General features: G+C 40.0%; 2 protein-coding genes, 1 long non-coding RNA gene and 2 pseudogenes across 12 annotated transcripts; 1 reads left to right on the top strand and 4 right to left on the bottom strand.

Annotated features, from left to right (window-relative positions):
• Positions 1-6,124: 6,124 nt before the first annotated feature.
• Positions 6,125-17,295, bottom strand: LOC144376184 (uncharacterized). The gene is made up of 4 exons (XR_013436375.1): positions 17,158-17,295; positions 15,428-15,588; positions 7,618-9,516; positions 6,125-7,557 (listed from the first exon to the last, which is right to left on the bottom strand). It is a non-coding gene; the product is annotated as an uncharacterized LOC144376184 (long non-coding RNA).
• Positions 17,091-28,656, top strand: Znf485 (zinc finger protein 485). The gene is given in 8 exon segments (XM_078042883.1): positions 17,091-17,393; positions 17,534-17,609; positions 19,570-19,726; positions 19,913-20,039; positions 20,484-20,567; positions 27,511-28,484; positions 28,486-28,514; positions 28,516-28,656. Coding segments are annotated over 6 exon segments (1,335 nt in total). The 5' UTR covers positions 17,091-17,393; positions 17,534-17,609; positions 19,570-19,660; the 3' UTR covers positions 28,571-28,656.
• Positions 28,657-29,222: 566 nt separating this feature from the next.
• On the bottom strand, positions 29,223-31,696 carry LOC144376182 (proton-transporting V-type ATPase complex assembly regulator TMEM9-like; annotated as a pseudogene).
• Positions 31,697-54,859: 23,163 nt separating this feature from the next.
• On the bottom strand, positions 54,860-59,250 carry Znf32 (zinc finger protein 32). 10 transcript variants are annotated; one of them, XM_078042918.1, is made up of 4 exons: positions 58,947-59,114; positions 58,093-58,289; positions 57,099-57,238; positions 54,860-55,789 (listed from the first exon to the last, which is right to left on the bottom strand). In XM_078042918.1, the coding sequence occupies exons 3-4, from the start codon at positions 57,166-57,168 to the stop codon at positions 55,038-55,040; spliced, it is 822 nt and encodes a 273-aa protein (XP_077899044.1). In that variant the 5' UTR covers positions 57,169-57,238; positions 58,093-58,289; positions 58,947-59,114; the 3' UTR covers positions 54,860-55,037. The 10 variants fall into 10 exon arrangements, with proteins under 10 accessions (XP_077899044.1, XP_077899051.1, XP_077899042.1 ...); XM_078042925.1 differs by having other exon boundaries at positions 58,171-58,289; XM_078042916.1 differs by lacking the exons at positions 58,093-58,289; positions 58,947-59,114 and adding an exon at positions 59,121-59,250.
• Positions 58,794-112,279, bottom strand: LOC101973748 (T-complex protein 1 subunit zeta pseudogene; annotated as a pseudogene).
• Positions 112,280-144,179: the final 31,900 nt, after the last annotated feature.

Below are 144,179 nucleotides of genomic sequence, written 5' to 3'. Positions count from 1 at the left end.
CTATAAATATATTTGAAGCTTGGGAGGAAAGGTATTAGAAGGGATGGGTAGAAGTCACTAAAGAGAATAAGAGTAAGCAGGTAGAATTCAAGGAAGGGGGAATAAGAAAATTAAAAAGAGATGTAAAGACAGGAGAAAAGAAGGATAGAAAAGAATAGAAGATTAAAAGGGATTTAAAGAGAAATAATAATAGTAGAAATGGAAAATGAGATTTAAAAAATAGAATAAAATAAAATAAGATGGATTAAAAAACATTTAAAAAGACAGTAAAAAAAAAAAATTTATAAATGCAGTCCTAGAGTTCGATTAACTGCTCTTCCAGTGGGTGGAGCTATGCCCACCAGGCCAAGTTTCTCCTCTCAGTAGGCGGGAGTCAATCACTGTGCAGCGGTACTTCCTCCAGGATTGGGTGGGTCTCCCTTCCTGCTGTTCGCTGTGTGGGCGGGGCCTTTTGCAGAGCTGGTCAGGGGTCGTTTGCAGCACTGGGTTGGCAGGTGGAGGGTGGTCGTCTGCAGCTCCAAACCGCCAGAGGAGGTTCACAGAGTCGGGCCCTTGGGGCCGGGCAGGCAGTGTTTGCTCCCCCACTCACTGCAAGGGTGTAGGCAGCGGCCCCTTGGCGGTAGCCAGCGGCGGTTCACAGAGCTGGTCTGCGGGGAGCCCAAGCAGCCAAGCAGGCAGCGCCAGCTCCCAAGTTCACTGCGCCGTGTGAGCAGCGGCTGGTTGAGGTTCACCAAGCCAGCCCGGGGGAGGGAGGGGGGACAGGCAGACAGCCAGCAACTGCTCCCAAGTTCGATGTTACGTGTGGGCAGTTCACAAAGCCGGGCTGCGGGGACCCAGGCAGGCCGCTCCTGCTCCTAAACTCGATGCCACATGTGGGCGGTGGTCGGCTTGGGTTCACAGGGCCCGCCTGCGGGGGTCCAAGCGGGCAGCAATGGTTCCCAAGAACAATGCAGCGTGTGGCCTGCGCCAGCTGCGATTCAGAGAGCCAGCTCGCAGGGCCCGGGCAGGTCGCTCCTGCTCCTAAACTCGCTGCCGCTTGTGGGCGGCGGTCGGCTTGGGTTCACAGGGCCTGCCCGCGGGGATCCAGGCAGGCAGCAATGGTTCCCAAAAACAGTGCAGCGTGTGGCCTGCGCCAGCTGCGATTCAGAGAGCCAGCTCGCGGGACCTGGGCAGGTCGCTCCTGATCCTAAACTCGCTGCCGCTTGTGGGCGGCGGTCGGCTTGGGATCACAGGGCCCGCCCGCGGGGATCCAGGCAGGAAGCAATGGTTCCCAAAAACAATGCAGCGTGTGGCCTGCGCCAGCTGCGATTCAGAGAGCCAGCTCGTGGGACCCGGGCAGGTCGCGCCTGCTCCTAAACTCGCTGCCGCTCGTGGGCGGCGGTCGGCTTGGGTTCACAGAGCCCGCTCGCAGGGGTCCAGGCGGTTAGTGTCCGCTCCTATGCTCACTGCAATGTGTAGGCAGCGGCCATTCGGCGGCCCCCGGCGGCACTGTGCCCCTGCTCTGGGTTGCCGAGATTCAGTATTTTGTGACAATCTAACACCTCCTATTAAACTTACTAGTTCCAGGAAGGTCTCCTTTCAGAGGAAATTTGCTTGAAGTTTCCCAGCAGGACGCATGTGGGTGTATTAATGAGTCTCTCTGATCCCCTTACCACGGAGGCATTGTATGTGCTGCCTCTTCGCTGGCAGCCATGTTCTTCTCTCAGTTGTGGTTTTGTTTTGTGTTATCTTATTGGGTTGCGTTATCTTTATAGAAGATTAGAAATTATTAAAAAAGAAGCCGAAAAAGTGTTAAGTAAATTGTTAGAGATTCAGACCATGGAGGAAGACATTTTAGATCAAGCAAAAGAGAAGGTCTCTCGAGCTAGTCAGAGAAAGGGAGAAAATTTAAAGGAAAAGGGTTTATTAGGAAAAAGGCCACAACAAGAGGCTGTTACTAACTCCGTTTTACCAGAGGGTGTAATTCAACCAACAGCCCCGCCGATGGAGACAGCTGAGTGGCCCTCAAACCCCGTAGTTGATAGATGGGGTCCTGAGACAGGACCTCAAAGATTAGCATGCCCTGTATTTGAACAGGTAGGAGGGCAGCGAATTCACCGTGTTTTAGAATTTAAAACAGTGAAGCAGTTAAAGGAGGCTGTAACAACCTATGGTCCTCAAGCCCCCTTCACGGTAAGCATGGTGGAGTCCATTACTAACTTGGACATGACGCCAGCAGATTGGGCTAGCATGTGTAAATCTGTGCTAAATGGAGGACAATATTTGTTATGGAAGGTTGCCAATGAGGAATTTTGCATGGAGACAGCTAGGCGAAATGCAGCAGCCGGTTACCCTCAAAGAAATCTTGAAATGTTATTAGGAAGGGGACCTTATGAGGGTCAGCGGCAACAAATGGAATATGATCCTGCTGTATATGTACAGATTGCTGCAGACGCAGTTAGGGCATGGAAGACTTTACAAGGACATGGAGATTTACAAGGTCAGCTATCTAAGGTAATACAGAGACCTAATGAACCTTACACTGACTTTGTAGATAGGCTTATTCAAACGGCTGCCAAAATTTTTGGTGACACAGAACAAGCAATGCCATTAATAAAACAACTGGCTTATGACCAAGCAAATCGTTGCTGCAGAGAGGTTATTAGACCATGGAGACATGAAGATTTAAACACATATATTAAATTATGTAGAGATGTTAATGAACAAGGGCAAGTCTTGGCAGCTGCAGTACAACAGGCTTTAGATGCCAGGCTAGAAACATGCTATAATTGTGAACAAACAGGACATTTTAAAAGGAGTTGCCCCATAAGAGGAGGGTTTAACAAAACTAGAAATCAAAGGAATAGAATACCGGGTATTTGCCCACGATGCCGTAGAGGGAGACATTGGGCTAATGAATGCCGTTCTCAAACCACCATAGAAGGTACTCCCTTATCAAAAAACGGATAAGGATCAGGTATTTACCCACGATATCGTGGAGAAAGGCACCAGGCTTCATTGCCAAAAAACGGACTGAGGGGCCCAATGCTCCGGGGCCCACAACCACAAATATACGGGGCAGTGGAGGAACCCAGCAACCCCATCAGGGTGGTGCCCAGGACACATTGTCCATTAAATCCCTCATCAGACAAACCCGAGGGAGCGCAGGGTTGGACATCTGCGCCTCTGCCAGAGCAGTATTAACTCCAGAGATGGGAGTTCAAATCATTCCTACAGGAGTAAAAGGACCTCTTCCCCAAGGAACAGTAGGCTTATTGTTGGGACGTAGTTCATCTACATTAAAAGGACTTATGATAAGTCCTGGGGTAATTGATCCTGATTATGTAGGTGAAATAAAAATTATAGCTAGTTCTCCAGGAGGTATATCAGTAATTTCACCTGGAGATAGAATAGCACAGTTGTTAATATTACCCAGCCTACATAATAAGTTCTCTAGTCTTAATGTAGAAAGAGGTTCCAAGGGATTAGGCTCCACAGGTGTAGATTGGGCTATGTTGTCTTTAAATTTAGATTCTCGCCCAATGTTAAAACTAAATATTCAGGGTCGTGACTTTAATGGACTGCTGGACACAGGTGCTGACCTTAGCATCATATCTCTTCAAGAATGGCCAAAACATTGGCCATTACAACAAGCCACTCAAACGCTTCGAGGCCTAGGAGTGGCGACTAATCCCCATAGAAGTGCTATGGTATTAGATTGGAAGGATCCTGAAGGATGTGAAGGAACTATACAGCCATATGTTTTGGATCACCTTCCTATTAATTTATGGGGACGAGATGTCCTAGATCAACTAGGTTTGATGTTAACAAATAACATCAATCCTAATGTGCCCACTACTAGGGCTAGACAAGGTATCAGGAAAGAAAAAAGATTAGGAAAACAAGAACAAGGTATAGCAGCGCCAATTCAAATAGATCAAGGAACAGACAGACATGGGTTGGATTTTCAGAAAGGGCCACTGAGACAATCAAAATTACTTGGAAATCAGAAAGACCAGTGTGGGTTCCTCAGTGGCCCCTGACTAAAGAAAAGATACAAGTAGCCCATGATCTGGTCAAACAACAATTAGTGGAAGGACATTTACAACCTTCCGTATCTCCCCATAATACTCCCATTTTTGTTATCAAAAAGAAATCGGGTAAATGGAGATTATTACAAGATTTAAGAGCAATTAATAATGAAATGGTCATTATGGGACCTGCTCAATCAGGGATTCCTCAGTTGTCTGCTTTACCAAAAACGTGGCATGTTTTAGCTATAGACATTAAAGATTGCTTTTTTCGATTCCAGTTCATCCCGAGGATAGTCCACGTTTTGCATTTACTATCCCTGCATTAAATCATGAAGGTCCTGATGAGAGATATGAATGGAAAGTACTCCCTCAAGGAATGGCTAACAGTCCAACTATGTGTCAAATATATGTTAATAAAGCAATCCAGCCACTTAGAAATCAAAATCCTGAACTAAAAATATTTCACTATATGGATGATGTATTATTAGCACATAAAGATAAAAACACATTGCTGGAATGTTATGCCACACTTACAAACTTGTTAAAAAATTATAATCTAGAGATAGGAATAGACAAAGTACAATTAAATTTTCCAATTAATTATTTAGGAGTTCTATTATCCTCAACCATGGTCCGTCCACGTAAAATTCAAATACGAGTAGATCAACTCAAATCACTTAATGACTTTCAAAAGTTGTTGGGAGATATAAATTGGATAAGGCCTTATCTAGGCATACCAACAGGAGAGTTGGGACCTTTATTTGATATTCTAAAAGGTCCATCAGATCCAAATTCACCCCGAATGTTAACTCCTAAAGCTAGAAAGGCATTAAAAATTATTGAGACATATATGGAAAATATGCATTTAGATAGAATTGATATAAGTTTGCCTTTATTATTTATTGTACTACCAACAAGAAATATTCCTACAGGAGTATTTTGGCAGGAAGGTCCATTATTGTGGATACATTTATCTTATTCTCCTAACACTATTCTTACTAGGTATCCTGAGGCTGTAGGGCAATTAATACTCAAAGGTATAAGAGCAGCAAAGGCAGTGTTTGGAATTTCTCCCAATAAAATTATTACTCCATATACTATGGAGCAAATTGATGAGTTAGCTAATGAATTAAATACTTGGGCAATAATCATGTGCAAATCGAATGTTTCATTTGATAATCATTTACCATCTAATCCTTTGTTGTCTTTTTGGTCTAAGCATCCTGTAGTTTTTCCTAAAATGACAAGAAAAACACCTATCATGAATGCTCCAAATATATTCACTGATGGGTCTAATAATGGTACAGCTGCAGTAGTTACCCCTGATCAAACTTTTACATTTTTAGTTCCCAAACAATCAGCTCAAAAGGTCGAGCTTAATGCAGTTCTACAAGCTTTTGTGATGTTCAAAGATTCTGTATTTAATTTATTTTCTGATAGTCAGTATGTAGTTAATGCTATAATATCCCTTGAAGATGCTGGTAGGATTTCCCCTTCCTCTACTGTTTTCTCTTTGTTTTCCACTATACAAAGTCTAATCTGGGATAGAAAAGATCCATTCTTTATAGGACATATCAGGGCACATACAGGATTGCCTGGAGCCCTTAGTTTGGGCAATAATTTAGCAGATAAAACTACACATGATATACATATTTTTTCTACTGTAGAAGAAGCTACAAATTTTCATAAAAGGTTTCATGTTAATGCTAATACTTTACAAAAGCGTTTTAAAATAACTAAGGAACAAGCCAGGCATATAATAAAACAATGTCAAAATTGTGTGACCTTTTTACCACAAGTTAATCTTGGAGTCAATCCTAGAGGACTGATACCTAACCATATTTGGCAGATGGACATCACACACTTGCCAGAATTTGGAAAATTAAAATATTTACATGTTACAGTTGATACTTCTTCCGGATTTTTGATGGGCTCCCTTCATGCCGGAGAAAAAACTAAAGATGTTATAGCTCATTGCTTACAAAATTTTGCCACTGTGGGTGTTCCTAAACAGTTAAAAACTGATAACGGTCCTGGTTATACGTCTAAATCTTTTAAACAATTTTGCTCATCATTTGGTATTACTCATATAACAGGAATCCCATACAATCCACAGGGACAAGGCATAGTTGAAAGAGCTCATCAAACTATTAAAACGTACCTATTAAAGCAAAAAGAGGGAATTGGAAAGGGGTATATATCCCCCAAAGATAAACTTAAAATAACTCTTATTACTCTAAACTTTCTAAATTTGGATTCATCAGGACTTAGTGCTGCGGAAAGACATATGTATCCGAAAAATGTACATAAGCCTAAGGTACTTTGGAAAGATATTCTAACAGGACAATGGAAAGGTCCCGACCCAGTTATTGTCTGGAGTCGGGGTTCCGTTTGTGTGTTCCCACAGGGAGAACAGCAGCCGATTTGGATTCCAGAGAGGTTAACCAAAACAATTTCTACAGAAAAAGAAGATGATTTGACTGAAATCCATAACAGCTGAAATCCAGAGCTCCAGCTTGGCTATTCTTACATCTGCGACAGTGATTTACCATGGTGCTTTTTTCAATATCTATTTTATTATTGCATTTTTCCCACATCATAAAGTTCTATTTTATTTTTGAGCTCATACAAACCTAGGTTAATGTTTTTCTGATCAGTTTTGTTTTTTGACTGTTTTTTATTTTTTGACTGTGGAGTTTTTAAACATTGCAATGGAGATTTTACCTAGGTAAAGCTACAAGGCCGTTATTATTGTCTTATGTGTTGTGTGTTATATCTGCACTGTTTTGTGTTGCATGTCAGTATGTGTGTATGTCCATATTTTTATATGAGGAGCGCTCATGAAAAAATGGATCCGAATTTTTTTTTATTCACGTGATTTAAGTGGTTTAATCTAAATTAGGTAAACAGCTGTTAATGATTGTTTTCAAAGGTGGTTAACAGATCTGTTTGCTTACTATTGTTTTTAAAGGTGATTAACAGATCTGTATGTTTACTTTCACTTTTCTTTTTCATTATATTTAATAATTCTGTTCAGGATAATGTCTCTTTAACATCATTACCAGAATTCCCATCTCCATCCCAGTGCCGGTGAAGACTAAGAAAACCAAACTACAGCTTCTATGATAGCTACCACAGTAAACTGTATAAACTGATGCATCAATGAATATAACTCAACAAGTAATGCTCAATCAAGGACTTGATTTACTTTGGGAGGAAATGGACATATTGATAGACTCTTCCACTTTGAACTGCCTGCAGAACTTGCCTGGACTATTTATCAGTTGCATGCATTGTGAACTATCGTCTGGTGCAGCGAATTGTGGTAATGCTGGCATATTTTTGCTGATGGTGTCGCCAGTGGTGCAATTTCCTTGCCAGCGCACCCCATGTTAATTGTGGCATCTTTGCTGATGGTGTCACCAGTGATGCAATTTTTCCAAAGGAGCCGTCAATTGGCTTGGTGTCGTGGCATTTCTGTATCTTCCTCCCTTCTACTAGTGATGGTCTAAAATTTGGGGGCCAACAGAGGTGAGGCAAGAACCTCACCCCCCCCACTGGCACCAAGATTAAATTTGGGGGCCAACAGAGGTGAGGCAAGAACCTCACCCCCCCACTGGTGCTTAGGCCTATCCACAAGCATGGCTGAATGCTGGACCGGTAGTCAGTGACGGGTTGATCTGATTGCAGTGGATTCAACCTAAGACAGGAAATTGACATGTAAAGGTCAGTTCTCCCATGACGGGTAAGAACCACATGTTGAATTGGACAACCTACCAGGCACGGTCCTAAGCCACATTGCTTGTTGTTTAATTAATCAGAAGGGGGGAGATGCTGAGGGCCATTACCAAGTAGGAATGACGCATCGAAATTTCCTTGCCTAGCGTACCCCATGCTGCTTAGAGGACATTCGATGGGACATTGCATGCTTTAATAAGGTGACCTTGCTCAAGGACCAAGGCGGATCTGGGTTTAGAGCTGATCAGGTTTGAGGAAGTAACCGGCTCCTTGAGTTTAAGGCGTTGCCAGTTTAAGATAATGGGTTTTAGGGAAGTTGGAAGTTGAAGATTATTGCTGGGATTAGGGTGTTCCTGCTGCTTGTTCCCGTTGAGTTCTCATGAGATTAAAAGGGGATTTGGAGAGAGCCTCGTGGAGTAGGTGAATTGTGCGGGAGACGGCAGAACGCGATTGCCCCTGGACCTGTGTGGAGGTGGTGTGAGAGCTGGAATAAAGAATTGCTGTTTGAATCTACAAAGCTGTGTGGTGGCTCGTGATTCTGGTGCTAAGCATTGACCTTGGCAGTGGGTGAAGGGTGATGAAGACTGTTGGCAACAAAAGATGTGGCAGTAGGTTCCAGCACTGTTAGTTTATGACTTGGGGATAAGAATAGTTTCCCCTTTTAAGATCTCACAGGACACCCTATTTGGCCAGGGGATATTTATCACTCGGGCAAAGCAATTATTGCCATGAGAATATCCCATCAAATTGAATGCTTGTAGATATTGGCAGGATAAACAACTGCACCCAGAAAAGAAAAAGAAACCAAGGCCAACCTGTGTTGGTAGGCAGCCTCTGTAAAGGCTCTTCTAAAGAAAAGGATGAAAAGGGCCTCTTCCATTGCATATCAATCTGCCTAGTATAAGAAAAAGGCCCCAAAGGAAACTCTGGGTACAACTGACAGAGGGAAACTCACTTAAAGTTTGTGGAATTGTGATGATTATAACGGAGACAGGTCAGGTTCCTTTTAGGTAGTAGCTAGCAATAAATAGGGAAATGCAGGTCAGGTCACTAGTGTTCTTTAAATTACTTTAAGGTCTTTTTAAAACAACTTCCAAGGTAGACAAGAAAGCAAAGGGTGGTAGTTAATTTGTAAAAAATAAACAGAAGCAAGGGAGCTAGTTGGAAATTGTGTCAGGAGAAAAGAATTAATGGGACTAACCCTTGACAGGGTTCATTGATATTGATGTACAGCTAGAAATGATTGCTGTGTTTCCAATTGTCTGGGAAGATTCCTTTAGTATCATAGGTGCACTAAGGTAACTTCTGACCAGATATCAACCTCAATGCCCACAATAACATGGGATTGACTTGTAGATGAAGTCCTCTTAAATAGGAGGGACACCATAACAGTTCTGGAGAGGACCAACTAAGTTAAAAAACTCCATGGCGCATTGTGAAGAAGGAGTCAAACACTCGCTTGGTCAAGAGTACAGAAGGTGGTTCCCAGGTCTCCTGGTAAACATCAAACAATGATAAATTTAGAGAGAGCATGGTCTCCTTTGTTGTTCTCTGATCATAGATGCCCACTTTGTCTTGAGAGTGCTTTCTGCTTGAGACTCATTTTGATTTTACTTTATTTTTACCTTACTTCACTTTTAATAAAGTTCTCTTGCATGACTTTTGGTGTCTGACTTTAAATTTTCTTTCATTGGAACACAAGAACCAAAGTTTGGAGTTTCAGCTCCCTGTCTTCCTGTGGCATTCCAACTCCACGTAATGTAATCTGGGAGAAAAAAACATTAAGGCACAGTTTTTGTATATGCTGGATTGTCCAGTCTTCTGGAATGAAATTTATTGTGTAAATTAAATGCACAGATAACATTTATAAGGACGGTTTCAGAATATGAATTTAAGAAAGGGTCTGAAACTAGAGAAGATTAAAAAAAGTTATAGGTATGGAAATATATTTTAGTATGGAAAATTAGAAGACAAAAGAAATGTTTCTGGAAAAGAAAGTGTTTTGTCCAGTAAAGTAACATTCTTGTGCTTAAAGTTCAAGATGAAAGAGGAGAAAGCTAAAGTATAAACAAGTTGTGAATGTTTAAGTCAAAGAAGTTTTGCAGAAGGTAAATCCCAAAATTTTGTGTAACATTGATTTGCTCTTATCTACTAAGATAATTTTCTTGTATCTGTTAGTTCTTATTACTTAGGGAACTAAGTCTTAAAGAAATTAGAATTTGTACCTGCATTTTGTTTTGTAAACCTTTAGCAGAGCAGGCTCTGTTTTCTTTTCCTAGGAGGCACTTGCACATGAAGTTGTTGCTTTAGGGTGAAAATATTATCAGTACATTTAATTTATACAACAAAATGTATCTCAGGAGAGGGATCCTGACAGTCTAGTTTCTACAAACAGCAACAACAACAACAACAACAACAACAACAACAAAAAACCTTTGACTTAATCCTTTTTTTTAAAAGGTTATTTATGAAAGTAATCCTGGTCAAAATTTTAAGTCATCAGTTTCTCTAACAATGATAAATCCTAATGAACACTAAACTTTAAATATTTTATAGCTCTTACATCTTGCATAAATCGGTACTCATCAATTTGAGGGTTTTTGTTTTGTTTTGTTTTGTTTTTAAGCAGGCAGAATAAGCATATTATAGGATATCGGGCAAAACTGACTCAATTAATGTTTTAAACATTTGTCCAAAAAAGAATGAATCTCCAATAATGCCTCTCTTTTGGTTAGCAGGAAACAGTTTTTATTTGGCTGCAGACAGGTTCAGAGGGCACAGCTTTTGCTGTAATCAATCAATCCCCTGAATCCCGAGTTCAGGTAGTTTCAGAGTTTTATATCCAGCATGTAAGGTTAGGGGTTCAGAAGTTCACAGTCTGCAGAAGTTCACACAAAAGCAGCTTTTTCTTTCACTGTTTTGTGCAAGTTAACTCTTCAAGGACAACACCTGAGAAAGGGAGAGCTTCTTCTCCCCCTTCTTTCCTTCCCCAGCCAGCTGTTACCATGGAGCCCAATTGGTATCTTCTCTTATCTTAAAAATGCAGACATCTCTGTGAAGCCCAGCTCAAGGCCAGAGGCCTTGTTTGCACATTTCTACAAACTACTATACTGGATACATTTGTGGAAAACTAGTAAGGGGGTGTCCAGCACCTGGAGTGCTGGTATCTTCCTGGCCAGTGGTCAAGTAAAACAGGGCAACAGGAAAATAGGAAGTTTATCTACACTGAACTCTTTTGCAGAGACGTTTTTGCTGACAGTCCCCAAATCAGCCATGGTGAGGATTTCTGGAGAAGCCCAGTTAAGACTTTTCTGAGGAGAAAGGGGATACCACTACATCCTTATAAAACAGAATTTTGGTTAAGATAACACTGATTACCTTTCTCAGGGTTCCTTTGGCCTAAAAGGTCATTTTTAGAATACCTTTAGCAGAGCAGGCTCTGTTTCCTTTTCCTGGGAGGCACTTGCACATGAAGTTGTTGCTTTGGGGTGAAAATGTTATCCGTACATTTAATTTACACAACAAAATTTATCTCAGGAGAGGGATCCTGACTGTCTAGCTTCTATAAAAACCTTTGACTTAATTAATGTTTTAAACATTTGTCCAGAAAAGAATGAGACTGATTTTTTTTCTTTTTCTTTTTTCAGCTTGTAAAGTGGTTGGAGTATGGGATATTGTTGTTTGGCTGGTCTCCCTTTATCATCATCAAAATGCCATCAACTTGAAGCTTTAAAGGAGTTCTCCACTGTCAATTGTATCCAGAAACTCTCTCTTTTTCTCCCTCCCACATCTCTCTCTGTGTCTCTCTCTCATATATAACGTACGTGTGTGTGTGCGTGTGTGTGTGTGTGCGTGTGTGTGTGTGTGTGTGTGTGTGTTTATCTCCAGCCAACTCTGTCCAGTGAATGTCATATAGAAAATAGGGAGACTGTTAGGAACCTCTCTGTGCAGAAATCAGCAGGTGTAAGACTTAAGTACCTGCATACATGGGAACTTTGGGAAGCCCTTGTATTTTATCTCTGTAGGCAATAGTCAGGGCTATGCCCCAAAGTGTCCTGTAGCCAAATGGGGCATCCTGTCAGATCTTACCAAGGGATGACTATTTTGTCCCCAGGTTATAATTTAATGGTACTGGTGCCCATTACCACATTCTTTGTGACTAGCAGTTTTCACTTATAAGATAGGCAAGTTAATTGTCAGATAATGAGGGTAATGGGCACCAACTAAATTTTTTTCACCCAAATTTAAAGACAACCCTGTTAAGCATTCTAGTTCACTCCTTCATCCTAGAGTAGTGGGAAAATGAAAATAGAAGTTGACCCAAGTGGAGTTTATGAAGGGTTAAGGAAAATAATATTCCTACAAGAGAGCCCCAAGGGAAAAAGCAAACTGTCATCTCTTCCTGGGTTCATTCTCCAGCATCTCTGCCTGAAAGGACACTTACAGAGTCCACACAAAGTTCAAAGACCATGCTGCACACTGGAATCTCACACAAGAGATAATTATTGTCAGTAGCCTGAGGCAAACCACCAAGGCTCACCCTGGAGGAGAGCAGCAGTGTGTGCGCACTCATGGTGCAGCTTTATAGTCTGCAAGAGGAATTTCATAAGCTGCCTAGAAGTTGTGTCCTAAACTGGGGTGGGGTTGACTGTTTAGCAGGCATACATTCTTGCGGGAAGTTAAACAGCATTGCCTCAGAATAGAAACTTTGGAGCCTCGAGATAAACTGGCTCCCAACCTAAAATGGTGAACCTGATGCCAATATTGATCTGATGCCAATACTGAAAGGCGAGTGACTCACCCGAGAGGAGATTCAACAAGAGATTTTTTGGGGGGCTGCCGGAAGGGGAAGGAAAGGAGAGGCAGAGAGCAGAGACAGGAGAGGAGGAGAATAGAGATAAAGAGCAGAGGGAGGAGAGAAAGAAGAGAAAGAAAGCAGAGAGGAAGAGAGGAGGTGGCAGAGAGCGTGAGCTTGCAAGCTTGGGCTTAAGAAGGGTTGCCTAGGCGACGCGGCGGGTGCTGATTGGCAGGGTGACTCAGGAAAGGCTAGTGAACACTGTGTCCTGTGGAGATCGGTGGAGAAAAACCTTTGAATTTGGCGTTCTTCAGCTTGGCGCCCTTGGGAGGGGAGGGGGAGGGGTAAGGGATTATGTGATGTCTATCGAGACAGAAACCTAACTTCAGGGGGAGTCTCCCAATACCCAATAATACTACCAAAACACCCATCCCTTTCCAACCACAATGGGAAAAGGTTAATACTGAAACACTGGGCCCTAGAATTTTACATTTTCCCATTGTCAAAGAGTCCGGGAAGGAGAAGAGCAAACAATGAAGCTCTGGGTAACAATGGGTGCCAGAGGAAGGAAGATAAACAGTGAATACTATGTTCTGAGCTCTTCCCAATGATAATGAGTTTTAAACTTTTTACAACTGCCTTCCTGAATTAAAATTTTAATCTGTACAACTAGGTACCTGACTGTCTGAACAGCACATCTGCAGTCTCCAAAGATCAAGTCATCCTCGTTGTAAACTGTAAAACTCAGACTCCTGTAATCTGTAGGCAATTTTTGTACCCAGAAAAAGAGCCTTCTGATTGATTGGCTTCATTGCAGAATAAAATAAATGCTTTCTGATCCATTTGAGTTCTTCTTCTGTCCTGGTTATTTGAATTTTCATTATGGTGCAAAAACCATATTGGTTATTTTTGCATACAGGTTACAAAAAAAAAATTCAGAATTAAGAACTAAAAGCACACAGCCAAATAGAAGGTCATGGGCCAACCCAAGAGCCTTAGAACCTTCCCAATATCTATCTATACAGCATGATGCTTTGACTATGTCCCTGCGGCTTTGAAACTTACATGTTTTTTCTTTTTCTTAACCTTCTTCTCCCTGATCTTCTCCTTCCTGATCTTCCTTTCCCTAACCTCCCTGCTCCATCTTCTCCTTTCTAATCTACTCCCTAATCCATTTTCTCTAAATCACCTCTTTAAAAACCCCCTATTCCTACTGATGGGCAGAATCATAGCCTTTGGGACAGGAGTACCCTGTGTTTCTCCTTTACTAGCAAAACAATAAATCTTTTTTCTTTTTTTTTTTCTTCTCAAAACTGTGTCCTCATTATTGGATTGGCAAAAGGGACAAGGACCAAGCTTTTGACAACATAGATTCCAGCAATTAGCCCCAATGCTTTTTAATGTCTGTTTAGCAGGAACTCTGACCAATGCCTTTTTCTAGAATCTTAAGTCCCCAGATAGTATACTCAAGTGCAAAACTTTCTACCAGTTTTCTCCTAGAAGCACAGGGAGTTTCATCTTTTCTTCTCTCATTCAAAACAAACTTTATTTCTTTCATTTTTGTCTTCTGCCACCATCTGTGGATTTATTTGAATCCATAAGAACCCAGAAAGAAATCACTGAGACCTCTGATAAGCAAAAATAACCACATGGTTTCAGCACCATTATGAAAATACAAATAACCAGGACAGAAACAGACCTCAAACGGATCAGCAAGCTTTCCTTTATTCCAGAGTAGAGTCAATCAATTAGGCTCATTTTCTGGGCACAAAAATGGCTGCTGGTTACAGATGGAGTCTGAGTTTTACAGTTTACAATGAGGGTAGTTTAATTATTGGAGACTGAAGTAGGACATGTTGGTTTGGACAGTCAGGAAAGCAGTTGTAAAAAGCCTGAAACTCAATGTCACTGGGAAAAGCTCTGAACTTGGCCAGAATTCACTGTTTATCTTCTTCCTCTGTTACCCAGAGCTTCACTATTTGCTCTTCTTCCAGACTCATGGGAAAGAGTAAAAGTCCAGAGCCCAGAGTTCCAGTATCAGCCTGCTCCCTTCAGGACCAATTGTGGTTGGGAAGGGATGAATATTTGCTTTTGGTGGAGATGCTGGGGATTATAAGGTCCTTGCTTAGCATGTGGATGGCCATCTTAAGTGACAGCCACCATCTTAAGAAAAAGTTTCTCTTTCCTGTCCAAGGGCCTTCCTGAGAAAGGCTCACTACTCCCTCAACCCACACTTAACCACCCACATTAGAACCGGCCCTGCTCTAATCCCTGCCCATATTGCTTCTCTCCCTCTATGGAGAGATGTGACTTTATTTGTCAGCTCTGACAAACTCTCTTGTGTATCTCTGCCTGGTCTCCTTCTTTCATTTCTGGGTTCCTGGCTTTCCTTTCAGGGATGAACCCAGGAAGGGATGACAGTTTACTTCCTTTCCCCAGGGGGCCCACTGTTACTGGGAAAGAGTTTACAGGGAGTGGATTAATGATTGCTTGCTCATCCCCTTCCTCCTGGTCATACTGTTTTTGGGGATTGTCATTTCTTTGTTCTGGGGGTGTCATTCTCCATCTCCTTCACCTACAGCCCATGTAGATTTCATTTGTCAGCAGAAGCAGTGAACCGTGTTCCTTTTTCAAACTCAAATTTGATTCCCATGGGCAAAGAGTGGCTGGAAGGCAGGGTGAAGGCCAGGTCCTTTTTACCCATTTCTCTAAAGACCAGGCAGTTTTCCTGGGATTTTTTTCTTTTAATTTTTCCAGGACTGTGTCCCTGACACACAGCAGGATGATTTGCAGCTTCCTGGTGCCTGGCTGAGAAGCAGTACTCCAGAAGGTCCACACTTGATTGAAAGGATTAAACAAATTAAAAAACAAAAACACAAACCTTTCTTTTGGTGTCCTGCTGTTCTCGCACATTAGAGCCGGCACCTTTTTGTACCCTCAATTTAGTTGTAGACTGTTCAGACTCCTTGTTGTGCAATTGGATTCATGCCTGTTCACATAGATTTCCTTTCAATTATTGTATCTCTGACAGACCAACTCCAACTGCAAGATTGTACAATAGTAAGGATTAGACAGTTACAGTAAAACATTATATTTTTCTTAGCTAGGTTTATATCGATAGGTAGTGTTGTGGGACAGACAGATGTGACTGGTGGAGTCACAGGGTTAAGAGAATAATTCTATAAAATGGGCCCGCCGTGCTGACCCCACATGCTTTCCTTTCCAAGAAGATATTTACCCACAGCTCTGCCTGGCCTAAATGGACAGGATATATCACATTCCTCAGCAAACTACCTGTTAACTGCAGGAGAAATTGTGGCCCAAGATAATGTCCATGGGAGGAACTCAGGGGACTTTTATGAACAGATCCTGAAACTCTGGGAGATAAGAATAGTTTCTCCTAACCATAAAATCTGTAGAAATGTGTGCTTAAGAATCCAATTAGGGGCTGGGGATAGAGTTGAACCAGCGTGTCTGGGCTGGGCCTTAACACAGGGGTTGTGCAGCCTGAGGCTTGCACCAGTCTGGACCCTGAGCTTCTGACCAGTTGGTAGAGTGCTTACCTAGAATGCACAAAGCTTTGGATTCAATCCTCAGCACCACCACCATCACCACCACCACCACACACACACACATGCACACACACACAAACACACATCCAATTAGAATCAGTCAGCATGGGCCAAAGTAACCTAGAGTTGGCATGGCAGTGGGGACTTGAAAATCTGATGTGATTTTGCTGTCAGTCAAAAGTCAAGAGGTGAACATGGGTAAGGCTCTCTGGAAACTTCTCTGGAATCCTCAATAAACTGGATTGCAGGACAGGCACTTTGTCCCTCTCCTGTCTCAGAGGACCCACTCTCTCCCTAGAGAGTGTCCCCATTCACTTTCCTATACCTTCAGTAAACTCATACCTATTACTCTGAGTGACATGTCTGAACATTCTGGCTTGGTCACAAGAATGGAGTGATCCACGCAGGAAGCAATCAAGGAGACATTAATTTACAACTTTTAAAACTCCCTGTAGGAAGGGACAATTTCTGGGGCAGGTTACCTTAGCAACAGATTGGAGCAGGGGCAGGCTATCTTGATAAGGGTGGAGGCAGGGCTCCTGAAGGCATTAACATTTTAATTCCTCAGGGGCAGTCTCCAAGTTCCTGGATCCAAACTGGCCTCTATTTTCTCCATCTGACAGGATTGCCTATCTACACTGACTGCCTGTTTTTAATTCTGGCTTCAGAAATATCACAGTGAGTCCTATTAATTCGCACAATTAATATATATTACTACTGATGATGATGACACCCAGATCAATTAGTTCAGAATCTCCAGCTGGGACCTTTATTTAGTTATTTTTTAATAGTTTAACATTCTTTGTGGCGCTAGGGACCAAACCTAGGGCCTCACCCATACGAGGTGAACACTACACCACTGAGCTACATTTCCTGTCCTCCGTTTTTCAGAGCTCCAGGGGCTGATGCCAATCTGGTTTGGGAGCGGGTAACTAAGACTTCTGACTCAGACTACATTTCCCAGAGGCCTCCGCGGCCATTTCCGATTCCCCCACCTCCCAGCCCCACGCGCCTGGGGAAGGCGCGCCAAGGCTCTCACCCCATCGCGCAGCTTGGGTGGTAGTCGTCTCTCACCGCTCAGTTCCAGAGTCTGGCCGCCTGGAGGAGCCCGGGTCTTGAGCCCCTCGGGTTGGCGGGTGCGCCCTTCCTTTTCCTGGGGCAGGTAGGGGCAGAGAGGCATGTGCGGGCCGGCCCCATCGTAGGGGTTCTGCTGCGTGAGGCTGGCTCCCGCCAGGACTGAAGTTCTGACCAGACTGCCCACCTGTGCTGGCAGAGGTGCTTGGCCTGAAGCTCTGTCGTGTTCTTTTTTACTTATCTCACCCACTTGTTCCACTGTTTTGGTAGGGAATAGGGCCGGTCTTTTTCCTTTCTTGTGAAGGACTTAGAACGACTTTTTCATGCTGCTTTCTTCTCAGGTTGGCTAACGCAGGATTCCCTGCCATTGCTTGGAGGAGATAGATGGCGCTAAGACTACCAAGACCCCAGATCCAGGCAAGTTGCATTTTCCTTTTCCTAGGAGGTCCTAGTGCGTTTCACTGTGAGTTGAGGTTTATGCCCAGTTGACCTGAAGAAGCAGTGCTCTGTGTCTGGGCCAAGCTGCTTGAGCCAATACAATTTCTCTTGAAAGACCCAGCAGAACCTCAGCTGGAGCTTTGGTGAGCTGGCACACCGGGCTTGTTTATTATTAGTTAATTTTAAACCCAGCATATAGGTTACCTAAAGGGTAAAGTTGTTTTTCACTTCATGTTACTGGAGAAACCACATAAAAGCTACATGTTTGCACTCTGGTCCTCTTGTTCCTGCTTATTCAGGCATGCCTTGGGACCTGGTTCTCTGTCCTTTCTCAACCGGTTACACCTAACTGATTATCTGAAAAACACCTCTGGTGCCTGCGTAGGTTTGTGACATGCCTCGGTGGTTTTGCAACTAGGCCTGAGGTTGTTGGGCTGGGGTCTTTCACTCTCTGTTGTTATTCCTTCATTTTCTTCTCCTTTACATAGTCACCAGATTATTACTGCACTTGCCTTCTACAGTGCTGGAAATGGAAAAGTAGTTTGCAGACTTAGAGAAAATGGAAAGTGGACACTTTTAGCACTTAGGCTATTGGTGAATGATTGGTGAATCATTCATGAAAGGAAAGCAACACTCTTGACTTTCCTGCATAAGGTTATGGGTTTCATTCTCAGTACCTCGAAATTGTTTTGGGCCAGCTGTATGGGCAATGACTAAACAGACTCCATTGTGCTATAAGACTCAATGTCATGTAAGGAATGCTTCTCCCAGGGGAACACCCCACCTCTGTACCTATCAACAGTTGTTTAGCATAGCTTGTTTGGCAAGCAAAATGGCAATTCTTATACAATGTAAAATTGTTTCCTTTTTTGTTCCCATTTTTTTTAAACTTTTTTTTTTTTTTTTTTTAAAGAGAGAGAACTTTCTTTGTTTGTGTGTGGTGCTGAGGATCGAACCTGGGCTGCATGCATGCTAGGCCAGCGCGCTACTGCTTGAGCCACATCCCCAGCCCCTTTTGTTCCCATTTTTGTGGAACAATGTACCCTGTCAGAGAATGATTGTCTAGGCCTTAGTAACCATTCTTTAATTTGTACTTAACTAGGGTTGTTTTGACTGATTTCTCCTTCTATTTATGATTTTTAGATCTCATGACATTTGTTTATGGTTTTGAACCATAGCAACAGCCACTTATGATTAATATGGTTTTGAACTATAAAAGGTGTACTCAAACTCTGGAAGGATGTCAAAGGGTGTGTAGACTTGCAGTCTGCCCCTTAGCCCGCCAGCTGGTGGATCCAGACCGCCAACTGGTTAATAAAGATGGTTCCTTCTCCTGCTTTAAGATCTACTCAGTGAGGGCTGGGGATGTGGCTCAAGCAGTAGCGCACTTACCTGGCTTGTGAGCGGCCCGGGTTCGATCCTCAGCACCACATACCAACAAAGATGTTGTGTCCGCCGAAAACTGAAAAATAAATATTAAAAAAACCTCTCTCTCTCTCTCTCTTAAAAAAAAAAAAAAAGATCTACTCAGTGATTTATTGCAATCTCTCCATAACAAAAGAAGAACAAAACCTCAAAACGAAATATATATAGTAGTACTCTATACAATTGGGAAAATTCAGAGTCATGATGTATTTCTTAGAACTTGGCACTGTATCTTAGTGTATATTGAGTTACTGGTTGGAAAACAGTTTTTTTTCTCTCTTTTAAAAAATTATTCCCCAGAGTCAGACCATGCTTCCTGTAAATTTTGGAGAGAAATCCAGTATCATTTTCCATGTCTTTCAGTTTATTCATTTGTTGTTTGAACAAATCCTGAACACTTCTGTGTTGGGCAGTGTTTTAGGCTAGGGAGCCAGCAGTGACCCAGGAAATACTCACCCCCATGGAACTCACATCTGAGAGGTTACTGGCAGTAAATACAAGCCTCTCCTGTCAGGTAATGAGAAATTACAGGATGGAAAATGAAGCAAGGCTCTGGGTAAAGAATGTGATGGAGAAAAAAGAAGAGGCAACAGAAGCAATCATCAATGAAGGGAGAAATGAGTAAAGGCCAGGCCCCCCAAAGCATGATTGTCATGTTGGAAGATCCCATGGTGAGTGTTATAGCCACCCCTCCCAGTTTTCTAGCTTCCTGATTCCCAGGACACAGTCTGAATTACCAGAAGCTGGCCTTGAACCTCTTGCTTTCCTTTTCTAGTGAAGTCATCCTGGTTTAGGCCTCAGGGGTGAGGATGTAAACAGTGGTTCCTAGATAAGCAGAAGTGGGTTTTATTTTGCAGGAGTCATTGACATTTGGGGATGTCACTGTGACCTTTACCCGGCTGGAGTGGAGACACCTGGATGCTGACCAACAGGCCCTGTACAGGGATGTGGTGATGGAGAACTATGGGAATCTGGTGTCTGTGGGTAAGGATATCTTTCTTCTGAACTCAGAATTGGTTTACTGGACAACTTTGTGTTTTCATAGGGTACATGGTGTGGGATATTAAAAAATCTTAAATGACTTAACAAAACAAAACATGGGCTTAGATGCTGGAGTCCTTCCACTCCTCAGGGAGATCAGAGTCATAGAATTTAAGATGGATAACATTGTTGTTCAGACTAGCTCATTTCTCTGACTTTCATGTTAAAACTTATCTGCCTCCAAATATAGGAGTTTCTCATCTATAAGAAGGACTCAGTTCTAATTGACTTTACCTCCTCTAGTTACGTTACTACATGACTTAGGCATGCTTAAAACTATCTTCTAGGCTTCCCTGACCCTTTAGACCTTCCAGTTTATATTGAGGTCTGGGATGATTCCTTGGGCTCATAACCATGGTCAGTTTGCTTTTCTTTCTTTATGAATAGGGCTTCTCTCTTCCAAACCCAAACTAATTACTCAGTTGGAGCAAGGAGAGGAGCCTTGGATGGAGGTGCAAGAGGTTCCCTCAGGTAATTTTGCTTATATTATTTTCAGGGAAACTTTTATAACTGTACTTCATGCAAATACCAGTGACAAATAGCATTTATGGGAGGTGGAGGGGGGTGTTTTGAAATCTTTTGAAATAATTCCTTTTATTTTTGCTGTATAATTTCCTCTCTTCCCCAGATTATTGTGTAGGTTCTTTATATATTGACAGTTATAATTCGGAATTCCTTAGTCTGTCTTTCTGATTTAATTTTGGTTGTTATTTGAAATAGGATGTTTACAATTTAGATGTAATATAAGCTAGCTGTTTCCTCTGGTATTTATTTATTATTTATGTAACATGCTAGCTGAGTGCTCTACCACTGAGCCACAATTCCAGCTCTGATATTTTAGTTTTTTATGTTTTTTATAGCACATATTATCTTTATTGATTTGATACCTTTGATATTTGTTTTATCAATTTAGAGGACTAATAAATGTTTCTGCAAAGACTTAACCACTGTTTGGTGCTTTGTCCTAATTTTTCTTTTTCGATGTTTCCCTCTCTTTGCTAGAATTTAGAAATGCTTATGGTATAAATTTCCAATGGGTTTAAATTTTGTGCAGTATCCTTCACATACCTTTCTGATCACACAGTTTCACTCCCCAGAGGCATCCTGTGTAAGGTTCACGTGGAAATTTCTAGATATGTGTGCTCTGTGTGAAATATATGTTTTTTTTTTTGCTACAAGAAATTGAACCCAGCAGCGCTTAACCACTTTTCTATATTTTATTTTGAGACAGGGTCTTGCTGACTTGCTTAGGGTCTTGTTAAATTGCTGATGCTGGACTTGAACTTTGCAATTCTCCTCCTCAACCTCTTGAGCTGTTGGGCCTTTTAAAAATATTTTATTTTGAGGTTAAGTTGCTGACACTGGCTTTGAATTTGAGATCCTCTTGCTTAGCTTTTTTTTTTTTTTTTTTTTTTTAAAAGAGAGAGTGAGAGAGGGGGACAGAGAGAGAGAGAGAATTTTTTAACATTTATTTATTTTTTCTTAGTTCTCGGCGGACACAACATCTTTGTTGGTATGTGGTGCTGAGGATCGAACCCGGGCCGCACGCATGCTAGGCGAGCGCGCTACCGCTTGAGCCACATCCCCAGCCCCTTGCTTAGCTTTCTGAACCACTGGGATTATAGGTTTACACCACTATGCCTCGCTGTATATTCATTTTTTTAAGCACATGGTAGCACATTACTTTACATCTTACTTTTGTCACTCATATTTTGGAAATCATTTCATATAGTTATGTCATTTAGAGCTGTCATTTTCTTCCTTCCTTCTGTCCATTCTTCTGTCTGTCCTTCCTTCCTTTCTTGATTGAAAGGGTGCTTCACCACTGAGCCACATCCCCAGCCCTTTTTTTTTTGTATTTTATTTATTTTGTATTTTATTTATTTTGTGTTTTATTAGAGACTGAGTTTAGCTGGGTTGCTTAGGGCCTAAGTTGCTGAGATTGGGTTTGAATTTGTGATCCTCTGCCTCTGCCTCCTGAGATGCTGGGATCACAGGCATGAGCCATCATGCCTGGCCACAATGTAAATTTTAAGAAAGGTTTATTTAGTATTGTCTTTTACTTTGTATTGTCAACTAGAATGGTAATGATGGTTATGCTGGTCTTTTTGTATCTTTAGTGGATTGTGTCTAGGATTCTTCAGTTGAACTGGCTGTTAGGTTTGGATACCTATATGTATGTAAAGGACATTTAACTCACAACTTTTATTTAAAGAAAAAGGTGTATTTATTTTTATTTTTAAATTTTTATTTATTTTAGTTTTTGGCACCTGGGATCGAACACAGGGGTGCTTATCCCATCCTTTTTTTTTTTTAGAGAGAGAGAGAGAGAGAGAGAATTTTTTTAATATTTATTTTTTAATTCTCGGCGGACACAACATCTTTGTATGTGGTGCTGAGGATCGAACCCGGGCCGCACGTATGCCAGGCGAGCGCGCTACTGCTTGAGCCACATCCCCAGCCCCATTACCCCATCCTTTTTATTTTTTATTTTAAGACAAGTTCTTGCCAAATAGTTTAGGGCCTTGCTAAGTTGCTAAGGTTGGCCTTCAACTTGACATCCTCCTGCTTTGAACTCCCAAATTGCTAGGATTATAGTCGTGTGCTACTGTGCCTGGCCTTCAAATAATTCTTTTGCTTATATTATTTTCAGGGGAACTTTTATAACTGTACTTCATGGAAAATACCAGTGACAAATAGCATTTATGGGAGGTGGAGGAGGGTGTTTTGAATGCTTTTGAAATAATTCCGTTTATTTTTGCTGTGTATAATTTCTTCTCTTCCCCAAGTTATTGTGTAGATTCTTTATACATTGACAGTAATAATTCAGTATTCTTTATTCTGAGTTATATTCTGATCCCCCGAAGAAATTTTTATTTCTTCAAATGAAGCATAATTGCTGATTTTGTTAAGTGCTTTTTCAGCATTTATGAAAGTAATGTGTTTTCTCCCTTTTGTGTTAGTATGGTAAATTTCATTTTCAGTTAGTGACCTTGCATTTTTTTTAGAAGTTCATTTGGTCATGGTGTATTACATTATTCTAATATACCAGTGGATAATCATGTTTGCTAATCTTGTATTCAAATGTTTATACTTACATTTAAATATATTTACATTTTCTTTTTAATTTTTATTAAATATATATTTTTAAATTGTAGTTGGACACAATACTTTATTTTATTTATTTATTTTTATGTGGTGCTGAGGATCGAACCCAGGACCTTGTCCGTGCTAGGCGAGCACTGTACCACTGAGCCACAATCCCAGCCCCACATTTTCTTTTGTTTTTAGTGCTGGGGATTGAACCCAGGGCCTTTGTGTGTGCCATGTATGTACTCCACCATTGAGCTAAGCTATTCTCCGAGCCCTTCCTTTTTTTGTTGTTGTTCTGGAGTGTAATTTAGTAATCCTGAGTGGCTGGGATTACTGGTATGCACTACCATGCCCAAGTTTTCATTAATTTCTTTGTTGGAGATCAGTGATTATTAAAATTCTTGCATGTATTAAATTACATGTTGGAGTAAAATTGTTGCCCCTACCTCATTATTCATTGTGTTCTCAGGTGTGCTGTTGTGGTTAATGTGAGGATCATGCTATGAAAACTGTTTCTATAGAGTATTTCATTGTTTGGCTATACTGCAGTTTATCACCTATATTTAGGCAGATGTTAGGGATTTTCTAGAATTTGTCTATTACAAATTCTATTCTCTATCCTTGTTAACACTTAATATTGTCAGTCTTTTGAAGTTAATCATTCTAGTTGGCTATGCAGTGGGTTTAACTTTCCATACCCATCCATTGTGGTTTTAATATCTATACCTTTGATATCTAATGAGGTTAAAGACATTTTTAAATGTCTGTTGGCTATTTTATTAAATAGTTATTCAAAATTCCCATTCTTTTAAAAAATGTTTTTATTTGTTCTTTTTAGTTATGCATGATAATGGAATGTATTTTGACATATTACACATACGTGGAGTATAATTTCCCATTTTTATTGTTATACATGATGTGGAGTTATGCTGGTTGGTTATTCATATATGAACATAGGAAAATAATGTCCAATTTCTACTGTCTTTCCTTTCCCTATTTCCCTTCCTTTCTTTTCATTCTCCTTTATCTAATCCATTGAACTTCTAGTGCCCCCGCCCAGCTTCTATATATCAGAGTGAACATCTGTATATCAGAGTTAGCATCTATATATCAGAGTGAACAGTTTTTAAATAAATTTGTATTTAACTATTGCACTGATTATTATTTCACTTAACTGACTCTGAGTTTAAAAATACATTGTTTGAGCTGTGTGTGGTGGCACATGCCTGTAATCCCAATGACTGGGGAGATTGAGATAGGAGGATTGAAAGTTCAAGGCCAGCCTTGGCAATTTAGCAAGACTTTATTTCAAAATTAAAAAAAAATTGTTTTGAAAGTTCTGCTTTAATCCCCATTACTTATTTTTTAAAAATTTGTCCTCATTATTTAAACATGATAGCAGAATGCATTTCAACTCATTGTACATAAATGAAGCACAATTTCTCATTTTTCTGGATGTACATGATGCAGAGTCACACCATTCATGCAATTATACATGTACATAGGGTAAAAATGTCCATCTCATTCTACCATCTTTTTCATCTCTACACGCCCCCTCCTTCCCCTCACTTCTCTGTGCCCACTCCAAAGATCCTCCATTTTTCCCTAGCCTCCCCCCATTATGGATCAGCATCTGCATATCAGAGAAAACATTTAGACTTTGTTTTTTTTTGGGATTGGCTTAATTTGTTTAGCATAATATTTTCCAACTCTATCCATTTAACTGCAAATGCCATAATTTCATTTTTCTTTAAGGGTGAATAATATTCCACTGTATATATGTACCATATTTTCTTTATCCATTCATCTGTTGAAGGGCACTTAGGTTGATTCTATACCTTAGCTATTCTGAATTGAGTTGCTAGAAACATTGATATGGCCACATCACTGTAGTATGCTGTCAAAATGCCCATTTTTAATTTTTTAAAAAATATTTTTTAGCTGTAGATGGACATAATACCTTTATTTTTATCTTTATGTGGTACTGAGAATTAAATGCAGTGCTTCATATATGCTAGATAAGCGCTCTACCACTGAGTCACCACCCTAGCCCCCAAGTACCCATTTTTGATTACATGTGTGGTATCATCTCTCTCTCTCTGGTTTGAACTTTTACAGTTAATGGACTTGTGATGAATAGAAAATTTTCCCAGTTTATCATTCATTCCCTTTTTAGTCATTGATTTTTTGTGTGTGTCTGCTTTTTTAAAACAATATTATTTTTGTGTTCTTCCTGTTTTTATTTCCTTTCCCCATGTTCATGAAGGAATTATACTATGTGATTTTTAGAAACTTTATAGTTTGTCTTTTAATATGTATTTTTTTTTTTAGCTGTAGATGGACAGAATACCTTTATTTTTATTTTATTGATTTATTTTTATGCAGTGCTGAGGCTTGAACCCAGTGCTTCATATGTGCTAGGCTACCACTGAGCCCAAACCCCAGCCCTATAGTTTGTATTTTACATTTAGATTTATCATTCTTTTAGAAAGGATTTTTGTGTATTGTATGGAGTAGATTTCATGTTTACTATTTCTCCCCAAAAATGTGTTAATGAAGAGTTTCCTTTTCCTCATCAATTTGTGTGCTACCTTTGTCACAAAGTGTTCATGTGTGTATCTTTCTCTTCATATAACTAATTTAACTTCACCTATTCTGCAATTAGTACCTTGGAAATTTTTCTAGTTAAATCATTACACATTAATTTAACTACACAGAGCTGGATTTTTTTCTTACCGAGTTACCTTCAACTTACATTTTTTTGAAAAATAAGTCTTAGTGTTAGTATATGATGTATATAATTTTTCTCTAGACTAATAAACATATAAATACAAGTAAGGGTATATAGTGGACATAATATCTATAGGTATAATATATACAGATACAATATCTATTTATCTATATTATTTTGTAAGAAAAATTTGTTTTCATGCCAGGCACAGTGGCACACACCTGTAATCCCAATGATTTGTGAGGCTGAGACAGGAGGGTCGCAAGTTTGAGGCTAGCCTCAGCAATTTAATGAGACCCTAAGAAATTTATTGAGATGCTGTCTCAAAAAATAAATAAAAATAGCTGGGATATAACTCAGTTATTCCCTCCGTTCAATCTCCAGTATTCCCCCCCACTCCCCAATGCATTCAGTAAAATAATTGGTCAATGATTGTTGATTTCACAAGTTTGGCTGCATTAGTTTTTTAAAAACATTCTTTTTTTTTAAATTTTAATTTAATTTAATTTTTTTTATCGGTTCACAACATTACAAAGCTCTTGACATATCATATTTCATACATTAGATTGAAGTGGGTTATGAACTCCCAATTTTTACCCCAAATGCAGATTGCAGAATCACATCGGTTACACATCCACATTTTTACATAATGCCATATTAGTGACTGTTGTATTCTGCTACCTTTCCTATCCCCTACTATCCCCCCTCCCCTCCCCTCCCATCTTCTCTCCCTATTAAAAACATTCTTGTCAAAATCATTTTGCTTAGTTTCTGTTGGTCTGTTAACTGTAAGCAGCTAGAGGAAAATCACATAGTTCACCTCATGTTAGAAATTTAGATTGTTATAATAAATTCTTGGCCTGAGAACTGTTTTGTTTCCTTAATTTTTTTGTCCTCCAAGACAGTAAATTTGGCATATTGTTGAATTCTCAGAAAAATGTAATTTTCAAGTTCTCAAATATCCTACTGACAAGAGTTTAGTTATCATGGCTTACTTTGTGCACTTGCTTTTCCTCCCAAATTTGCATTTATCCTCACTTTTTTTTTTTTTTACACAATACCTTTTATTTATTTTTTATATGTGGTGCTGAGGATTGAACCTAGGGCCTCACACGTACTAGGTGAACGCTCTACCACTGACCCACAATCCCAGCCACTTTTTTTTTTTTTTTTTTTTTTTTTAGTTCTAGTTGGACAAAATACCTTTATTTTATTTCTTTTTATGTGGTGCTGAAGATCAAACCCAGCACCTTGTGTGTCCTAGGTGAGCGCTGTACCACTGAGCCACAACTCCAGCCCCTCTCATATTCTTTTTTTTCCTTTCCTTCTTCTCCCCTCCCCTCTCCTGCTGTTTTCTGTGTTATTTTCTTAACTTATCACCCTCTTAAATGCTCTATATTCATGTTTAAAGTTCTTCTATTTCTTACTGAATCCTACTTCTCCTGTCATTACTCTTGCCATCTCAGCAAGAATCACAAATGAGACACATTGATAATTTTACTTATCTCTTAGTCATGCAGAATAGAACATTACTCTCATTTTCAGTTTGCTAATAAAGAGGACATTTGAATTCTTAAAATTTTCTTTCAGTCCAAGAGTATTGGCCTAAAACAAAGATGTCAGCCCTAAGGCAACATCCTTCTGAAGGATCTGTTCTTGGAGAGCAAGCAAAAACTCTCATGTTGGAAAGAGGCCTGGATTGGGAGAGCAGAAACTCCACAGAGAAGAAATCCTATAAATGCAAGGAATGTGGGAAAGTCTTCAAATATAACACCTCCTTTATTAGCCACCAGAGTAACCACATTCATGAGAAACCATATAAATGTAAAGAATGTGGGATAGCTTTTATGAGCAGTTCATCTCTTTTAAATCATCATCAAATTCATTTGGGCAGTCCACCTTATAGATGTAGTAAATGTGGGAAATTCTTCAAGGAGCCATCAACATTTATTAACCATCAGAAGAATGAATCTAGAGAAAAATCCCATAAATGCAATGAATGTGGAAAAGCTTTCAGAAAGAATTCTATCCTTTTAAGTCATCAGAGAGTTCACACTGGCCAGAAACCCTACAAATGTGAAATCTGTGGGAAAGTCTTCGCTCAGAATTCATCCCTTACTCAGCACAAAAGAATACATAGTGGAGAGAAACCTTTTAAATGTAATTCATGTGGGAAAGCTTTCAGGGATAGATCAACTATATGGCAACACCAAAGAATCCATACTGGTGAGAAACCATATATGTGTAATGAATGTGGAAAAGCTTTTTGGAAGAGCTCAGCTCTTAATAATCATCGAAGAATGCATGTAGGAGAGAAACCCTATCACTGTAATCAATGAGGGAAATCTTTCAGGTACTGCTCATCTTTGATTTATCATCAAAAGACTCTTAGTGGAAATAAACCCTATCAGTGTAAAGACTAGGAAAGCTTTCACGAAGACCTCACCCTTCCTGGACATCAGAAAATTCATACTGGAGAAGAATCCTATCAATATAAGAAGTGTAGGAAGTTGTTTTGGCACCACTCGGGACTTATTGAGCATCAGAGGCTGCATACCAGAGAAAAAACCTTACAAATGTAATGAATGGGGGAACGAGTTCAGCCCTTAAACAACATAAGAAAATTCATAATCAAGAAGGAGCAATCTAATGTTAGTGTGGTGACTCATGCAAGAGTGGTTTATTCCTTCCTATCATTAGAGGAGACATTTAATAAATTACATATTTGAAAAAATATTCCGTGTACCTGTGGGAGAAGTTACTTGTGAGGATGTTCTTTGTAGTGTGGTTTGCAGGAATGAAGTATTTGGAATCTAAGTATCTATCAACATGGGAATAGTTACAAAAGAATACTGTGTACCAGTTGAAAAAAATGGGGTAGAGCTCTGAATAGGACCTTGCAAAACTTGCAAGCTTCCTGCCTCAGCCTCCCAAGTTATTGGAATTATAGGCATGTGCCACCACATCTGACTTAATATAGTTTTCTAAAACAGAAAATTTAGAAGCTATAAAAATCAAACAAAAGATATATTTTACATAAACACTAAAAGCTGTTCATGACCAGAGACTTCACAATATTAAAACACAGAGTCAGAAATGGGGAAAGTATTACCACACATGTTTAACAGATACTAGAGAGAGCTTAAAAATATGTGACACAGGGCTGAGGCTGTAGCTCAGCAGCAGAGCGCTTGCCTAGCATCTGCAAGGCACTGGGTTCGAGCCTCAGCACCACATAAAAATAAAATAAAGGTATTCTGTCCACCTACAACTACAAAAAAAAAAAAAAAATATATATATATATATATATATATGAGACAAATCCTAGCAGAGATGTGGTCTTGGAAACTATTGTGCAGTTATCAAGAAAGAAATATAAATGGTTAAAATAAAAAGAAATGGCCAAATATAGTGATCTGTGAATCAGATTTGGGAGCACCTGTTTGGCGAAAATCAGTGAAACTATCTTGTGCTTTTAAGGGTATAAGAACTTTGGTATATTTACATATTATTGAAGGAATTGTGAATAATGTGCTTGGTGGTGAGAAGCATAACTTGACTTACCCACTTTGCCCTTTAACTTAACATTTCTTTCTACTTAGTAATATCTAATAAAAACTAAAGATGGTAGCTGGACGTGGTGGCGCACACATGTAATCCCAGCGGTTCAGAAGACTGAGACAGGAGTATTGCAGGTTTAAAGCCAGCCTCAGCAAAAGCAAGGTGCTAAGGAACTCATTGAGATCCTATGTCTAAATAAAATACAAAATAGGCTTGGGATGTGGCTCAATGGCCTAGTGACCCTGAGTTGAATCTCCGTTACCCATCCCTCCAAAGTATTTTTACTTTAATTTTTTTTTTAAATTAAAAAAAATGTTTTTATAGCATTGTAGCAATGAAAAGTTGGAGTTGTTGTAATGCTTGTTTTCAGGGCAGTGGTTTTATTAAGATACACGCATTCTTTGAACTACTGTGCCATTATTTATCATTAAGTCAGGTTTTTATTTTGGGGGGTGAGTACCAGGGACTGAACCCAGGGACAGTTAACACTGAGCCACAGAAAGATGGGGTCTTTCTGATAAGCTTAGAGCCTTGCTAAATGCCTGAGGCTGTCCTTGAATTTGTAATCTTCCTTAGCTTCTTAGTGGTTGGGATTACAGGAATGGGCCACCATGCCCGGCCAAATCAGTTAATATTTTGATGGGTTTCATTTGTATGAATTGACAGGAAAATATTTCTCAGACATTAAGAGGGAAAAAAGCCAAATCACAGAATAATGGTGTAGTACCTGTTGCATACATTATACTTGAGCCTTTATGACAAAAAAATATTTCACTGAATTGGCCACTCAAAAAGTGATTGGTGAAAACTGGTTAAGCTGCTTTGGATAAGTTTGACAATGTAAATATATATCTGTTAAATACATGTTCTTATTGATCCAGAAATGCCACTCAAATTTAAGGAAATAGTCTAGTGTACAGAGATTGCATTGCTCATCACTGGACTAGTTATAGTAAATTCCTAGAAAGAGGCAGGGAAATGTTTAGTATCAAACTTTTGTAGGCTTGGTTAATTAAAATGGTTGGGTACAACATATCCAAACAGGGAGACAGGAAGATGCCATGAGCCTTTACAGGGAAGACCCAGGGAAGATTGGCTGAGGCAAAATAGAAAGTGGCCCCCGGCTCCTTGCAGCTCTGGAATTTGGCAGCCACAACCTGGGTCCTTGACCTGACCGAGCTGCCCCTCTAGCTGAGCATTTTGTGCGGATCAAAAACTTGTCTTTCACTGCTCCTGCACCTGCAGCTTCCACCGCTGCTGAGCACCCTCCACAGCTCTAGGATGATGTTTGGGCGAGTGTGTGTGTGTGTGTGTGTGTGTGTGTGTAATGCAGCAGCTGCTGCCAGGGACCTGCCAGGGACAGAGCATCCTCGTTCTTCTCTTCATTGTGCAGTTGTTCAGTGTAAGCATCTGGTTTTCCAATCAGAGGGTCCACCAGCATTAGGAAGGCCATGTACAGCAAAAGGGCCCCCACCACGGACAGGTAGACTACTTGCACTCACATAGCAGGCAGTAGGCTTCCATGGCCAGGCACAGGCGTGGTGGACTCCACCACGTGCAGGCAGTTGCAGTCCTTCTGAGATACGTTCTGGTTGTAAATGTGCCCACTGATGTTTCTTTTTTTTTTTTTAAAGAGAGAGTGAGGAGAGAGAGAGAGAGAGAATTTTTAATATTTATTTTTTAGTTCTCAGCCAACACAACATCTTTGTTGGTATGTGGTGCTGAGGATGGAATCCGGGCCGCATGCCAGGCGAGCGCGCTACCGCTTGAGCCATATCCCCAGCCCCCACTGATGTTTCTATAAGGTGGACAGACGCATTTGCACCGGATATATTAAGAACTCTTGTTGGCTTGAGCTGGGGGCACCAGCAAACCCCCCACTAAGACCGCCAAAGACAGAAGCTTCATGCTTATCAAGCTTGCTGAACCAGCAAGACCGGACACCTCCTGAGGATACAGCCCTCTGGAGCCCCAGATGCTCCGCTGGGCAGCTCAGGCCCGACTGGAACTCTAGGTGTGAAGTCTGGAAGCCCAGATCCCGCAGCGAAAGCCAGTGCCCTAGGCGCTCAGGAATTTGGGGCCAGATTGGGACTCCCCCCTCCCCGCCCCCCCACAAGCCCCAAGTAAATACCCGCACCCCTCCCCCAACATTTAAGGAACGTCTCTGTTCCTTAAAGAGGAATGCCCAGCGGCAAAATTTTCTTTCATGTTCCCAAATAAATACTTGCTAACCGGGGTGGGGGTGAGGGGGTGGGGGTGGGAAGAAAAATTTAACAGGCAAAATCCAAAACAACAAATTCCTGCATCTTTAATAGCAGCCTTGTTCTGAATTCTTTCCTAATGCTGAGTTAAATAAACTAATCTATAGTTCTATAACAGGTTTCTCCAAGGAATTGCCCTTTTTCTTGACAGTCACACTACTAAAGAATTGCAAAAAATTATTGCGTTAACAAAAGATGTTCTACTTATGTTTTCTCACACATTGTTTTTCTTTTTTAGGGATACTAAATGTAAATTGACCATTACAAAATAATGGCAATCTGAAATATTTAATGTCACAACGTTCTCATAATGGTCAAAATTTTTATTCTTCTGATTTCTAAATATGTCACCACAAGTATTAAATATGTATATGCATAAAAATTCTACTGTAACTACATTACATAATGTCAAAGTTTACATAGATAAGAGTACACTTATAATACTTAAAGTAAAATAAAAATGGATCCAAATATGTTTAAGTCATGTGATTTAATAAAATTCAATTTAAAATGGCTGATTAAATAAAAATAAATTATATCTTCATTCTTAATACATTTTCCAGCTGATTAAATAATATAAAAGATTTTTAATTTATAGGGTAGTTAACATATGTATTTATTTGCTCTTAACTGTTTTTCTTCAACAGGAAATACATAACTTATTATTATGTATATTTACTTGTGAAAGACCCCCGTTTCCCTGTCCAAGGAGAATCACACGAAACACTGGCTGCAAAAGCAAGAGGTTTATTGGGACACAGGCGCCTGCGGGTGCCCAGCAAAACCTCAGCCGGAGCTTTGGTGAACTGGCACTCCGGGCTTGGGGATACAGAGATTTTTTTATAGGGTTTAGGACAGGTTTCGCACTGGAAGCAACCGGTTTCTTATTGGTTTCTTTAAATCTAGCATACCCACAGGTTTACATTCCGTTGCTTATCTGTTCCGGTTTATTCATGCATGCCCCAGGATGTGGGTGCTCTGTTCTTCAACCGGTTGTCTGGAAAGCATGCCTGGCGCCTGAACCTGTTTATGGTGTGCCTGGTATCTTGGTTTTACATCTTGGCCTTAGGTAACTGGGCTAACTGGGCTAGGGTCTTTCACTTGATGCTCTGCCTTTTACTGTTTAAAATAAATTCAGGGTAAATGTAATTCATTATATAAATGCCTATTTCAAGAGATATATATTGACTTATAAAGTTAAGATGTTAACATCAAGTAATCTTAAAGCCTAACTGTTGTTTATGTTTTCATAAAGTGGTAAACCAGATATATATGTACAAAGGGTCCCAAAGCTTTGGATACATTTCCATTGAAATATTTCTTCTTATTAAAATATAATTATCTAGATTCAAAGATTTACAGGAATTGTTTCAAAATGTAACCAAAAAGAAAAATTCTAGAAAGAAAGAGCTTCTACAGAGAAGAAAGAAAAATTGGAGAGTCCTAGAAGGAAGAAAGAAAACATGTCTGGATAAAAAGGTCTTTCTTGTATTGAAGGCTTTAATATGATTATACATAAAAGGTCTAAGTAAGTAATACAGAAGATTTGTGTAAATAGAGAACAAGTTTGTATGTAACTAAATTGGTTATAAAAATATGGAATAATTCATTAAACATTGGCCAAGCAGGGCTGGGGATGTGGCTCAATTGGTAGCATACTCACCTGGCATGCCTGAGGCCCGGAGTTCGATCCTCAGCACCACATACAAACAAAGATGTTGTGTCCACTGAAAACTAAAATAAATAAATAACTCTCTCTCTCTCTAAAAATAAATAAACAAATAAAAATAAAAGGCATTTATTTAAAAAAAAATCATTGGCCAAGCAATACTATACTCACTTTTACCCATCAATTAAAAACATTTGAGGCTTTCCCCTTAGAGCAAACATTGTTGTGCTAATATAAACCAAAATTTTAACCTATACATTAAGATGATAAGAACTTATTAAAGCATTAATCTACTTTTGTTCCAATAGAACAATAACTTATGTGTGGTAAGTTTTATTACTTAAAAACGGGTAATTTTTAAGAAATTAAGATTCATATATTTCTACTTAAATAAAAAATATTTTCTAATGCCATCTAAATTCCAAATTTCAAACTTCTCTTTAAAAGCTAAATTTAATTGATTTAAAAACATCAATATAATTAAAATAATTGTTACTAATTCTTATATATCAATTGTATCTCTATTTCCTAAATATATGATTTTGTATAATTATATAAATATAGAGCTTATATGTTACTCTATACAGTGGGAAGTAGGTTTAGCTATATTTTTAAAAGACAATGGAGAGAGACACTAGCTTATTTAAAGGGTAACATTATAAGATATAAAAATGTTTTAACATCTTCTCTCAAGAAGGGATTAAAGGTTCTCCTAATTTGTCCATTTCATATTCTAGATATAACATTAAAATGGGTCAACTAGTTTTTATTGACCCAAAGGATTACATACCAAAGTTTATAGACTGATACTCAAATGAGAAACTGAAATTAATTACAAGATTAAAACCTTATCTAACTTTTGCCAAGGGACCCATTGTTAGAAATTAAGGGGTATACATAAAAATCTCATAACATTCTACTGCCCATAGATAACTACTATAATATCTAATACAAAAAAAAACTAATACATAGCCTTCTAAACTGTTTTCTATACATATTTTATATGAAAATAGGATCATATTGATATTGATATTTTCAAGACTTATAAAATCATTTTAAATTGTACATTTTTTTAAAGAGAGATAGAGAGAAAAATTTTTTTTAAATATTTATTTTTTTTTAGTTTTCGGCGGACACAACATCTTTGTATGTGGTGCTGAGGATCGAACCTGGGACACAAGCATGCCAGGCGAGCGCGCTACGGCTTGAGCCACATCTCCAGCCCTAAACTGTACATTGTTAATGCTCTTTTACAATGTTACTTTTAATACCAATTTTTTATCATATTGTTTCTTTATCAAAACCTACGTTAAACACTTAGTCTTACTACTTTAAAATCAAAATTATAAAGAAATTCCCACAGCTGTATCTTTGTACATAAAAATTGTTTTGCCATAAGTCCCTTGAGATATCATTGCTGGGTCAATTCTAAATTTTTCTAAATAATTTATTAAATCACTATCCCAAGCAATAGTACTGATTCACTTTTACCAATCAATATTTAAAGTACTGATTCCCCAAACTTAGATCAACATTAGACTTAAAGATAATAAATTTTTTCTAAATTGGTAAGTAAAAGACTACTAATTAATTTATTTCATTTCTCATTATTAGTAATAAATATTTTTTCCCTATGCTCACTAAACATGTATATATATTTTATTCTAAAAAGGATGTCTATTTATGTCTTCTATACCTTTATAGATGCCACCTTTCATAAGGTAAAACTCTGCCTCTCACGTCATTAAAGTACTCATCCAAGTTCATTTAAAGTTAGGTTCATAGGACTATACTAGGTCACTATTTACAATTTAAGACTAATGATACTCTAGCGTATATCAACTTTTTCTTCAATTTTAAATAAAAAAGAGGGAAAACAGAACCCTACATGTCCTGCTAATCTCATAAAATTCTTAAAAATTTCTTTAAGTCATGACACCAAAAGTCTTACTGTTGCTGAGCAACACATGGAACAATAGGATAAATCAGATTTCAAAGGATAGACTCCAAAACTGTCATCTTGGAAACGACTGAAAAACTTGACACAGGAAGGTAAATCTCCAACCACAGTGTTTTTAGCTATGCATGCCTTGACTTCTATGGACCCATTCCCCAAGTCCACCTTTAATGTACCTAGCAATGTGGACTGGAGAATCCATCCCAGTGTTTACTGATGATACTCATATGATGGGTGGTTTTGCAGATACTCATATTATACCCATCCATGTGACTGGATTTAAGTATACTGGCTAGAGTAGGAACCTAAGTATATGTTGGTCCCATAATAAATATACTGGCTATTGAAAGGCAACTTTTGAGGAAAGGATAACATAGGAAGAACCTAGACTATCCAATTATACTGGTCCTTAGGATTTAGGGTTATATTTGACAGTTATTAAAATGGAATGATTATTGAAATGGAATTTTCCCATAACAAGCCAGTTATTTCCATAGAATATCCACCAATATTACTGCTCTAATCATTCTGCAATAGATTTTGGCATCTTTCCTAAATGAATGAAGTGTACAATGCTTTGGCAGTACACAGGTGATAAATATGTTTTGAACTGACTTCGAAAAATTGATAAAAGAGTTATATCATGATACCTCTTCCTACAGAAAGTCCAAAGTCAGGAGGACTTAATGTAGAAGAACTACCACTAAATGTGTTCCACTTTTACTTTTTAAAAGAAATTTGCAAACAATTGTTTTAATTTGGATCATTTAGTAAAAGATCTAAGAAACTAGAAATATAATTGAGTTACCTAAAACTATTTTCAGAATAAAAAAATGAGATTAGATACACTATAAAAATCCATATTATTTAGATTACTTCCTATATTATCTACAGCCATATAATGAAGGCCAAATTAAATCCTGGCAAACTAATATTACACTAGAAAGATTAATAACTCACATTTGGATTTATAACAGTAATTTCTTATTTGATGATAATTTGGAGCATATATATATCATGTGTATATCATGCATATATCATTCATATATAGTTGTAGATGGACAAGATGCCTTTATTTTTATGTGGTGCTCAGGATTGAACCCAGCACCTCATACATGCTAGGTGAGTGCTCTGCCACTGAGCTGCAACCCCAGCCACTATATTTATTTCAGATTTATTTATATCTGTCTCCATATTTAGTATATTTATGGACAAAATCCATTTTCTTTTCTCTATGATCCCTGAAATTTTCTTTGGTAATTTTCTAACTTTCAAGAAAGATGATATTCAAAAAAGATCTCTGGCATTTAATTGTTGCCTCATTTTCTCCATCTTACAAACGGCCCCATATCTAACTTTATATGCAGGAAAAACAAGGTGGTTTCCTGCTATAACTTTCGAGCCTATATTTAAAAAACATAATCCAACTAAGCTAATTTTCTTAATAAGTTGGCTCAAAATATTTCTAAAGACCTATGCAATCAGGTAAATATTGATAAGAGCTTACAACTAGATTAAATATTCTAAAAGCTATTATTATAGGTATTAATAATAAGCTTTCTACTCTCAAATTCAAACAAAGGCTTAAATGCCATGCTAAATATAAGTAAGCTTGTATTACTGCAGTCAAATTTCATGCTTCCCAATGAAATTTGGAAAAAATTAGAAATCATCTGATGGATGTTTGGCATAGCCATAATAATGGCTTAAACCTCATGGGGATACATCAGGACACCTAGGATACTTAAAAAAGCAGGACCAATCTCATGGGCCCTACATCTCTAGCTGGTTGATTGGCTCCCATCCTAAAAATATGTTAAACCATTCTACATGGTATATTATTGGAATGATATGTTTGCTACTAATTTTCTTTTGTATTGTGATAATAGGTTGTCACACCCTCAGAATAAGAATCTGGGAACTTGAAATAACTGCTCATCATTTACATTTGCCAAGTAAAAAGGGAATATTCAGGAAGCCATCCATGAATTACTTGAGGGTCTTCTCTTGCTATTGTAGCCAGGGAGATTTAGGTTTGGCATGGCAAACTATCTCAGCTCTCTCATGGAAGATCTCATGGTAGTTCCAGAGATGGGTGTAACCCATTGGGAACTGTACAGCCTACCTTTAACCTTTTTTGGTGAAGAACATTCTATGGAAGGCCTTTGATGTTTCTCGATATAAATAAAGCAGGTACAGGCTCCATTTTTCCTTAGAATAGAAGCTTGATCTGTATGATTGGCTTGCCTGTCCTGTCCCTGTTTTTGAGACTATTTTCTATGTCCTGTGGTTTCTTTGTTGTTCTATTTTTTTAAATTTTTTTTTTATTGGTTGTTCACAACATTACTTTGTCGTTCTATTTTTTCTAGCTTTTATTTCTCAGCCAGTCCATTCCACTGAGGGGAACATCATTCCCACCGCCCATGCTGGATGTGGGTGGGAGTTATACTTACAGATTTTGCAAAAAGAGAATTCAATAAAGGCCCAGCATTTCAGCTGGGAAAACTGGAGGCTGGAGTTGACAGCTGTGCAATGGAATTATCTCAAGTTGCCATAATTCAGTAGTCATAAATGTTTGTTGAGCAATTGAAATAAGACTAGTCTGAATCAAGATGTGATGAGTCTAAAATGTGTATCATATTTTGAAGACTATGAAAAAAGAAACTAGAATCTCAACTTTTAATATTAATTATATGCTGCAATGATATTTTGGATGTTTGATTAAGAAAAAATGTATAGGACTGGGGCTGTAGCTTAGTGGCACAGTGCTGGCCTAGCATGTGTGAGTCACTGGTTGATCCTCAGCACCACATAAAAATAAACAAATAAAATAAGAGCATTCTGCCCATCTACAACTATAAAAAATTAAAAATATATATATATGTATTTTTTTTGGTAGCAGGAATTGAACCTTGGGGCAGTAAACCCTGAGCCACATCCCTGCCCTTTTTTTCTTTTTTTAAAAAATTTTGAGACAGTTTGTTAGGTTGCTGAGGCTGGCTTTGAACTCGTAATCTTTCTGCCTCAGCTTCCTGAGCCTCTGGGATTACTTGTGTGTGACACCATGCCTGGCTAAATTAAATACATTAAAATTGATTTTTAAATGTGGTTAACTAGAATGTTTCAAGTTATGTATGTGACCCATATATGTATATTATTTACAATTTTTTAGTTTTATTGATTTTATTTTTTTTAACTGCATTACAGTTCTATTATACATAGATTACAATTTTTCATATCTTTGTATATAGAGTATGTTCACACCAATTCATGCCTTTATACATGTACTTTGTTTTTCTTGCATTACAATTCTTATTACACATATATACCACAGTTTTTTATATCTGTTTATAAAGTATGTTGACACCCAATTCAAGTCTTTATACATGTACTTTGGATAATGTTGTCCATCACTTTCCACCGCCCTTGCTAATCCCCTGCCCCTTCTCTTTCCCTCCCTCCCCTCTTCCCTATCTAGAATTCATCTAATCTTCCCATCTCCTCCTCCCTACCCCACTATGCCTCCTTATATCTGAGAAAACATCCAAAATGTGTTTTTTGGAATTGGCTAACTTTGCTTAGCATTATCTTCTCCAACGCCATCCATTTACCTGCAAATGCCATGATTTTATTCTCTTGTAATGCTGAGTAAAATTCCATTGTGTATATATGCCACATTTTTTTTATCCACTTATCCACTGAAGGGCGCATCTAGGTTGGCTCCACAGTTTAGATATTGTGAATTGTGCTGCTATAAACATTGATGTGGCTGTGTCCCTGTAGTATGCTGTTTTTAAGTCCTTTGATCTGAAGACAAATTTGGTGGTTGATACTTGGCCAGTACCTCAGCTACTTTTGATGAACAGGAACACCACACACATGACTTTTTTTTTTTTTTCCCCTGCTTTAGAGATTCTGGATCTCCCTATGTTGCTCAGTTTGTACTTGAACTCTTGGATCCAAGTGATTCTTCAGCTTCAGGCTCTGAATTTTGCTGATATTATAGGCATGTTCTGTCATGCCTAGCTTAACACATGGCTTTTCAGTATGACTACTTGGGCTTCCTCATGTTATAGCAACTGGGTTCCAGAGAAACAGTGTTGCCTGTTTTTTTTTTTTTTTTTTTTTTTTGGTGGGGGGCACTTAACCACCGAGCCACATCCCCAGCCCTTTCTATTTTTTATTTTGTCACAGAGTTTAAGTTGGTTAGGGTCTTGCTATATTGCTAAGGCTGGCCTTGAACTTGCCTGTTGTGACCTAGCTTTAAAAATTGATGTCACTTCCTTTGTAATCAAATCAACCCAACTTCATGTGGGAGGAAGCCATAGACCATACTTCTTGGGAGGAGTATCAAAGGCACATTTCAAGAAGAGCATATTGAATGGGAGATATTATTGTAACCCTTTTGAAAAATAGTGTGTACTATTTAAATATGATACAACTGATGAATGGAGTAGGCATGTTGAGTGAAAAAAGTAGGTTACTGAATAATGTCTAAAAGCTGTATGACAGCAATCAAGAACATAAGTTTTGAAGTTAGAGTGCAAGAGGTAACTTTGTTTAAATACGTTGTAAAACTATGTAGCCTGTCAAAGCATCTATAAATTTTTTTTGTTTGTTTAAAGGAGATACTGTTGTAAAGTGCATATCAGACTGCTAGATGCTTAGTATAAATTGAATTATATATATGAATAATATATATAATTATATATGTTTACATGTAATATATATAGATTTATATTATATATGAATATATAATACATATTAATTCTATTTTATAAATATATATGTATAATATTTATGTATATGTATATTCATACATACACACACGCACACACACAGTCATGCATTGCATAATGTTTTAGTCAATGATGGATCATATATACCAGGTAGTTCCATAAGATTATAATAAAGCTGTAAAATAACTCTCTTATTGATATTTTAGCTATCACAGTGGCATAGCATAACAAATGTATTTGTGGTAATGCTTGCATAAGCAGATCTGTGGTGCTAGTCATAAAACCATAGCAAATGAAATTATGTTGTTTTCATTTTTGGCGGTCCTGGGGATTGAATTTGGGGCTTTTCACATGCCAGGCAAGTGCTCTATCAACTGAGTTACATCCCTAACCCCTTAACATTATTTATAGTACATCATACTTAATAAATTACCATGTTACTGGCTTATGTATTTACTATTTATTATTATTTTATTATTATTATCTGGTACCAGGATTAAACCCAGGGGTGCTCAACCATGTCCCCAGTCTTTTATTTTTTATTGTGAGATAGGGTCTTGCTGAGTTGCTTAGGGCCTTGCTAAGTTGCTGAGGCTAGCTTTGAACTTGGGTTCCTCCTCCCTCTGCCTCCCAAGTTGTGGCACTGTACATGCCTTGTCAGTTTTTTAGAGTGTACTCCTACTTTAAAAAAAAAATTTACTTTGAAAGTTTTTTACGGACTGGGGATGTGGCTCAAGCGGTAGTGCGCTCGCCTGGCGTGCGTGGGGCCCGGGTTCAATCCTCAGCACCACATACCAACAAAGATGTTGTGTCTGCCGAGAACTAAAAAATAAATATTAAAAAATTCTCTCTCTCCTCTCTCTCTCTCTCTCTCTCTCTCTCTCTCTCTCTCTCTCTCTCTCTCTCTCTCTCTCACTCTCTCTTTAAAAAAAAAAAAGTTTTTCACATTACTCTGGCAACAGCTATATCTCTTGACTTACCTTTGCCATCTAGGTTTGTGTAGGTGCACTTAGTCATGTTCAGACAAAGATGAAATTGCCTAACAATGCATTTTGTAGAATGTATTCTCCTTGTTAAGTGACATGTTACTTATGTATGAATATATGAAGTCTCTAAGTTTATAAAGGTCTCAAAAGAACATTCTCCACCATCATTCATACATATGATACACAGGCTCAGGAGGGGCTAGTGGTTTTATCCACAGTCAAGTATCACACAGCCTGGCTACTGACTTGTCTCATTTCTCATGAAATCTACTAAAATATGAAAAATAAAATCCTTGCTAATGGTAATCATAGAATTTTTGATTACACACATATACATGGATGATTGAATCCAGAGGTGGTCTGCCACTGAGCTACATCTTCAGTCCTTTTTATTTCAGACCAGTCTGTTATTCATGCTGGTCTCAAACTTGCAATTATCCTGCCTCAGTCTCCTGAGTAGATGGAATTACAGGTATGCACCCTGTGCCCAGCAGTGGTTACATGTTAAATTAAAAAACCCTCCAAAAACATCATGGTGAATGCATATTGTTACAGAAGCTTGGGAGGCTGTGGCAGGAGAATCAGGTTCAAAACCAGCCTCAGAAATTTAGTAAGGCCCTAATCAACTTAGTGAGACCCTGCCCCAAATAAGGATGAGGATGTGATTCAGTGGGTAAGCATCCCTAGGTTCAGTCCCTGGTCCCAAAACAAAACCAACCAAAACAAATAAAAAAAAAAAACCCAGAACAACAAAAACTATTTTCTATTTAAAAAAGAAGAGTTGTAGTATTCATCCAAGATGAGATATGAGAGAATAATAAGAAAATTGCCAATATGCCTCATAAACATAGAAGCAAAGATCCTCAGTAGAATATTGGAAATCTAATTTAGCAATATATCTGGGAGTAGGTTCCATGTACTGGTTTGGGGAATAATTTGGGAGAATCAAGTCTGATGTGCAAGATAAAGCATTCAATTTTGGATGTGTTAATGTTAGGAATTCAAGTAGGGAGGTGTTTAGTAGTCAGGAGTTCAGTGACAATGCCTTGGTAGGAGACATTACAATGTAGTTGAAAGAAAATGAAGGAGAATACAAAGAATCAGAGACTGATCTCAACAAATTAGTAATACTTTATTAAATGGAAGAGCACATTTTCAAGAGGAAAATGGTGGTTGGCTGTAACAACCAACGACGTGTTGGTTTAGCACGGCCACATTATGGGAGGAGTTTCTCAGGTGCCTTTAGTGTGCTTACTTTGGGCAGGTATGGGAATTTTGTTGGTAAGGGAAATTACAAAAGTTCAGAGTCCTTAGTTTCCTTTTGCTAAAGGTGTTATAAATTTTCACCTCCTTCAATAGTTGATATTTTAAAGTCACAAGATTAGATTACTAAGGAACTTAAATGCAAATAGAAGATATTAGAACTTTCATTGACACTGTAATGTTAAGAGATTGTTAAAAAATGAGGAAGAAACAGTAAAGGATACTGAGAACAATTAGAAGGTAAGATGAAAACCAGGACACTTTGTTGTCCTTGAATCATAAAGAAGAAAGAAAGGATCAAATATAACTGGTGGACCAAGAAAGATGATAATTGAACACTAACAGCTGGCTTCTGCAACATCAAGAGCATAGTAATATTGACTTTGCAATTTTGATAAATCAGTGGATATGAAATTTTAATTAAAGTGGAATTGCCTGGAAGGAATAAATGTCTTGAAGAGTTTTGGTGTAAAGGGTGGAGTAATAGTTGGAGGGACTATAGAGTTTGAGAGTGATTTTTTTTTAAGGTGGCAGAATTTACAAAATGCACAGGATATGGTGGTGCATACCTGTAATCCCAGTGACTCAGGAGGCTGAGGCAGGAGGGTTACAACTTCAAAGCCAGCCTCAGCAACTTAGCAAGGCCTAAGCAACTTTGTAAGACCCTGTCTCACAAAATTAAAATAGGATGGGGACATGGCTTATTGTGGTTAAGCACCCTGTTGTTAAGCACCCATCCAAAAAATTTACACAATGCTCATATACTAATGGAAATGATTCACTAAAGAAGAAATGTTTCCTTATACTGAAGATAAAGCAATTAAGATTACACACCTGGAAAGCATGAAGAAAAAGAATAGAATAGATTTTCAGACACCTATGGGCTGACATTCAGTGCATACCAACATACATATATAGGGAATACCAAAAGAAAAATGAAGAGAGAATAGGGTAGAAAATATTTGAAGAAATAATAACTGAAAACTTCTGAAATTGGTGAACAATTACACAGAAGGAACTCAATAAACTCCAATTAAAATAGTTACAAAATGTCTCATAAGAAGAAATATCATAGTTAAATGATGCAAATGAGAGACAAGGGAAAATTTAAAAAGAGTGGAAGAAAAGCAACACCGATGGAGTTACAATAAACTTCTTAGAGGCAATGGAGGCAGTATATAGTGGGATAATGAATTCAAAGTCCTGAAAGAAAAGATGACAACCAAGAATTTTGTATATAGCAAAACTGACCTTCAGATATGAAGAAGTAAAAGCATTTCAAGATAAATGAAGACTGAGAGAAATTATTTCCTCCAGACCTGCCATCAAAAAATGTTCATGAAAGTTCTTCAGGCTGAAAGAGAGTTATACCAGAGATAACCTGAATCCACATAGAACACCAAAAACAGCAGTTAAGAGAATTATGTAGATAAGTTTAAAACACAGTATAAATATACATGTGTCTTTTGTTTAAAAGTTAATTATATAAAATAGTAAAATTGCTTTAATTAACTTCCTACATATAAAAGTGTAATAATTATAAAATAGGGTGAGAACTACATTGGACCAAGAGAATGTCCTCAGACAATAACTCAAATCCAGAGGAAGCAATGAAAAGTTCCAAAAATGGTAAAACTGTAGGTTATATATGAAATATTCCTTTGTGTGTATATATATGTATATATATATATATATTCATTCTAATATTTATTTAGTTGTCAATGGAACTTTATTTATTTATATGTGGTGCTGAGAATTGAACCCAGTGCCTCATGCATGCTATGCAAGTGCTTTACAACTTAGCTATAAACCAAGCCCTTCTTTGTATATTTTTGCTTTCTCCTCTTGGCTTCTTAAAATTACAAAAGATGGTAGAAAATAATAATTGTAACATCGTTAGAATTATAGCAGAAATGTATATAATATGTATTGTTAGTGCAAAATGACCAAGCAGAGTACAGGCTTCATGGATCAGCAAAGCCTTTATTCAGCATCAAAGTTGTGCATCAGATGGGTACACTTTCTGGTTAGAAAAGTGTACGGCTATGGTTACAGGAGAAATCAGGGTTTATATAAATTATGCTGGGGAGGCTTAGCCCTGGAAGACTTTTAACAGGTTGTGGGTGAAAGGTTGCAAGCATCTGAAATTTGTTTTTACTGGGCACAATTTATATTAGGCAGTATTTTTACTATGCATGAGACGGGTTCAGAGTTCAGAGATCAATGCTCATTCTAACCTCCAGGGGTCTTGGTATTGTCCTGGAAGCAAGATTGATGGACAGTTTACTATCACTGGGAAAGGATTTGATTAGGGGAAGGGATCTCATTTCACAAGGATTGCCATCTTTAAAGTTTCTGTCTCACCTACCTTCCTCCCAGGCCATACTGTTTCTAGGGTTTTTCATTTTGGTCCTCATTCACTTCACATATGACAATGATACCACCAAGGAGGTGCAGGGAGCTTTATTGAAGAGAAGTTTCTGCATTTTACTTGAATTATGAAAGTAATTAATCTGAAATAGATTATGGCAAGAAGCATATTGTAATCAGTAGAGTATCCACTAGGAAAATAATGAAAAATAAAGTATTAACAAAAGAGCCAGCTGGGTAGCATGTGTCAGCTACTCTGGAGGTTCCACAGGGAGGAGCACTTGATCCCAGGAGTTCAAGACCAGTCTGGGCAACACAGAACAATAAAAATATTAACAAAGGAATTAAAATGATGTGTTGAAAAATATTTACTCAGGACAAGAGAAGATGGTAAAAGATAAACAGCAGATAAAAAAAAAAAAAGGCAAGGTGCAACCAATATGGAAAGCAGTATGGAGATTCCTTGGAAAACTTGGAATGGAACCACCATTTGACCCAGCTATCTTACTCCTTATTTTATACCCAAAGGACTTAAAAATAGCATACTATAGTAATGCATTCACAACAATGTTTATAGCAGCACAATTCACAATAGCTAAATTGTGGAACCAACTTAGATGGCCTTCAGTAGATGAATGGATAAAGATACTATGGTATATACATACAATGGGATATTACTCAGCATTAAAAGAATAAAATCAGGGCATTTGCAGGTAGATGGATAGAGTTGGAGAATATTATGCTAAGTGAAGTAAGCCAGTCTCAAAAAGACAAAACAAAACAAAACAAAACAAAACAAATGCCAAATGTCTTCTGTGATATGAGAATGGGAAGAATAGAGAAACTTTAGATAGGGCAAAAGGAAGGGATAAAAAGGGAAGGGGCAAGGGGTAGGACAGATGGTGGAATGAGATGGACATCATTACCCAAGTACATGTATGAAGACATGAATGATGTAACTCTACTTTGTGTACAACCAGAGACATGAAAAATTGTGCTCTCTATATTACTATGAATTGAAATGCATTCTGCTGTCATATATAACAAAATAAATAAATTTTAAAAAAGATTGATTTTAGAAAGACTGAGTTACCTTAAGAAAAAAAAAAGCAAGACAGGAGTTGGGGTTATAACTCAGTGGTGAAGTGTTGCCTAGCATGTACAAAGCTTGGGTTTGTTACAGATCTGGGGACTTCGGGAAAACTGAGGCAGCTTAGTCCTTGTCCCAGATGCCAAGTCAATAAGGAGGACATGATTTCGAAAAAAACCACAAAAGTTTATTGCTTTCTAGCAAAAGAGAAACACAGGGGGCTCCTATCCCAGAATCTGTGATTCTGCCATCCTGGAAAACAGAGGGTTTTTAAAGAAGTGATTCATTTCAGGTATTCCCTGTGGAGTAGGGGCTTGTGATTCACTTGATAATTTGTGCCTTAGATCTTCTGGTGCCATCCCTGAAGTCTGAATTACTTGGTTTCTAAAGATAGATATTTTTTATCCTAGGATGGGAAAAGGGTAACCCTGCCTCCTTCCCACCCCTGCCAGATTAGGGAGGAAGAGGGTGAGAAGAGGAAAAGGAAACATGTTCATTTTAAAATAAGTCCCAGTGGCAGAGCAAGGGCTATTTTCAAAACATGAGGTAAATTACTGTTACAGAAACTTTCCTGTAAATCATTTTCTTTCTCTCTTTTTTCTTTTTTTTTTTTTTTTTTTGTCGTGCTGGGATCTGAGCCCAGGGCCTTTTTCACGTAAGGCAGGTGCTCTACCAACTGAGCTATATCCCTAGCTCTAATTCATTTTTCCTCACTACAGTATTAAGAATCATACCAAACTGAAAAGATGTGAATGAGTATCTTAAAAAAAAAAATTAAAGGAAGACTATACGCCCTTATTGCTATTCAGATTCCTTTGGAATAAGCAGAATTGCAGATGGATACTAATAGATATGGAAAATGACAAATCCCAAAATAATATGGTGTGGGAAAAAGGAATGTAGAGAAAAGCAGTACATTTATAGCATTGATACTTTCCCAGTGACAGAACAATCCCTGGAAAAGAAGCCAAAGCATTGATCCTTCCCCAAATAAATCTTTTCCCAATGACAGTTCAATGGGATGCTGAAGGGACAGAGACAAACACTGAATGTTGACCCTAGACCCTCCACTCTTTCTCCAAGTAAAAATATTGTCCAGTAAAAACAAATTTTCAAGGTCGGGTTGTGGCTCAGTGGTAGAGCACTTGCCTAGCATGTGTGAGGCACTGGGTTTGATTCTCATCACCACATATAAACAAACAAGTAAAATCCATCAATAACTAATAAAAATATTTCAAAAACAATAAAAACAAACAAATAAAACAACACCAAAGTTCTCACAAACCTATTTCCTATTTCCTGAGTGCCCAAAACTGACCACTAACCCTAGACTCCTCTCTATCTTGCTCAATAAGATAGACTCCAAATTCCTAAGTGCCCCCAAATGACAGCTCATTAATTAGGTCACCTCTCAGTATACCTATATAAGCTCAGTTCTCTACTTTGTTCAGGAGAGTGGGTTTCTACCAGAAGAGTGGGGCCATTTCCGTGGATATAATTCTGTTCCTGAATAAAAATCTGTGAAGTTTGTATCTGACTGGGTATTTTTGTGCTAATAGATACAGTGGAATTTTTTTTTCTTATCATTGCTAGTGTATGAGAAAGCCAGACTTATATTTTTTTGCTGTTTGCAGTGTTGGGGGTTGAACCCAGGACCTCATAGATGCTATGCAAGCATTGTACCATTGAGCTTTAATCCTAACCCACAGACTTAAAATATTTTGACAACAAAAATTGAACACTCTGTTCTGGGGCTGGGGGCCTGCCAGTTTGTGCTGGGGCAGCCACTACAGTCCTTGGATGCCTGTTCTTGTGAATATGCTGGAAAGACTTCAAGTGAAACAAGAGTAGTAAGCAAAAATTTAGTAGAGTAAGAAGCAAGGATAACGTACAGCATAGAAACTGTATTGACCATCTCCGAGAGAGGATGGTGTGTGTTTTTTTCCATGCTTTTTGGTACCATTACAGAACTGGGGCCTTCTGAGAAATTGAGGAAATGTGAAAACCTCCACCCCCTTCAAACCCTGATTCTTGCCTTCAAGTCAGAAAGATTTCAGACACGTCACTCAGAGTAATAGAAATGGGTTCATTGAAAGGAAAATGGTGAGGGGACATTCATTCTCAAGGGAGAGAGTGGATCCTCTCAGAGAGGTAGAGGGGCAGTGTGCCTCTCCTACCCTCCAGTTTTATTGGGGATCCCAGAGAAGTTTCCATAGAGTCCTGCCCAGGTCTGCCTCTTGACTTTTGACTGATAGCAGGATAACATTAGACTTTCAAATACCCAGTGCCATGACAATTCTAGGTCACGCTGGCCCAGGCTGACAGGTTCTAATTGGATTCTTAACCAGTTTCAAGATCTGATCTGTGAAAAGGCATACAAAAGTTTCCCCCCTTTAGGGTAACTTGTGTTTCTCTTTTTGACATTATTTTATGCCTGCATTTCTCCTGAAGATAACAGTTCCTGAGTAATGTTACATAACCTGTCCACTTAAGTCAGCCAGTACAGCAGATAAATTGCTTCTTGGACAAGAAAGCATGTGGGGGTAATCAAAGGGGGAATATTTTATAGAACCATTCTCTTAATCTCATGTTCCCACCATTCACATCTATCTGTTCCCTAAGAGTTCTAGGGATTGAACCCAGGGGTGCTTAACTACTGAGCCCCATCCCCAGCCCTTTTTATTTTTTGAGACAGGATCTCACTAAGTTGCTTAGTGCAACTAAGTTATTGTGGCTGGCTTTGAACTTCTAATTCTCCTGCCTTAGTCTCCTGAGCCATTGAGATTACAGGCATGCACCACCATCCCAGGCCTGTAAGCATTTTCATTAGAAAAGAAAAAAAGGTTTTAAATCAATACACTCTAAGAAACTAGGAAAAGAGCAAGTTAAATCCAAAGCAAGCAGAAGAAAGAAAATAAATATTAGGATGTAAATCATTGAAATAGAAAAAAGAAAAACAACAGAAAAAAAATCAATAAAACCAAAACTTGTTTCTTTGAAGAAATCAACAAAACCCACAAAACTTTTCAGAAATACAATTTAAAAGATCTAAGTAAAATAGTCATTCCACATTGATGGTCTTGAAGCTCAATATTTTAAGATTACGAAACTTTTTGAAATAATCAATAGATCCAATTCAATACCTATCACATTTCCACTAGGCCTGTTTTATACAACTGATGAACTGGTTCTAAAATTTATACAGAAAAGCTAAGAATCAAGAATAATAAAAATACCCAGGTGTGAGGGAACACATCTGAAATCCTAGTGATTTGGGAGGTTGAAACAGGAGGATTGCAAATTCAAAAAGAATAGTAAATCTTGAAAAAGAAGAACTAAGAGAACTTATGCTTCCTGAATTCAGAGCTTTACTACAAAGCTGCATTATTCAAGACAGTGTGACCCTGGCAGACATGTAGACCAATCAAACAGAACTGAGATTCCAGAAATAAACCCTTACTTTTTTGGTCAGTAGCTATTTGACAAACGTGCCATGGCAATTCAATGGGGCTGGGATAGATAGTCTTTTCCATAAATGATGCTGGAATAATTGAATATCCACACCACATGCATAAAAGATGAGTTTTGGGGATTGAACCCAGGAGCACTTTATTACACCCCCAGCCCTTTTCTTTCTTTTCTCTTTTCTTTTTCCTTCCCTCCCCTCCCCTCCCCTCCCCTCCCCTCCTCTCCCTTCCCTTCCCTTCCCTTCCCTTCCCCTCTTTTCTTTTCTTTCTTTCTTTCTTTTTTTTTTTTTTTAATTTGAGACAAGTTCTAAATTGCTAAGGCAATTCTGCCTCAGCCTCTGGAGTCGATAGGATTACAGGCAGGTGCCACCCTGCTTGGCTCAATAAATCTATTTTAGAAAAATGACAGAGGTATAAGAGTTGAGGGTGTTTATAAATGCATGGTTAAAATGAGCTTAAAATGTAATTTAAGGGCAGGGGTTGTGGCTCAGTTGTAGGGCACTCACCTAACATGTGTAAGGCACTGGGTTTGATCCTCAGCACCACAAACTTAAAATAAAGTTATTTTGTCCATCTACAACTAAAAACTTACAAAAATGTAATTTAAGCTGCTAAGGAAAAGATAAATTTCCTTACCTTTTGAAATAGTGGGATAAATGAATTATATGAGAAAGCAGGCAAATTATTGGAGTTAACTTACTAGAGGGAGTTAGATGCAAAGATAAGAATTGATAATCAGAAAATGGGATGATTAAAATTGAGATACTGTTGAACTGCTAATGAAAAACTTAATCCAGGCATGGTGGTGGGTGTCTGAAGTTCCAGCTACTTAGGAGATTGAGGTGGGAGGATCACTTGAGTCCAGGAGTTCCAGCCTAGACAACATAGCTAGAATTTCAGAGGGGGGCGGAGGGAGAGAGCGCACGCAAAGAAAAGAAAAATTAACTTAAAAATATGATTATGAATGGAGGCAATTGGTTTTGGCAGTATGGAGAGAAAAAAATCATTGGAAGTAAGGAGGAAAAGTGATGAAGGGATCATTCATAAGTATCTCAACAGTTGTGAGTAGAGCTGCAGTGAGTGACAATGATATAGGAACTAAAATCTTCAAAGACTGACCCAGGAGGTAGTAGATGACTGCTAGAAAGAGGAGACATTTATACAAGAGTGTTACAACAGGAGATTCAAAGTTGGAATTAAGAGACAGAAAGAATCAGGTAGGGAAAAAAAAAGAATGAATAAGGTGGAGTGAGAACAGATAATGGTTAGGATTATATGTTTATAGAGTCAAAAACCCAAGAAACAGTGCTGGGGATTTAGCTCAGTTGGTAGAGTGCTTGCCTAGTATGCACAAGGCCCTGGCTTCAATCCCCAGCACCATTAAAACAAAACCAAAACAAAAACCCAATATCCTGAGTGGTTATGGTAATGGTCAAACATGTTCTATTACATCTGTAGTATGTGATGTATTTGATGTATTGTCATAGTAGCAATTTAGAAGAAGTCAAAGCTAGTCAGCCTTCTTTTCTGAGAACATAAAAGAAGATTGTGTAATTTATAAACAAATTTATTTTCTGGAGTCTGGGAAGTTCCAAGATTAAGATGCTGGCATCTGGTGGGGGCCTTCCTGCTGCATTTTATGACATGATGTGGCAGGAGGTTCCCCATGGAAAGAGAACAAGCATGCTAGCTCAGGTCTCTTTTTCTCTTCCTTGTCTCATAAAGCCACTAATCCCATCATGGAGACCCCAACTTCATGATCTCATCTAACCCTCTTTTAAAATCTATAAATATATGGAGATTAAGTTTCCAGCACATGAAATTTGGTACATATAGGAATACATTTGAACCATGGCATTATGCAAACTGGAAAGGAAGCAGAATTGTGGAATGATTTACTTTTAATTAAAGGCTCTCTAGAAGTAAAGTGGGATTCAGAACTGCAGAAATCAAAGTCTTAAAAACAGCTGGACTGTACACATTTCATTCTGTTACTGTGTTCCTGATCCTATGGCAGTGACATCATAATGACCATGAATGCAAGTGAAGAAAAGTAATAACCAGTGACAGGGCCACAGACATTCTGGTTTTCGCTGTCTTGGTGGGTGGTCTGGTAAAAGAGTTTGGGAGAGGCTTGTGCTGATGATCAAAGGGAAGATTGAAGTGTTAACATTTGAGTTATGTCGGACTTTTTGGTGCTATGGCTGATCTGTGCTCTTCCCTCTGACTTGAAGTCAAAATTAGGCCAGAAATCTTGTATTTATTTATTCACATTGACTATTTTTAAAAGTCTCTCACTTTTTTTGATAGTTGTAGATGAACAGCATGTCTTTGTTTATTTTTTATGTGGTGCTAAGGATCAAACCCAGTACCTCACAAATGCTAAGCAAGTGCCCTGCTACTGAGATACAGCCCCAGCCGCTCACATTGACTTTTTATCATCTATGGTGGCATTGAATCTTGAATGGAAAATTCAGCAATCAGGAATTGGGCATGGAAAAGGCGGATGTACTCTCTTGATGCTCTTTGTAAAGGGTAGGACATTCCAGGTTTCCTTATGATTTGAGATTTTTCTTTATGTTCTTTTGTCTTAAAAGGAGTTTTGGGTTGGACACAATATTTTTATGTGGTGCTGAGGATCAAACCCAGTGCCTCGCACATGCCAGGCCAGTGGACTACCACTTGAGCCACATCCCCAGACCCTTGAGTTTTGGGTTGTTTGACTCCCCAAACTAGAGAATCTAATCATTTTGGGAGTCAAATTATGTATACTTTTTAAAACAGATTGCTGTCCCTTTTTTTTCTGCCTCCCTGCATTTTCTGATGCAATAGGTCTATCTGTGCCTGATAATTGGCATTTCTAACAAGTTTCCAGGTGATGCTGATGCCCTTGAACTGTAGTTGGAGTACCACTAGGTTACAACTACATGAATTTCTTCAGAGTAATGTTTTTGATACTGTGGTAGACACATGGTAAGTGTAATGGGTTCACTTGTGTTCTTCAAAAAGTCCTATCTCCCAATACTTCAGAATGTTATCTATTTGTTAATAGTCTTTGCAGATTTAAGTAGTTAAAATGAGGCCAGAGTAGAATAGGATGGGCCCAAAATCCAATGACTGGTGTCCATATAAAAAAAAAGACACATAGAGGCACAGGCAGAGGGAGAACACCATGTGACTACATATGCAGAAAGAAAATGAAGTCTTGCAGCTGGTCAAGGAACACCAAAGATTTCCAGCAAACCAACCAAAGTTAAGAAGAGGCATGGAAGGATTCTGCCCAACAAGCTTCAGATGGTGCATGACCTTGAAGACATCCTGGATTTTGGATTCCTAGCCTCCATAACTGTCAGATGATAGGTTTTTGTTGTTTTTAAGGTGCCTAGATTGTAATGCTTTGTTCTAGAAGCCCTTGAAAATGATTACACTAAAGTTACTCCCAATCTGTCATGCCCTTGTATAATCCTGAGTGTGGGTAGAACCAACATTTCAAGCTGACAGGGAATAGCAAATATGATTGAATGTCACTGCTATGATTAAGCTGTATCACATAAGACTATTCTTAGCAGACTGGAAAGAGAAATTTTTTTCTGTTGGACTTAAAGAAGCAAACTGCCATGTGGTAGCTGAGAACATGAGATGGCCCTAGGACAAACTTCAGCCAGTACCAGTAAGATTGAGGGAGCCTCAATCCTATTACCACTAAGAAATGCATTCTGCTACTACATGAATGGGCTTATTGATTAGAGGGGACATTCTCTAGTCAATGGTGTAGATATGACACTGTGGGTTGACACTGTGGAATCTCTTATGCAGTATTGATCAGATCTCAGCCGAGGCTATAGTAATCTGATGATTCTTCTGGGCTGAACATCTGCAGTAACTCATTCCTGTGGCTGGGAGTTGATGCTGGCTATCTATTGGGAGCTCAGCTCAATCTGTTGACTGCAACACTTAATATGCACCTTGTGTACTATAGTGGTTTCTGAACCGTTCTTATATAAGGTGGCTGATCCCCAAGAGCAAGTGTCCCAAGAGAACCCAGCAATTGTTTCAAAACTTTTAAGGGCTTTTCAGACCTGTCTTTGGAAGTGATATAGCATCACTTGTTGTTTCTATTGTTTGAAGCAGTCACCAGCCAATCCAGAAAAAAGGAAGGTGATATTTACCCCATCTCTTCATGAATTAGTGTCAAAGAACCTGTGGGCAATATTTATATTTAAGAACTGACTCATTGATATGGATATATATTTTACATATAATAAAATGCATAGTTCTCAAGTGTTGGTTTCAATGAATTTTAACAATTATACTCTTCCATATACCACCTGAAGTAAGGTATAGAACACTTTAAAAAATTCTTGTGTCTGTTCTAAATCATTCCCATTTTTTCATGTGAAGATATATAAATGGAATTATACACTATATCTGCATGTATGTGTATTTAGGTTTTTTTCACTCAACATTGGACTGAAATTCAGTCATAAGTTGCCAATATCAGATTTTTTTTTGCTATTGTTTTATTGTATGTATATTAAACAGTTTGTTCATTCCCCACCTGTTGTTGGACATTTGTGTAATTTCTAGTGTGTGATTATCATAAATGAGGATATTATCACAATCTTGCATACATCTTCAAGTTTTATCAGAATGTCTCTGGGAGTACTACTCTTTTTAAAATAATCAAATCCATAATGCCCTTTGATTTCATTTACTTCTCTAGATCATAAAGATTTGCTATCATGAAATTTTGGCATTTAGAAGTCTAAATTCCTCACAAAACCAACTTCTCTACAACCTTCTTCAAATCTCATACACTAGAGGGAAAAAAATAAAGAACAAATTATCTTTCCAAATTTATTTTCTGTGTGTAGATGGAAAAGGATAGTATTGTTAGAAGAGTGGGATGTCATAATTGACTATAAATTAAAAGTCTAGGCTTAGTAATAAGGACACTTATGTCCTTTCTAAGTGATCCTAACCCCAATATGTTGCTATTGTTGCCAAAGTGGCAGGGAGGGTCATTATGTTTTTCAGAGAACAGAAGTCCCTTTAAGAGGGCATAATAATCAGTTCAGGATTCTTCAAAAGAGCACAGTTGTACTTGTCAGATCTTTAGGTACAGGCAAATTATTACTGTTAGAAGTGGAGAACTGAAGGAAATCTTTAACATACAAACTCCAAACCTTTGTAGTCTTGGAAAGGAAACTTCTTTTGTAAGAAAAGGCTAAGGCTTCTGCTATGGACAGAGTGGTTTTTTTAGAATAGGTTATTGGGGTAATGATTCATTATCCAGGTAATGAAATGTTCAAAGAGAATTCTTAATTAAATTTGCCCCTTGTGTTCTACCTACTGGTCTTGAATGCAAAACAATTATTAATTTGAATATGTAGAGAAGAAAATGACCTTGGGGTTGATTAGGGGCTGATATTTTTAAAGGCTGATGGTGTCAAATACAAATTTAAAATCTGTATCTACTATACTCAATCTCTAGTATGACTCTAGATTAATGAGGGTACCCTGGGAAATTAAGTCAAAATATGAAAAATACATGACAAATTATGAAAAATACATGATAATGATAAACAAGACATTTATTTTTCATACTCATCTGAGGATAAGGAAAAAAGTTTGTTTGCCCTACTGGTCTTCCTAGAATATTCTCCATTCATTCCATAGAACTGGATATGCAGCTCAATAACAGAGGGTTTTGTACCCTTAATTCAGAAATAAAACTTCCTTTGAATAAAATGGTCAAAGGGTGAGCCTTTGTGAGCAGCTTCTCTGGTGCACAGCCAGACTTCCTCTCTGAGTGAAGCTTTTTCCACATTGACCACACAGATAGGGTGTCTCTCCTGTGTGGATTTTGCCATGCAGAATACAATTCCCCCTGGTGTGGAAACTCTTCCTGCACTGGGTACAGGCATAGGGTTTTAGACCTGTGTGGACTCTAATGTGAACAATTAAGCTTCCTTTCTGACTGAAAGCTTTTCCACACTGATCACATCTATAGGGCTTCTCACCACTGTGAACTCTTCGGTGAACAGCAAGGTTACTTTGATTCCTGAAGCTTCTTTGACAAATGGCACACTCATAGGGTTTCTGTCCAGTGTGGAGTCTCTCATGGACGGCCAGACTACCACGCTGACTAAAGCTTTTCCCACACTCCTTGCACTGATAAGGCTTCTCTCCTGTGTGAATTCGCTGATGTGTAACAAGATTGCCTTTGGCCCTGAAGCTTTTTCCACAATGGGTACACTCAAAGGGCTTCTGACCAGTGTGAATTCTCTCATGTAATGTTAGACTACCTTTTTGCCTGAAGGACTTTCCACATTCTTGGCACTCATAGATCTTCTGTCTCACTCCAGGTGAATCTTCCGGTAGTGTCTTAGAATCTGGGGATTTTTGTTCCAGCTTCTCTCTTCTGAAAGAATTCTGGAAATCCCAGCTTGAGGATCCTGTGGCCTCAGAGTGATCATATTTGTGGTGAGCTTCTGTCATCACATCTGATAAAATGAGAGGGAAGTCATGTAAGAGGTACCAATATGCTGAGTGAGAAGAATATGGAAAATAGAAACACAATCGTTTGAGTGCTTATTAAGTGCCAGGCATTAGACTATGAACTTTGCATAGATAATTCAATCCTGGAATAATTTAATCCTATGGGATTGCTACAGATCAGGAAAAGAGAGCATAGGGAGGTTGTCAAGACCATGTAGCTAAATAAGTTGGAGGTGGGTTTCAAACACTGGAATACTCTATAGCTGTGTACTGCCTCTACATTTAATTTAGTCTTCTGAATAATCTTGTGAGGTAGACAAAATTACCTCTATTTTGTAGGTAAGAAAATAGGCTCTGAAAATCAAGGAAAACATACAGGATCACACAAGAGCCCTGTACTCAAGCTTTATCTGATTCCTAAACAGGTGTGGTTCCAGGATGTAAAGGGTCTAAAGCTTTAAAACTTTAGAGGTACCCCTTTAAAAAAAAGTACAAAATTGGGCAAAGGGTCCTGAAGAGACCAATGCATGCAAGGGCTCCAGACACACAAGCTGTATTAGTTCCATGAAAAGTCAACCCAATTCCACCCTATTCCTTAAGTTTGCTCTTAAGAGTGGAGTAAGCGCTATGACCTTAGAAAATATGTAGCACAATCCTAGATTTTATACATCTATTGTCTTTAATACCTGCAACTGTACAAGTCAGAGCTCATTGTTCCATTTTACAGATGAAGGCCTGGAGCTTAAGGAAGTTACGTAGCTTATCTGATATTAAAATATAGTCAGAAAATTATAGAATCTAACAAATTCCTTCCTTTAAAATCCATACTATTTTTAGTTTATTTAAGCTATGGTGGAACTAAAATAAATTTTGGTTTGGAAGTTGTTCTTAAACTTCATATGTAGGTATCAATAGACTTTTCCAATACCATCCTGTATCTGAGCCTCTTATGTGCTTTAAATATGGATCCATTCATCACTGTTTTTTTTTTCCCTATGGAAAATTTCTCCTTATTTCCTGCTTTATTCTTATCCAGTGATAGTGCTGACTGTTAAAGGTGCTCACTCATTCTGATATTACTTTGAGTCTACCTCCATGTCCAGACTGTTCTCTTGCTCTGTTCTGACTATTTCTACACATTCGAGGGCTAGCATAGCCCTCTAGCTTGCAGGCTTTTTCTGTAACCCCTAGGAACAGTGAGCTCCATCAAAGGAATGTCTCCTCTGCTTCCTCAGACTGAGGACCAGTGCTGAGGACATGGACTCTGAGTATCTGTGTGCAGAAGACATCCCAGCCACCAGCGGACTCACTCACTGAAAAATGCTACATTCTGGGCATATCTTCCATGACAGTCCAGCAGGGTAGCTGTTGGAAATCCAAACATGTCCACTCCTGCTCTATAATCTTAATCACCACCTCTTCATATAATTCTTCCATGGGCTGTTTCTGAGCACCTAAGGAGGGAAAAAACAAAAACAAAACAACAAACGGAAAAAGGCAGAATTTTTAAGTGTGAAGGATAAACAGGAACTGAGTAGAAAAAGGACATTTTGATTGCTCGATATAACCATAATCATATATAATGTCACTGTAAAATGCGCTCAAAGACAAAAGGACCACACAGACATGAATCTAGAAGGAAATAGGAGGCAGGAAAGCAAAGAACACAAATATATATATATATATATATATATATTTTCCCCATTTAATGGTCACTCCTGTTTGTATTTTGATTTTGGCATGAGAATGGGATCTTCCATTTCCTAACTGCTGCCTGTTATTTTCTAAGCCCCAAAGAATTCAGAATCCTAAAAAAAAAAAAAAAATTTCAGCTTTCATAACTGGCTCCTGTCCAGTTTCTCTTAGATTATAAGAACCAAATAAGGAATTTCATGTTACCTTTGAACAATTCTTAGGAAGTTCTAGACCCAGGCTCACCCCTCTCCTGCTCTACTTTTTTCCCTTTTGGAATATTCCTTCTAACTTCAGGACTCTAATTTCTGAACTGTTATACTTTATTTATGCAATGGTTTAATGTATAATCTTTGTTTCTCTCTAATATGTCCTATCAAAATGCTGGACTCCTGATTTAAGGAATTAGTATTATGATACTACAATTCTTTGTCTTGTTAACCTGGGCATTCTTGACAACTGCATAATTAGCTCTATGTTGTGATGACTAGGAACTCTTACTTGGAGGATGCACTTCCAACTTTGTCAAAGTGCCAGTAAATTCACTTGAGAGTTCAAGGTATTACTGATCAACAATTGCACATCCACCAAGAGTCACTGGAAAACTACATGGTACCTGCTGCATGGGGATGGACTCTTGTTATTGAGGACTCCAGAAAATAGGCTTTAGTCAGATCAAGTGGGTAGAACCTACAACTCTCCATCTCCACGTCCTGTGAGGTCTTCAACAAATAACAATTCAGTTGTGTCTCCAGAACCTTCTTGGTTAATAAGGGGATAATTGTCATTGTCCTCTCTCTGAAGAATCAAATTCTGGAAGAAACTGGTTTTATATCAGAATACACTGCTTTTCCTATCAGAAATGCATAGAATCCTTTGAAAAAAGCTCAGAATTAGGTCTCTAGAAACTGGGACTTTTGCCTTCGCTTCCTCAGTGTTTGACCTGGGCAAATAACCAATCTGCTCTGACTCTATTACCTCATTTGCTGAATAGATTAATATCCTTCTTATCAAGTAGCTCCTGGGAGAACAAAAGAGCTAATGTGAGATCTCTAACTGGGTCTACAGATTTAAGGCCTAAGATCTAGAGTTCTCATCAGGAGGGGACTAAGATCTAGAGTTCTCATCTGGGGGGCCTCTTGGGGTAGAGTTCCAGAATTAGTAGCGTGTGTGTATGTGTGTGTGTGTGTGTGTGTGTGTGTGTGTGTGTGTGTGCGCGCACACACACACCCAACTCCAGTTTATCTTTTCCCTATTTTCCACCCAGAAGGGTCTCCTCACCTCCCTAGGGGCCCGTGTCTTCCCTCTATGGAACCCTCACGGCGGGTGTGCACCTGCCTGCTGCCTGTGTCCCTTCCCTTTGCAGAATGCTGTGCCTTCGCAAACGCCTAGCCCTGCCGACACCGCGGTCCTAGGGGCCCAGCTACGCGCTGCAGACCCTCCCCGCCTGCCGCAGGCCCCCAGGCCCACCCCGCGTCCTGGACTCAGCCTCCGGCTTCCAGCCCAGTGGACGCTTCTCTGTGGGCCGCGGGCCGCTACCCTCAGGGCCTGGCCTGCTCGCGGCCGCGCGGAGGGCCCAGGGGCGGCCTGACAGCGCGGCCCCGCCTCGCCCGGGCGCATGGACCCGACCGCGGCCTCACTCACCGCAGCGGCGCGCGCCCGCAGATAGACAAAGGCCGGCGCTAAGCCCGCTTCAGCAGCGCCGCGCGGCGGCCGGACCACAGCTCCCAGGAGCCCGCGCGCGGCCCGGGGCACTGTGGGAAGCGTAGTCCGCGGCGCGGGAGACCCGAGGCGGGAGCGGCATGGGGTGAAAGTGCGCCCTGGGGTGAACGCGGCGTGGGAAGCCCTGAGGCTAGGAAGCCGGCACAGAGGAAACCCTGTTGGCGGGTTTTCGAGAGAGGAAAAGTCCTGGGGCAAAGCAGGCGATTAAGCCTCTGGTTCTCAGAGTCACTGCGTGGGCAAAGATTTAAGTGTTCTGTCATTGGGTGTCTGACACCGGAGTAGCGTTGAAAATGTAGAAGAATTTGGAACACACTTCCGATCCATTTCATAAGAATTCTTACTCGGAATAAAGGGTGAGATACCATCAGGCATTGTCTTGAATGCCGTGTAGACGCACCACTGACGAACTTTGGGATTCTGGGTACGGTGGGAGCCCGGGGCGCAGAGCCCGGAGGATGCATCTGGGCATGGCCGGCGACCTCGCGTCTTGAGGGCAAAGGGTGGGACTTCGTGAATGCAGAACGAATACCTGGACCTAAGGATTACGGAGAGAAAACTATTTCCTAGAGTAACAACTCAAATCTTTCTTCCTAAATAAAGATGTGACTGAAGAATTGAGAATTATAAATCCTGAAGATGATTCAGCACCTGGGGCAGGAACCCCTTTTTCACAGGGCTTCTCTGAAGAAAGTCAAGAACACAGGCAGCACAGTCCTTGGCCTTGGGAGGGTACATGGTTGTTTGTGAACATCCATGATATAAAGGCTCTATAAAATGCCATAAGCCGTCTTCGAATATACTTTTACAAGATCCTGGCTTCCTCTTGGAGCACTCTTTTTAAGAGAGAGTGAGAGAGGAGAGAGAGAGAGAGAATTTTTTTTTTAAATGATAATACTTATTTTTTAGTCCCATCACCCAATATGCAAAGGTTTTACTTGAAATCTGATAAATGCATTTTCTTTTTTTTTTTTTTTGAGAATTTTTTTTTAAATATTTATTTATTTATTTATTTTAGTTCTCGGGGGACACAACATCTTTGTTGGTATGTGGTGCTGAGGATCGAACCCAGGCCACACGCATGCCAGGCGAGCACGCTACCGCTTGAGCCACATCCCCAGCCCGAGAGAGAGAATTTTTAATATTTATTTTTTAGTTCTCGGGGGACACAACATCTTTGTTGTTATGTGGTGCTGAGGATCCAACCCAGGCCACACGCATGCCAGGCGAGCGCGCTACCGCTTGAGCCACATCCCCAGCCCCCTTGGAGCATTCTTTCGTGGTGAACTGTATTGCTCTGGGGATCCCTGCCTCCACAATACTCACTCAGTATTCTTTTTCTTATTATTATTTTATAAGTTGTAGATGGGCACAATATCTTTATTTATTTATTTTTTTAATGCGGTGCTGAGGATCGAACCTAGGGCCTCACACATGCGAGGCAGGTGCTCTACAACTGAGCTACGACCCCAATCCCGCACTTAGTATTCTTGTCTATCCTGTTGAATGAGGGCTTCATAGGAACTCTTCCTGTTACTGTGAGCTTGTTCTCTACTCCAAAGCCACATATCAATTAGACAAAAGAAATATTTAATTTCACAAATATGCTTTTGTGTTATGGAAATAATGCTGATTCCTACATGTTATTAATATTGCTAATGAATCATTTCATTCAACATTTGAGTTGAGTCCGTTTTAAGTGTCAGGTGCTGTGCTAAGTGCTGGAAACACAAATGGGAGCAAGACATCCTCTCTGCTTTTTCAAGAGGGTACTGACATTGTAGACAGAACAGAAACACACCACCTTCCTCAAACTTTGGTCAGAATCCAAGTCCAAGCTGCTGCTGCCCAGAAGCTCACCATTTCTGGAGGGCACCTCAGCAGCACTGCAAAGATTCCTGGATTGCCTCCTTCACAATCACCTCTCTTTCTGTTATTTCTGGAGCAGCCACAAACAGACATTACTATTCTCCAAAGCCCAGTCTTTGTGTCTGTTGAGATAGTCCTGTGTAATTGTTCTCCATTCCCCAGAGCTCTGTGTGGGTGAGGATTCATGTGCCCTCCCTCAGGGGGGCTAGGAATGTTTCCCCTGCTGATAAATAGCACCAAGTATCTTTTGTTTTTTAAATGTTTATTTTTTAATTGTAGTTGGACACTACATCTTTTTTTAAACTTATTTTTTTACATGTGGTGCTGAGGATTGAACCCAGGGCCTCACACATGCTAGATCAGCACTCTACCACTGAGCCACAACCCCACTCCAGCACCAAGTATCTTGAAGTCACTCCAGGTATATTGATCCCATTGAAGCCAAGACCAACTGTAGGAGTAGGACAGGTTTCAGATATTGCCATCAAGGTAGATGCCAAGTATTTGGTGGGAAAAGGTGGTTATGAAGTGGAATTATATTCATGTTTCTCTCCTAAATCTACAAAAATTTCCTTAAGTGGTCTCAGGAAAGTGGATACATTGAATGGAAAGTGGGGAAAAGAGTGGTTAGGACTGGAGTTGATGAGATTCAGATGAGACCCAGCTCTCCCTAGATAGACACCAGTCTTTGCCAAGTTCCTAAATGGGACCAGGTCCTCAGTCACAACCCACATTTGAAGGCAATTAGCAGGAAGGAGTGTGTTCAGTGAGGGGTAAAGGAAAATTCCATCAGCAGTGTAGGGTTGAAAGCTTGTCACAAAATTATTCCTCAAACTTCACAGCCATTTCAAAATGTTAGGGGAAGGAAAAATAATTCAATAAATGGTGGTATGACAGAAGTCCAGCCATTTGCGGGGAAAAGTAAAGTTAAATGTTTACTTAATCACTATACCAATAAAAGATATGGAAAATGACAAACCACAAAATAGTGTGGCCTGGGAAGAGGGAGTGAGGAAGAAGGTAACACTGATTACATTGATCATTTCCTAATATGTTCTTTCCCAGTGGCAAGGCAATCCCTGGGGAGGAGATATCCATCAAGCCTAGAATGACAGCCTCTGGGAGGAGGCCAAAGCATTGATCCTTCCCAAAATAAATCCTTTCCCAGTGACAGTGCAATGGGACCCTGGAGGGAAAGAGATAAATACTGACCACTGACCCCAGACCCTCCATTTTCTCCAAGTCAAAATATTGCCCAGTAAAAACAAATCTCAAGTTCTCACAACATTGCCCAGTAAAAAACAAATCTCTTTCCTGAGTGCTCAAACTGACATGCTCTGTCAATAATTAAGTCATCTCCCAGTGTAACCATATAAGCCAGACTTCCCCTTTGGCCAGCAGCTCATTTCCCACTAGGAAAGTGGGTCCATCACATGTATGATTTCATTGCTGAATAAAAGCTGTGCTGATCTGTGAAGTTTGCACCCGGCTTGGTCATTTTATGCTAACACCAAGATAACCTCCAGATGGATTAAATGTAGATTGTAGACATAAAAGGCTCAGAAGTACAGATGGATTATTGGTTTTATAATCTTGGCATAGAAAGTCTTTCCTAACCATGGTAATGAAGGCAGAAATAGTGCAAAAAAGATTACTCTGTATGGGTAAAATATCACTAAATGAAGTTAACATGTGAAAAGCTAGGAAAATATTAGCAATTGTCATACAAATCAATAAGAAAAAACATTTAAATAGAAATGCAGCCAAGCACAACTCTCCCTCCCTCCCTATTTCTCTGTCTCTGTCTCTGTCTCTGTCTCTGTCTCTGTCTCTCTCTCTGTCACACACACACACACACACACACAATTAAAAGAAAAATATTCAAGATTTAGATTGATTATTCATTTTAAAATTGAAACAAAAGTTTCCCTCTAACTATTGAATGGCAAAAACTGCAAAGGGGAGTTAGAAATGGATATTTTTTCCAAGTGTAAAATTGAGACAATTATTCTGATTAAACATTTAGATATATGTATAGTAAGTCTCAAATGTATACATCCTACTATTAGAAATATTTTCCTTGGCAGGAAAAATCAGATAATTATATCCTAAATGCAGAATGAAAGCTGTAGTGTCCAGGTTTCTGAGGTGAATTTCTGGCTTTGGAAAGATTCTTGGTTCCTTTGAAGGAAGTAACTGCCCCTGGAACTTCCATGAGATGGCCAAGCTCAAGGAAGCTCAAGGCTCACTGCTATATTAATTCTGAACCGAGCATTGGGGTCTAGAGTGATAGAATGAGCATTTTGACCCTCTGGAAGAGTTTATAAGAACTATTTCTGAGTTTATACCAGTCCTTGCTAGAAATGTAAGCTTCTGAAGACATCTGTTAATAACTGTGCTTATCTCCTTACCTTGCAGCTACTGTGTACATTCACTGAACTAACTAGTCTTCTCATAGTTTCCAAACCCTCAGCCTACTCTGTTTATCATAGAGGCTAATACTTGGGAGAAAGTTGACCATCTCTCAGGTACTCCCAAACCCTGCCCAGTCCTCTGGTCAGTGATCAGGCCTGAGAAGCTGGATCCAGGAGGATAAAGAAATCTGTGTATTTCTCTGAAAAGACAGTTGAACCCTGTGCTAGAGCCATCCAGATGTATCTTGAGTTTTCAACTATTTCCCAGGGCCTGAAATCACATTAGTCTCTCCTTGGACAAACTGAAGCTGCCTCTGTTCTTTTGTATTCTGTTTATTCTATTACCTGATTTACAAATTCAGGATACTATGAATTTGGACTTCGTGAGTCTAGGATGAACATTATTGATTTATCCTTTCAGAATTCCTACACCATTCAAATGAAAATCATTCCTCCTTATGAAAGCTATTTGTGCATGCTTCAGATTATCTATCATCCATCCATCTATCTATCTATCTATCTATCTATCTATCTATCTATCTATCTATCTATCTATCTATCTATCTATCTATTTAGTTTTTGGTACCAAAGATTGAACTCAGGGGCACTTGACCACTGAGCCACATCCTCAGCCCTATTTTGTATTTTATTTAGAGACAGGGTCCCACTGAGTTGCTTAGTGCATCACTATTGCTGAGGCTATCTTTTAACTCATGATCCTCCTTCCTCAGCCTCCTGAGCTGCTGGGATTACAGGGATATTTCTGCCTTTTAGATAGCTGTGCTCTTTTTGAACATCTTGATAGAATTTCTTATAAACTAAAAGGAAAAGTATAAGAAGTGGATAGATGACCACACTTAGTATATATTTGCATCTATTTCCAGGGGTATGGGTCAGGCCATCATTTCCTACTGAGGTTCTAGTGTCCATTGCTGATTATCCTGTTGTATCATTGAATGGGACTGCAGTTTAGAACCCCTTTAGGATGAGTTTATGGTGCTGCTTGGCTTACAAAGAGGAGGAACACCCTTTGTTTTATGAATGAGTGTTGCTCTTTCATAACAAACCTTCTGAGCACATGTCAGGGTGGAGCACAAAATTCTGCATTTATTCATATGTTTTGTAGGAAGAAGTCCTCTTACAAGCGGCCAGAGGTTAAAGACATGAATGCAACTGAAGGTGGGAACTAGAAGCTGTTTCTCTTTAGATCTTCTGTTGGATTCCAGTTCCTCCCACACTTGAGAACCAAGCTGTGTCCCTTGGAGCCAGGGTTCTTCACTGGGTTCCATGGATAGGTTCTATCCATGGCAAAGGTGAATTTGAGTGATCTTTAGGGCAAATGATGCATACTTTTTGTTAGAGTTGCTTAATCAAAAAAGATAAAAAAATTGCTCTGGTGTAAATATGCCCCACTCCTCCAATTTATGTGTTGGAAATTTAATCTCCAAAGTCATATGTTAAATTTGGGGAGGAGGTCTTTGGGAGGTATTGAGATTAGATGAGATCAAGAGAGTGGGCTCCCATTGCCGCAGTCTGGCTGCAGCAAAACAACTGGGGGGTGACGAACAACTTGTGTATGTTGATACAGCAGGAGTGGAAGCCGTATATTGTAGAACAGGAGGGGTATATATACATTCCACACAGCTTATCTTAATTAGCATAAACTAGATACAGCAGTCAACCAATAAGGAATCTCCACACTTAATGGCTCTCTGGCTTTACTTCACAAATCACTCCCTCTGGCATTTTGCCAGGTGCCATCCTGACTTGTTTACAGACTCTAACATCCCATAGTGTATCAGTGGCTTTCTAAGAGGAAGAGAGACCAGATATGGCACTCTGTCTTGGCATGACATCAGCATCTGCTTAGCATCCAGGATTTGGCAAGTGATCCAGGTAAACTTCTACTTTTTATAAATTTTGTAGTTTTAGATTTTTTTTACAGCAACAGAAAACTGTCTAAGACAACAACTGTCTTATGAGGAAATTAACATCGATGTAGAACACAATAGTAAACAACTGAATTTACTTGAATTTCACTGGCTTTTCCTCTATTTTTCATTTTCGATTCCAAGATCAATCCTGAATCCCACATCTATATAGTTGGGGTTTCTCCTTAATGGCTTCCAATCTGCAGCACTAATACTTTTTAAAAAAGAAAATTAAATCCATTGGTAGTGATGATATTAAAATTCAAGGTAACTGTAAGGACACATAAACAATCTGCCTTTCTCTCATCCTTTTGTTCTTATCCATTTTCTTTCTTAAGAAAAGCTTAAATTTAGCTTATTTTCATTTGTTATCACTGATGCAAGAAACAAGTAATGATTTTTTGCTTTAAAATAGTCAAAATAGTTTCAAGGGTTTAAGCATTTTTCAGAATAGTCAAACACATTTAAACAAATTTAAAAATTCTAATTTTGAAAATTTATTTCATTAGTTGTACATAACAGTAGGATGCATTTTGACATATTGTACACAAATGGAGCACAACTTCTCATTCCTCTGGCTGTACACAGGGCAGAGTCACCAGTAGAAATCATACATGTAATAATGGGTAATAATGTCTGTAAATAAATGGGTAATAATGTCTGTAAAAGTGTAATAATGTCTGTCTCATTCTATTGTCTTTTCCATCCCCACAACTCCACTCTTCCCCTTATTCTCCTCTACACAAACCAAAGTTCCTTCATTCTTCCCATCCTCACCCCTCACCCCACTATGGATTAGTTTCTGCTTATAGAGAAAACATTTGGCCTTTGGTTTTTTTGAGACAGGCTTGTTTCACTTATCATAATATTCTCTAGTTCCATTCATTTGCCTCCAAATGCCAAAATTTTATTCTTCTTTAAGGCTGAGTAATATTCCATTGTGTATATGTACTACATTTTCTTTATCCATTCATCTGTTGAAGGACATCCAGGTTGGTTCCATAGTTTAGCTATTGTAGATTGAGCTGCTATAAACATTGACATGACTGCATCACCCTAGTATGCTGATTTTAAGTCCTTTGAGTATAAACTGAGGAGTGGGATAACTGGGTCAAATGATGGTTCCAATCCAAGTTTTCTGAAGTATCACCATACTGCTTTCCAGAGTGATTGCACCAATTTGCAGTCCCACCAACAATGTATGAATGTACCTTTTCACCAACACTTATTGCTTGTATTCTTAATAATTGCCATTCTGATTGGAGTGAGATGAAACCTCAGTGTAGTTTTGATTTGCATTTCCCTAATTGCTAATGATGCTGAACTTTTTTTCATATGTGTTTGGTCATTTGTATTTCTTCTTCTGTGAAGTGTCTGTTCAGTTCCTTAGGCCATTTATTGACTGGGTCATTTGGTTTTTTGGTGTTAAGTTTTTTGAGTTCTTTCTATATCCTGGAGATGAGTGCTCTATCTGAGGTGCATGTGGTAAAGATTTTTTTCCCCATTCTGTAGACTCTCTGGTCATGTTCTTAATTGTTTCCTTGCTGAGAAGAAGCCTTTTAGTTTGAATGCATTCCACTTATTGATTCTTGATTTTACTTCTTGCACTTTAGGAGTCTTGTTCAGGAAGTCAGGTCTTAAGCTGACATGATGAAGATTTGGTCCTACTTTTTCTTCTATAGGTGTAGGGTCTCTGTTCTACTGCCAAAGTATTTGATCCATTTTGAGTTGATTTTTGTGCTGGATGAGAGATAGAGGTTTAATATCATTTTGCTACATGTAGATTTCCAGTTTTGTCAGCACCATTTGTTTAATAGGCTGTTTTTCCTCAAAGTATATTTTTGGCATCTTTGTCTAGTAGGAGATAACCATATTTATGTGGGTTTGTCTCTGTGTCTTCTATTTTGTACCTCAGTCTACTCAAACATGTTTCTTGAAATTTAAAATACAGTACTGAAATTACATAGCTGATTTCATGATTCTGTAGTAAAGGATTTAACTGTCCTCCTTTACTGGGAGATGATCCTTAGCATATCATGGCTGACAGGACTGTATTTGTTTGCCTGGAGGTGTTGGTTCACATGGGATAATCTAAAATACAATTGGAGGTGAAGGTTGCCACACGGTGGAATCTATGAGGATGGGACCTGAACACTCCAGGTTGGGATAACATGATGCAGGGTCGGTTTGGGGTTGTGCAGTATCTGTCACCCTCCAGGTGACCTGGAGCCTGGAGACTGAAGTCATCCATGCAGGCAATCAAGCATACTTGTGTGATGGAGTCCCAATAAACACTCTGAGTGCTATTTCCTGGTTGGTGATGCTCTGTGCATATAGTCACAGATGGATGCTGGGAAAGTGTTGCTGCCTTCACACTTCAGGGAAAGGATAGTGGAAACTGCATCTGGCATTTTTCCTGGACTCTGCCCCATGAACTTCTTGCCTTGGCTGACTTTAGTTTTTTTTTTTTAACTGCAATAAATCATAGCTATGAGTACAATGGCTTTCAGTGAGTTTTGTGAGTCTATCTAGTGAATGATCAAACTGAAGATTTTGAGTACCCTTAAACTTTTAATTGAGGGTAGTCTTGTGGACTGTCCCTTTGATTTTGAAGTTTACAGTGACTTTAAAAGATGAATCTGAAACTCAGATTACTGGATTATTTACACTTGAAGATAAAAATCATTCTTTCAAGATAAATAAGAGATTGTTACTAATAAAATGTCATCTAACATGAGCATTTCAATGACAGTTTCCTTCTTTATATTTCTGTTTGATTTACAAGAAAATTTTAGGCTGGGGCTGTAGCTCAGTGGCAGAGTGCTTGCCTAGCACTTGTGAGGCACTAGGTTTGATCCTTAGCACCACATAAAAAATAAACAACAACAAAAATAATGCATTCTGCCATCTACAACTACAAAGAAACAAAACAAACAAACAAACAAACAAAGAGAATTTTAGAACAGAACTTGATCAATTTCACACTTGAAGTTATCTCAGGTGTGCTGAAGATTTTTAACATGCATTAGATTACTTCTAAGTACAGTAAAGATTGAACTCAGTGTAGAACCAGTTTTGGAAGACCCTGACCATGACCCCTGGCAGTCTTTATTGGTAGATGCTCTGGTTTGGATAACTATCCCCCAAATGTCCATTTGGTAAGATTTGGTCCCTAGGGAGGCAGTACTGTGGGCTGCTATTGATCTTCAAGAGGTGGAGCCTCGTGGGAGGTCTTAGGGCATTGAGGGAATGCTCCCAAAGGGGACTGGGGGAATTCAGTCTCTCTGTCTCTCTGTTTCCTGGCTTGAGATGTGAACTCTCCTTCCAACACATGCTTCCACCATTGCCATTGTTTGTCTTCACCAAAGGTCCAGAATCACAGGACCACTTGATATTGGACTTGAACCCGTAGAACTGTGGAAGTGGCTCTTTACTTCATAAGTAGTCTGTGTCAGGCATTTTGTTGACTAATACTGTAGGTCACATATGTAGCTGTCTAGAGCCCAGAGCTTTTAAAAATATCTGAAATATTTTGTCAAGACCTAAGTTCTTCAGGACCAAGAACATTTTTATTAATGCTAAACACATTTATATAACTTCAGAGGAGGGAGTGTGGGTGTAAATTTTGGCAAGGGGGGTATCTTTCCAAATCTGATGAGTTGAGTGCATCTTTTAAATATGGAAGCCAGGCACATCAAATGTAGAGTATTTTCCAAGCAATTGAACTTGCCTTGGTGGCTCTTAAGTTTGTGAAAACAGAAGTTTTCTTTGTTCATTTAAATAGAGTAAAGGCGCAGTGGCGCATGCCTGTAATCCCAGCAGCTCTTGAGACTGAGGCAGGAGGATCACAAATTCAAAGCCAGCCTCAGCAATGGTGAGATGCTAAGCAACTCAGTGAACCCCTGTCTCTAAATAAATACAAAATAGGGCTGGGGATGTGGCTCAGTGATCCAGTGCTCCTGAGTTCAATCCCTAGTACCCCCTCCATCCCCAGTAAGAGGGAAGATAAATTATAGAGTGAAGGTTACTTTGATACTTTATAAAGGACTGCTGTTTTCTGAGCACTCAGAGAGTAGGCTTGAACTGTGAAAATAGTTTATGCTCTAGCATTTTTGGAACAGATATTTTCATTTAAAAAGTTGAAATATATGACAAATGTGACATTATGCACATATGAATGCATAGGTTTTTGCTTTTTTTAAAAATTTGTTTATTAAATGAGTTAATGAATGAATCAAAGGGATGGACAGAACACAGTCAAGGAATAACAAGTTAGATGGAGATGAACATGGATGGTGTTTCTTTTCTTTTCTTAGAGAGAGAGAGAGAGAGAGAGAGAGAGAGAGAGAGAGAGAGAGAGAGAGAAATTTTTAATATTTATTTTTTAGTTTTCGGCGGACACAACATCTTTGTTTGTATGTGGTGCTGAGGATCGAACCTGGGCCGCATGCATGCCAGGCAAGCGCGCTACCGTTTGAGCCACATCCCCAGCCCAGGTTTTTGCTTTTGTCTTCTATATTTTTGAAATCCTTCCTATTATTTAAAAGTCCCAATTATTAAAAAGCACCACAGTCTGTTAGTATTTTGAATGATGGTAAATGTTTACTTAAGACTTTTCTAGCATTTAAACTTTCCAGCTTATTAACTAGAATGCTTTAAAAATATAATTTACTGCAATATGAGTTGAAATGTGTGTGTGTGTGTGTGTGTGTGTGTGTGTGTGTGTGTGTGTGTGTGTGTGTGTTTGGTACTGAGGATTGAACCCAGGGGCATTTAACCACTGAGCCTCATCTCTAGCCCTTTTATATATTTTATTTAGAGACAGAGTCTCACTGAGTTGCTTAGGGCCTTGCTAAGTTGCTGAGTCTGGGTTTGTACTCTTGATCCTCCTGTCTCAGCCTCCTGAGCCACTGGGATTACACGTGTGCACCCCTGCACTGGGTTGTGCTGTTTTAACTCATAAAAAGAGCTTTCAGAAAACATTTTCCTAAAATTTCTGAATGGCATTTGCAGAAATGCCTACAGTGATAAAAATTTAAAATATTTACTTGGAAAATTGCGTTAGTTGGTTTTCTGTGGCTGTGACAAAAAATGAGATAAACAACTTCTAAGGAGGAAAAGGTTTTTTTGTTTCATGATGTCAGAGGTTTCTGTCCATGATCAGCTGGCTCTATGGCTTTTGGGCCTGTGGTGACACAGTACATCATGGTGGGGAGCATGTGGTGGAGCAAAGCTACACTCACTCGATGGCTGCTGCGAAGCAGAGGGAGAGAAAAAGAGCAAGATCCCAATATTCCTTTCAAAGGTGTGCTCCTCAGTGACTTAACTTTCTTCCACTAGGTCTCACCTCCTATAGGCTCCACCACTCCCAGTAGTACCACAGCCTTTACCATATGGGCCTTTGGGGGACATTCAAGATCCAAACCATAACAAACATATTTTACTTTAAAAAATATTTTATTGACCCAATAAAATTGTGTCCAATAAAATTAGAGACACAATATTTTTCTATTATCTTTCTACAACTAAAGGAGAAGTTGCTATTATAATTTCAGGACCCTGTTCTTGTTCAAATACCTGGAAGTCTTCTTGGTAAGATGTTCTTGGGGCACAGGCACCATGATGGAGTCATTCTAAAATATGTTCACTTGGCAGAGTCCCTCATGCTGCTTGTAAAATATAAAGTGCTTTTGGCTACCCTCTCCTATCCTCTGAGCTTACCTTAAGCATCAGTGGACAATCCCTATATCTTGAAAACCTTCCATCTCAAGAACCTTGGCTCTTTGTTTGAAGACTTTCTTTTGGACACAGTAATTTTCTTTCTTTCTTTCTTTTTTTTTTTTTTAAAGAGAGAGTAATATTTATTTTTTTTTAGTTTTAGGCGGACACAACAGCTTTGTTTGTATGTGGTGCTGAGGATAGAACCCGGGCTGCACGCATGCCAGGCGAGCGCTCTACTGCTTGAGCCACATCCCCAGCCCCCACAGTAATTTTCCTAGCTCTCTGAATGTGGCAGGTATCAAGTGCTGGGGATTTAATCTTCCATAAGCTACCTTCAACCAGTGAAGTAAGAGTTCATAGAGCAGTGTTCCAACTTGTCCCCTTTTCTGTCAAACATTTTGAATTGTGTTCTACATTCTCTCAAAGGACCCCAGTGGAATTGCACCCAGTTTTCTCACAGTGGTAATATATTCCTTTTATTTTTATTTTATTTTTTTTAGAGAGAGAGAGAGAGAGAGAGAGATGAGAGAGAGAGAGAGAAAGAGAGAGAGAGAGAGAGAGAGAGAGAGAGAGAGAGAGAGAGAGAGAATTTTAATATTTATTTTTAGTTTTCGGCAGACACGACATCTTTGTTTGTATGTGGTGCTGAGGATCGAACCCGGGCCACACGCATGCCAGGTGAGAGCGCTACCAGTTGAGCCACATCCCCAGCCAATTTTTTTTTTTTTTTTTTAAGATTTCAAACTCTTTATTCTGTGCACAAAAACATAGTTAAAATGAGTTGAACAAGAGCAGACTCTATGTTTCCATCAGTATGGAATAGTCAAAACAGCATATCTGATCAAAATTGGAATAGCATTGACCTGATGAGGAAAACAGACTGTGCGGGGAGCATAAAGAACTTTCTAGAGTGAGGAAACTTCATCTTGTTTGGGGCATTATACACACATGTCTATACACGTTTCATAACTCATTAAACTCTTTTTTAGTTACTGATGACAGCATAAATTTGACATATTTATACAAACATGAGTATATCTTATTGTATTTAGGATCCCAGGCTTGTGGTTTTACATGATGTAGAGATTCACTGTGGTGTATTCATATATGTACATAGGAAAGTTATGTACGATTCATTTTACTGTCTTATTCCCATTCTTTTCTCTCCCTTCATTCCATTTTGTTTAATCTACTGAACTTCTATTCCCATCCCCCATCAAAGAGAACATTTGACCTGTGTTTTTTTGGGATTGGCTTATTTCACCTGGAAGGATAGTCTTCAGATCCATCCATTTACTGGCAAATGTCATAAAGCTATTCTTTTTTTTTTAACTTTATTTTTGTTTATTTATTTATTTTTTTCCGTGGTGCTGAGAATTGATCCCAGTGCCTCATGCTGAGTCACAACTCCAGTTCTAAAGTCATTTTAAAGTCATTCTTTTTACGGCTGAATAATATTCCATTGTATATTGGAATATATATACCATATTTTCTTTATCCAGTCATCTGTTGTAGGGCACCTATGTTGGTTCCATAGCTTAGCTATTGTTAATGAACTGCTATAAACGTCGATGTGGCTGCATCATTGTAGTATGCTGTTTTTAAGTCCTTTGGGTATATCCTGAAGAGTGTGATAAATGGGTCAAAGACCAGTGGAAAAGAATAGAAGATACAGAGACAAACCCACATAAATATAGTTATCTCATACTGGACAAAGTCACCATCAACATACATTGAAGAAAAGACAGCTTATTCATTGGTGTTGACAAAACTAGAAATCCATATGTAGCAGAATGAAATTGAACCCTTATTTCTCTCTTGGTATAAAATTCAGTTCAAAGTATATCAAAGATGTAGACATTAGACCAGAAATCCTACATCTATTAGAAGATAATATATTTTCTAGTAGAATATATATATATATCCACTATATGTAAAATATATATCTACTATATTTCTAGCAGAAAATATATATCTATTGTGTTGGCTTAGGAACCAGCTTCCTTAACAAGACTCCTAAAGTGCAAGAAATAAAATCAAGAATCAATAAATGGAGTGGATTCAAACTAAAAGGCTTTTTCTCAGTAAAGAAAATAATTAAGAATGTAATCAGAGAGTCTACAGAAAGGGAAAAAAATCTTTACCACATGCACCTCAGATAGAGCACTAATATCCAGGATATAGAAAGAACTCAAAAACCTTAACACCAAAAAAACCCAAATGACCCAGTCAATAAATGGCCTAAGGAACTGAACAGACACTTCATAGAAGAAGAAATATAAATGACCAAAAACGAATGAAAAAAAGTTCAGCATCATTAGCAATTAGGGAAATGCAAATCAAAACTACCCTGAGGTTTCATCTCACTCTAGTCAGAATGGCAATTATTAAGAATACAAGCAATAAGTGTTGGTGAGAATGTGGGGGAAAAGGTACACTCATACATTGTTGGTGGGACTGCAAATTGGTGCAATCACTCTGGAAAGCAGTATGGCGATACTTCAGAAAACTTGGAATGGAATCACCATTTGACCCAGTTATCCCACGCCTCAGTTTATACTCAAAGGACTTAAAATAAGCATACTAGGGTGATGCAGTCATGTCAATGTTTATAGCAGCTCAATCTACAATAGCTAAACTATGGAACCAACCTGGATGTCCTTCAACAGATGAATGGATAAAGAAAATGTAGTACATATACACAATGGAATATTACTCAGCCTTAAAGAAGAATAAAATTTTGGCATTTGGAGGCAAATAAATGGAACTAGAGAATATTATGCTAAGTGAAACAAGCCTATCTCAAAAAAACCGAAGGCCAAATGTTCTCTCTATAGGCAGATGCTGATCCATAGTGGGGTTAGGGGTGAAGATGGAAAGAATGAAAGAACTTTGGTTTGTGTAGAGGAGAGTGAGGGGAAGAGTGGAGTTGTGGGGATGGAAAAGACAATGGAATGAGACAGACATTATTACCCATTATTACATGTATGATTTCTACTGGTGACTCTGCCCTGTGTACAGCCAGAGGAATGAGAAGTTGTGCTCCATTTGTGTACAATATGTCAAAATGCATTCTACTGTTATGTACAACTAATGAAACAAATTTAAAAAAAAGGAAGAAAAAAAAGAATCAATAAATGGCATGGTACCAAACTAAAAATCTCCTTCACAGCAAAGAAACAATCAAGAACATGAAGAGACAGCCTACAGAATGGGATAAAATCTTTGCCACCTGCACCTCAGATAGAGCCAAAAAAAACCCCCCAAAAAACCTTAACTCCAAATCTCCAGGATATATAAAAAATCAAAAAACTAAATACCAAAAAACCCAAATAACCCAATTAAGGCAAAGGAAGTGAACAGGCACTTCACAGAAGAAGAAATACAAATGATCAACTAATATATGAAAAATTGTTCAAAATCCCTTGTAATTAGAGAAATATAAATTAAAACCACACTGATATTTCATCTCATTCCAGTCAGAATGGCAACAATTCAGAAAACAATCAGCAATAAACATTGGTGAGGATGTGGGGAAAAGGGTACCCTCATACCTTGCTGGTGTGACTGCAGATGGTAACTCATTCTTTCATGCATCTTTGACTGGCAGTCCTATCTTCCTTGACTTGTTTCCCAAGGCATGTGCTTTCCAAACTGCTTGTTCCCAGGACTTTGTCTCAGAATCTGTTTTCTGGAAAGTTCAATAGAAAGCACTGTATGAACCTGGAAACTCTACAGTACCATCAGTCTTATTGAGAATTCAAAAGCTGTGGTGAACCCAAAATACTTGAGGGATGGGACAGTAAATTTCTAAATCTCAACAAGAAAAGGGTTTATAAATATGATAGGCCAAGAAAATAGATGCAACACACACACACACACACACACACACACACACACACACACACATGCACTGTGACAGAAGATAGTATCATTTTAAAACTGTGTTCCAGATCACAGATTAAATAATTAGGAGGAATAGGAAAATCTGGGAAACAATGGAAACCCAAAATCATTAAAATATTATACTTCTATAAAGGGCAAATAAAATTTCATGTATTTATTGCTGATTTTTTGATATATATTTTAAATAAAGCTAATCATGTTTTAAGATAACTGTGGAATCAAAAGTAGGCTGACTTCCTGCTTAATCTTAGCAAAAATGGAAGAAATTTGGAATGTGGTTCACTCGTCCAAAGACAACCATGTAGACAGGGAAGATAAAAAATTGAGCTTGATTGCATTCTCTGATAGAGAAGAGGCTCCTGGCTTACCTCCCACATTTTCATAGAAGAGCCAAAATAATTTTTTTCAAAAAGAAAAAGATAGAGGACTTATCTAATCTGATTTCAAGAGTTTTTAGAAATTAAGTAGTAAAGTCAGTATTTATTAGCATAAGAACAGATCCATAAATCAATGGAATAGAACAGAGAATCAAGAAATGGACCCATGCATAAATAGTTGATTTTCAATAAAGTTCACCCAAGGGGGAAAATCTTTCTTAATAAAAGATGCTTAAACACTAAATATTCATTTAGAAAAACATGAACTTTGACCCTTACTTCATTGTATTCACAAAATTAAGATGGATCATAGATCTAGAAATAAAACTAGAACCATAAAGCATTAAGAGGTTAACATAGGAGATTGTTGTTTTGATTTTAGAGTATGCAAAGAGTTTTAGGCAAAAACCCACTAATTGTTAAAAATAATAAACTTAGCTTCATAAAAGTATTACCACTAAAAATGAATAAATGTCAGATGTGGTGGTGCACACCTATAAACCAGTGACTCAGGAAGCTGAGGCAGGAGGATTGCAAGTTCAAAGCCAATCTCAGCAATTTAGTGAGTCCATAGGCAACTCAGTGAGACCCTGTCTCTAAACAAAATACAAAGAAGTGCTGGGGAATGTGGCTCAGTGGAGAGGTTCAATCCCTGGTATCAAAAACAAACCAACCAACAAACAAAAACAAAACAAAACAAAACAAACAAACAAACAAACAAACAAACAAACAAAAACCACAAAGGACTTGAATAGATATTTCTTCAAAGAAAATAATATACAAATGGCAACATGCACATGAAAAGATGTTCCACATCTTTATCATTGGGGAAATTCAGATAAAAAATTTAGACACCACCACTTCACATCCAATGTGATGAATATTATATAAAAACAAAATACAAAAATGACAGGTGTTGGTGAGGATGTGGAGAAATTGGAACCCTAGTGCACATGTGGAAATGTGACATGGTATAGCTGCTGAGGAAATCAGTATGGCAGTTCTTTAAAAACACGAAATTACCTATGATCCTGCGATTCCATTTCTGACTATGCAGTGGTCTCACTTTCTGAGATTCCAGTTACCCATGATCAGCCATGATCTGAAAATATAAAATGAAAAATTCCAGAAAGAAACAATTTGTAAGTTAAAATTGCACACTATTCTGAGTAGTGTGATGACATTTCATGTTGTCCACTCCAACCACCTGGAATGAGAATCATCTTTTTGGACATCTACTCTATACACTTCCTACCTTTAGCTGTCTTTGTTATCAGATTGTTGTGGTCACAATGCTTGTGTTCAAGCAACCCTTATTTATTTATTTTTTTTAAAGATATTTTTAAATTGTCAATGGATCTTTTTATTTTCATTCATTTGTATGCGGTACTGAGGATCAACCCAGGACCTCACACATGCCAGGCCAGCACTCTACCACTGAGCCACAACTCCAGGCCCATCAAGCAACCCTTATTTTACTCAATCATGACCTGAAAGAGCAAGAACAGTGATGCTGGCAATTTAGAAATGCCAAAGAGAAGTCATGATGTACTTCTTTTAAGTGAAAAAGTAAAAGTACTTTACCTAATAAGGAAAGCAAAAAAAGTCCTGTGCTGAAGTTGTTAAAAATCAACAGTAAGAACAAATCAACAGTAAGAACAAATCATCTATATAGGAAATCATGAAGAAGAAAAAAATTCATACTTGTTACTGTCACACCTCAAACTACAGAAGTTATAGCTACAGTGCATGATAAATGCTTAGTTAAGATGGTTAAACATTAAATTTGTGTCTGTATGTATAGGAAAACACTTGTATTTTTTTTTTATGCCTTTATTTATTTATTTATTTTTATGTGGAGCTGAGAACCAAACCCGGGTCCCGCACATGCTGGGCGAGTGCTCTACCACTGAGCCACAATTCCAGGCCCCATCTTTTGTTATCTTTGAATCCAAAGATTGATTCTAGGATCCCTCGAGAATACAAAAATTCTTGGACACTCAAATTTCTTATATAAAATGGTGCAGTATTTGCTTATAACCTATACACAATCTCATATAATTAGATCATCTCTAGGTTACTTATAATATTTAATACAATATAAATGCTATATAAATAGTTTTATGCTGCATTGTCTGTGAATAATGACAAGAAAAAAGTCTGTAATGTTCAGTGCAGACACAATCTTTTTTTCCCAAATACTTTTAATCTACAGGTTGGGTTGAACTGAGGGTGCAGAATTTATGGATACAGAGGGCTGTTTACATTGGTACTATTGAAATTTTCCGGCAACTTAAAGATATAGTCAGACTCCTATATACAAAATAATTGAAAGCATGCACTTAAACAAACATTTACACAAGGTCTGTAATGAATTATCCCAATAGCGAAAAGATGTAAATCCAAATACAGATGAATGGATCAACAAAGTATGATACAGACATATAAAATTAAACAGAAATTAAGTAGGAATAATTCTAACACATGATAAACATAGATGAATCTTGAAAGATATTCTACAAAGTGAAATAAGCCAGTCATGAAACAACAAATATTTTATGATTTCACTTACACAGGGTACCTAGAATAATAGGTGAAAGGGTGTTGATGATTGCTAGAGGTTGGGAGGAGAGAGCAATTGGAAGTTTTTGCTTAATGATTACTGAGTTTCAGTTTGAGAAGATGAAAAAGTTCTAGAGATGTATGTTAGTGATGGTTGCACAAAAACATGAATGTATTTAATGATACTGAACTATGCATATAAAAATGGTTAAAATAGTAAATTTTATTCATTTATTTTGCCATGATAATAAAAAAATTAGAATAAAAGATTCTGCTTATCAAAAGCCACCAGTGAGAAAATTAAAAGGTAAGTCAAGGACCTTTGAGAAGATGTCTACAAATCTTTTCAACAAGGGACTTATCTATAGTATATATATATATAAAACATCTACAAATAAATAGTAAGAAGACAAACAACCCAATTGTAAAGTGGTCAAACGACATGAACAAGTTGAAAACGTATTCAATTTCATTTAGTTTTAAGGGAAATAAAGTTAAAATAACATTCAACTACCCACTAGAATGGCTAACAAATATTATTTAAACAAAACTAAATATGGCAAGGATATGAAGGAAGCAGAAGTCATATATTGTTGAAAGGAGTAGGAAATAGTTTGAAAACTTTAAAGACCTATTTGTTACTTCAAGATATACCTAAAAACCCAGAAATTCTCCTCCTTGGTGTCAACAACAGAAATAAAAACATGTCTATTGGGTTGGGGATGTGGTTCAAGCGGTAGTGCGCTTGCCTGGCATGAGTGCGGCCCGGGTTCGATCCTTAGCACCACATACAAACAAAGATGTTGTGTCTGCTAAAAACTAAAAAATGAATATTAAAAAATTCTCTCTCTTTAAAATAATTCTCTCTCTCTTTTTTTTTTAAAAAAGTCTATCAAGATACTTGCACAAGAATGTTAATTTCAGACTTATTTGTAATAACCCAAAAGGAAAATCTGCCTGAATATCCATTAACAGGAGAATGGACACATAAATTGTGATGGTGTCTATCAGTACAATGGAATACTAATAAGCAATAAAGAAAACGTTCAACTGACACAACAATATGGCTCAATCTCAAACACATTAGGCTGAGTGACAAACCAGACACAAATAAATACCTACAGTATGATCCCATTTATATGAAGTTCCAGGGGAGAGAAATTAACCTATAATGATAGAAATCAGAGAAGTTTCTTTGAATGGGAGAGGATGGGGAGATTGGCTGGAAAGAGCTTGAAGAAACTTCTGGGGCAATGGACATACAATATGTTTTGTTTGGAGTAGTTGTCAAAGAGTAATAATCACCAAAAATGTATCAAAGTGAATAATTTGCATTTTATTGTATATAAATTATACTTTTATTAAAATGATCTTCAAAGAAGTTGTATCAGTGAGAATAGATTACATACCAGTAAAAATACCAAATTTTAGTGAATTAATTCAAAAAAGTGTATTTCTCTTCCATTTTATTTTCATGCACCCAACTACAAGATATTTAGCAACTTGAGCTGACAAAGCAGTCACTGTTTTGAGAGCTTCTAGTTATCATGGTGCAGAGATCAGAGTGCTTTGGAAGATTTTACACTTGCAAGTAAATGTATAGGTCAGAAATGACACAAATCACTCTGCTTGTTTCTTGGCCAGAACTATCCATTCCATCCCTAACTCATCCCCAAGTGTGCCAGGAAGCACTATCCTCTGGCCAGCCAGAAAGCTGATGTGGACTGACTCATGACCCCTCACAATCCATATGTTGAAGCTCCCCCACCCACTGTGACTGCATTTGAAGACAGGGACATTAAGCAGATTATTAAGGTTAAAAGAAATCATTATGGTAGGTCCTAATCCAACAGTACGGATTCTTAGAAGAAGAAGAAGAAGAAGAGACATCAGGTCTCTTAGTACATTTGTGTTGCTATAACAAAACCCTATTACCAGAATAATTTATAAGTAATATAAGTCTATTTCTTTCAGTTCTGGAGATTGGGCAGTCCAAGATCAAATGAACAGCAAGTCATGGTGTGGGTCCTTGAACGCTATGTCCTCACATGGCAGAGAGGTTAAAACAGGCCTAGCTAATTTCCCTCTAGTCCTTTTGTAAGGTTACTAACCCTTTTCATGGAAGTGGAACACTTATAGCCTAATCTCCAAAGGCCCTTAATACTGTTACATTAGTATTAAGTTTCAATATGTATTTTGGAGGTAACATAAACATTCAAAATATATCTGTGGAGATGCATGCTGCGTGCTCAAAAAAGGCTAAGTGAGGACATATGGAGTAAATATCCATCTACAAACCAGGAAGAGCCCTTGTCAGCAACCAAATAAACTGGCACCTTGACCTTGGACTTCTAGTCTCCTGAACTGTTGGAAATAATTTTCTGTTGTTTATATCACTCAGTTAATGATATTTTGTTATGGTAGCTAGATCCAACTAATATAGGTTGCAAGAGTAAATGAGTAAGTAAACAGGATAAACCAGAAATACCTGGTCAAATCATTTTATGTTTTTAAAGAATAGACAACTCCTCTCCCATACACAATTTGCAGAACAGCTACAGGGGCAGAGAAATGAAAGCCTTCCTAATTTCTTTTTTTAAAAATATTTATTTTCCAGTTTTCGGTGGACACAACATCTTTATTTTATTTTATGTGGTGCTGAGGATCGAACCCAGCGCCCCGTACATGCCAGGCCAGCGCCTTACCGCTTGAGACACATCCCGAGTCCTCCTTTTTTTTCTTTTATTAGCCTTCCTAATTACTTTAGTGAAGCTAGCGAGACTGACAGTAAAACCTGATGTGCAGATATATTTATATTATACTTATAGATGTGAAAAACTTAACATATTCAAATCAAATATATCAAAATACCCACATTTACTGTTTGTTGGTGCCTAACATGCACAGTGAATTGTGTAGTTTAGACAAATGAACACTTAGGAGTCTACTGTAGAAATCCGGAAAAATAGAAATGAACTAGGGCAGTGTTGGAGAGGGAAGAATGGAGGCAGCAGATAGAACGGATGGCCAGGGAGAAACTGGGAGGACACAATGTTGACTGGAATGTGGGAGGGAAGTGGGGAACCCTCTTCTCCATCAGAGGGTGCAGCTAAGCTCAACTTTTTGTCTTCCTTGTCTACCTCATGGTCTTTGGATGACTGAACCATATTCCAGTTTGCTTCCATCTTTTACCAAGGTTAGGCAGGAAATCAGCCCGCTTTTGATCATATGGTTGTTATCCTAAAACAGTATTGGCCTCATTGTAAATATATAAAAAATGGCAATAAATATATCAGACTTTATTTGTACTTTATGTAAGTGTAAGACTTTAATGATTTTGGCTTCCCTCAATCCACTTCCCCTGATTTTCCTATTCTTTATTATTTATTCTGTGACCTAAAGTGTGGTGTTAAAATGATACTATCTTCTCTCGAAGTGTGTGTGTGTGTGTGTGTTTTGTATTCATTTTTCTTATTCCATTCGATTTGTTAATAACATATCCTCTCTTACTTGGGTTTAGTGATTTTCTTTAATTTCTCACCCCCTTCAAGTAAGTAGTTTCAGGGCCCACCTAATTTTATCTGTTTATTTATTGTTTGAATGACAGTGTCCCCATTTATTACTTGGTAATTTGTGCAAATCCATTGCAAAACTTTCACACTCACACCAAATTCATTTGGGTGAATATTTTCTCAATGATTTATGTGAGTTTGATTTTGCTCTTGATGATTGGCTATTCAGAATACAGGTTGAGCATCCTTAGTGTGAATCCCTATTTGAAAATTCCTAGGTAGATTTTTTGGTTTAGAGATGCTCAACTGGTAGAGTTCCATGCAAATATTTCAGAATCTGAAAACCTCCAAAATCTAAAACACTTCTGGTCCCAACCATTTCTGAAAAGGGATATTCAACCAATATAGCACTTGTTATACAGTCCAGTGGTGATTCCTCCCTCAGTTCTTGTCTTTGTGCCTGCAAAGGAGCTTCATGGTGCTACCTCGGTTCAAATACATTTATTATTTTATTTTATTTAGTTTTAAAAGGCTGGAGATAAAACCCAGGGTCTTGCACATGCTAAGCAACTGCTCTACCACTGAGCTACCCTTCATATGTAGTTAATCTGACCTTTCCTACCCACCTACCCCCAAACTCATTTCCATAAAAAAACCTAGAATATGAGTTAATGCTTAACTGGCACTATGTCAAAATATATGTGAACGAGAGGAAGGATAGGAGGTAGACATTTTTAAAAGGCAAAGGATAATTTGAGAGTAGTGAGATTCAGGTAAATAATTAAACTTAAAAATTTTTCCCTTTATAATTAAGGTAGTATTTATGCAGGGAACAATTCAGAACACTGTGAAAAGTCCTGAATAAAGACCTATGAGCAAGAAATCTAGGCAGAGTGGGAGAATTTTCAGTTTCCATCCACACTTTGCACGAATGGATTCTCTGTGGGTCTTTCATTCCTGGAAGTTACACAGAACGGCCATGGACTGCGAAGGCAGTGCGCATGCCCAGTTCCAAAGTTCGTCAGCTACCCCTGCGGACCGTTTTCCTGCTGCGTACTTGCTTTGTGCTGGCCTCTGCCAGGGGCTCCGTGGATGCTGATTTGTGTACCTCTCGCCACAGATTTAGGAGGCAGGTAGTCATTAGTACCTTCTGGGAGGACAGTCACTCATGGAGGCAATAAGGTAGAGGTTGTCCTTTGCTCTGAAGCCAGGAGGTGGCACCTTGCAGCCCAGGCCGTCCAGCACCAGTATTCATGCTTCTGAGCACGTGACTCTGTCTCCTACGCGTCTCTCTTTAGGTCTCTCTTCTACTCCCCAGAATCTGTGGTCTTCTCATGCCGCTACCTTTTCCTCAGCAGATAGCACCCTCCTGTTTGAGAGGAAGTGAGGACAGTCAAATGCCAGCCCTTAGCCCTTGTGCGTCTGGTCCTTCGAAAGAGGCAGGCACCATGCAGATGCCCAGACCTCTTTGAGAAGCGGATGGAATTTGCTTTTTGCACAGGTCACATTCTAACCTGTGTGTCCTCTCCCCCTCCTCTCTTTTTTCCCTCCTACTTCCTTCTTCTTCTTTCTCTTTCCTTTTCCTTTTTCTTCCTCCTCCTCCTTCTTTTTTGTTTTTTTCCCCCTCTTTTTAAATTTGTTCTTTTTAGATATATATATCATTAAAGTGGAACCTGCATGTCTTCTTGGGGAACTTGTACTTTTGCTATATTCTTTCCAAATGTTTCAAATTTTTTCTCATTAATTTTTTTTGTAGATGGACACAATACCTTTCTTTCTTCCTTCCTCCCTCTCCTCCTCCTCCTCCTCCTCCTCCTCCTCCTCCTCCTCCTCCTCCTCCTCCTCCTCCTCCCCCCCCCCCAGGATTGAACCCAGTCCCTCACATGTGCTAGGCGAGCCCTTTATCACTGAGCTACATAACCCCAGCTCCTCTTTCTCTTTTTAATACAAAGATGAGAAATACAGAAAAATACAAAGAGGAAAAATTGTGTCATGAATTTTGTCAAACAGAAAATAAAACCACCTTGAAATTTCGGTGTACTTTTGAATGCATTTGAAAAATACACATGTGGTCATATTAGTAAATAAAAATTGACTTCAGTTAATGGATATTATTAACTATAACCTAATTTCCCCAAAGTATAACAAACTCTAAAACATCATTGTAGAGAGGCAAATAGTATAATTCTGTATATGTATTAAACTTATTCATTCCTATGCTGTAGAACATTTAGGATGCTTTGAATGTGAAATTTAATAAAGTCATTCTCCTCCTCCTCCTCCTCCCCTCCTCCTGTTACACTATTCTCTCTTTCTTACTGTGTGGCTTCGGTTGCTGCCCTCCTCTCTGAAGTTTCCTCAGAGGTATCCCTGCCTTCTTAGAGATTATGGGTCCCCTCCCTAACCTGGTCCTAGCAGCTTCCTGGGGCTCAGAAGAAAGTCACCTCAGACTCCTGCCCTGCCTCCTCTTTTGTGAGTGGAGACTATAGCTCTGGGAGACCCAGCTACAACAGTCCCCACACGGAGACAAAGGTCACTTTGTCTTGAGCTGTCTGCTGGCCCAGGCTCAGCACCCATAGTCCATCTGCCTGGTCTGCGCTCTGGGCATCTGGTTGTCCTCAGGCCTGAGTCAGTAACTGGTGATTTCCAAGCGCTGAGAACTATGCTACTTAGATGGCCTGGCAAGTGCATTTGAAGCAGTATAACGCTGAGCCCGCAAAAGCTGTCACCCTAGAGCCACCCAGGGCCTGGCGGTTCTGAAGCTTCCAGCAGAGGGCGATGTGGTCACACTGAAGGACACCCTACAAGTCAAACTGTAGAAAAGCCTGCAGAGGCCTGGTTTCTGTTTTATGGCTTGAAGTTCATTGATTTTAGCTCTAGCCAGGAGCATAGATTATAACGGAGTGGAGCTGGAACTTTCTCCCCTTTGCTTTGGACTTCTGTCACACTGGTAGGACAACTTACCACAGATGTGTCCCTTTGGGAAAGGAAAGAGGATGTGGATTCTGCCTGGTGCTGTCCTGGTGGGGAGTTAGTTTTTCAGGGGAGTTAGAACAGACTAGCTGACTGTGAGAAATGCCTTGCAGTGTCCAAAGATCTCAGAGGACTTGGGTATAAAAACACTCCCATTATTTTCATGATTCTTGTCTTGCTTCTCTTTTATGGTCAATAGAGACCAGTCAACCACTTCCTGGTTAATTCTGCCAAGTTAGGTTAAAACTCAGCTATTTTAGGTTAAAACTCTCTGGCTGCCCCTCCCCTTATCCTTGGGTAGATATACTAGCTAGTAAAGCTTAGAGTTTGACACAACTGTCCTTGAGGTTCCCTTGTGTGGGCGGTCCCTTCTGAGGCCCTGGTCTTTCCAGGTCTCTGCTGACCTGGCCTGTTTCCCATGTGTGTTTGGCATTCTCTGGAGCCTTTGCTGAGGGCTGGGTAGGGCTCTAGAACGGTGTCTGTGGTCCCTGGGCTCCTTGGGACAGAGGTGTACTCAGGCAGTGGCAGTATCTTCACCCATCTTGGCCTCATGGAAACTGTCTGTTGGGATGCCTTTGATGTAGTTCCTTGCATTCTAGTTTTAAGACTCTAGAGCTAACTGAGGTGCCCAACTTCTCAATCCTTCTTGGCCTAAGGAACATAAGGTTCCCCTTCTATGCCTTTTGGGTAGAGAGGGGACTGTTGGGGGATCATCTGATATCCCCACTGCTCCCTTGAGGCCTGGTGGCACAGCCTTTCTGAGAGCTTATTGCTGTGTCTTTCAGTCTCAGTCCTAAACAAACCCTCAGACTTTATGATGGAGTCTAACTGGTACATCCGGAAGGCCTGCAGTACTCAGCATCGAGTGGAGAGGAGAGAGCAGGTCTTGATGTCTCAGTCTTTCTTTCCCAACTTTTCCTTCCCCTGTTCACCTTGGAAGGGCACACTCAGAGCTAGATACACACAGAGAGACACATCTAGACAGACACACAGAGATGGAGACACACAGACACAGAGACGGAAACAGACACAGATACACACAGACACACAGAGACAGAGACAGATGTAAACACAGGTACAATGACACATAGAGACAGTTACATACAGACACACACAGGTACCCACAAGACTCACAGATGTGTGTATATATGTAGGTATTCTGACCGTGGAAATGTACAGGGAAGCGTTCCTCTGGGGAACAAAGTCCTGGGGTGGGGGTGGTAACAGGCACTCTGTTTCCCACACTTGGAATGCCCAGCAGTTTCTCTTGAAGCTAGTGAGATAACTATACAGGTGCAGTATCTAGTTACTATGGTAATGTCCTTAGAGAAAAGAGGACTGTCTTAATCAGCCCAGACTTTGATCTGAATAGTACCTGGGATTAAAGAAATATTAAATAATAATGGAGTGATGGTACTAACGAGCTGTGTAACTTTTGATATAAATAAACGTGGCTACTTGGAGCGGCAGCCACTCTTTCTTTCCTTTTTCTGCCTCTGCATTTCGTCTCTGTGTTTCTTTTTTTTTTATTATTGGTTGTTCAAAACATTACAAAGCTCATGACACATAATCTTCCATACATTTGATTCAAGTGGGTTATGAACTCCCATTATTTACCCCAAATACAAGTTGCAGAATCACATCGGTTACACATCCACATTCTCTGTGTTTCTTTTCATTTTCCTTACATATATATATATATAAAATATAAATATATACATATACTTGTGGGTACCTCTGTGTGTGTGATATATATATATATATATATGTGTGTGTGTGTGTGTGTGTGTGTATGTGTGTATGTATTTTCATATATATAAAATATATAGTACATACATATATGTGTGTATATGTACATATATACATATATATGTTTATATATATGTGTGTATATATATATGTGTATATATATATATATATATATATATAGAGAGAGAGAGAGAGAGAGAGAGAGAGAGAGACACACACACACTTATAGAGATACTCACAAGACAAAAGCACAGAGAGACACAATTAGAAATGCAAAGAAAACAGGCCCTTAGTTTTTGGTGTCACAGGTACACACATGTTGTGAATGAGAATGGGAGGTGGTGGATGATGAACACATGAGCCCTGAATCTATCTGCTTCATCCCCTTTCAGTCTTCAGGCTCACACCGAGATGGTCTTTGTGGAATGAGAGGCTGGGGATGTATCTTCTCTATTTCTGGTTACACAGTGATTCCCTTTCCACACAGCATCAGTGCATCTGGGTCTCTCTGTCTGTGGAAGGGACAGTCCTTTGGCTGGAAGGAATGCTTCAGGATATGGAAGGAGTGCGCCGGCACTTGTGGTTCAGGTGGCATTACCGTCCTCTGTGCCTCTTGGGAATGCTCAGGGGTGACCCTGAACCCTGACCACATCGGGAGCCCAGGGACTGCTCTGGAGTTTAGTGGAGGTAGGGTGCTTCTCATCCTGGGAAGTGGTGGATTCCAGGACAGGACTTGGACTTGATACAGTAAATGTACCCTAAATGTTGAGATTCTAAATAAGTTGAGAACTGTTTTTTTTTTATTGGCTTCTCAAGACAATACAATGATCTTGACATATCATACCTTTGATTCAAATGGGGTATGAATTCTTATTTTCCACATGTACAGATTGCAGGATCACATGGGTTATACAGCAAGAGGGGAGGATGGAGCCAAAGCCTGGCCTTAGCAGTGCTGTGGGTGGGTCATATGGGGGCAGTCCTGAGTCAGGCAGGTGGTTGGTCAATTAGGGGACTCTAGGCTCATTATAGAGCCTGCATCTACCTCTGTTAAACCTCCCTTGGCTTATTCCTGTGTCTTCAGGAAATTCTCACTGAATGTGGCAATCTATGTTCCACAGTGTGGTGGGCTGCTGGGGGCTGGGGAGGATTTTATGCCTTTAGTTTGGCAGTTAGCATGGGGGAACAGTGCCTGTGTCCTGGAGACAGAGCAATGCTTGCAAAGGTGGCCAAGGGTAGCTGGTCCCTATGAACCTGGTTCCTGGGGGCCCACTTGCAGTGAAGGCATGGCAGGAGGTAAAAGCAGCTGGAACGGAAGGAGAGAAGAGAGCCCAAGAGTCCTGCTGTTGAGCCTCCTGAGATAATTCTAGAAAGCACTGGCCAGTGAGTCACTGGAGGCTCCTGCCTTCCTTTTCAGATCAGACTGGGATCAGGCATAGACCTGGGATTTGTCTGCCATGTGTATTATGTGGATGGTCCATCTGTGCTCCAAGAAGCATATCTCTACCACGTGCCAGGGCCAGCAGAAACTCTATGTTCATAGAAAGAGGCATCAACATTGAAATTTGATCATGATAAGTGGATGAGGTCATAGAAACTAGTTTTTAAATCTGAGCCAGCACTTGGTCAGCCTGTGGCAGAAAAGTGTGTGTGGAACCATAATACTCAGCCCTTCATGCAATGATTCCTTCCTGGGGGTCCTCCAGAGATCTGAAGACGAATCTGCCTCTTTGTATGGCCTTACTCCTCCAAATCAGCCTTTTACCATAAAGGACTCATTGTCCCCATGCAGATGACTTTATTATTGCATTGCCTTCTGCAGCTGTCATAACATTGGGACCTGCCTGCTTTTCTTTGGGACAATTTTGTGTTATCAGATCTGGATATGATGTTTGTACATGATGCCCTTCCTTGCCCCCACCCCAGGCTGAACAGAGGGCTCTCCATGTCCTAGGACATGTGCAGAGGTTTCCCAAGACTTCGAGGATCCTGGGCACACCTGTTTTGTTGTGGGGTCTTGACCTGGCCTCTTTCCTTGCTGACAAGTTCTGGAAGCATCCAGAAGACTGGGAGAGCAGGGCCAAACCGTCACTCCATTTCTCTCTTCCCTGGTTCCCTAGAGCAAAGGCAAATGTTTGGTTTTAAATCAGAGACAGTGGATCTTATAGTTTTTACAAACATCCCTTGGTCTTAGTCTCTCACCTTTTCCCTCTTCAATTTGATAGTCAGGGATTTGTTGTAAGGTCCCAGAAGCCTGGGTTCTGTTACCAACTCTCTCCCAGTGTTTCATGGCTTTCCTGTTACCCTTCACTACTGCAGTTTAACCGATCCTTCTCCTTTCACCTCCTGTTATTTCTACAGACTTTTAGATGAAGGATTGTTGATCGTAATTATGATGTTGTAGCACAGCCGTCACGAGACAGCAACATCTAGTAGTGTGATTCCCACTAAGGGACAAAATCTGAGGCAGGAGTGGGGTAAGTGCTGACCCAGGTCAGTGTTGGAGGGAAAACAGAGCCTCTCTCAGGTTCTCCCGGTTCTCCCCGAAGTCCTTTGGAATTAACAGAACCCAGTGCCATGCAGAGCACTGAGCTGAGCAGAGTCACCAAGTGATGCTGAGTAGGAGGCGTGGATGGACTCTTCCTTTCTCTTCATCTCTAGTATCGATCTGATTGAGGCATGTCTGTGGGACTTCCACTTATTTGCAAACCACCTCCCCTATCTGCAGAGCACCAGATGACTTCCTTTCCTCTTCTCTTTTCCCTTCTGTTTCCTCTCCCCCAAACTCTAGAAAGATAGGGGATTGAGATATTTTTGCTCTTTGCACGATGACTTCTGGGAATTCCATGAACTAGTTGATTTCTCTTCTGTATTTCCTGAACGCAGGGCCACAGCTTAAGCTGAGTAAACAACACTCTGCAGAATTCCAAGAGGCACGATGCAAACTCATAGCTGAATATTTTATAGAAATATTCCAGCAGATGGCAGTAAAGTGCCATGAAGAAGAGGGGCCTTGTGGTGTGTCACATCTCTTGATTCATTTGCCAGGACTCTCACAGGGCATAACTGATTTACATCAGTCACTGTGAAGCTGAGGGCCCAGCATAAAGACACCTGCATTTAGCACCACCTGCAAGCTCTGTGCTTGGCCTGGCTGTACCCAAATGGAGCAGGGAACCAGGGCCTCCCTGCTACCATAGTCACTGCAGCCCCAAGACACATGGGTTCAAGGGTCCTCAATCTATAGCTGGAGGATCAAATCCAACCACCGCCTATTTTTTGTTTGGCTAGAAAAATCAGAATAGTTTTTACATTTTAAAAATGGTTGAATTTTTTTTTGACAGGTCAAAATGAAATAAAAATCAAAACGCAGTGTTCATAAATATATATATATTTTTTTATTGGAACACAACTGCACTCATTTGTTTTCATATCCTTTCTGGCTTTTTCTGTCCTACAAAACAGAGCCGAGAAGTCGTGCTAGACACTCTATTTATTATCTGGCCCTGTGTTAGTTAGTTTTACATTGCTGTAACAACATACCTGAGAGAATCCACTTAAAAGGAGGAATAGCCTATTTTGACTTATGATTTCCTGGTTTTCAGTTCACAGTTACTTGGCCCTGTTGTTTCGGTCTGTGGTGGCACAGTACAACATGACGGGAGTGTGGAGGATGTCTGTTTACCTCATGTCAGCCAGGAAGCCAAGAAAGAGGAAGAGAAGGGCATGGCTCTAAAGACCTAACTTCTTTTTGGTAGACCTTACTTCCTAAAGCTTCTACCAATAGTGCCAAAGACTGAACACCAGACCATGAACCCACTTTGGGGGTTGCTTATCCAAACTATCCCAGGTTCTTGACAGAATTATGTTGTTAACTCCTGGATCAGTCCTTAGGGATTTCCACTGGCCTCAAAACTGTCACGATGTTTTTGGGTGTGCATACATAAGCAGAGGGTGAACTAGGGCCAAGATGGGTGGCAGTATCATGGACTGCATGCACTGTGGAGAAGGTGGTGATGGGTCCTCCTTGTCTAGGTCATAGTCCCCTATCCACAGGGTGCCATGCCTGGGAGAAGCTATCTCCTCTCAGCCCCAGGACTGGCTCCAGTCATTAAGGGCTAATTGTCAAGGATATATTTTTGCTTTAGAATTCCTGCTTGGAAGTATCAAGAATACAAGCAATAATAAGTGTTGGTTAGGATGTGGGGAAAAAGGTACATACATTGCTGGTGTGACTACGAATTGGTGCTACCACTTTGGAAAGCAGAATGGACATTCCTTAGAAAACTTGGAATCTAACCACCATTTGACCCAGCTATCCCACTCCTCAGTTTATACTCAAAGGACTTAAAATCAGCATACTATAGTAAGGCAGCCCCATAATGTTTAGAGCAGCACAATTCACAATTGCTAAACTATGGAACCCACCTAGGTGTCCTTCAACAGATGAATGGATAAAGAAAATGTGGTATATATACACAATGGAATATTTCTTAGCCTTCAAGAAAAATGAAATTATAACATTTATAAGTACATGGATGGAACCAGAGAACATCATGCTAAGAGAAATAAGCCAATTCCAAAAAAACCAAAGGCCGAATGATTTCTCTGATAAGTGGATGCTAATCCATAGTGGGGGTGGGGGTAGGGAAGAATGAAGGAACTTTGGATTCTGCAGAGTGAGGGGAAGGGCGGGAGTATGGAGATGGGCAGGATGGTAGAACCAGATAGACATGATTACCCTGTATACATGTATGATGACACTACTGGAGTGACTCTGCACCATGTACAGACAGAGGAATGAGAAGTTGTGCTCCATTTGTGTACTATATGTCAAAATGCATTCTACTGTCATGTATAACTAATTAGAACAAATAAAAAAAATAGAAGAGAGACCAGTAGAATAGAAGAAGGGGTTGAGGGGAAGGGAGGGGAGGGAAGAGGAGGTACTGGGGAATGAAATTGATCAGATCATACTGTTTTATTATGTGCATATATGAATATATTATAACAAATCTCACTATTGTGTATAATTATAATGCACCAATAAAAAGGAAAAAAAAGATAATAACTACAAGTAATAATGACAACAACAAAAAATAATTCCTGCTTGGCTTAGGGTCCCAGGTCCATGTACTGATTTTGACTCCTGGGCCTAGAATAATACTTCCAACTTTTCAAACTCCTGTGTCGAAGATTTGAACATCTACTATTGTCTTAACTGTCTATAACTGAGCTTACCCTGATTTTTTCCCACATTTAAAAAATAATGCATTAATATCATACAAAATAGTGAGATTTGTTGTTACATATTGGTTTATATTCATATATGAGCAAAGGAAAATTACGTCCATTTCATTTGACTTTCCTATTCCTATTCCCCCTCCCTTCCCTTCATTTCCCTTTGTCTAATCCAATGAACTTCTATTCTTCCCCTCCCCACTCCCCTTGTTGTTTAGCATCCACATATCAGAGAACATTTGGACTTTGTTTTTTTTGGGGGAGGGACTGGCTTATTTTACTTAGCATGATATTCTTCAGTTTCATCCATTTACAAGCAAATGCCATAATTCTATTCTTCTTTAGGGCTGAGTAATATATCCATTGTGTATATGTACCACATTTTCTTTATGCATTCATCTGTTGAAGGGCATCTAGGTTGGTTCCATAGCTTAACTATTGTAAATTGAGCTGCTATAAACATTGATATGGCTGTGTCACTCTAGTATGCTGATTTAAAGTCCTTTGGGTATAAACCAAGAAGTGGGATAGCTGGGTCACATGGTAGTTCCATTCCACGTTTTCTGAGGAATCTATACTGCTTCCCAGAGTGGTTGCACCAATTTGAAGTCCCACTAGCAATGTATGAGTGTACCTTTCCCCTCACATCCTCGCCAACACTTATTGCTTGTATTCTTGATAATTGCCGTTTTGACTGGAGTGAGATGACATCTCAGTGTAGTTTTAATTTGCATCTCTCTATTGCTAGAGATGTTGAACATTTTTTCACATTTTTTTTGACCAGTTGTATTTCTTCTTCTGTGAAGTGTCTGTTCAGTTCCTTTGCCCATTTATTGATTGGCTTATTTGTTTTTGGTGTTAAGTTTATTAGTTCTTGTATATCCTGGAGATTAATGCTCTGAGGTGCAGGTGGCAAAGATTTTCTCCCATTCTGCAGGTTCTCTGATCACATTCTTAATTGTTTCCTTTGCTGAGAAGAAGCTTTTTAGTTTGATACCAACCCATTTATTAATTCTTGTACTTGAGTCTGTTCCTGAGATGACATGATAGAGAGCCTATATTTCTTTTAGTAGGTGCAAGTCTCTGGTCTAATACCTAGGTCTTTGATTCTCTTTGAGTTGAGTTTTGTGAACAGTGAGATATAGGGGTTAAATTTCATTATACTGCATATGAATTTCTAGTTTTCCCAGCATCATCTGTTGAAGAGGCTATCTTTTCTCCAATGTATGTTTATGTCTCCTTTGTCTAGTATGAGATATATATTTATGTGGGTTTAATCTGTGTCTTCTATTCTGTTCCATTGGTCCACATGCCTGTGTTGGTGCCAATACTATGCTGTTTTTGTTACATAGATCTGTAGTATAATTTAAAATCTGGTGTTGTGAAAAATCTCCTGTTTTACTCTCCTTGCTAAAAATTGCTTTGACTATTCTGGGTCTCTTATTTTTCCAAATGAATTTTTGCCTTTTCTAGTTCTCTGAACAATGTCATTGGGATTTTAATAGAAATTGCATTAAATCTGTATAACACTTTTGGTAGTATGGCCATTTGGACAATATTAACTCTGCCTATCCAAGAACATGAGTGATCTTTCCACTTTCTAAGTTCTTCAGTTTTGTTCTATGTCTTCTGTAATTTTTTAAAAAATTATTTTTTATTTGTAGTTGGACACAATACCTTTATTTCATTTATTTTTATGTGGTACTGAGGATCGAACCCAGGGCCTCGCACATGCTAGGAGAGCACTATACCTCTGAGCCACAACCCCAGCCCTCTTTTGTACTTTTCATCATAGAGATCTTTCACTTCTTTTGTTAGATTGACCCCATGCATTTTTTTCTTTTGAGGCTATTATGAATGGAATATTTTTCCTGATTTCTCTTTCAGATGGTTTGTCATTACTATATAGAAATGCAATTGATTTATTGGTGTTAATTTTACTCCACTTTGCAGAATTCATTTATGAGTTCTAGAAGCTTTCCAGTGGAGTTTTTTTGGATCTTCTCAATATAGAATCATGTCATTGGTAAATAGGGAGAGTTTGAAATCTTCTTTTCCTAATTGTATCCCTTTAATTTCTTTTGTCAAATTTCTCTGGCTAGGGTTTCAGGCACTATGTTGAATAGAAGTGGTGAAAGAGGGCATCCATATCTTGTTCCTGTTGTTAGAGGGAATGCTTTCAATTTTTTTCCACTTAGAATGATGTTGCCCTTGGGGTTAGCATATATAACTTTTACAATGTTGAAATATGTTCCTACTAGCCTTAGTTTCTCTAGTGTTTTGAGCAATGAATGGATGCTAAATTTTATCAAATGCTTTTCCTGCATCTATTGAGATATTGTCTTTAAGTCTATTGATATGATGAATTATGTTTATTGATTTCTCTATATGGAACCAACCTTGCATCCCTGGAATGAATCCCACTTGATCATGGTGCAATATCTTTTTAATATTTTTTTTGTATGTGATTTGCCAGTAGTTTGTTAAGGATTTTTGCATCTATGTTATCAAGGGTATTGGTTTGAGGTTTTCTTTCCTTGATGTCTCTGTATCTGGCTTTGATATCTGGTTTTGATATCTAGCTTCATAGAATGAGTTTGGAAGAGTTCCCTTGTTTTCTATTTCTGGAAAAATTTGAGAAATGGTTTGAAGATCTGGTAGAACTTGGCTGAGAATCCATCTAGTCCTGGGCTTTTCTTTGTTGGTAACATGTCTAGTCTTTTGAGGAAACTCCATACTGATTTCCATAGTGGTTCTGCAAATTCACAATCCCACCAACAGTGTAAAAGTGTTCCATTTTCTGCACATCCTCTCCATAATTTCTTATTATTTGTATTCTTTTTTGTAAAATTTTTTATATTTACTTTAAAAAATTTTTTTATGTGGTATTGAGAATAGAACCCAATGCCTCACATGTGTGAGACAGTTGCTCTACCACTGAGCTATAACCCCAGTTCCTTATTATTTGTATTCTTGATGGCACCATTCTAACCAGAATGAGATGAAATCTCAGAATAGTTTAGAGTTGTATTTCCCTAATTACTAAAGACGTTGAACATTTGTTCATATATTTATTGGCCATTTGTATTTCTTCTTTTGAAAACTGTTTAATTCATTTGCCCTTTTATTAGTTGAGTTATTTGTTTTCTTTTTTTTGGTGGTGTTTACTTCTTTATATATTCTAGATATTAATCCTCTGCCAGAAGAGTAGCTAGCAAAGATTTTTTTCTCCCATTTTGTAAGTTCTGTTGTTACATTACTAATTGTTTCTTTGCAGTGTAAAACTTTAAGTTGACGTCATACCATTTATTAATTCCTGGCGTTATTTCCTGAGCTTTAGGGATCCTATTGAGGAAGTTGTTGCCTGTGTTTATATGTTGGAGTGTTGAGCCTATGTTTTTTTCTGGGAGTTGCAAAGTTTCTGGTTTAATTCCTAGGTCTTTGATCCTTTTCTGAGTTGACTTTTGTGCAGGGTGAAGAAAGAGCTGTAGTTTCATTTTTACATATGGATACCCAGTATTCCCAGAACCATTTGTTAAAAAAGCTTTCTTTTCTCCACTGTGTGCTTTTGGTGCCCCTTTCAAGGATCATATATCTGTGTCCAAGTGGGTTTGTCACTGTGTCTTCTATTTTGCTCCATTGGTGCATGTATCCCCCCACCCCCATGTACTAAAATTCTGTGAGATAATTTGAAGTCAGGTATTGTGATGCTTCCAGCATTGCTTTTTTGGCTTAGAATTGCTTTGGCTATTTTGGACTTTTATTTTTCTAAAAAAATTTTAGGATCATGTTTTTCTAGTTCTGTGAAGAATTTTATTGGTATTTTGATGGGGATTGCATTAAAACTGTATGTTGCTTTTGGTAGTGTGATCGTTTTTTTTTTTTTTTTTTTTTTTTTGTACCAGGGATTGAATTTAGGAGCACTCAACCACTGAGCCACATCCCCAGCTTTATTTTGTATTTTGTTTAGACACAGGGTCTCACTGAGTTGATTAGCGCCTTGCAATTGCTGAGGCTGGCTTTGAACTTGTGATCCTATGGCCTCAGCCTCCCTAGCTGCTGAGTTTACAGGGATGTGCCACCACACCCAACTAGTAGGATCATTTTAACAATATTAATTTTGTCTCTCCATGAACATTGGAGGTCTCCACCTTTTTGTGTCTTTTTCAATTGCTTTCTTCAGCATTCTATAGTTTTCATTGTAGAGGTCTTTCACCTCTTTGGTTAGATTTATTCCTAGGTATTTTTTTGAGGCTATTGTATATGGGATTGTTTTCCTGATTTCTTTCTCATCAGGTTTACTATTGGTGTATAGGAAAAATATTGACTTTTGTTTGTTGATTTTGTAAACTGCTACTTTGCTAATTAAAAGACAAAATGTATTATATGTATTTTTATATGTATTTTTAGTTGTTGATGGGCCTTCATTTTATTCATTTATTTATATGTGGTGCTGATAATCAAACCCAGTGCCTCACACATGCTGGGCAAGCACTCTACCACTGAACTACCACCCTAACCCATATTTTGCTAAATTTATTTATTGAGCTTACACTGATTTGAATGTTGCCCAGTGTATACATGCATCATCATATGGGAACCTCATAAATACATAAAATTTCTGCATTAATTAAGAAAAATTCCAGCTGTTTTCCAACAATATGTAAGGAAATCCTTTATGACCTTCTGAATAATAGGGTTATGTACTCAGACAAGAAGTTGCTAAACTCATAAAACCTAAACTTATAGCCTCTGGTCCAGTGGTCTTGGGTTCTCCATACAAGCACCCTCAACAGATCAACTCAGTGAGAATACTCTGCACAACAAAATGGTTGATTTCCTTGACTATCTTTTGTGAAAAAAGAAATGTTTATGATATCTGATAAAATATCTACCACCCCTCAGGAAATCTGACTCCTTTGGAAGGATGTAGAGAATCCAACCACCTGCCTCCTCCTCCACCATCACCAGGTCCAAGGCACTGCATCTTTTTGCTGAAGGTCATTGCAAAAGCTCCTTACAGCTTCCCCTGTTTATGCCTTTACCCTACTAGTCTGCTCTCAAGGGATCAACTTGAGTGACTACTAACCCTTCAGAGAGCTCACAAACCCTCCTCTGCTCAAAATATTGCAACATCTTCCAATTCACTGAGAGCAAAGGCTGAAATCCTTCCAGTTGTACACAGTCTCTTCTTATCTTTCTAACCTCACACATTTGTGCCCTCCCCTCATTCCAGCCTCATTCCTTGTTATTTTTCTGGGATACCATGCACACACCACATTGGGAACATTCACCCTGCTGCTTACCACTTTCTGGAACACTCCTCCCTGGATATTCTCCTTCAATCCTTTGCTCAAATATAATTTTCTTCATGAGGCCTATATCCATCCTTCTTAACATTGTAGCATATTCCCCCACTCTCATCTCACTGCAGAACTTAGCCACTCTGACACACTATTTGATTTGCTTACTTGTCAACTACGGCTTGTCAACTGCTTTCCCTTACTAGCATGTGAGCTCTAGGAGGTAAGGCATGTTTTGCTAATGGATATGCCCCAAACGCTTAGAATCTGCAACATAGCATGTGCTTAGCACATATCTGTTGGATGTATAAGGAATGAAATGAATCCTCTCTGTCTCTCTGTCTCTGTCTCTCTTTTTTTTTTGGCCACTGGGGATTGACCCAAGGACACTTAACCACTGAGCTATATTTCCAGTCCTTTTTAAATTTTTATTTTGAGACAGGATCTTGTTAATTTGCTTAATTCCTCACTAAGTTTCTGAGGCTGGCCTCAAACTTGTGATCCTCCTCACTCGACCTCCTGGATTTCTGGAATTACAGGTGTGCACTTCCACCTCCAGCAGAAATGAATTCTTGAGATGTTAGTGTGCCTAAGTACTGAAAACTGTGCTAGAAGTATAGGCACTTCTTTTACTAACCCATTTGCTCAAGACACTTGAGTATTGTTTAGCTTAGGATTTGACAAGACCCTAAAGCCCAAGAAGTAAAATCAAGAATCAATAAATGGGATGGAATTGAACTAAAAAGCTTCTTTACAGCTGTGCAAGGTAGTGCACTCCTGTAATCCCAGTGGCTCAGGAGGCTAAGGCAGGAGGATTGCAAGTTCAACGGCAGTCTTAGCAACTTAACAAGGCAGTTAGCAACTCAGGGAGACCCTGTCTCTAAATAAAATATAAAAAAAGGACTGGGGATGTGGCTCAGTGGTTAAGTGCCCCTGGGTTTAATCCCCAGTACAAAAAAAAAAAAAGCTTCTTCACAGTAAAGAAATAATCAATAACATGAAGAAAGATCCTACAGAATGGGAGAAAATCTTTGTCACATGTACCTCAGCTAGAACATTAATCTCCAGGATATACAAGAACTCAAAAAAACTTAACATCAAAAAACCCAAATAACCCAATCAATAAATGGGCTAAGGAACTGAACAGACACTCCATAGAGGAAGAAATACAATCAATCAACAAATATATGAAAAAAATTCAATATTTTTAGCAATTAGAGAAATGCAAATTAAAACTTCAGTGAGATTCCTCTCATTCCAGTCAAAATGGCAATTACCAAGAATACAAACAACAAATTATCAAAAATTCAAGCAATAATAAGTGCTGGCGAGGATGTGGGGGAAAAGATACATTGATTCATTGCTGGTGGGATTGCAAATTTGGGGCAATCACTTTGGAAAGCAGTGTGGAGATGCTTCAGAAAACTTGGTTAATGGAATCACCATTTGTCCCAGTTATCCTACTCCTCGATCTGTACCCAAATGACTTAAAATCAGTACACTTCAGAGATACAGCTACTTCATTGTTTATAGCAGCTCAAATCACAATTGTTAAACTGTGGAAACAGCATAGATGCCCCTCAATAGATGAATGGATAAAGAAACTGTTATATATATATATACACAATGAAATACTACAATGTGTGTGCATATATGCACAATGGAATAGTGTTGGTAAGGATGTGGGGAAAAGGTACACTCATACATTGTTGGTGGGACTGCAAATTGGTGCAATCACTCTGTAAAGCAGTATGGAGATTCCTCAGAAAACTTGGAAGGGAACCACCATTTGATCCACTTCACTCCTCAGTTTATACCCAAAATACTTAAAATCAGCATACTACAGCAACAATGCAAAAAAGTCACATCAATGTTTATAGCAGTTCCAATTACAATAGCCAAGCTATGGAACCAACCTAGGTGCCCTTCAACAGATGAATGGGAAAAAGAAAATGTGGTCTATATACACAAGAGAATATCACTTAGCCATAAAGAAGAATGAAATTGTGGCATTCTCTTGTAAATGGATAGAACTGGAGAATATCATGCTGAGTAAAATAAGCCAGTCCCAAAGAACCAAAGGCCAAATGTCCTCTCTGATATGAGGATGCTAATTCAAAATAAGAAGGTGGATTAGACAAAGGGGAGTGAAGGGAGGGGCAGGAGTATGAGGATAGGAATGATAGTAGAATGAATAGGACATTATTATCCTATGTGTATATATGATTGCACAACTGGTGTAACTCTATATACAACTAGAAGAATGAAGAGTCATACTCCATTTATGTATGATGTGTCAAAATGTATTCTACTGTCATATATTGCTAATTAGAACAAAAAATAAAATAATAAGAAAAAAAAATTTATTGTTTTAACAGGACTCCTGGTTGGAATTCATGAGTCAACTTCTTTAAGTGAGAGACAAAGCTCTCTGAACTTGAGTTTTCCCATCAGAGCAATGACCATCTACTTCTCAGGGTAGTGTTAGAAAGTCATGTATGAAAGCACCCAGCAACACTGTACCTACACTCATCATGAATGTGGTTGTGATTAAATCATCATAAAGACTGTGATGGAAAGACTGGAAAATAACTTTGGCGACTTGATGTGGATGGTTTCAAGAATTGGGTTAGAGAACATGCACAATCATTCCACTCTGAGTTGTTTTATTTCAACTAATTTAGTTTAGCCTGACAACCATGACAAGTGCAATATTTTGGCAAATTTCATTTAATTTGGCACACCAAATGGAAGTAATATTATTTTCTGTATGACAGACCCCATGAGTATATAGTTAGGATGATTGGAACAGAAACCTTTATTGTGCATTTGAATGGTTATTTTTATGATAATATACTCACATTGTGTATATGTTCTGTAAGCTAAGATATAATCAGTAAGTAGTTTATCATTTATAAGTAAAAGATATAAATAACAATGCATGTTTATTCTCCAGAAACATGTGGAAAGACGAACATAAAACATCCAGGCACCACAGGGTCAGGGAGTTTTATAAATGGCAAATATGTTAGAAATTCAACATTCAGAGGAAGGATTGATATGTCTCAGAGGACACTCTTCCTGGCGGTCTGCAATAGCTTCCCTTTGGCTAAATTGTCACATTTGGCATCCACTTTAGGAAAACTAGCAAACTTTTCAGTCTTTTTCAATTAAATGCTGAGATGCCGTCCCTCTCGCCAACCTGACGTTAATTTGCCTCCTGTTGCTGCACCTTCAGTGGTTCCCCATTTCCTTTATGATCGACGCCAAAGAAATTCACGATCTGGCACCAACATACTTAAGACTGTTACTTTCTTTCACATGTGCTTTGTTCTAGTCTTGGCCTCAGTGCGAGCTCAGATTTCTGAGATGGGGGACCACTATGTTTTGGGGCACCAGAGCCAAAAGATCAGGGATATTATGGCAGCAATGCCTTATCTGGGGTTCTGCTCTTAAGTCTTCCCAGACTTCAGTGCAGTGGGGGCTGCAGAGAGAGAAAGTCAATATTATTAGACTACCATGAACCTCCGGGACCCAGCCAAGATTAGAACAGTGCCTTGTAAACAGCAAGGTTCCATGCTTGAACAATGCTTTAGGGTGAGGGAGCCAACTTGAGTGGGTTGGCCTATTTCATCTTCATGATAATTACCCTTGTGGCTAACACACAGCCCGTGAGTCCTCCAATAGTCACTGCTATCTATGGTTTGGATTAGAAATGTCCTCCAAAGGTCCATATGTTAAAGGCTTGGCCCCCAGTCTATGGTGCTATTAGGAGGTGTGGTGGAACATTTAAGAGATTGGGCTTAATGGAAGGAAATCAGGTCACTGGACATGGGTCTTTGAAGGGGAGATTGGGAGATTAGCTTCTTCCCTCTTTTGCTTCCTGGTTGTCATGAGGTGAGTGCTCCTGCCATAATGTATTATGCCACCATGGGTCCAAAGGCAATAGGATCAAGTGGTGGTGGCCTGCAACCTCTGGAGCTGTGGGTCAAAATACAACTTTCCTCCTTTAACCTCTCATGTTCATGAATAGGCAGAATTAATATTGTTAAAATGGCTGCAATATCAAAAGCAATATACAGATTCAATGCAATCTCCATCAAAATATCAATGACATTCTTCTCAGAACTAGCAAAAACAGTTCCCAAATTCAGAATAGCCAAGGCAATCCTAATCCAAAAAAGCAATACTAGAGGCATCACAATACCTGGCTTCAAAATATACTGAGAGCTACAGTAACAAACTTCATGGTACTAGCATAAAAACAGACACATGGACCAATGATACAGAATTGAAGACATAGAGACAGACCCACACATCTATAGTCCTCTGACGCTTGACTAAGTTGCCAAAAACATACACTGGAGAAAAGACAGCCTTTTAAAAAAATGGTGCTGGGAAACTGGATATCCATATGCAGAAGAATGAAAATAGACCTTTATTTCTCATCCTGGACAAAAGGCAACTCAAAATGGATCAAATACCTAAGAATTAGACCAGAAACTATGCAAGGCCTAGAAGAAAATGTAGAGTCAACATTCCAAAATATAAGCACAGGGAACAACTTCCTCAAGAGGACCCCTCAGCTCAGGAAATAATGTTAAGAATTTATAAAATGGGATAGCATCAATTTAAAACTTATGTACAACAAAGGAAACAATCAGGAATGTGAAGAGAGAACCTGCAGAATGAGAGAAAATCTTTGAGAGCTACATTTCTAACAGAGGATTAATATCTAGAATATATGAAGAACCCCAAAAAGTTAACACCAAAAAATCATATAACCCAATTAATAAATGTCAAATTAACTAAACAGGCCCTTTTCAAGAGAAAAAAATACAAATAGATATCAAACATATGAAAAAATGTTCAATATCATTGGTAATTAGGGAAATGCAAATTAAAACTACACTAAGATCTCATCTCATCCCAGTTAGAAAGTCAGTCATCAAGAATGCAAATAACAAATGCTGGAGAGGATGTGGAATAAAAGGAATATTTTTCTATTGGTGATGATTGTAAATTTGTACAACCATGGAGGGAACCAGTATGAAGTTTTCTCAAAAGACTAGGCATAGGACCACCATAAGACCCAGCTATATGACTTCTTAGTATTTACCCTGAAGAATTAAAGTCATCACACTACAGAGATACATGCCTACCTATTTTTAGAGCAGCACAATTCACAGTAGCCAAACTATGGAACCAGCCTAGGTGTCCATCAACAGATGAATGAATAAAGAAAATGTGATACACACACACACACACACACACACACACATACACACACACAATGGAATTTATTCAGTCAGTCATAAAGACAAATGAAAGTGTCGTTTGTAGGGAAGTGAAACTAGAGACTGTTTTGTTAAATGAAATAAGCTACTCAGAAGGTCAAGATTCATATGTTTTCTCTCCTATGTGGAGCATAGAAAAAAGAAAAAGAAGAAAGGTGAGGGTTGAGGATCTCATGAGAATCAAAGGGAGATAAGTAGAGGAAAGGGACCAAAGGGTGAGAGGTGGGATATGCTGGGGAGTGATACTGGCCAAATCATATTATTATTTGTGTATTGTGTGCATGTACAAATATGTAACAAAAATCCCATCAGTATATACAAGGAAAAAAAAAGGTGTATAGTATGTGGGGGTCTCATGAGGCTCAAAGGGAGATCAGCAAGAGGAAAGGGAGCAAGGAGTGGGAAGAGGGGAGGAAGGGGGGAAAGTGCTGGGGAGTGATATTGGTCAAATTATATTGTTATATTGTGTGCATGTATGAATATGTAACAACAAATCCCATCATGATGTACAACTATTAGGACCAATAAAAATGTGAAAAGAAATGTAAACCGAGCCAACAAACAAACAACACTCCCCCCCCAAAACAAAAACAAAAACAAAACAAACCTTTCCTCCTTTTTAGGTTGATTCTCTCAGAGTAATGGAAAGCTGACTAACACTAAAAAGTCATCATTTTTTAGGGAACGGACAATATCTATCATTTAAACTGTTTCAGAGTACAGAATAACAAGGAAACAGGCAGTGCATCTCGATAGAGACCATTTATACAAGCAATGCAAGGATAGTTCAGCAAAAGGAAATCTGTGAAAATTATTCACCATGTAACTAAATGGAAATAAAATAACTGAGTGATCTGAATGGATGCCAGGAAACACGTTTGAGAAATTGTAAAACTCTTCTCCAAGGCCACCCTTGAGGGCAGTGCTTGGCAAGGTAAACAGATGCCACTAAACAGATGTGACAGTGGCCTTTCATTGTTCCCAAGATAAATACTTGCATGTTTAAAATAATGTTTTCTCCAACTTCTGATTCTCTGAAAGACTCTGCCTGAGTCAGTTAATAAATAGCTAACTCTATCAGCTTCTTCTTCTTTTTTATTTTTTGTCTTGGGGGTATGTGTATATATGGTAAAAAATATATACAGAATTTTAAAAAAATAAATGTTTAGGGTCCATAGGGATTTTCATTCCAGGGTAGAAGTGGAGGTTCTTGAGATTCCAAGAAGCATGTGCATAATGCTGATTGTTCAGAGCCTCAGGTAAAGTTAGGAGAGCTCTCATTCCAAGTGGAAGAATGTGAGCAAGCCCCAAACCATACAACACAAATGGTCAAGCCTTGACCTTTCTCATGATATGGAGTAACTGGAGGATTCATGCAAATGGTGTTTTAATCATAGCGTAAGTTATTAATTTGAACCAGACAAAATGCTCTTTGGAATTCTTTATTCTGTGAAGGGGTTTTTATAAACTTCCATGATATTTCACCTAATTCTCCTTTGTTTACTTTCATTGAAACATTGTAATATTTTATAATTTAGACTTTTTCACCTTTGGAAATAGACCAGACTTGGAAAAAAAATGTTTTGTCAGGATTTTGGATGAATTTAGTAAGCTTTGTAATTTATGAAATCAGGACTGTGGATTTGAGGAAGTAGGATGGATGAGGCATGATTCAGCCTGGGTCAGCAATGGGACTCTGGACCCAGTCTTTGTCTCAGCGAGTCCATGCCTTCTGGGCCACATCTCCATCTTGAGGCTGCTGGAACCATCCACATGGATTTTCATGGCACCCAACACAGAAATACTTGGCTGAAAAGGATCAAATGAGAAACCAGTTACTCACTTCAGACTTTTACTTAGATCAGCAAGTGGTTCTGGCAGAATAACTCAGTGACTACTCTGTGGGCAGCACTGGCTCACTTGAACATGTGGCAAATTTATCCCAAAGTGTGTGTGTGTGTGTGTGTGTGTGTGTGTGTGTGTAGCAGACAGAGTGGATTAACTGTGCAGCCATTGCATTCTGGAAAACCCACTTGGGGAGACTGCAGATGGAGTGGTGCAGCATTTATTGTCACCTACATTCTCTTGAAATTCTCCTGTTTTCTATGGTCTACTATTTGGGATGAAGCTGAAGAGACCATCCCAGTTTTTGCTGTGGAAACTGATCTGCTTCCTGGGATCAGCGCAGTCTTCCTGGAAGGAAGTACAGAAATAGTGGAACCTCTTGCTAGGTGAGAATGAGGAAGCGTTAAGTCTGATCTTTTTTTTTTTTTTTTTTTTTTTAAGATATACATGACCGTAGAGTGTACTTTGACACATTATACATACATGGAGTTCAACTTCCCACCCCTGTGGTTGTACATGATGTGGAGTTACGCTGGTCGTGAATTCATATATAAACGGAGGGAAGTTACGTTCCATTCCTTCTTTCCTGTTCCTGTCTCCCCTTCCCTTCATTTATCTAAGCCAATGAATGTCTATTCTAAAAGGAAACCAAATTTCAGTCATGAGGAGATGGAACTAACAGAGCAGAAAGAAGGGAAGGTAGAACTCCATGATATGGAAGAGCTCCTTGGTCACTGCTTCCCAAGTGATCTTAACTCTTGGAATTCCAGCTAAGTGTTTAATTTTTTTTTTTTTAAAGATAGGCTGAGCTGGGCTTTTTCTTACATGTACTGAAAAGATCTTGAGTAGTACAAAGTGGGAATTGTCTTTGTAATTTTCTGAGTGAAGGTTTCTTTTACTTTCCTCTCTATGAGTGCCTACTCACTTATGGAGTTGGACTTACAAATCTCTCAAACTGTTTCTTCTTTAGAAGACAGAATTCTCTTCTTTCTTTCTGTCTCTGTCTTACACACACACACACACACACACACACACACACACACACACACTCTCTCACTTAATTTTTGGTGCTGAGTATTGAACCCAGGCCTTCCATATATTGAGCTCATTCTTTAGTTCTGAGCTATACTCACCACAGCCTTTCTTTTTAATATTGTTTTTTAAGCCTTGGGGCCAGGTACTTGTAATATAGTAGTAATAATAGTAATAACCAATATTTATTGTAAATTTACTATGTTGTGGGCACTCTCCTAAGCATTCTTTTAAAATAATTTAAAAATTTTTTTTATTTTGGTACTGGGGATTAAACCCAGAGATGCTTTACCACTTAACTACATCTCTAGTCCTTTTCATTTATTTGTTTATTTATTTATTTTTTTTGGAGATAGGGTTTTCTATGCTGCTGAGGCTGGTCTCAAACTTATGATCCTTCTTCCTCAGCCTCCTGAGTCACTTGGATTACGGGCGCATGCCATGGTGCCTGGCTCCTAAGCATTTTATGTGTATTTTGTAATCAATAATAACACTTTGAGGCCACTGTTCCCCAGCTTTAAAGAAGATGATGACTAAGGTAGAATGAGATGCTGAGGTTACACCATTACTGACACAAGGGGACCCAGGCAGTCCTAGGAGGTTGGTCTCAGGGACTGTGCACTTCAGTCTTCCTGTGGCCTCTCCAAGCTAAGCAGAGAGGGAAGCTTTATGGGGAAGATTCAAAATTAACATTTCATTTCTTCTTCACAATTTAATTATGGTTAATTACTCTCTGTACCCCTCAAGCACTAGTCTGAGACAGTCTGAACCAAGGACTGATATTATTCAGATCTTTTATATCTTTATTTTCATGTACTTAGTTTGTTAAACATGTATATTAAAATGGGGTACATGAAAACATTCCGGGGTGCTCATTTGTTCTATTTTGTCCTTGTAATTCTTAAAGACATTCTTTTTTATTTTTGATGGGGGGAGGGCGAGGGCATACTGGGGATTGAACTCAGGGGCACTCAACCACTGAGCCACCTCTCCAGCCCTATGTTGTATTTTATTCAGAGACAGGGTCTCACTGAGTTGCTTAGCACCTTTTGCTGAGGCTGGCTTTGAACTCAGGATCCTCCTGCCTCAGCCTCCCAAGCTGCTGGGATTACAGGTGTGTACCACCAAGCCCAGTCTTAAGGAGTCATTTTATGTGTTGGCCTGCTATGTTATTTGGGTCTGAAATGATAGTGAGGGTTATGCATTTTCTTTGCTTGTGCCTCCAGTCATGATAATATTTTTGTTTCTTTGCATATCTTTCCTCTCTCCCTCTAGACTTCTACATTGTGTGTATGTTAGGAATTAAAGAAAACCTAGTGAAGGTCCTTTTTTACTTTAAAATTCATTGGTTCTTTTTAGTTATACATTGTGGGAGGCTGACATAGCACGTGACCAGCATTTCCTTCCCCTCCTGGTCAGCTGAGGAACCGTCAGTCACCCCGTGATCTGGTTGTTTAAATAACAGAAGACGGAAGCCCCAATCTTGAAAGTAGAGATAACGCAAATGTGTCTTTGTGCATGGGCATGCCTTCCTACATCCCCAGGGATCGAGCTACGCTCACCTGTTCCTTGGTGATATTACCCCTTGCCCAGTTTGGGATAGAATGTTCCATGGAAACACCCTTTGTGTGTCCCCTTATCTTACTCTGCCCTTGGGTGTGGCCTTCCTAGATGTCAGTCAACCTGCTGACAGCAGACATCATAAAGCTAGACTCAGCCTCTTGAAACCTGACCCCCTGCCTCATTTCAATGGCTTCTCCTCAATAAAAGGGGTCAGCATGAGCGCTCTCTCTCTCTCTCTCTCTCTCTCTCTCTCTCTCTCTCTCTCTCTCTCTCTCTCCCCCCGGACCCTTAAGGTCAGAGGAGCCATCACAGGACCCCCAAAGAAAAAGGTATCTCTGTCTCTTGTGCGGTTGTTTCGCGCAGCCCAATTCCCTTGGAGTGACCCCTGAGTGTTTTAGTCATGTCCATCACGACAATATGTAGCAGCAGAATCCATTCTGGTATAATTATACCAACATGGAATATACCTTATTTTAGAGTCCCATTCTTATGGGTGTACGTGGTGCTGGGATTCACTGTGTTGGTTTCATATGTCCATGGGAAAATGATGCCAGATTCCTTCCACTGGCTTCCCTTTGCTTATCCCCCTCCATTCCTGACATTTCCCATGGTCTAATCTACTGCATTTCTATTCTTCCCCTCACCCCACCCCCTTATTGTGGGTTAGCTTCTGTATATTAGAGAATAGATTCTTAATTGTATCTTTCCAGATACCTTCCCTAACCTGACTTGGGGGCCATGAGCAAAAGGCACAACTTGGCTTCTTTAGAAGATTACTTATTCCTCATCTATTCCTTATTTGCCAGCAATAAACAAATAAAAGCAAAAGGCGAGAGCAAAACCTGAGGAGCCAGCAGAGAGGATAGTAATGTGACTGTTTTGGGGGAGCTCCCAGGGAAAGAAGCAGCCAGAGTGACCCTGGGAACCTAAGTGGGGTGGTCCACTCTGGGTGCCTGGTAGGACACATTGATCTGCTCCACTGGGTGCAGTCGAGGCACGGAGAGCTTTCTGACAGGGCCTTCCTTTGGAATCCGAGCTTACTGTGGGGCTGCAGGCTCTGGCCCCCCACTCACCATGTCCTCCGTCCTCTGCCCATCACAGTTTCTGTCTACCAGTGACCACTTGCTGCCGCGATCCCGCCTGGGGGCCCACATCGCCCCCCCCACCCCTAGTGAATCTTGTTCCCCATCTGCCACATTCTCCATCCCTGTGCGTGCTGCCTGCTCTCCAGCCAGGTTCAGGTGCATCCATGTCCCTCACCTGCCGAGCTGTGCCTCCGCCGGCTTCTTGGCCTGCCGCCAGGTGTTCTGTCTGCCTCTATATGCCCATCCAGGGTGCCCTCCACACCTCTGTCCACCCTTTGCCTACCTTGTTCTCTACTGGCTACTTTTTTTTACACAAACATATCCTGCTTACAAATGTATTTTGACTCTTGGGACGGTGGTCTACAGTTCAGATTCACGATAAGCACACTTTTTCAGCTTTTTTTTTTTTTTTCTGATTTAAAGAAACAGAACAGTCTGGTGAATAGAAAGGAAGGTAAAGGGATGTTTTTGGGAAAATTGGTTCTCTCTCACAGTTCAGCACTGCTGACAAGACCTCTCTGCTTTCTTTTGTTTTCATTTGTTTTTCCTTTGGCTTATGAGTTTTCTGAGACACCATGTTCCCTAACATGATGAACAGAAAAGAAGGAGAGGAGGCAAGGCAGGGGAGGAAAAGGGTAGATGGAGAGGGGAGAGAGGAACAGAAGAGGGGTAACCCTCACCTCTTATAAGGAAGGAATCCACTCCCACAATAATGAACCCATACCCATAGTAAAAATCTGCCCTCATAACTATCTCTAAAAGTTCTCACCTCTTAATACTGTTACAAAAGAAATTAAATTTCCCGCTTACAAGTGGACTCAATTCCCCCCTTTTTTTTTTTTTTGGCAAAAGTAGTTTTGATTCTTTGGTTCAACATGATTTTTTCTGGTGCATTAAAACATGATCTTTTAAAGTGGCTGTTTTGTTTAAAGCCATAGTAACATAAGTGAATCACTGATGGGAGTAGCCATTTCATAGAACTTTAAAAAACACTGAGCCAAATCTTTTCGATGTAGCAATTCACAACACTAGGATTCAATCCTCTTTAGAAAATGTTTTAATTGCTGAAAAATGAAACTTGGGGAGGTAGTCTTGAGACGTTTGGCTGGTGTCCGTCGGCCTGCTGTTAAGTGCTGGCATGGCTGTGGGAGCTCTGGTAACCAGGAAACACTGGCAATTAGGGCAGGCTGACTTGGTCGGGGGACTCCTGCAGGGTCCCACATTTCTGTGCTTCTGTTCCTGTATGCTTGTGGGGACGTGGTAGGACTCACTGTGTTCAGCTCCTCAGAGTGAGGGGGTGAGGAACAGGAGAGGGCTTCCTCTGTCACTTCCTGCTGTGGTTTGAAATGCTTTTCCCTTTCAAAACTCATGTTGAGATTTAATTTCTTCTATAACAGTATTAAGAGGTGAGAATTTTAGAGATAGTTATGAGGGCGGATTTTTATTATGGATATGGGTTCATTATTGTGGGAGTGGGTTCCTTCCTTATAAGAGGTGAGGGTTACCTCTCTTCTGTCCCTTTCTCTTCTCTCATCTTATCTTTTTTTCTCCCCATGCCTTGCCTTCTCTCCTTCTTTTTTGTACTTTCATCTTAGACCATGGGATGCCTCAACAAAAAGGCATTCACTACATGCCACAGACTTACTCCTGGATTTCCCAGCCTTCAAAATCACAAAGAAATAAGTTTTTGTTCTTTATAAATTACTCAGTCTCAGGCATTTTATTATAGTAATACTGAACAGACCAAGACTCTTCCCTGGCACATCATGACCTTTATACAGCTACTCAGCCTCCTATTCAGAATTTCTTCCATACGGGTGTTTACTCCATCCAGAAGAAGTTGGTTGATACTTGATTCAAAATTTTTTTTTTTAAATTAAAAAACAGTAAGTGTAACTTTTTTGGGGTGGCTGCATAGTTCTATGAGTTTTAATGTATGTAAGCCTGCAACCATAATCACAAACACTGTTATCAAGCTCCCTGGTGCTGTGTTCTCTTTCTCTCTCTTTCTTTTCACTTTACTTTTTATTCACCTTCCTGCTTCTTGACCTTCAGGGAAGTTCACTAAGGAAATGGGAGCATATATTAATCACAGTGCAACTTTATACATTTTTCTGCAATACACAAAACTGACATTATAATAAGTGCCCCCTCAAAGATTAAAAAAAATGCTGGAAGTAATACAGCCAAGATTTTGGTTCTCATCTGACTATACATGTTGCATTTTTCCTATTGACATTTTTCTGCCAGCATATGGTCCTGGAAATCTAATTTTCAGCTGTTTAGTAATTAATCACCAGTTAGTTATATAGTAACTCAAGATAGATGTTCAAACATAGTGTTTCCCCCAAACACTTAAAAATCTGGAAAAAAATACAGTAAAGTTGAAAAAAAAACTCTTGAGGGTCTGAAGGAGTAAAATTATAAAAGTCAAAGGACAAATTGGAGGGTTTGATGTGTTTGGCCAGAGAGCCCCAAGCAAGTCTCCCTTTTAGTCATACACTCAAAAGTCCTTTACTGATTAATTGAAGTGATGCATATGTTTGGAGAAAAGGGAGACAAAATAAATTCTGAGTTATCTGTTAATGTCACATGCAGCTTTTAATCTTGACACTACAGAAATGCTTTCCAAAATATTTTAACAACTCAGTTAATAGCAGAGGGGATTAATTAATTTGTTTGTTTGTTGGAAAGTGTATTCTATTTTGAATTAAGTTTTGTGTGGAAAACCCGAACTACTCTGAACTTCAGCTCATGTCTGTCTTTTGAAAATTGTCCATAAAGGTCACTAGTGAAAAGACTTGAACTTATTTTTGTTTATTCTTTTTTTCAAGGAATATTTAATAAGACAGATAAAGTGTTTATCTAACATGTAATTTATGTCACTGTAAGTAAAACGAATGATCCTGTTCACTGGGTAAAAAGGACCTGCTTTATGCATGTCTACGCAGTGCAATTAAAAATATTGTAATTATAATTTCACACTATGATTTCAATATGTGCCCAATCTTTTTTTTTTTTTTTTCCATAGGGAAGAGGGAAGAAGAAAATTCCTTGAACCACCATTTGAGGCTTGGAGGCAAATCCACAGCTCTATCCCTCAGGATCATTTCATAGTCTTCAAGATCCAGATGACACAGGGAGGCTTTTAAAGAGGACATGCCAGCTCTCACGATCTCATGAGAGTGTTGGTGGTAATCTCGGTGCAGGAACCAAGAAGCTGTTTCTTCACACAACAGTCATCCCACACGCCCAATTCTGCTGCCACCGCTGGCTCACCAGTGTTCAAGTCCATGCCTACGAGGTGACCTGATGTTAAATGTTCTGCTTGAATATTAACGAATGTTTCTTGAAGGTCAAAACCAGAATTCTGAGCAAGAACTTTGGAAATAATGAGCAATGCATCAGCAAATGCCTGGACTCCAAGTTGGGCCCTGCCCTTTACACTGGGCTTGAATTTCATCAGGGCTTCTGCCATGGCCTCTTCCACTGCACCGACACCTGGAGCCACACAGCTGCCCTCAAGGCTCTTGTATTGCACCTTTGATTTGAGTGAGTGTGTGCTTATTTGGTCCTTTGGCCAATAATTTGTCAGAATAGAGATTGCTACATTTCTCAATAAAGGTGAACGTCTTGTTTTCCACTCATAGACAAGTCCTGCATGTCCCGAGCAGTCAGGAGTTAGGTCATCAAGAGAATTCAGAGCTACCCCCACTGCAAGCAAGAGTCAGCCTCTCTCTATTTCTCCATTTAGTATGAGCAGAGCTACTATGCCTTCTTTTGCAAGAGCATCTGAAGAAAAAGGGTCAATTTCCTTTTGATTAGTGACAACAAAGCCTTTATCTGAATCACCACAGCCCTTCTTTTTCAATTCTACTATTTTTTTCACTCTATCTTCAATAAATTTTCTTTCAGCTTTTGCTAGTTTCTCTCTCTCTTCCATACTCTTGTAAAAAAAAAAAAGAAAGTCAGAATTCACTTCTGTTTTTTTCATACTGCAGTGACACATTGCACGTGAGAATGTATGCATTCTCCCACTCTTCTTCATGTCAGGGTGGTGGGCCCCTGGTCCAAAATGAGCCCTCTGATTAAGCTTGTGTCAGTTTCAGATTTATGTTTCAACTCCATGATCTCAACCATGAATAGGTTCATAGCTTATTTTATTTTATTTTATTTTATTTTTAATGGCCAAAATTGAGTTCACTATGGCCTCTGTTAGGATATCTGCAAGTTCAGCATGAACTTTCAGAGATGTTCTGGCTACCTCTATAAAGTGTCTCCCTGTCTATTTCTCTGCTTACTTTGATTTGCTCTCCAAACTGAAGGGCCTTTTTCTTTGCAGCTTCAAAACCTTCAGTGATTATTCTAGGAGGAAGAACCTCAGAAATGTTGAGATCTGCCTGTTTGAGCAGCTCTCGGATGACGAGGACGTTGGAAGTAGTGCCATCGCCAGCCATGTCAACCTGGACTATAGGGACATCAGCGAGGTTGTTGGGTTTGAAATTTGCATTTTGTGCGGCAGCACATTGCCATTCTTAGTGAGCTTGATGTCCCCAGTGCCTGACACTAGCATCTTCGTGTGCCCTTGGACCCCAGGATGGTCTGTAGCACGTCCCGTAGCCCTTATGCACTGATGTTCACTGCCAGCACTGCCTGCACGTGGGCCACCTTGGTCTTGGGGTTCAGTGTCTTTATGGCCACCATAGCTGCCCTGAGAAAGGAAGATAGGCACGCACAGAACCCCTAGCCAGGAGCAAGTGGCCGGGCAGCTCTTTGAAAGAAAAAGCTGAAAAAAATCCTTTGTTTATTCTTTAGTTTATTTTTTCTTTGTTCTTTTTAGATACATATGACAATAGAGTGTATTTTGACATATTATACATACGTGGAGTATAACTATTCTAATTAGATCCCATTCTTGTGGTGTATGTGATGTGGTTTCACTGGTTGTGTATTCATATATGAACATAGGAAAGTTATGTCTGAGTCATCCTACTGTCTTTCCAAATCCCATCCCTCCTCCCTTCCCTTCATTCCCCTTTGTCTAATTCAATGAACTTCTACTCCCTCCACCCCTTATTGTGTGTTAGCATCCACATATTAGACAGAATATTCAGCCTTTGGTTTTTAGGGACTGGCTTATTTCACTTAGCATGATAGTCTCCAGTTCCATCTATTTAGCAGAAAATGCCATAATTCCATTTTTCTTTAAGGCTGAATAATATTCCGTTGTGTATGCATAGCACATTTTCTTTATCCATTCATCTGTTTAAGGGCATCTTGGTTAGTTCCATAGCTTAGCTATTGTGAATTGAGCTGCTATAAACATTGGTATGGCTGTGTCACTGTAGTATGCTGATTTTAAATCCTTTGGGTATAACTGATGAGTGGAATAACTGGGTCAAATGTTGCTTCCATTCCAAGATTTTTGAGGAATCTCTGTACTGCTTTCCAGAGTGGTTGCACCAATTTGCAATCTCACAATGGTGCTGCTTTTTTATAGTCATACCATCCCATGACCCTCAGTCCTTGGCACCTACTAAATTGTTCTCTATCATTATAGTCTAGTCTTTTCAAGAACGTTGTATAAGTGAAATCACAGTGTATGTGGTCATTGAGATTGGCTTCTTTTACTCAGTGTCCTACCTCTGAGTTTCAATTAACTTATTGTATCAGTAATTTGTGTCTTTTTATTGCTAAATACTAGTCCATTGTATGGATGTTCCACAGTGTGTTTATCCTTCATGAATTAAAGGACACTGGATTATTTTCAGTTGTTGATTATGAATAAAGCTGCTATAAACACTCAATATAGATCAAGTTATTTTTTTGTGGTTTTTATTGGTGTGTTATAATTATACACAATGTATAATTATATGTTGTAAGATGATTCATTGTGACCTAGTTATACATGTATATAACATAATTTGATCAATCTCGTTTCCCAGAACTTCCCCATTTTCTCTCTCCTTTCTCACTCTGGTCCTCTTCTTTTACTCTGCTGATTGGTCTCCCATGTAGTATTATTTTAAAAAATTAGGCCAATTTGTCTTTAAGAAGCTCCTTTTTCAGAGGTTCCTATTTGAGTATTACTGTTCCTTGCGGATGTTTTAACACAGGGGTGAAAATTCTTTGACACTTCTCCCATTGAGAGGTAGCATCTATCTTTCTTCCCCTTGAATCTGTGTGGGCTGCTTTGGGCAATAACATATATCAGAAGTGATGCTATGTGTCTCTGAGACTAGGTCATCAAAAGTCATGAAGTTTCTGCTTTATTTGCCAGAACACCAACTCTTAGAATCCCGAGCTGTCATTTGAGAAGTACAGTTGCCAGGGCTGGTAAAGGTGGGAGTAGGAATTCTGGCCAATAGACCTAACTGAGCCATTCCCCATTTCTTCTAAGTTGCTGGATACGTTAGTGAAACCAGCTTGGTCCCTCCAGAAGAACCCAATTGCCAGCTAAATGACACTGAGTGACCTTGACAGGGCCATGTGGAACAGAAAAATTACTTAGTCCAATCTTGCCAAATTCCCTGAGCCATGAAATCATAATATCTAGTAAAGTGGTTGTCGTTCTTACCCACTAAGTTTAGACCTGTTTGTTCCATAGTTATGGATAATTAGAACATTTCTCAGTGAGTATTTAAACTTCATAGGAATAAGGATCATGTCCCTTGAAAATCTAAAACTTTGGAGCCAGTGGTGTTCAGTAAGCTATGATTTCTTCCCCATATCTGGCAAGGTACTTTATAACTGTTGTGTGATGGTGATGAGGAAGTGGAATGACCTCAATGATGACCTTCATGTTAAGAAAATTATCTCCTGGCTATCAAATGCTGTTAAGTATGCTATTCCAGGACTCTGGGGGGCCAAAAGGCCTGTGTCGCCTCTGCATTGGGTGGTTGGGCAATGGGGCCCCAGTGGGAAAACTCCTAAAGAGCCTGATGTCTGATTTCCAGTTTGGTTCTCTTCCTTATACCAACAGGAGGGACCAGTGATTGGATTGTTGTAAGCTGGCAGTTTGTGTACTGCCATATGATCACCGATGGACAGGTTAGGAATACCAGAGAGGAAGGAGGAGGTTGGGCATCCTCTGTACATCTGGGCACCAGAGGGACAGACAGCATGTGGTTGAGGGGTATCTTGATGAAGGCATGAGTGAAATTAGTCATCTTTCTAATAAGAATAGGAGGCCGATGTCCAGGTGCCATTTATCTGGTCACTCTGTGAGGGATGAATGTGTATTCAGTCACTAATTCATCATCTAGTTACTGGGTACCTATTTTGTACTAGGTACTGGCATGTGTCATGTGAAAAAACAAGTCCTGCTCTCAGAGAGCTCATGACTCAGTGAGGGAGACAGAAGAGTAACAGATTCATGATGGGCTGAGGAGAGGATTTTGGGGGGCACATATAATGGCTGCCCACGCAGTTGTAGTATCAGAGAGCACTCCAGGGATGATGACCACGACGACACTTGAAGTGGAGACTTGGGGAGATGAGTGACTAACAGGGGTCAGTCTCCAAGGACTAAAATGCCTCTGATTGATGTAGTGTTCAGTAAAGTTGGGTGACCTCGATGGAAAGAGATTTTGGGAAAGGAGGGGACTCAGAAAGCAGTGGATTAAGGTGTGTAGGGAGAGGACAATGAAAGAGCCTGTGAAGGTCTGGGAGGCCGAGGGTGCACAGGAGGAGAAGCACAGGAGGAGAAGCTGGCAGCTGAGTTCCGGCTTTAGGGTGAGTGAGGGCTCCTGTCCCTCTTCTTTCTAGGAACAAAGCAGAACCAATGTACATCTGGATAGATAAACAAAAACACTTGAATAGGTCTTTGCATTGTGTACTAAGCACAATCAGGAAGATTCTAACTCCAAGAGTGGTGGAAGGAAGAGTCATCCTTCTTGACTTCCAACTTCAAGGATACTCTCTGCAACCTTCCAAATGTGGTTGTCCCATATTCTGGCCAATTTCTTATTAAAGTTCTTATAAAAGCAACTGATTATCCTCGATGTAACCCCTAGTGTGAGATTAAAAAAAAGTTTTGTATATTTGGCTTATAGCAGAAATTTCTCTAAATGTGCTAATAAGGCTGCATATTGGGCTTTATGGGCAACCTATTTTTTTTAAAGGAGAGAGGAGAGAGAGAGAGAGAGAGAGAGAGAGAGAGAGAGAGAGAGAGAGAGAGAGAGAGAGAGAGAGAGAATCTTTTTTTGGTAGATGGACACAACACAATGCCTTTATTTTTTTTTTTATGTGGTGCTGAGAATCAAACCCGGGTCCCGCCCGTACTAGGCGAGCGCTCTACTGCTGAGCCCCAATCCCAGCCCCAATCTATTTTTAATATTAAAGTGATGCTAATCAGTTATATACTTTACAGACTGGGGTATAAGGACATGCTGCTACTTTATTTTTTATTTTTTGGTACCAGGGATTGAACCCAGGGGTGCTTACTACTGATCACATCCAGCCCTTTTTATTTTACTTTGATACAGGGTCTTGCTAAGTTTCTTAGGCTCCCACTAAGTTGCTGAGGCTATCCTAGAACTTGCAATCTTAGCCTCACAAGTTGCTGGAGTTACAGGTGTGTGCTACGATTTCTGGCCACTCCGTTGCTTTTTAAGGACCGTTGAAAAGATGGGGATGGGAACTTTATAACTAAACAGTTCCTATATATATTAATGTGCAGCCTGGAACCTGAATTGGTCAGTGCTGAAATTTATGGATTTCTGCAATACTCTTTCCAACATCTAATAAACATTAAAATCTTTATTTTTTTGACTTTGCAAATGGAACACTTGAGAAGACTTACGGATTTCACAGAACTGGATTCAACCACAAGCTTAGTACATTTAGCAGCCTGATTTTTCAGGATAACCCTCATGATAACATGAGATATTGCTGAGAAAGAATATTCTCAATTCTAATTGATCCCAGTTGTATTTATTTTCTAAGACTGAAAGCAGAGTCCTGATTTCCTACTGGTTTGGGAATCCTTCACTCGGAAAATTCATATGTCCCTAGGTAGCATTTTATTGCAAAGGAGTACTGACAAGTCAAAACACTCACATATGCATGTGTTGACTATTATAAATATAGATATCCATACATGTATATTATGATATATATGCCCACACAGACTTATACAGATTTCTAATTTTTGTTATTTTTTGAGACAGTGTCTCACTAACTGGCCTTTGATTTGCAATTCTCCTGTTTCAGCCTACCAAGTAGCAGGGGTTACAGGCATGTGCCACAGTGCCTGGCTAGAGACTTCTAATTTTTCTCTGTCTTTATTCCAATAAATATTTATTAAGCATCTACTATGCACAAAAAGCTAGAACTGTGGTTATAAAGTCAAATAGGAGATTTTCAGTGGCTTTGAACAGCGGGTATCTTTTGTAACTCTGGCATGCAAATGATTTATTTTCATGCCATGTCTTGATAGAGTGGGGGAACTGTGACTGATCGGGCTCTTAAGAAAAAGGTGCTGGCCCAGCTTCCCAGGTGCCTCCCCATTGTGTGCGTTCATACCAGACGCAGACACGCTCTCAAAGGCTCAGAATAGCAGCACAGATCTCAAACATACTCCTTCTGCTCCGTCCTTACCACTGGAACAAGAGCAAGCTCTGTACTCAAAACCTGCCCTTACCAGCTGCCTGACCATGGGCAAGTCTTAACTTCTCTCTGATTCACCTTCCTCATCTTTCAACTAGGAAAATAATAGTAGCTGCTCAACTGGGTTGGTATGAAGACTAAACAAATAGATTTTTGTAAAATCCTAACAACAATGCTTGGCACAGAGCAAGTGTTTGGATGATTTTAGCTATGATTATTATAGATCTAACTGAATAAAAAGTACAGAACCCAGAGCTGGAGGAATGGGTGGGTCAGGAAGCAGTTGTGGGAGAATAAAGGAGAAATTTTTTGGAACTCTTTTATAGAGACACACAAAAGAGCAAAGAATAGGGTTTTTCCTGAGGGGCCCTCAACTTGGCCACCTGTCAGCTGAAGCAGGGTGCTCCTCTGAGGGTTTCAAGCAGTCACCTATGTCCATTCTTACAAGATCTCATTCTGTTGGTCAGCTTCTTACTTGAATAGCCGAGGAGAAAGACATAAAGTATAAGATCCATACATCTTCAAGTGGGGAGGCCTCTCCTCTAACAAAACAATAACAACAACAACAACAACAACAACAACAACAACAACAACAACATCGGAGCTCTCAGCATGCTGCTGGTGAATGCTGCTGAGAGACTCCCAAGAGCTCCATGTCAATCAATCAAGTTTTCAAATGTACAAGTGTCACTGAGAACTCTGGAGAGGTTGGTGAGGTAGCAGTGTGTAAGAGGGATCCTCGTGTTAGTCGGTGGCCACCAAAATACCTGATAAGGACAACTTAGAAGAGGAAAGGTTTATTTTCCTCATGGTTTCAAAGGTTTAGTCCATGGAGGGCTGACTCCATTGCTTTGGGCCTAAGATGAGAGAGAAAATCATGGTGGAAAATCATGGTGGAGAAAAGCTGCTTACCTCACGGTAGCTGGGAAGCACAGAAGGGTGGGAGAGGAGATAGATAAGATATGGTCCCCAAGGGCACCGCCCCCCAGAGACCTACTTCCTTCAGCTACTCCTGACCTGCCTATAGTTACCACCAATACAGTACTCCCTTCAAATGATTAACCATCAAATGGATTAATTCACTGGTTAGGTTAGAGCTCCCACAACGTAATCATCTCATTTCAGAATATTCCTGCATTAACACAGGAGCTTTTGGGCTCATGTCCCAACCACAACAAGAGGTCTAGCTAAGCAACCCACTAGTGGACCTGACACAAACCATTAATGCAGAAGAGAGAATAGTGACACAATTCTAGTCTGAGGTCTCAAAGGTGTTGAAGAGTAGCACTTTGCTCAAACACAGGTATGAGTAGCTATGAAAGAGGTGCAGGAAGAGAGCAAGAAAAGAAGGTATTTTTGGAAATGAAACAGCCCAGTGAAATCAACACTCACCAGAGGGTACAACTGAGGAATTCTGTATTAGTCATATTTTTGACACTGGGACCAAAAGACCTGATATGAATGACTCAGAGAAGGAAAAGTTTGTTTTAGTTCATGATTTCAGAGGTTTAGGCCATAGTCAGCTGACTCCACTGCTCTGGGCCCAAGGGAGACAGAACATCATGGTGGAAGGGTATGGCACAGGAAAGCAGCTCAGGATATGACATCCAAGAAGCAGAAGGAGAGAGTTCTTCTTACAGGGATGAAATAAAAATCCCATAGTCATGTCCTGAGTGCCCTACTTCCTCCTGCCACAACCCACCTACTTATGGTGACCACCCAGTTAATCTACTTCAGTGGATCAATCTACTACTGATTAGGTCACAATTCTCATAATCAAATCATTTCTCCTCTGAACATTCTTGCATTATCTCACACATGAAATTTTTTTGGGGGGGTACCTCATTCTAAACCATTCCAGATTCTTACAGATGAGACCAAATATAACAAGTGATGAGAATGATAGGAAAGAGGGTGCAAAGAACGAGAAAAAGGGAAAATAGACAAGACTCTTTCTTGAATTTATGGAACAAATGGATCCATAGGAGTTCTCCTCCTGGTCTTAGCAATGGGCATTCAGCATTCAGCATTTTCTTTTCAGCAGTGAAAAGAAAAGTCCCTGATTGCTTGGAGCTATTATCTAGAGGTAGGTGGAAGAAAGAAATTAGACAAATAAACAAGCTAAAATGTGTCAAATGAGAGAAAGAGATCTGTGCTCTGCAAAAACACAGGGTGAGGAAGAGGAATGAGTGAGGAGGGCATGAGGAGGGAGAGTGTGGATATTCTTAAATAAAGGAGTCAGGAAACACTTCACTGTGAAGGTAGCTTTGGGCAGAGAGTGCAAAGGTAAAGGGGACCAACTGGGAGGAGACTGGGGGGTGTGCTGTGAAGACCCTGAGACTGATGGGAAGAGTGTGGGTGCAGCCAGGAAAGGTTTCCAAAGAGGAGGCTTTGGGGGAGGGCTAGGTGGGGAGGGGCTTCAGGTCAAGGTGAGCAGTCATTTTAAGGACTTTGAGAGGGCAAGGTATTGAGGCATTTGAACAAGGGAGTGACATGATTTCATTTATTCTTTTAAAAGGTTAGTTTGGCTGTTGTGACTAGATAGGGAGGCAGGGCAGAAGAAGGAGGTGACTTAAAATGACTCTGGGGCCCAATGGGGGTGGCTTGGCCCAAGCTGATGTCAATGGAGGTGATGAGAAGTGATCAATTTGTGTATTTACTTTAAAGGAAAATCCAACAGGATTGGCTGATGGATGAGTTTGCAGTGGAGGCAGAGCAGGACAGACAGCCAGATACCTGTGATTCAGAGCTGAGCAACAGAGAGAAGGGAATTGCCCTTTACTGAGGAAAAGAAGGTCCTGGGGAACAGACTAACAATCTTTCTTTCTAGATCAGGAGTTTTCTTTTTTCTTTTTTTGATTTTCATTTTAAGATTCAACATTTGAGAGGAACTGTCTGGTAGATTTTTGGAAATACAAGTATGGTGTTGGTATGGGAAGTTGATTGGGAGAGGAATATACCTTTATGAACCAGGGGTGGGCAGGTGTGTTTAAATAGTGAGGGTGGATGAAATCTTGGGGAGTGAGTGCACAGAGGGAGTGGAGACTGAAGGCTGAAGCAGGGTCACCATGCCACAGATGGGTGCAGCACAGGAAGCTGGGAACAGGGAGGAGGAAGGGTCAGGAAGAAGCCCAGGGGTTGGGAGGAGAACATGGCAGGGGTGGGAATAATTATCATGTCCAGTAAGAAGAGGATGGAAAAGTGACCATTGGTGACCCCATCAAGTGACTTTGGTAAAGTGATGCAGTAAATGGTGAAGGCGATGGATAGTAAAGAGAGAGGAATCAGCTTTGTGTAGAAAATGGGAGTCGGAAATGGGGCTGTGTCTGGGAGGAGCATGAGATCATGAGGGTTTCTTTTTTTAACAAGTGTATAAATCCATCCATATTTAGACTTCATTGAGATAATCTAGTAGAGGGGGAGGGGTTTGGATGGAAGAGAGAATTACTGGGGTGACTGAACAGACAGGACTGCTTGGATGTGATCCCAGGTGCATTGTTAGCAAGGACTTAGGTGAGAACCTGGAGATGATGGGGGCAGGTGGAAACAGCTGGTGGGAATCCTCTCACGGCTCCATCTTCTCAGGGAAATAAGCTGGGCCAGTGTGCTCAGTTGGTGCTGGGAGACTGAGAAAGGAGAGGGTGTGAAGAGTGCCCAAGGATAGCAGGAGAATGAAAGGTGCAGGACTTCCGGAAGGAGTTATTTCTAGGTAATAACTGGCCCCCTGCCTCCTTGAATACCTGCATGATCACTAATATAAAATGCAACCAGTGTCCTGCACATCCAGCTGCTCAGGTGCAGGCAGCAGGCAGGTGGAGAGAAGGATTAATGAGTGAAGGCGGAGAGCTGAGGGAGGGCCAAGTTCCTGAGGCATTTTCAAAGGAGTGCCAGATAAAAGGTCATGGAATTCAAGTTGAGGAGAATTGAAGTGGCAAGGGTCAGAGGTGAGATCAGTGGACTGAAGGAAGGACTACTGGATGGGGTACAGAGGGCACCATAAGAGAAGGTAGGGGCTGGGGTTGTGTGAGACAAGGTCTGAAAGGAAAACAGATCTGGCCACCTGAGTTTCTTGGGTGACCACTGCAAATGAGATGAAGTCCATAGTGTCAGTCCTGCTGGCCCAACTTGTCCTGGGGTCAAAGAGCTATGAGGGTGAGGAAAGGAGGATCAAGGCCAGGTGCCAACTCTCTCTCCCTCCCTCACGTTGGGGTGGCCTGGTGGAGCATTGCACCTTCCTTGGACTCTTAGCAGAGAGCCTGTGGAGCAGGTAAGCCTTTCTCTCCTTATGACTGACTTGTTTATATGAACTCTTCTTAAGGATGTCTGTGTAACTCCTCACACATCCAGTCTCACTCACTGTGGCCATTGTTGGGAGTGCCCTTCTTGCCCAGGTTACTCTTGCATCTTCCTTGACTCAGTTCATGGGGAAAGGGTTTAGACAAGAATTCTTCCTCTGTCCTCTCCTCCTCTTCTTCTTCTTAGAAAGAGAAAAAAGGTTTATTTTGGATCATAGTTTTGCAGATTCCAATTCACAAATGATCAGGTTCCTTAGCTTTGGATAGTGGCGAGGCAGCACACATGGAAGAAATGTGTATGTGGCAAAGAAAAACAGCTCACCTTGTAACCAGGAATGAAAGAGAGGAAGGCACAGTGGTCCCACAACTCCCTCTTCAGTGCTCACTCCCATTGACCTAACGTCCTCCCACTAGCCTTCACCTCTTAAAGGTTCCCTCACCTTTCAACAGTGCAAGCTGGGGACTGAGCATTTACTGAATGGGCCTTTGTGTTACATTCAGACTCCAAGTTATAGCCACCATAAGCATTTAGAAAATTAAAGTATAAAATGCAAACAAAGAAGTATAGGTAAGTGTACAGGTCAACAAACTTTCATTGTAATATAACCAATCACCATACAGATCAACAGATGTACCCCTAAACCTCTCTCATGCCTCTTGGCAGTCACTGACCCCTCAAACATGACCACGATTCTGACTTCCATCATTTATTGCTTGCTTTGGAATTTTACACAAATAGAATGTTGTCCAGATTTCTCAACACTTCCTGGCCTTTTGAAGAAATGGATGAGGATACATCCGCCCGAAGCCCAAAGCATCCAGATAGTTGGGCTTTGCATTGGCCTGACTCAGGCATTGTTGGGAGCTTGATGCATCCCGTCCATAGGGTCCATAGGAGCAAAGGCAGCCGGCTCCCAGGATCTTTGCGGAGAAGCTGAGCGAGTCTTCCCGGAAGAGGGCGCTGCCGAACATCAGTGGGGCCGGTCTCCGCCTGCTCGTCCGAGCGTGCTTCCCTGTCCAATGCTGGCACCTCATGCACGCTGCTTCCAGGGGAGCAAACTGCACTTTTTAGGGGATTTTATCTTAGGTGATGCCTGAAAATATAGCCATGCCTCAGTGATGAAGAGCTGCCGAGGTGGGGGCGGGGTCGCAAATCCATAGTTGTGAAGTCCAGGTGGAGAGCGGAGCCCAGCCCGCACTTACTGCTCAGCACTGGCGGCTCGGCTTGCAGATCCCGGGTCGGGTGGGGCACAAGGAGTCCTAGCTGCTACCCGAGCTGGAAGCACTCCCATGTTTGGCCATTCTGTAGGGGACTCCTGTTTGTTTGGATCTGTCATCAGTTTCTAGGCAGAGGGGTGCACTCTCTGGTCACCCTCACCTCTTGGGAGAGAAGCATGACTGGTGGTCTTGGATTAGGGAAGGAGAAGAAAACAATTGCATGAATTAAAAAAAAATCATTTTTATCGTGGTAAAATATATGCAGCAATCTATCATCATCTTAATCATTTTTAAGTGTATTAGTGTATTAGTGGCATTAAGTAACGTTCATATGATTGTGCAACTGTCACCACCATCCATCTCCAGAACTCTTTCATCTTGCAAAGCTGAAACTCTGTACTCATGAAACAGTAACTCCCCATTTCCTCTTCTTCCCCAATCTCTGGCAACCATCATTCTTTCTATGAATTTGACTAGACTAGGAACCCATGTAAATAGGATCATGCTGTATTTGTCCTTTGTGATGGCTTATTTCACTTAGCACCGTGTCCTCAAGCTTCACCCATGTTGAAGCATGTGTCAGAATTCCCTTTATTCTTTTGGCAGAATGTTATTCCACTGCGTGTGTATTCTACCCTTTGCTTATCCATTCGTCTGTAGAAGGATGCTTTGATTTTTGTCCTCCTTTTAGCTATTGTGAATGGTGTTGTTATGAACATGTATATGGAAAAATCAGTTTGAGATCCTGCTTTTTGTTCATTTGTATATAAACCTAGAAATGGGATTGCTGGATCAAATGGTAATTCTGGTTTAATATATTGAGGAACTGCCATCCTGTTTTCCACAGTGATGGTTGCATGAGTTTTAAAACAATGTTATATTTTTAACACATTTTAAAGATGATATTTTGGACCAAATATTCTTAAGACTGTGGTGAAGAGGTGCAAGCCTCTGGGAAAATGGTCAAAGGGTTCCTTTCTTCTTGTTCTTGCTTTTTGCCTGTCCCATGCTCAAGCCCTGCTTTTAATCTCTAACTTGCTATTCATCAGGAGGCAAGGAAGGGGCTGAATTACCCAATACCCTGGAGCCTATGTCCTTTCTTATGGTGTTTGCTATCTTTTTTGCCTAAAAGAAATATAATTTCCACATAGGTTTCCTTTTCTCTCTCTATAAACCTTACACTGAGCTGAATGTGTTTTACTTTGAATGGGCTGGGGGGTATCTTTGGAGGATGCAGAAGTAAAGGCAGTAGAGCAGTCATTCAAGGACAAGGAAGGGTCACAAACTGCTGAAGTTTGGAGGGGTCAAGCCGCTTGAGGTCTGGGACCCCATTTTGCAGATAAGGAAACAAAGCCTTCTGCCAGGCGAGGAAAGTGAAAGAAGATGATTCCCAGGAAGCTAAGCCCCAAAGGACAGGCTTACCAGTTCTGGGGGAGGCCGTGTTAGTGCTCCTGATTGATTTCCCAGAGACCTAGAGTCATGCGTAGGCACCATGAGCTGCCTCTGCTTTTGGACATTTCACATTTTTCCTTCATGCATCTTAGATAACCCTAGAGCTTTGTTTTCCCCGGTTGCTAAGGCTAACTGGGAAGCTTGTCTATTGAATATTTATTTACTAACTGTTGAAAGAGATGTGGGGTGGGGGACAAGATTAGGGAACCTTTAACAAAGGTTCATGGAGAGCTATCTTGACATCATTAAGAAATGGACCCTTGGATCTTAGATGCCTGATTATGTAAAGGTTCCCCCCCCCCCATTCTCATTACAACACATATTGCAACATGCCTCTCTTCTCGTAAGTGTCTCCTCAAGGTCACTCCCGCCCTGGCTGATTCCTCTTCTCCTTGACCTTCTGCCAATGCCCCACTGTGAATCACGAGAGCCGTCTGCTTTCCTTTCTTGCTCACCTGCAGCTGAGGGATGGTCAAGATGATGGGAGAGTCACGCTATTGGTTCAACCACCAGCATGCGGTCTTTAAGCTCCACTGCATATGGGCCTCTGACTGGCATCTGCCCATTACCATTCTCCCCCAGTCTCTCTCTTCACTCTCCCACTCAGCATCTGCTCTCTCATCCTTCCTCATGTTGGATGAGAATTATTTCAGCTTCCTGGCCCCAGACCCACAAATGTCCTTCCTCTCGGCTCCAAGGCTCTGAAACAAAGACACCACCCTCTCATCCAGGGGTAATTCTTCCAACTGGGATCTCGACACCTTCAACCTCCTTCTCTTAGATACTTTGTTCTTTTCTATATTTAACCCCCTACTTTCTCAAACATGAAATATTTTTTCTTTTTTTTTGCCTGCCCATTATGAGCCTGTATAGGCTTAAAATGCCAATAAAATTTAAAAAAAAGGTAGAAAACATGATGTTGCTGCGAAACCCCTGAGAGGCCTGTCTCTCCCTCAGTTGAGCCTCTAGCAAGAGAACCCAGCCATGCAGCTCCCCTTCTAGCTCTTCCTTTAGACTCTGCAGTTGGCTCCTGCCAATCAAACCCCACCAGAGCCTGAACTATTCACAGGTAGGTGGGCGGACAGTTAAGGGTCTTCTCACCAGATCCCTTTTCAGGGTCTGAAGGTGACCTTTCCATTCTTCTAGGGCAATTCCATTGCCTCCTGGCATATGGAATAAACAGGTTCTTTGTGATAAGTATGAACTGCAGCTCCATCAGGGAATAGCTGTGTGATTTTGGATTCATTATGCACCATTTCTGAGGCTCACTTTTCTCATCTTCCAAATGGTGCAGAGAGCAACTAACTCAACAGTCTTGGGAAAGACTGAGGGGGCATTGCAGGTAGAGTAGTGGTGCCTAGGATGCTCTTTACTCCCCAATCTATGGTTGCGATGCCTGGGGGCCCACGCTTCATTTCTTGTTTCTATGCCTTGCTATGTTTCTTCTTCATCTATCTTTACAACCAGATCTTTATTCTTTTGCACACACCTTATGTATATTTTTATTCTACAAACTCCGAGAGAATATATGCACTACATTATACTGTTCTCTGCTTATTTCTCAGATCCTCTTTTTGAGTAACTCATACTGGGGATTTTTCATCACAGACCCTGCTCCCAGGTCCCCAGATGAACACAGTGGGCAGTCCATCAAAAAATAGCTTTGGGGTGTCCCACCGACAGAGGCAAGACTGAACTCATTTCCTTCCCTGATACCTGTGCCTTCTCCCCATTTCCAGTCTCAGTCAGTGATCTGACACCTTAGCTCCTTACCCCATCCATTATGGAAGGTCTTTGGGATTCACTCTCCTTTAGCTGATCTTGTGTTATTCACCCTTTTCTCTTTATATTGCCATGTCCTTAGTTAAATTCTTCAACATCTTCAACTGCTCTTGAAGGAGCAGTTCTATTCCTGGCAAACTCCTACCAGTTACCCCTTCCTCATCCTGCTTCTATTCCTGGTGGAGGTCTTCCTGGACCTCCCCTGCTGGGTGGGCTGGGCCTATGTGCTTGGTGCTCCCTTATCTCTCATGAGTAATACATCAGTCAGGACCAGCAGCAAGTCTCAGAGCAGCAGAATTTACACACTCTCTCTCCAATGGTCTTTGCCTCTGCATACGTGCCAATAATCCCAGGTATTTCTAGAAGTCTAGGAAAATATGCATTTTTGTTAAAGAATGTTCAGTAAAATTAGAGTTGGTTAAAAAACACAAAATTCTATGAATGGTGACATGGGATGCCAACATATATAGTAATATTATCAGGATTTCTGACATGGGTCAAGATTAAAATAGAAGTTTTTTTTTTTTCTTTTTGGTACTGGGGATTGAACTCAGGGATGCTTTACCACTGAATTACATCCCCAGTCTTTTTAAATTCAATTTGATTTTTTAATTTTGAGACAGGGTCTCACTAAGTTTTGAGGGCCTCACTAAGTTGCTGAGACTGGCCTCAAACTTGTGATCCTCCTGCTTCAGCCTCCCAAGTCACTGGGATAACAACTAGCACCACTGTGCCCAGTGAAGCTCTGTTTTATAAGCATCCTGGAACACTTGAGGTAAGTTTGACAACAGAATAAATGATTTCAATCAATGGAGTCCATATTCTTTCAGCTGGGGAGAATCTCAGAAGTCATGAGTTTCTCTTTGGCAGAATTATGAATGGTGAAGCAGAGATTGAGTCTGTACCAGTCAGTTGGCCATTGTGACAGGGATGTAGAGCACTGGCCACGTAGAGCACAAGACATGGACTCCAGAGCTCTCCCTTGGACTTCCCACAGTGTGCTTCTCCCCACACCAATTTTCCCTATACCCTATCCCTTCCCTGAACCCCAGCCTGTGTGGGCCTTAATCCTCCCAGGACCTCCTCTTCCTTCCAGCATGCTTTCAACTTATAGGCTGCTTCTTGCCCACTGAATGGTGACTGTGAATGATGGTTTCCAGTCCATCTGCTTTTGGTAACAAGCAGAGGGGCTGGGAGTGGGAAAGTGTATCCTCTGCATTTATGAGTGACTCTGGGATCGATACTCCTGGGTCTCTGAACTTGCCTTCCAACCTCATCTCTCATTTTCTCCCTCTGCCTCTCAGTTCCTCTCCCTGGGTTTAACCCTTAGCCATCTTCTTAGTGACTTCAACAATAAGAAAGTACTGGAAGGAGGACTATTGTAAAGAAATTGTATGATAATCACCCTCACTATGGTCTCCTTGAACTACTTGATTCCCCAGAGGAAATAGTTTGACCACAATATGAGGACATGGTCACTGCTAGATGACAATGGAGTTCCGGGGAAGTCAGTGCGACAGTGTGTTTGAAGGACTGCCCATGACTAAAATCCAAGCAGGAAGCAAGAGGAAGTTGAGCAAAGGGTTTGCTGTAAGTGAAAGACAGGTCCTGCCAAAGCAGAACCACCCAGTGGGTTATTTTAAAAAGAAGTTGGAACAGAGTGGATTTTGGTTTCTTGAAACCCGCATGTATGTACCAGAATAGCTCACGCCTGACATTCTGCATACGAGCAGCATTCTTAGCTCCTCAATTTGGGTTTAATGGTTCTTTAGTTGAGAATAGAAGGCAATAAAGGAGAACTGCATTCTTTTTTCCTCTGTGGGTGGAACTTTCCCATCAGACAAGGGGCCACTCCTTCTCTCTAGAACTAATTTCTTGGGAATACCTAGACTCTTTCTCTCTCTTTTTAATTTCATTATTGGCACTCATTTTTGTTAATTGGTAGAATTTTTGATGACTCCTCACACTGGTTCTGCTGTCTGAAACACACTCTGCTTCCTTCCACAGGCCTCACCTCAGCAGCCCCCTCCCAGTTCTCCAGCCTCAACCTCTTGAATCTCTGACCTGGATAATGTGCCTGGCATTGGACAGTTCTCCCGGTCTCTAGGCTCACTCAACTCTGCCTGTTTTCCACATGGCCACTAGAACATCTTCATACATACCTGAGGGTGTCCCCCTCAGTTCTCGGCCTTCGCGGATTGTCTTTTGCCCGTGAAACAGTGTCCAGCCTGGGTGAAGAAACCGAGGACCCACCACCATCTGCTCACAGACTACAACCCAAAGTCCAGCCTTTGAGAATGTTCTTGTTCCTCTGTCCCATCCCATAAACACCTCCTGTGTTCAGGTGCCCCTCAGAGTGCGCTTCCTCTGTCACACAGCTCTGGCCTTCTCAGACTGGCCTGTTTAGGATGATTTATGGGTGTGCTACAGCTCTTGCAGCCGTGGGAAGTCTGCTGCGTCTTGTTAATTTTTAATTTCCCCATGGCAGCTACTTCAGAGCTGCATGTGTGACATGTACTTGCCAGACACTCCAATTAAGCTTCAGTAAACATTGGGATGAAAACGTGGAGGAGTTAATGCATGCATTCGATTATTTTTTATTTAATTTCAAGACACGGTCTTTCTAGGTTTTCCCGGCTGGCCCTCAACTCACCATCCTCCTGACTCATCCTTGAGTAGTTGGGATTACAGATGTCACACTGTCCCTAACTTTAGTGACTTAAAAAACAAAACAAAACAAAACACTATCATAGCTTTATTCAAAACCACAGTTGCACAAAAGTAGTAACTTCAACGTTTTAAAGGAGAGATTCTCAAAGAACTTAACCACTATATACATACAGCCATACAAACAGCATTAAAATAGGATCTAAAAACTTATACAAAAATAGGAGCCCCACTTACTTATTTGCATGAAAATACTATCCACAAAACTAAATAGGTCTAAAAAGTTATCTGGAGACTCACGAAGTGTTGTTCTCAAACCAAAGAACTCTGATTTTGATTGCACAATAAGATGATTGATAAGAAAGTCAATGTGTAGATTTCATTTTAAAGATAAGTATTTTATAATCTGGCATACTATGTAATGAGGATACTTAGAGACAAAAGCAGGGCATTTCGATTGTTAAAATTAGAAGAAAAATGCTAATCTTTTATAGTTTCTGATCTCCCTGCTAAATTTCTCCCAAATATTTTGTTTCCGTCAGTTTTGCAACCATTTTAGTTTTTCCACAAATAACTTCAGTTTTTTTGCTTTAAAACACCAAGTCACAAATTTTAAAGTAAAAATTAGCAGCAGCAGTACTCTACTCAGTAATTTAAATGTGTCCCAGTGGAGAAGCATAACTGCAATTAATTTGCTCACACTAACTTTAAAAAACATTACAAATACTCAAAACTAAGAAAAAATTGTAGCCAATTATAAAAGCAAGTGCCTTGAACATGGAGCCTCCAGCGTGCTTGTCTATTCATCATATTTTACTTAGCAGCCATGTAAGTGAGTGCACACTCACACTTATCCCAAATATTCTCCCACTTTAATGGACATTCACTTGAAAATAAATCTTAATTTTAATATGAAGTCCCAGATATTCTCCCAGTTGCCTACTATATTCTAATTAAATGCTATATCTGATAAAAAATTACAGGAAGAATAACTAAAGGTTCTACTCAGAAAAATCATAAAGCTGAGCAGGGTTGGTATCCAGATCATCTGGGAGGCCAGCTTAAAAATTTGACTGGAATGTCTCATTAATTATCAACAGCAATCATTCTGACTTTTGAGGAACGTTGCTGCAGCTTCCCAAAGCCTCCCCTGCTTCTTTTCTTTTTACTAATATGGCCTCACATGTTGGCAGCCAAGAAGGATTTGCAGTAAGCACAGCTTGCTACATAAAACGGTATCAATAGCAATCTTCAGACCTCAGCCAATTCTCAGATTCTTCCACTTTAAAACACAGATGGGTCTGAAAAGGTGATTGAGGTATAAGGCTAAAGGTTTTCTGAATATCCACAAGTTTCCAACTTTTTTTTTTCTGGGCTAGAGAGAGGGGAGTGAAACAAGAAGGGAAGGTAATCATAAAAAAAATGGCTGAGAGGAGAAAGAACGTACACCTAAAGCAAGATAAACGACTGTTGGTGTGTCAAGATCTGCAGCTGGAGGAAAGGACTGGCCTGCATGTCTCTGCACCTCATATAAGCAGTTTTTCTTCAAAAATAAAATCTTATCAGTCACCACAAGATCCATGAACCATATTACTGACCAGAACCTCCTCCACACCCACAAGGTATATTGCTGAATAGAACTTCTATTATTTTGCTTCTACCTTCCAACTTCTTTCATGTGACAAAAACACAAATAAATAACAACCCGCCCCCCAAAAAAACTCCCACTTATATACCTTTAGCCATTTTTTTTAAACGTCAATGCCTTTAAACTCAAGACCCCTGAATCATCTCTAAAAAAAAAATAATCAAGTTATTCAGGAGACCACTGTCATTTTATATTACAGCAGACTGTAATTTCAGTTAATTTATAATAGCTTTACAATCTCATGAATGAAATGTGCCCAACTGAGTAACAGCAATCATGTTTTAATTTTGGACTAAAAATTATTAGTACAATGAAGTTGAATTAGAAAAATTAAGATTCTAAGTACAATTATTTGCTAGAGAATTAATTAATGAGGGAGTATTAATGAAATTTTTTCTCCACATACAATGTGATCATGAACAGACTAGTGTATCTTAATCAGAGTGATAAGGCAAAAATAGTAAAAGCACACTTTTCCTATAAAATTTTAAAAGATTTGGAAATGTGTGAAGCGAAACACAGATATAAACACCCACTACCACCAGACAGATGGGGGTGGGGAGAAAGAAAAGCATAGCAGATGGAATCCAAGGAGAGCTGCCCCCACTTCTCTGCCCTGCTCACGCACGTGTACACGAACACACACCCGCAGTTCCTTTCCCTCGGTGGGTGCTCAGAGACCCTTCTGAAAGAGTCTTGGTTATTGGAATCATTTAAGGAATAGACTCAGAAGGAGTGGGTATTCTGAGGGAAGAGTGATGGTGTTTTTGTGTATGTTTTTTTATTGCTGCATAAAAAATTACCACAAAGTTAACTTATAAAATAATGTCTGTTTAAGATCTTTCTTTAGGTCAGAAGTTCAGGCCACTAAAAGCTGAGTCTTTGCTCAGGGTCTCATGCAGCTGAAATTCGGGTGTTACCTGGGCCATGACGCTTCAGATAGGATTCGGATCCTTGCAGTTGTGGGGCTGAGATGCTTTCCTTCTCCTGGCTGCCATTGGGTCCCTGTCAGCTCCTGGAGGTCATCTGGAAAGGCTCTTTGAAGGACCTGGCCTAGGTCAGGCCCACCCAGGATGATCTTCCTGTGGTTAAGTTACAGTTTACTGATCTGGGACCTCAGTTACATCTGTGAGATTCCTTCTGCCATAAAAGGGTTCTTAGTCTGTTTCCGGTTGCTATAAAAAAATACCTGTGACTGAGCAATTTATAAGGAAGAAGTTTATTTAGGTTGAGGGTCTGGAGGCTGGGAAGAGCAAGAGTGTGAGCCAGGATGGGCCTCCTGCTGCTCAACTCATGGTGGAGAGAAGATGGCAAGTGGGCATGGGCAGAGAAGACAAAGCATGAGGGCTGGGCTTGCTACAGAGCAACCTGCTGTCGCAGCAGCTGTCCAACCCCGAGAGAGCAAGAACTCACATGAGAAGGCATTAATATCCATTCACGAGGACTCCACCCCCATGACGTCCACTAGACCCTACTTCCTGACACTCTGCTCAGTGTGAGCTTTGCTAGGGAACAGACCATAATCAAACAATAGCAGAAGGTAAGAATCAAGGGAGTGAGGCCTATCACATTCACACTCCTGGGAGAGGATTATACAGTGGGGGGCATCTTAGAACCCTGCTTTCCACAATGTGTGTGCATGTGTGTGTGTGTGCTTGGGTGTGTGCATGTTTGTGCACACACTATCTAGGCACTGTCTTTGACGTTAAAAAAAAAAAGCAGCACAATTTACAATAGCTAAACTATAGAGCCAATCTAGGTGCCCTTCAACAGGTGAATAGACAAAGAAAATGTGGTATATATACACATGGATTACTACTCGGCCATAAAGAAGAATGACTACTTTGTGATATTTGCTGGTAAATGGATGGAACTGGAGAGTATTGTGTTAAGTGAAATAAGCCAGTCCCTGCTATGCAGAAGCTAATCCAAAATAAGGATGGAGGGTTGAAAAAAACAGAATAGATGAAATATTAGAGGAATAGAGAATGCGGAATGAAGGGGAAAAAGGAGGGCTAGGATAGAGAAAGACAGTGGGATGATTCTGACCTATCTTTCTTAGGTACATATATGAATATACCACAGTGAATCTTGCCATCATGTACATCCACAAGACATTAATCAAAATGAAAACTATAAGTAAATAGCAGAACTATCAGTGTAAGGATCAAATTAAAGTAGTCAACATTTCCATTTAAAAAAAATTAAAACACATACATATTTATGGGTACAGTGTGATATTTCAGTACATGAATACAATGTGCCAATCATATCAGGGTAATTAATGCTTCTATCTTCTTGTCAATACTTTGTGTTTGGAGTCTTCTAGGTTCTCTCTTTTAGTTATTCATAAATTATGTAACAGGTTATAATCCCCCCACTATGCTTCGAGACACCAGATCTTATTACTTCTAAATATGCTTAGGTCCCGGTTCTCCAACCTCTTACTGTCCTTCCTCCCCTCTACCTTCCCCAGCCTCTTGCAATGATTGTTGTTTACTCTGATTAGTTTTTAGAAAACATCCACAGAAGAGAGAACATATAATATTTGTCTTTCTGTGTCTGACATATTTTACTTAATAGTGTCTTTCAGTTCTATTCAGTTTGCTGCAAATGGTAGTACATCATTCTGTTTTTTTTTTATGGATTAATATCACTCCATTGTGTTTACACACCATATTTTCTTTTTTAAAAAATTTATTTATTTATTCTAATTAGTATATATATGACAGCAGAATGCATTTTGATTCATTGTACATAGTTGCAGCACAACTTTTCATTTCAGTGATTGTACATGATATAGCATCACACCATATTTGAAGTCATACATGTACGTAGGGTAATGATATCCATCTCATTCTACTATCTTTCCTGTTCTCAAGAACCTTCACCGCCCTCCCTCCCCTTTACCTAATCACAGTTCCTCCATTTTACCATATTTTCTTTATCCATTCATTTGTTGATGGGCATGTGTGTTGATTCCATATTGTGCATAGCAATAAACATGGATGTGCAGTAATCTCTTTGGTATGTTGGTTTCATTTCCTTTGGATACACACTCAGATGTGGGATAGATAGTGGAATCATATGTTAGGTTTATTTTTAGTTTCTAGAGAAACCTCCATGCTGTTCTCCGTTGTGGTTATACAAATTTATACTCCCACTAACAGTGTACGAGGTTGCCTTTTCTCCACATTCTCACCAGCATTGATCATGGTCCTTTTGATAATAATCATTCAAACGAGGGTGAAATGATATCTCACGGTGGGTTTGAATTGCATTTCCCTGATGGCTAATGAAATCGAGTACATTTTTCATCAATTTGTTGATCATTTGATTTTCTTCTTTTGAGAGATATCTATTCACATCCTTTGCCCATTTTAAAATTGGATCATTTAGTTTTCATTATTGAGTTTTAAAAGTCTCTTATATATTTTGTTTTTCTTTTTTGCCCTTGGGCTCAAACCCAGTGCCTTGTGCTTGCTGGACAAATGCTACCACTGACGTACATCTCCAGCCCTGTATTCTGGATGCCAATCCTCTGTCAGATGAATATTTGGCAAACTTTTTTCCTTCATTCTTAGGTTATATCATCATTCTGTTGATTGTTTCCTTTTTTGTGTGGTAGTTTCTTTGTTTGCCACAATTCTATTTGTCTATTTTTTTGTTTTCATTTCCTGTGCTTTTGGGTCTTATCCAAAAAAATCATTGCCTATGTCTTGAAGTGTTTTCCCCATGTTTTCTTCTAGTAGCTTGATAGTTTTAGGGTCAGTCTTTAACATTTTGAAGGAAATTGATTCCATCAATTTATTCTAGATAATTGAAAGGATCCCAACATGCTTTTCTAAAATTCAGCAAATATTTTTCCAAAGAAAGCTAATATTACTTATATTTCCTTATAATTATAATATTAAAACTAATATTACTTATATACTTATAACAGCATAGGGAAGGTTCCATAAAATTTATTGATGATTGACTTGAGGAAAGGAATCTATTGAACTGATAAAATTACATTAAACTGGAAATATTTTATTTTGATTTATTTGGGATTGAAGCATCTAGGAACAAACATATGAAAAGCATGTTCATTCTGCTTTATGGGGGTGCATATATTCTACAGGTTCACCCTATTATTACTTAGTTTAAAAAACATCTTCTAGAATGTGGATCTTACTAGGTATTATATTCTAAAACAGAAGAAGAGATAGGTTCCCACATAAATGAATGTACTGATTAGCTGGGGGGTGGGGTGGCCATGTCCTGTGTGCCTCTTCCTCCCGGATGGTGCCTGGATCATCTCTGCAGATTTCATGACAATGTGCAGCCTGGACGCTGGGGCCTCCTTGCTGACTTGACTGAGCCAACCTCTGAAGGAACCAAATGTCACTCTTCAGCAGAGCCACATTGGGTCCTATCTCAGGCTGTCAAGAGACCGTCCCACCTGCCCATCTGCCCTCTTGTTTTCCTCATGACCTTTTCTCCTGTCAAAAGAATTTCTCCAGTGCCTGAAAAATCCTGATTTCACCTCCAGTGCACAGAGCTGCCCTTATCGCAGAGGTTTTAATGCCCATGTGGGACACTGTGAGGCATGATACTAAGATTTGTGTTTAGCAGCATTGGTCTTGCAGACTTGACCTGATCTGCATTAATCAGCCCTGAACTCAAACTGTCGGTCAGGTTGGGCACCACAGGCAGCTTCCGGGTGTTCAGTGATGGATGCTCTCCAGGGAAGAGACCCACGGGGATCCTGAGGTGCTCTTCGGCATCGTTCAGTCACAGGGTCCTTCTGAGGAGCTGGGAAAGGAGAGGGTCTCAGCAGCTCTCCGGGCACCACTGCTTCCCCATTTCATGCCAGAGGATACTGTAAAGGCTCACTCTGCCCAGGAAGGTCTCTAGGAGATTTGGTTGAGCCTCTGACCACTCTTCCTCATGCCACTCAGTTGCTCAGCACTGACATTGACACCTCTGCAATGGAAAATCAGGGGTGTATTTGTTTCCTAATGTGTGCATATGTTGTTTTTATGGCTGTGCCCATGTGTGCAAACATGTGTTCTCTGTGTGTGTCACATCAGGATGATGCAAGTCTCTCAGTGCAGTTTTGTGCGTGTGAAGCCTGCGTACAAGTGCGTGTGTGGAGATGTTTGCTGAATCTGTGTTTCTGTCTACACAGTATTTCTGAGTGTATCTGAAGGGTTGGAAGGACCACACTTCTTTACTTACATTTACTAATTTTGTGCTCCATGTGCTTAATTGACAAAACTGCCAGCTGCCTTTCTTCTCATCCCACCCCCAGCCCAAGCCAAGCAGAAGGCCATTTGGTCCAGCTGTCCTGCTGGAATGCATTTTGCTCTTCTGGAGAATGCTTCATTATTTTTAAAGCTTTTGGAAGGCCTTGTGAGAGAGGTGCTGGGAGTTCATCACAGATTATTTTTAATAACAGAATTCTAGAGGGAAATGGGGAACTGTGTTTCATTGGCAAACTCTTTTTCCATTTTAAAAGTAAACAAGACTCCATTTTCTACATTATTTAGCAGGTCATCCTTCCCTTTCCTTTTAAATCATCCTCCAAACAGACTCATGAGGCCAGAAGTACAGCTATAGAACCCTTGTTCTAAGAGAACACGTCCAAGAGGGAGAGGGCACCCCACTGAATGCTCAGGGGAGCTCAGTGAGGATCCCAATTCAGATTCATCAAGACTCAGGCGCTCCAGGGGTCATGGGATGCGCTTCTGCCCCAGACTGACTGCCGCTCGCCATTTCAACTCAGCTCCACTCAGTTTGATCCAAAATTAACACATGGAGCACCTGCTTGGTTGCAGGCATGGTGCTAAGCTTCTGTGTGTGTGTGTGTGTGTGTGTGTGTAAATGAGTGAAAACAGAGACCATCACTGCCTCTTAAGAAAGTAGGTGTGATTGGTCCAATCAGGCTGCCATAGTTAAGGACTCCACCATCTCCATGAGCCCCAGGCCTCCAGCTGCTACCCTGCCTCTAAGGCAGCATTTCCACACACAGTGCGTATGGGCAGGGTGTCCCCCTCACCAGTGGTTTTCCCAAATCCACAGACAACAAGAACCTGTGGCTTCTGTGTCTTTGGGACGGGAGGCATATCAGGATGCCTGCCCCTTCCTCAGGCCCCTCAGGATACTCTGATTTTACCCTTCATCATCCTAATCATTTTAAAAAAAATCTGAATAAGCAAATAGGAATTCTGGGCAACACATTATTCGGCCTAACTATACATAGCATAAAACTCACAGCCAAGTAAGTTTGTTTCAAGCTGTTTTTGCCTGATGCGCTTCTTTTCATAGAAAAGAGCTCACTGTCAATCCTTTCAGAAGACTGTTCCCTAAAGATTTCCAGGATTCTAGGCACCAGCAATGAGCAATAACTTCAGTATCACCTGTTTCTTCCAAGTCTCCATTTCCATTCCCCTCCTTCATCTTTTTCTTTTTTCTTCTCTCTTCTTTTCTTATCATAAAAAAATGTTCAAGCATGTGCCTCAAACCATGACAAACTTGTGGGGACCAGACCACACAAAGAGCTCATTACTTTTTCATTCTTCTAGTCCCCCTCAAAACTCTTGAGCATCCAAGTGCCAGGAACTGCGGCTGGAGCTCAGATGTGCAGAGAGGAGGAGACCATGGCTGCCCTCGCTGGGCTTGTGGTCTCAGCAGGAGGTGCATGTGTGCATACAATCCACCGGGGAAGAACAGGATGGAGACCAGAGCTTGGAGGAGTTTCAGGCTCAGCTCTCTGAAGAAGACAGAATTTAAGCTGTCTTTGAAGTCTAGGGAGAATTTTGGCAGAATTCTGGTCAATATGGGGGTGGTCCATCGTGATTAACAGAAGCCTGGAGGTGACAGGTACTCTATGTGGGTTCCAGCCTAGGTTCCTGGGACGGAAGAGACCCTGAGAAGATAGATGAGAAAATGGGCTGAGCTAGGTCCAGGAGGAACTGAGGGCAATGAGTAGATGTTTGGATATTATTATGAAAGAATCTCATGTAGGCAGCAATGCAGGCTGAACTTTATTATAACTGGAAAAATGAAACATAATTTTATACAGAAAATTGAGGGAGAGACAGAGATCAGAGTTCGGGGCAAGAGGAAATCATAAGCACATAAGATGTTGCCACATTGCTAATTTGCAAAGCTATTTTCCTGGGATTATGTCCAAATGTATACTCAGTTCAATGATTTATTTAAATGTTGACTTAAATACATTTTTAGTGTAGTAGCCTCCCCCTTATCCATGGAGGAGGATATATTCTAAGGACCGTGCCCCAGTGAATGACTGAAACCTTGAATATACCATTCCTATATATATGATTTTTTCCCCCTCGCACTATCCACCTAGGGTAAAGTTTAATTTTTACTTGAATGCAAACACTGTAATACCACTACAGTCAATCTGATAATCGGGATAGCTACTATGTGACTAATCGGTGGATAGTGTATATAGCATGGATACACTGGACAAGAGAACAACTCAGGTCTTGGGTGGGACAGAGTGGATGATATAAGATTTTATCATGTTGTTCAGAATGAGGTGCAATTTAAAACTTATGGATTGTTTATTTCTGAAAAATTCCTTTAATATATTCAGAACAAGGTTGATCTTGAGTAATTGAAACTATTAAAAGCAAAACTACAGATAAGGGGGAGACTACTGTAATATTAATATCAAGTACATTATCTAATCCTTTTGGTCTCTACTAACAAAATTCCTTTCATGTATTGTACTTTATATTTCTCTATCCATTTCCCCCAACTTATCCCCATAAAAAATAATTTTGATAGGTGGGAAAATCTTGTGGTTTAAAAATGTTAGACTTCCACCCCTCCTTTTTTTTTTTTTTTGGTTCTAGTGGTTGAATCCAGGGGTGTTTAACCACTGAACCACATCCCTAGCTCTCTAGCCCTTTTTATTCTTTATTTTGAGACAGGGCCTCACAAAGTTGCTGAGACTGGCTTTGAACTTGTGATCCTCCTGCCTCATCCTCTTGAGCTACTGGGATTATAGATGTGTGCCACCATGCCCAGCTTCCCCTTTCTTTTAATATGAATATGAATTTTGTTTTGGAGTTTCTTTGGCATTTTGCATCATAGTAAGTCTTAATATTTTTTAATATCGTTGTCTGTCATCGTCATGGGTGGGTAGTTAGGAAGAAGCTGTGTGTTAACAGGTGAGTCCCCTCAATCCCCCCATATCTTCACATTCTGAAGAGTTGCAGTCTCTACTTTGCAAGAGGAATGTATGGGAGCTGGGGTTTTCAGAATTCCCAGAAGTTTGTTTCTGTTGCTTTGGGCACAGTATTCAACCTCCCTTTAATGCTTATGTTTAATGTGTTGTACAGTAATTAGTTATAGTTGGCAACGTCCCAGAAAAGAATGATTCTTTCTTGGAGGCACATACAGACTTCCTTCACCATGACTTCTGCAGGTGGTGAGATGGGGCAGGTGTGATTGACCCTCCAAGCTCTGATAGACACAGTCATGATAACTTGTGGTCAAGATCTCGGGCCAACGTTCTGGGGACTGGCTGCCTCTGGCCTGGGACGTGTTTGCTAGCACCCACCAGAAATAGGAGGGGTGGTAAGTTTTCTGCCAAAGACTCATTCTCCAGGGAAGGAGGGAGGCAGAGAAGGGGCACATATCCACGTGGGAACGCATAGGACACCCTTCCTGAGCTCTTTGACAGCATGCTCATTCTTCCAACCTTCCTCATCCCTCCTTTTTTGTTTCCCTGAATAATCAGGGCAAGGGAAATAGAGAACCCTTATGCCACCCCTTCTCCAATTCAGCTTCCCTTGTTTCTGCTGCCAAGAGAATGAGGGCTTCCCTCAGCCTCTTTCCTGGCCACAGCCAGCCTCCAGACACTGCCCCGGGCTATCACTGAGTTTGTGTTTGCTCAGTGAACACAGACAGAGAGAGGCTAACTGAGAGGCTTGGGGTCTAGAAGCCATGTTTTGCAAAGACATTGAGCAGTTTCGGATTTCCCATGATACCAGCCTGAAAGTCTCAAGGTAGAAAGAGGAGACCAAATGTGTAGAATTAGGACCAGTGGTGGCAACTATAGGCCTCACAGAAACAAGGCATGATGTCCAACCAAGAATGGGAACCTTGGGTCCCTGTATGCCAAGGAATTCACATGGAGGCTGGAGGCCTACATGTGGACATGTAGCTCCGAGGTGCTATCCAGTCTTGCCCACAGAATCTGTGCCTCATACTCTTTAGCTTACCAGCAGCTGGTGCCCTCTGCCTCAGCTTTATTAGACTTTATCTTCAGGGTGACCTGAAGGGAGACCACAAATTTCCTGTATTAGTAAGTTTTCTGTTGGTACAATGAAATGCTTGAGGCTGGGGACTTCATAAAGGAAAGAGGTTTATTTAGCATACAGTTCTGAGGTTCAAGGGCATGGTGCTAGCTAGCATTGGCCTGGCTATGGGGAGACATTATGGTAGAAGCCATCGTAATGGCAATATTGAGTTTAGAGAGGTCACACGGTGAGACAGAAAGCCAGAGACAGCAACTGGGGAGGAACTGGGCTCACTTTTTTTTTTTTTTTAAAACAATCTCTGAAAACTACATCAATTAACAATCTATGAAAACTGTATCAATCCTTTCAGAAGGCAGAACACTCAGTGACCTAATTGCTTCTCATCAGGCTTCAGGCCTTAAAGGTCCCGCCACCTCTCAACATGGCATATGGAGGACAAAGCTTCCAGCCATGAACTCCTGGGGGACACACTCAGAGAACCCGAGTGCTTCCCGATCTGCCATGGCTCCACGTTGGCTGCACACGGGTCCCTGGGCTCCTGCCTCCCAGAGCTGACCTTTCTGAACATCAGCCATCTTCTTCCTTGTCCACCTGGTTTGTACCTGGGATTCATTTTTTGCCCATGTCCAGAGGGTGCCTGTGCTTTCAGACGGCTTTCTACTGCTGTTCCTCGTTTGTGATCTGTTCCTTCTACCTCTACCTAGATCCCTCCCAGCCTGGCTCCAGATCAGTTCTGCCTCTGATGATCTCACTCAAGCTCTGAATTTGTTTGTATTTTTCTTCCTGAGAACTTACTAGACATGAGCCTCTGGGCTCTGTGTTATGAGGATTTGAAGAGAAAGAGACTACCTGGGGCCTGAGGTTATTTTAACCCTGAATAATCTCTCTTTCAACTTGTCCTTAAAATACACATGAAAGTTCCAAAACTGACGAAAAAGCAACACTAAACATGCACAGGAACCATGTCCACAATTGTTATCCTTGGGAGGGATTTTCATTATCTTTGGCAACAATAAAACAGACTCAGGAGCACAATTGAGGACTTTTCCATTGTTGTTGGCCCAGTTGGCCAGAGGTAGGAGAGGCCTCTGTGGCCCCAGTCAAGGTCTGAAGAAGTCATTGAATCCAGCCGAGGCCTGAAGAGCCCCCACCCGCTCTCTTGTGCAGGGACAGCTGCTACTCTGCCCGGAGTCTGGACAGGGCCTTCCACCTTACAATATGGGAGATGCAGAGGGGACACGCATGTCACACCGAAGGCCAAAAAATAGGCAGCCAAGGATGCAGTGCAGCAAGCAGGGCTGCAAACGAGCCCTGCTCTCCTTCTGTGCAAGCCCCTCCCCACCCTCACAAGGGCGTTCGCTGTCCCTAAGTGTGTCACAGAACTTGACCGACCTCAGCCCACAGAGCCATCCAGAGTCACGAGAGCTCCAGACCCATGTGATGACATGGGACTGGGTTGAACTCACTGTGCCTTCGGCTTTAGCTCTCCAAGGGGCGTTCAGCCAGGGGACAGGCCAAGAGGGTGACATTGCACCACACGTCTTCAGTTCACAGAGTTTTTGGAGATGAATAAACAGAAAAGTTAAACCAATGACTGTATTTCTGAACTGAGCACCCTGGATATAGTTGAGAATATCTATATTTTTTAAAAAATCTATTTTTTCAGAAGAAATAATGCTTCGAAGATCTGCATTTCATGTTCCCAGTGAGCTATAAGGACATTTGTGATTATTAGAATTGCTCAGGGTGATGGAAAGACAGCAGGCTGGGGCGAAAGCTCAGGTGAAAAAGTCGTCACTGAGACAAGGAGAAGAAGTCACATGTGCACACACCGGCAAAGCCCAGATGTCCACGATTGCAGTGACGGGGACAGCTGAACCAGCAGAAGCACACCATGAGGGCAAACCTGAATTGCTCTCCTAGAATCCAGAGAAAAAGGACCAGGGGATGAAAACACTAATAAAAAATATCAGTTATGAAAATAGTAAGAGGAGAAGCCACCTTTGTGTAACACAACTCTTGTGGGGGAGAAATCAAGACAAGTGGAAAGAAGTACAATAGTGTTTGATAATGCTCCTGAATTGAGAATAAATATTCTTGATCCAGAGTTTGAACTAAGTAATGTATTTCAGGCCAGTTTGCTAAACATCAAATAAACCAACAAAGATATATCCTCTGTCCATGATTAAAAATCAATGATTTAATTATTATTAAAAAAAGGTATAATCAGGCATGTTGGTGCACACCTATAATCCCAGTGACTTGGGAGGCTGAGGCAGGAGGACCAAAAGTTTGAAGTCAGCTTTAGCAACTTAATGAGGGCATAAGCAACTTATAGAGAACCTGTCTCAAAAAAAAAAAAAAAAAAGAGGGTGCTGGGATGTGGCTCAGTAGTTAGCACCCCTGGGTTCAATATCTCATATCAAAACCAAACCAAAACAAAAAACTCCAAAGGTATTAAAGTGTCCAGTCTGAGAGCACATGATACTCAGCAAGGGACAAACCACAAGTCAGCATGATGTTGGGCCCATTCATAATAGTAAATTACAAAAGACAATCGGATACGATCTCTTTTCAGAGAAACTGTGTTTATTACCCCAATTTAACTTTATAAAAGACAGAAAAACCAGTTATATATACAAGGGTACTGGAAGAATGCTAAACCTTATTGAGAGAGAATTGAACACAGTCTACAGGAATGGAGAAGTCGACACATAAACGTCTACACTGAATACAGAAGCTGGCCATCAGAATAAAGGCCAAAGTGACTTGATATCAACACCTCGGCTCTTTGATTCCTGATGGATGGTTACAGACTGAGAGATCTCAGAGCCAGGCACCACTTAAAAACTGGGGATGAAGACAAAAGATTTCCTGCTTTTATGGGGGTATATGTTCTAAATAATAGACTAGGAAACAAATAACTTAATGAAATGATTTTAGAGAGGGTAAGTTACAAAGAAAATAACTCAAGGTGGTTGACTGGGAGGAAAGGGGAGGGTGGGGGCCACTGGGCCTAGTGGGCAGGAGGTGCTGAGGAGGTGGTCTCTGAGCTGCATGTGAATTGCAGCTGCTGTGTTTCCACTGGTCTTGGGGACAGATATACAGGCAGTGGAGAGTGAGTGCATGGGGTAGCAGGCCTGCAAAAGAGGGGGGCAGTTGCTGTGGCTGGAAGGTATAGTTATGGGCTGTGGAAGGGAGTAGAGGACAGGAGGCAGGTGAAGGCAGATGAGAGAGCCCTGGGCACCAGGGCAAGGTATGTGGATTTTACTCTTATTCACACAACCCGAAAAGTGACCCCCTGAGGCCATGTGCAGGGCAGGTTGTAAGGGCTGGCATGGTTGCAGGGAGTCTAGACAGGCACCTGGGCTTCTTGGGAGGATGTAGGCTGATGGGGCCGTGCCTGAGGGGGGAAAACTTTCTGACGACTGGAAGGAAAGAAGAAGAATCCTGGAGATCCTCAGCCCCTTGGTTGGGGTCATGTTATGAGGTGGGAAGTGGGGTTTATAAAGGGTGAGCGGAATGAAGGTTGGCTTTCAGACATGCTGACTTAGAGACTGGATGTGAGCCTGGAGCTCAGGGAGCGGTCCCGGCCACTAATATCATTCTGCACATCGCTGTGGGTGATAGTCTAAACTGTGGGGTTTCAGAAAGGCACAGGCCTGAGCCCCATGTCCGTCTGGTGTTCAGAGACAAGGAGAGGACAGGGTCCAGCCAGAGGGGCCAAGAAAGGGCAGGCAATTTGGAGGGAGTTTCTCTAGAAGTTAGAAATGCCAGGCCCAGTGGTGCACACCTGTAATCCCAGTAGCTCGGGAGGCTGAGACAAGGAGGATCTACAGTTCAAAGCCAGCCTCAGCAATGGTGAGGTGCTAAGCAACTCAGTGAGACCCTGTCTCTAAAGAAAATAGAAAAATAGGGGTGGGATGTGGCTTAGTGGCCAAGTGCCCATGAGTTGAAATCAGATAAAACCCCCTCCCTTTTCATATACAAAGTAGGCTGTATGCTTAGGGACAACCTAGTGGCTCCAGAGATATTGGGGATGGAGACACTTTTTGTCTTTGTACTTTGATGCCCTCAGTATGTGACTTTATCCTCAAGGTCAGCTCAGAGTCTGTAATGGCTGCTAGGCTTCCAGCCATCACACTGGTATTCTCACACTTAGAAAAAGAAAGGACAGAAGAACAAGAAAGTCTCTTGGTACTTGTCAGCCTCTTTCTTAATCTGCTGTCCTAGAAGCTCCTCTTAGAACTTCCACTGCATCTCATTGGTCATCCTCCATTGAAAGGGAGGCTGCATAATACAGTTTTATTTTTTAATTCTTACTATCTCCATCTGCAAAAATAAGGAGTTCACTCATTTGTGATTCATTATTCATGCACACACTCACTTATTCATGAACCATGGCAAGTAGATATGCATGAAATGGTATGCTTAGTGTTGAACACACTGCTGAATGTGCCTGAGGGATGATGACCAGGGTGGCCTGGACAGGAAGGAATGGTGCTTATGTACAACCACCACTGAGCACCGTCACAGTGAGGAGCTGACTGCAGAACGATCCGTGTGTGGTGTTCCGTGTAATGCTCACCATGACCCTATGAATTGCCACTGGGGCCTGCAGGGGGTGAGCCCTTGCAGGGCGGTGGTGA

Source organism: Ictidomys tridecemlineatus, chromosome 1 (genome assembly GCF_052094955.1).
Source record: "Ictidomys tridecemlineatus isolate mIctTri1 chromosome 1, mIctTri1.hap1, whole genome shotgun sequence".
Lineage (NCBI taxonomy): Eukaryota > Metazoa > Chordata > Mammalia > Rodentia > Sciuridae > Ictidomys > Ictidomys tridecemlineatus.
The sequence above is the reverse complement of the archived record's forward strand: the minus strand, read 5'-3'. Positions and strand labels throughout refer to the sequence as shown.

Excerpts from the sequence above, each read along its gene's own strand:
- Znf32 (XM_078042929.1), bottom strand. The coding sequence starts at position 57,073 with ATGTCTTCTGCACACAGATACTCAGAGTCCATGTCCTCAGCACTGGTC. Across the intron at positions 55,790-56,979 it reads TTCCTTTGATGGAGCTCACT|ATGTGATGACAGAAGCTCAC; the intron begins GTTCCTAGGGGT and ends TCATTTTATCAG.